General features: G+C 34.1%; 2 protein-coding genes across 2 annotated transcripts; both read right to left on the bottom strand.

The window, feature by feature from the left end:
- Window positions 1-29,680: 29,680 nt before the first annotated feature.
- On the bottom strand, window positions 29,681-87,596 carry BLOC1S5 (biogenesis of lysosomal organelles complex 1 subunit 5). Its single transcript, XM_051970716.1, has 5 exons — window positions 87,411-87,596; window positions 80,128-80,210; window positions 73,375-73,504; window positions 58,514-58,572; window positions 29,681-33,195 (listed from the first exon to the last, which is right to left on the bottom strand). Exons 1-5 carry the CDS (start codon window positions 87,538-87,540, stop codon window positions 33,016-33,018), a joined length of 582 nt encoding a protein of 193 aa, XP_051826676.1. The 5' UTR covers window positions 87,541-87,596; the 3' UTR covers window positions 29,681-33,015.
- Window positions 87,597-115,760: 28,164 nt separating this feature from the next.
- Window positions 115,761-131,974, bottom strand: EEF1E1 (eukaryotic translation elongation factor 1 epsilon 1). Its single transcript, XM_051970715.1, has 4 exons — window positions 131,842-131,974; window positions 127,105-127,305; window positions 125,045-125,140; window positions 115,761-116,555 (listed from the first exon to the last, which is right to left on the bottom strand). Exons 1-4 carry the CDS (start codon window positions 131,938-131,940, stop codon window positions 116,415-116,417), a joined length of 537 nt encoding a protein of 178 aa, XP_051826675.1. The 5' UTR covers window positions 131,941-131,974; the 3' UTR covers window positions 115,761-116,414.
- Window positions 131,975-144,179: the final 12,205 nt, after the last annotated feature.

Raw genomic sequence — 144,179 nt, 5'->3', positions numbered from 1 at the left:
AAGACTAATAATCCTGAAGTTTCTGACTTAAGAAGCCAAAGATGGTTTGAATAGCAGAGAACACTGCTACTTTTCAACAATTTGTGAGAAACAGCTTGGTTTGGAGATAAATCTTCCAGTTCTATGTTTGTTATTGGCTTCCATGGAATTGCTTGTCTGAAACAGTGATGCTATGTTTATGGAAACAATTATGATTACTCTTAGTTGACTATTGTTATTTTTGTTGTATTTGACAAAATACAACTATAATATTTCATAATACTTCTACAAACTTATGAATATACTTTAATGATCAAATGCAACCTTACCAATAACTACCATGAAGAACTCAATTAGAAATTTAATGAAACAATAGTTTATTAGAATCTCTTTCAAAGAACAACAGATATTGTTGCTCATCCTTCCTTTTCAAAGAAAGATCAATAATATATTAATTCCAATAAAAGAAACCAAAAAGAAATAACCTCAGGGCAAAAAAGAAAAGAAAACAGCTGTGGCACTTGTGATTTATCCATATTAAAATACAGGACACAGCTCAGTGAGATAGAGAACTGAGAGGCTCTGTATGTCATTGTTCAGTTAGTATACCAAAAAGGAATAATGGAAATGAGGAGAAAGATCAGGGTAAACAAATTCCTAAAGCAGCAAGGTTAAGTAACCCAATTCATAAGGGAGTCTAATCTTTACAGATTTACTCTTCCAAGTTTACCACTGGTATTATATAGTTTTATATAGTAAAAAGGAAAAATGGCCACTGGTGAAACCTGAATAATCCAAAGGATGGCACTCTTATGAGGTTGAAGGCTGGGATTGTCCCTAGAATTGATAAGTTTAAAAATCAAAAAGAGGATTTTTTTTTTAATTTGAAAAATTAGCTCTTTAATCTTTTTTTTTTTTTTTTTAATTTAACTGGAGGGGGGGGGGGGAAGGGGGAATTCTAGTAAAATGGCAACATAGGTCAGAAAATTCCAAGCTCTCCAGATTTCTCCCACAAACAAAATAAAATTACACTTCAAGGCAAATATAGATAAGTGAAAAACAAGTATTGCGGGCAGAACAGAAGACCTAAAGATCCACCCTAGAATGGCTTTAACAGTATGAAATGTAAATATGTCTAGGCTAGCTCTGAAGAAATAGCAATCCGAGAGCCCGGGGCTAGCTGGGTTCAGAGATAGCCCCAGCCCAACTACAGGAACTTTCATTTCCTGGACAAGCTGGGGAGTTGGGGATCTAAGTCTGGGAAGACTGAGGAAACTTCTCCTAACAAGGAATGCCAGGCCCAGTTGTGCTCCAAACAATTGGTCCTGAGCAACAAAGAACCAGCACACACACGAGTCCAGAAGCAGTGGGGCAGGGAAGCTTGCTGGCTTGGGGGCACTTTGCAGGAGGGTGGAGATTTTGGCTTGGGATTCAAGGTCAGAGAGGAGATCTGAAGTGCCAAAGGCACCATCTCTCCCACTCCAGAATTAAAACTGCTTACAGTAACAGTTTTCATTTACTTCCCCCTCCCACCCCCCCCCCCCAAAATGGACAGAGAAAGAAGAAAGAATCCAACCATAGAAACTTATTATGAGAATGGGAATACTGGGGTTCATCTTCTTCAAAGAAGAACAGGGAAGTACAAAAAGTTTCTTCTACCTCAAAGAGTAACATTAAAAGGCTACCTATCTAGAGAGAATTTATAGAAGAACTCAAAAAAGACTTCAAAAATCAAATGAGAAAGATAGAGGAAAAATAAAAACAAAATAAACAAATAAAAAAAAAAACCCAACAAAATTATTTTAAAAAGCTGAACAACTAGAAAAGGAGATACAGAGAATTAAAGAAAATAATTCTTTGAAACTTAGAATTGGATAAGGGGAAGCCAGTGAAGCTATAAGAGACCAAGAAATAACAAAACAAAATAAAAGAATGAAAAATTAAAAGAGATTTTGAAACAAGAACAATGGCAGATCTGGCCAATAAATCAAGAAGAGAAAAAGCAAGAATAATTAAAACTACCTGAAAACTATGATTAAAAAAAAGTGCAATAATGCAAGAAATAATAATAATAAAAAAGTTGTTCTGGAGTGATAGAACATGAAGGGAAAAAAGTAAGAATAGAAAAAATTCACCAATCACCACCTCAAAGAAATCCTACAAGAAAAACATATAGGAATATTATTGCTAAATTTCAAAACCCTCAGATCAAAGAGAAAATTCTAAAGATACAACAAACAAACCAACTCAAATATGCTAGAGTTACAATTAGAATTGCATAGAATTTAGGAGTAGCTACAATAAAAAAAAAAAAAAAAAAAAAAAAGTCCTGGAACAATATATATTGACAATCAAAACAACTAGGCCTATGGCAAAAATATCATATTAAGCAAAACTAATGAAAATATTGAAAAAAATAGAAACTCAATGAAATCACAGATTTTCAACCAAACCTGAACTCAATAGAAAATTAACATATAAAAGCCAATATCAAAGATTAATTTCAAGAGACTCAACAAGGACAAAACATTTGATTTTTACCAGGGAATCTAAATCATAATGTTTAAGATTGACATAAGTAATTGGGCAGTTCAAAAGAAAGACTGGGGTAGAGATGAGTATGATCTGACTGTCTAGAAAAACCATTTAGGAAACTTTCTAGGAAACAATAAAAAATAGTAATTATGCTATACAAAGGAGATGTAGAAGAAGAACTAACAGAGACATTAGAGAGGAAGGAGGGCTGATAGTTCTGAAAACTTACTCATATTGGGAATGGGTTAAATAGGGAACAATGTATACATACATACATAGATACATGTATGTGTATAGATATACTGTGAAGGGTATAGCACTCTCCAAAGTCTGTGAATAAATAAGGGGGTGAATAGGATAGGTTGAGGTAGAAGTATATAGAAATTTATAGCAGTTGGACAAAGTGTGTAGATTAAAAGGGAAAGGATAAAGATGCCGGGAAAAGATGGCATAAGATAAGGCAGGTAAGAAAAGTGTTCACATTAATGGGAATGGGATAAGAAAGGGAGGGGAAAGGTGAGGGGGAAAGATAAGAGAGGGATCCATGAGTGGGGGAAGATTAAGTAACAGCAACACAAGTTAAAGAGTAGAACTAAAAAACTAAAGTAGAAGAGTTAGCAGGGATAGGAAATAAGAGATATACACAAACACAGTAACAAGGACCAGGAACAGAATTTATTAGGAAAAAAAAAGTAGGGCTAGTAATCATTGAGGTGTTTTAGACAAAGTCAATTTTAAAGATTCAATCAAGAGAGAAATCTATATTATATGTCAGGCATATTAATATTGTTTTAGATTCATGTCTACATATATGTAAATGAGAATGAGAATATATGTATATATATGGGGTAGGAGTGGGTACAATGTGTCTATGTATGCATGTAGGTGTAAGTATATGTATATATAGATAAATGTGGATGGGTGGGAAAATATATATATTTATTTATATTTATATAAGTATATCTTTGTGCTTAACTATAGCCTGCTTGGAATAGGTGGGGGGAATAAATAGGGGAAAAAAGAAAGTAAAAAATGCATAGTAGAAAACAAAAGAATAACCTATAAGAAAGCAAAGAAAGAGGAACAGTCATGAATATAATATCTTCTATTATTACATATGTTTTCTTGAAATGGAAATTTATTGATATTGCTAAATATATTGAATCCTCCCTGATGTTCTGTTGGGCACATGACAATTTTTTTTTAATTTTATTTTTTCTGTCTTTTTATTTTGTTTTTTCTTATTTTGTATTTAGTTTTAAATAAATAAAAACACAAAAGTTTGATTGCAGCTTTCCAAGATGTAATTAAGCTAAATAATGATAAAAACAAGTTGACTTCCGTAGTTTGTATCTGGGATAATTGGACTGTTTTGAGTCTTGTCTGTGGGTAACACATAGGATGTTGTGTCAATGTGGACAGCCATTGGATAAGGCCTGGGATTATGCTGTGTCAGAGTTAACTCAGATATTGCTTAAAGATTGGTAAAGACTTCACTAAGCAAAAGATGGAGCATTAAAGAGCATACTTTTGTACACATCTGCACGCATACACACACATAATTAATATATGTGGCCATTTAGCTTTAATTATGCAAGTAGAAAAAAAGAATGCTATTAGAAATTAGGAATTAGCATTAGGAATGCTTTATGAAGCACCTTCTCTTCCCGTTGGGAGCCACCTCCCAACTCAAACTCCTAGATTGCAGATTGTGTTCATAAGGGGTGATGACTACCCTAGAGTGGTTATAATGTGTTGTTGTTCTGTACTTCTAACACTATGTGGTTAATGAGCCTGATGAATGTGCTTACCTTTAATAGTCATCCAGAGATCACCATTACTCAGTCATATACTTAGCATAATAAGAACAGTAATTATAAGACATTTCTCCACATAATATGGGGTATACGCTCCAAGAAATACAGATTTAATGGGAAGCATGGATACATATATTAAACATACTGATAAAGAAACTTATACATAAAGAAAACATTCGGACAAAGCAACTTAAGCCTCTAGTATATCAGAGCTCCAAAGCCATTTTTCTTCTCATAGTGTTCTCATTCTGCCCAACTCTGAACTTGCCATCTTCATTGAAGACATTATCTCTATTGAGCAAGTCACTTAGGTTTCCTAGACCTACTTTTCTCTGCAGCCTAACTCCCAATTGTCAAAGTTATCTTTTGTAAATTCATAATTGTCTCTCTTCTCTACTGCCAGAAGTTAACTCTTTTCAAAATTGACATGAACAACTTGACAGTTTTGTTAGAGAATATATCTCAATTTTATAAAGGGCCAGTGGCTAGCAATTCTTTAATTCTATCAAGATGGAAGAACATCTTTAAATTTTGAGAATTTTACCAACTTGTCTCTGCTATCTGCCTCCTAAATAGGCTTTCACAGGCTTAGGGCAGCAAGGTGGTATGAGCTAAAGTGTGGGACCTGGAGTCTGGAAAACCTAAGTTTAAATATCCTCTCAGACACTCCTACCTGTGTGATTATGAGCAAGTAACTTAATCCTGACTGCCTCAGTTTTCTCATCTGTAAAATTAGTTGGAGAAAGAAAAGGCAATCCATTCCAGTATCTCTGCCAATAAAACCTCAAATGGGGTCACAGAGAGCTGGACATAACTGAAACAAGTGGACAACAACAAAATTGTACAACATACTCTTGATAATCGGTGATCATGCAAAATTACATATGCCTCCAGTACTTAAGTGTGGTATTTCCTGAAGACTAAATTCCCCTTCTAATCTTATTATGATTTCAAACACTTCAGGACAACCACCAACTAATAAAAATGAATTGCTTCTCTATTTCATAGAATCTCAGAGTTGAAAGGAATCTGAGTTCTTATATAGTTTAAGCTATAGCTAAACAGGAATCCTTTGTAAAAACATACCAAACCCTCTAAACAGTAAGCAGTCATTCAGTCCCACTGGAAGACATCTAGTGATGGGGAATGAAGTATGCTGTCAGATAGGCTATTTCATTTTTGACCAACTCTAATCATTAGGATTTTTAAAAATGTTGTATCAAAATCATCCTCATTGCAATTTCCACCCATTGCTCTTGATTCTGTCTTCTGGGACCAAACAAAACAAGTTTAATATCTCTTCTAATTTCCCTTGCTGATCCTTTGAAGGACATACTAATAACCAGAAAATGGCCTAAAGGCTCTCGGCCAGAGAGAGAAGCAGGTCAGGCATGGAAAATCTAGTAACTGGACTATTAGCCCCTGAATAATTGAGAATTTACTGTGTCCAACAGACTAGGAACTGAAGCTCACTATTTCCCCCTCTTTAAACATGTTCTTTATGGTTAATGGCCAGAGTAGCAACAGCAGCAGGAAGGCTGCTCTGCCAAAATGCTTCACTGAGCCAGAGGGGCCATTACTCTGGGTGTGAAAGAACGAGTTATGAGGTTTGCTGCATTGGCAGGTCTGGAATCCTTTCCTTGGCAATGGGCAATACCTAATGATTCAAAGGAAGGACTTTCAATTCTTCAAAACAGGCCTAACCAATTGTGTAATCTTATTTTCACGGACAAAGAAGGGGGAGAAAGAGGTAGCCAGGGAAATTCCTTCCCTTGCAATGATCAGCTTACATCCTGCAGCATCAGATTTGATTATCCTTATCTACAATTGTCTAACTATAAATGTTGTGATTGGTCATAAAAAGGCCAGACTTTAAAAAAAATACAGGCACAGTATTTGACTTTGTGACTGCCTGTGGTGGTGAATTCCACAGGCTGACAACATGCTGTGTGAAAAACTATTTCCTTTTATTTGTTCTAAATTTACCAGCTTCTAATTCTATCAAGTGTCCCCTTGTTCTCACATTAGAGAACAGGGTGAAAAGAACAGACTGTACATACCACATTTATCCCCTTTTTAAGTTAGAGAAATTAAATCAATGTCCTTTCTCTATTTTTTCAAACTCTTCTTTTCAAGATGAATCATAATTTTTTGGTGAGGGTAGGGGTGGACAAAGGAAGAGAGTCACTATCAAGGCTTAGTCCTGTGTAAAAAACAACATTATGTGCAAAAACCTCCAAACTAAATTAATGGATGAATTAATCAACAAAAACAATTATTAAGCACTTACTAAGAGCAAAGCCCTTTGTTAAAGTACTAGAGAAAGAAATAGAAAGAAGATAGTCCTTACTCTCAAGAAGCTCATATTCTAATGAGACAACATGTATGGAAGATTTTAGCTGTAAATTAAATATAGAGTTCCCATGATTCTTAGAATGTTGATCATTTCCATTGCCAAAATCATGTTTCTGAGGGGTTGAACTTTTGAGCAGTGCCAATAATTTTGCTGCAAAGAACCTTTTTTGGGGAGGTCTTTAGCATTTGTAGTCACTTGCCATCACCTTTAAAGGTGATGGTTGAAGGTACTAGGCTGGAGGCATTGCTATGTCTAAGGCTGTTGGAAGGAACTGGACTATCTCCCTCAGGATCTGAGGAGATGGTCAAAATGGTGGGTAGTAATTTGGTTTGTCTTCCTCCTTCCTTTCCCTTAAGATGTCTTACTTTGGCTGGTTTGCCTGCTCTGTATGTAGGAGCTAGTTGAATTCGTTGGAAATGGCCAGCTCTTCTCCATAGGAGGTGCTCCCTCCTTTGATAGGTATGAGGGTCGGACAAGAAGCAGTGGTCTGGGAGAGGTATTTCTCGGTCGCCTGTGCTCATCTAAAATGCTGGGATGGATTGGTTATACCACTGCTTAGCCTCCCATCCAATGACTTCTGAGCTTAATTACCTATATACATCCCAAAATATACCAGGAAAACAAGAGAGAACTGAGAAACAGTAATTATCTTTGTCAACAAACCATCTGGAAAGAGGAAAAACCAGGGAAGGGAAATGAAAATAAAATAAAAATACAAATAAATATAGCCTTGGTTTAATGGAAATTAACTGGATAGAACTTTGAGCTTAAGTAGCTCATGAAGGAAAAGTAAAAACCCCTGTATTCACAAAACATAAGAGAATCTCATGTCACTCATCTTGTTCCTGATATTGTTTCTATGGACTATTTGCAACTCATTTCAAATGTTTCCCCTCACCTTATTGAAGGCAGCAAAGGAGCAATGTTCAATAGTAATTATCATTTTTCCAGGCTTTGCAAATTTTATAGTTTGATGAGTTAACAGTTCCTAATGAAGGTAGGTGCTAGTTTTGTAGACAAAAGTTGGGTATATACTGGTCAAGAAAAGCACAATTTTATAATCTGCTGATAGCTTGCTATACAAAATGCAAAGTTTTGCATCAAGATTTGTGTTCAAATACCACCTCTGACACTTATTCATATAACTATGTAAGTCACTTGCCTTCTCTAAACATCAGTATCCCCATTTGTAAAAATGAGAATAGTGATAGTTAATAGCACCTACCTGATGCTCAAATTAGATCATGAATAGAAAAAGCTTTGTAAAATTTAAAGAACCATATAAATGTAACTTGTTATTGCCAATAGATCATCATCAATAGATATTAGCTACATGTCCCATCAGCCAAAGACAAGCTTCTATTTCTAGGAAAGAACTGACTATAGCAGTACTCAGGTTTCCTTACATTCTTGATTTGACCAATGAGATAGTGCTAAACTATACAGGTATTACTGCCCAGGATGTCTTGAGAAGTCAATAGATTAAAATGATGCAAAACTTGTATCATAAAATCCAAAAGAAGTGAAAGAATGATCTTAGATACAAAAAATGTAAATTTTGAGATGAGTAAAACATTTAGGCAAGTTGCTAAACTTTAAGTTGGAACAATATATGAGGCAGGATGAGACACATTTATATTCCATTTCTGGTTTTGAACTATATTTTATCCTATATTTTTGTTTTGTGATTTGGAAAACAATAACATTCAAACTAGAAGGTTATAATTTTCCTTTAAGTTTGACTTTCATAGTTTGCAACTTTTACCTAGTAGTCATCACATTTCTCATGGTATAGATCTTTGATTTTATAAAGTAAATCAGAACTGGGCTTCATTTAATCTAAATTAACTTTTTAGAAAATGAAATTATCTTAGGCTTCATCATATTATAAGACTTCAAGTCTCTACATGAACTGATGCTAAGTGAAATGAGCAGAACCATGAGATCATTGTACACTTCAACAATAATACTATATGAGGATCAATTCTGATGGAAGTGGCTATCTTTGGCAATGAGAGAATCCAAATCAGTTCCAATTGATCAGTGATGTAAGAGACCCAGCTACACTCAGTTGAAAGAACACTGGGAAATGATTGTGGACCACAACATAGCATTTGCACTCTTTCTGTTGTTGTTTACTTACATTTTTGTTTTTCTTCTCAGGTTATCTACCTTCTTTCTAAATCCATTTTTTTCTTGTGCAACAAGATAACTGTATAAATATATACACATCTATAGTACTGAACATATACTTTAACATGTTTAACATGTATGGGACTGCCTGCCATCTAGGGGAGAGGGTGAGGGAAGGAGGGGAAAAGTTGGAACAGAAGTTTTTGCAAGGGTCAATTGTAATGACCGCGTATTTAAAATCAGCCGGAGTCAGGAATTCAGGTTAAGGGGAAAATCTTCAATATTTATTGAAGTGAAGAGGTGAATAAAGATTGCAATAGCAAATATAGGCAAGAAAGATTGCGATAGCAAATATAGGCAGTTGCGACAGGAAGCCAGCTAAGAGAGAGAGACGGGAGCCGAGCCAACCGTGGCAATGGCAATCCTAAAAGCCTCTCTTCCCCTTCCTTTTCCACTCCCCTGCCTCCACCCACCAAAATCGTCATTTCCTATACAACACATCAGGACTTGCACAAAGAGTGGGTGGGGGCCATTCTTTCTCCAAGCTTATATATTAATAGAGTATGGTCCAATTACTATTTAGCCTCATGTGCTTGGGACCTCAGTGCATCAACTCAAGCCTCAGCCCATTACAGTCAATGATGAAAAATTACCCATGCATATATTTTGTCAATAAAAAGCTATAATTTTTAAAAATTTTTTAAATTTTAAATATTGCATGTATATTTGGCAGACCTTTAACCTGAGGGGCTGATTTTCTATTTGTCAACTTGGTTCACAGAATATATTATGTGAGTATATATCAAAGTTGTGTTTTACAATATCCTGATGGAAAATAGGATCATTTCTCAAGATGTTAGGCCTTTTTAATGTCTCATCTGTGGTTTCAAGTAGTAAAGCTGTCTTGGTAATGAGGCTAAAGCAAGGTAAGAGTAAGATTGGCCATAAACTCATTGGTGAATAGGGGAATGTCTACCTCAAGTATGTGAAATCTTCCTTCGTGGAAGAGGAGGATATGAACATTTTATTTCAATGATCCATGGAGGTGGCTAAAATTGGAACAGGGGAATGCTTAGAGATTGGATGGATATTGAAGATGTCAAGGTCAGCTATTGTATCCTAGGCCATCACCAGTCATCTTGACTTTTAATTTGCCACTGGATTCTGATGACTCTGGAAGAGTGAATAAGACTTGCAAAATTCATTTAAATCCAATTTATGCATAAGTAAAAAGGTTCCATTTAATATGAAATGTTTTTGCTACTATCATTTCTAAGATGGATATCTCCCAAATCTTTCTCTTGGCCTGGAGCCTCACTCTATGTGCTTGGAGAGCATCCTCACTTCTTATTGTCACTTTGACCTCACTTAATAAAAACAAAGCAATATATACTTTACTCAGCCTGGATCCTCTTTTCAATTATTGCATTTTTATCAGTAGCACCATCATTCTTTCAGCCTCTCAGGCTAAAAAGTTTAGTTGCTATCCATCTTTCATAAAAACAGAGCTCATATAGCTCAACTTTCTACATGTTAGAGGGATTCCCCTCTAAGAATCTTTGACAGATGATCAGCCTCTGCCTGAGGACATCTAGTGATTATGACTTAATTATTGAATAATATAACTTGCTTTATTCTTGGGAGACTATAGCTTTTTGGAAAGCTCTTATTTATATCAAGCAAAAACCTGTTTTGACTCTCCCCTTCCCTTTGTTCTTTATAGTCAATTTGCCAATTCATGATGTTGTTTCCTATAAATTCATGTGGAACTTTTTTTTTTTCTTTTTTATTCCCACTGTCCCTTTCTAGTCTAGGACACGATCAGATTACCTCAAGACTATTGAAACAGTTTCCCAGATAAGCCTTTCTGCTGTTAGTCTGCAAGCTCCTGTGAACCATTTGTGGCTTCCTGGAAAAAACTTTCATAATGTCATTCTTTTATTAAATAACCTATGATGATTATCTATAGGTACTAGAGTCCATTACCTATTGCATGGACTCAATTTTGCTGGCTTTTAAAAAATTTATTTTTATTTTGTTAAATATTTCTCAATTACATACAAATGTTTTCTTAAAAATAGTTTAAAAATTTTTTGAGTTTCAAATTCTCTCCCTCCTTCTTGCCTCTGCATCAGAAGGCAAGCAATTTGATATTTATTGATTATACATGTGAAGTTATACAAAACATATTTTCATATCAGTCATGTTACAAAACAAAACACAAACAAAATAAAACAAAAAATAAAGTTTTTTTAAAAAAAGTATTCTTCAATCTGCATTCAGAGTTCATCAATTCCCTTAGAGAGAGAAATAATATTTTTCATTATTGGTTCTTTGGAATTGTCTTGAATCACTGTCTTGATCAGAGTGGCTAAAGTCTTTCCTGGCTGAGTATCCTTATAATAATGTTATTATTGTGTACAATGTTCTCCTGTTTCTGCTCACTTCACTTTGCCTGAGTTCATACACATCTTCCTAGGTTTTTCTGAAACTATCCAGTTTGTCACTCATGATAGCACAATAGTGTTCCATCACAACCATATGCCTCAACTTATTTGGTCATTCCCCTATAGATGGATATCCCTTGATTTCGAGTTCTTTGCCAGAATAAAAATCTTCTGTTGGATTTTAAAGATCTGCCAGGATCTAGTCTGCCCATTAATTATCCAATCTTATTTCCTATAATTCCAACATACAATCTCCATCCTGGGTTTTGATATTTCTGTACTATCATCTACTTCTATATTTCTTCTTTCTTTGATAAAGAGATTTATTGTTATTCATGATGGGCTTTCATTTGTATAATCATTATTTGGTGGAAAGAAGCTAAACTGGAGAGAGTAATTTAACTGTTACCATGCTTTTGATAGTGATTGGTGGCTTTTATTCTAAATCCCTTGCATTTGTGGATTACAAATATTTGATATGTGATAATTAGATATAATTATAGTTTGAGAGACATCTTTCAAAGATAGAGTGTAGAAACAGCATCCTGTCATAATGATTCTAGATTCTGCATACCTACCCCAGCCTAGTGAGTTCTGTGTAGCCCCAGAGCTCCTTTTACTCTCCACAATAGTGGAAATTGCAGTCTCCTTTTGGACTGCACCATGTCTGATGAACCAAACCACATATCTGTCCTTGTCATATGAAAACCCGAGATATAATTATATCATGTGGCTCAACCAAACATACTTACACTATTACAACCTAGGAGTCTTTTATTCAGTATTTTACTTTTAGTTTAGTAAATAAAAGATAGGCATCATCCACACAGATTCATATTATAATGATTAAATATTATCTAACAGGAGTAAACTGAATATTTACAAATATATAACTGTTTGACATTAAAAAGGCCTAATATCTTGAGAAATGATCCTATTTTCCATCAGGATATTGTAAAACACAACTTTGATATATACTCACATAATATATTCTGTGAACCAAGTTGACAAATAGAAAATCAGCCTCTCAGGTTAAAGGTCTGCCAAATATACATGCAATATAACCTAACTTCCAGAGAACTCTGGATAGCAGCTGGTAATGAGGTGGTGTAGTGTAGTGGAGATACTGAAAAATCTGGAGTCAGGAAGATCTGGGTTAATAGTCCCACCTCAAATATATACTACCTATGCAACCATGGGTAAATCATTTAAATTCTCTGGATCTCCGTTTCCTCATCTGTAAAAGGAGATGGAAGAGATCACTTCGAAAGTTCTGTTCCAGATCTACACCTAAGATCTTTTGATTCAGAAAAAACTGATTCAAATCCTACTTTAGCAACTTACTATGTGAGATCAAAATGGGCAATTCATTGAATATCTTGGAGCATCAGTTTTCGCATCCATAAAATGGGGATAAAATATTTGTACTACTTTTCCACTAGGTTTTTATGGGGGACAGCATTTTGCTAATCTCAAGTATTATGTAAATATGAGCTATTAAAATAATAATGGCAATGGTTGGACTGTCACATGACAAAGCTGGTTACTGTTAGCCATTTGTTTCCATAAATAATAAAGACATGATATAGATTAAAATGTTTTCTTATCTTTAATGATGGATGTGTTTTTGCTCAATTAACAAATATTAATTAAGTGCTTACTATATTTTGGGTGCTATGCTAATCATTTAGTGAAACAAACCTAAAGATTCCCAAGAGAGTGTAGCAAGGTTGATTAGCCTACAGAGGCCATCTCATAAAACATTCTCAGAGTTACCATTTCTGGTTCTGGTTGACCCTGCGGGAATTTAATGAAATACCTCTAGATGGATGTGATTTAAAGCTTGTTGAAGTGATAGAATCTCTTCATTGGCTGAAGAATTAAAAGAACCAATTACTTAGTGGATATATAAAAAGTGAATGACACTTTCTTAGCCTCTCTTTTCCTTTATATTTATAAATTGTGTCAGGATCCTTTTGAGCTGCATCTGAATAGATGAATGAGGGAAATAAGTGATTTGCCTTAACTCCATTCTGGTTTTCACGCACCCATGAGAACATGACATCTAAAACATATGCTCTGCCGAGGCAAGCCTGAACTTTGATATAGAGTGCCTCTTTTGTGTTTGTGTTTTGTGTTTTAGGTAGACAAAAATTCATCTTGAAATGGATTTGTCCAGTAGTGGACCTTGTAAGTTTGAGAATTCCGGAGGCTCTGGGTTCTACTGGATATTGGGGCTAGATGGTTCCCCATCAACAAGAGATTGGCCCAAGTCTGACTGTCAGGATTGTTTGGACGGTGAAGAACCAAGATGAATCTAAAATGCCTAATTAGCAGTTTGAAAAACCACTTTATGTTCTAATGAAGCCTAAGTGTCAGTCTTCCAGAAGTTTGCATCAATACAAGATACCAAATCCTTTCTTAGGATAGTTTATGTTTAAATGTTTTTATGTGTGTGTGTGTAAATCCCAGATAAGAACCATAATCTGAATTATAAATTAAATCATCTCTGGGGGTACCAGAGTTGTGCTTTTAAAAAACTTTTTAAAAAGCCTGAGAACAGATTGAATTGTTCCCTCATTATAATCCAGGGTACCCGAAACTAGATTAATTCAAACTGCATGTCCAGGGCCAAAAAAGGTCTTGGACATTCTAGTTTCATGTGAGTCAAGCAGGAATTTCTCAAAATTAAAGAGTTAGGTACTTATACAAAGCACATATAAAGCAGACACAATCTAATGTGCATTTCTGGGTAGGAAGGCACTATTAGCTGCATTATTAGGAAAGGATTGACTATAAGATGATAGTTGAATTGAACCTTGAAGGAAACAAAGGGTTCCAGGAAATAAAGGTTAAGGTGAACACAGTCTAAGCATGGGAGACAGTCATGTGAGAAACAGTAAATAATATAGCTGGATGATAGAGATATGAAAATATTAGAAGCTTGGAGATACATGAAGGAGTCAGCTTGTGAAGAGCTTTAAGGGCCAGAGGATGTTATAATTTATTCTACAATTAATAGAGAGCCAATGAAGTTTACTGAATGAGGATGGGGGTGATATGTTTTGCTATGATAAATTATTCATCTAAGAAACATTCAAATGTAAACAAATTGCTTTAACATTGTCTATGCTTGAGTAAAAGTCCCATAATCCTCTTCTGGAAATCTAGATAAACTTAAGATCAAGAAACAATTTCATTTCAAGATGTGGCTTTTGCAGGCAGTTCTTGGAAGGGCTCCCTGAAGCGAATAAAGAAAGAACGTGAGGCTATCATCACGCAGTGGAGGATGTAAAGGTAGCACACAGTTCCTGAAATGAAGAAAAACACTTGGTCACAGCCAGAACTCTTCTCAATAATGCCAAATGGCTCAGTAATTTATTGCCTCTGGTTATTGGATTCCAGTGAAGGAAACTGAAATGTCATACCTTCATTCACAACACCGTCTCATGGAATTATTTTTTCCGGATTCTTGGGGAAGTTAAACTATTTGAGAAGAATATCAGGAACTGTTGTTTCAGCCTGTTTTGTGAGTAGATAATTGCCTTCCAACTCCATTCTTTCAGGAAATGGTGTGTGTTGCATTGTTCCTAGATGGGGGCAGCAATGTGCTTTTAGCAAGGTCCATACATGTGTTAGTTAAAAAAACAAAAACATGCAATCCAAATCATTACTCTGTACCCAGACTTTTGAATTTGGGTTAGATAAGAAGCTGGCCCCAGACAACCTGTCCACATACCAATAACATTCTTTAGAGAGATCGTAAGCAAAGTTAGTTTTCAGGAATGAAAATTTCAGTACAAAATCCATTATGATGAAAACAGTCCAGAAAACTCATTGAATAAACAAGACTTTTCTAATTTGTACTAAGCTGAAGAGCAGCATAGGAGCCTGAAGTGTGTAATGTAATGGAAAGAATAATAGGCTTGGGAGTCTGTTCACCTAGGTTCTAATACCAGATCTACTCCTAATCACTTGTATGACTTTGGGGAAATTGCCTAACTTCTCTAGGTCTTGGTTTTTTCATTGGTAAAATGAAAGCTTTTCTCTAAATGATTTCTAAGGTTTCTTTCCAGATATAACATTCTATGAACTTGAAATAAAACATATTTATCCTTAGAAGTACCTTTGACAACATGGAATATATTAAACCATTTTCCTGAAGTGTGACATCATTTGTGGTACCAGCTGTATGGGGTGTGTCATGTAAAGATTTACAAAACTTGACTCCATTCTGCTTAAAACAAATTTAAAAGCAATAGAAAATAATATGATCCAGCTAAATGCTTTAAAGGGAATTGGCTGTGCAATATTTCAATAACTCAGACAACTTTGGACCATCTTGACAATCAGAGGATTTTGAAGGACCAATTTTGAAGTGTTGAATTAAGAAAGAATCAAATTTAGATGTTATATGTATAATAGTGGCAGCTGGTAGTTCAGGAATTCCATTGAATATATTATGAAGCAATCAGTGACTGAAGTATACTGGAAAGCATATACTGTATATAATAGTCAGAAGAAACTTGGATTGGAAACCTGTCAGTGATATTTATTAGCTGTGACAAATCATTAAACCTCTTTCAGCTTTCCTCATATGTAAAATGGAGATTATAATTTTCCTCATATGTAATATGGAAATTATAATATTTATAATATCTATTTTATAGTGTTTTCTGAGGATCAGGTGAGATATTCATCACTGATTTCATCAGAATCAAATAATCATAGAATCTCAGAGTTGGAAGAAATCTTAGGGGCCAAATTGTCCAAAGTAGAGTTTATTATCCTTTCTAAAACATATAGGCAATGAACCATCTAAGTCTTTGCTTATAAATACTCTGTAAGAGGCAATCTGTTCTTTTTCTTAGTAGCCCATTCCATTTTTGGAAAGCTCTAATTATTATAGTTTTTTTAATATCAAATCTAAATCTACCTTTCCCCAACTTCTACAAATTACTCTATAACATGCCTTTCAGAAAACCTAAGACAGCTACCATACCTTCTCTACTTCAGGCTAAACCAGCCTCAGTTCTCTAAAGTGATCCTCAACTGGCACAATCTCAGGGCCCTTTATTATCCTGCATCTCTTTGCAATGGCTATCCTCCATGCTTATGACACATTCCTTCTTAACCTCCATCTCTTGGCATTCTGGTTTCCTTTGAGACTTACTTCATGCCTAAACTAATTTCCTTTAGTGCTATATCAATTAAATTCCTCAAAATTATCTGATAAAGGCAGGAAAATGACAACAAAATTCATCTGGAAAACAAAAGGTCAAGAATGTCAAGGGAAATGATGAAAAAATACAAAGGAAGATGGTCTAGCAATACCAGATCTCAAATTACATTATAAAACGGTAATCATCAACAATTATTTGATATTGTCGAAGAAAAAGAATGATGGATCTATTCTATTGGATCAATGGTACACAAGACACGGTAGTCAATGGCCATACTAATCTAGTGTTTGACAAAGATACCAGCTTTTGGAATAAGAACTGACTGACAAAAATTGCTGGGAAAGTTGGAAACTAATAAGACATAAACTAGGTAGAGACCAACATCTCATACTATGTACTAAAATAAGGTTAAAATGGGTGCATGATTTGGACATAAACAGTGACACCATAACCAAACTAGAAAAGCAAGGAAAAGTCTGTCAGATCTATAGATAGGGGAAGAATTCATGACCAAAGAAGAAATAGAGAACATTATCAAATGCAAAATAGATATTTTTGATTATATTAAATTAAAACATTTTTGAACAAACACAATTAAATCAATGCAATCAAGATGAGAAGGAAAACAGAAAACTGGGAAATAATTTTTATAGCAAATGTCTCAGAAAAAGGTCTTATTTCTCAAATATGTAGAGAAAAATATATATAGAAATCCTTTTCATGGTAGCAAAATGATGGAAACTGAGGGAATGTGAGGGCATGTCCATCAGTTGGGTAACTATTGAACAAGTTGGGGTGTATAAATGTAATGAAATACTATTGTGTAATAAAAAATGATGACAGATTTCAGAAAAACCTGAAAAGATTTGTACAAACTGAAGCAAAGTGAAATGAGTAGAATCAAGAAATCATTGTCTGCAGAATCAGCATTTATTTATTATGAATGACTCAGCTCTTCTAAACAACACAATAATACAAGTATATAGGATTCATGAAGTAAAATGCATTCCATATGCAGATAAAGAACTGCATTTCAAATGCAGATTGATGCATATTTTTTCACTTTATTTTTTCTTATGTTTTTTTTTCTCTTTTTGATCTGTTTCTTCTTGATCTAACTTACATGGAAATATGTTTTATGTGATAGCAAATGTTTAAACTATATCAAATTGTCTTTTTATATCACAACTCTTTTGTACTTACTTTAATATTACTCATGTCATAAGCATTTCAGAACATCAAAATATAAAAATTGAAAAGTTCACTTCACATGGCAAATACAGAAGAATAGAAACTTATTGAACATCATGATGATAGATAGAACAATAGAAGAAACTATTCCAGTTGGTCTTATATGGAATTAAGGTACCAAAGATCTAGTCCTTTTTCTGGAAGATTGCCACTTACCCAATGCAAAGGTGGAACAAGAGGAGACATCTTTTTTATAACTGTAGTTTGAAAGTATATAGGAATAATGTTTGTAATAAAAAGAAAAAAAGTATTTTTGGTATGAGAAGTTGAATTTCAACAAGTCACCGTCAGGAAACAAGTGGAACCACAGATGGATGAAATCCAGCATCTTGATATCCTGACATCATCTTCATTTAAGTCACTTAAGTCACCCTTAATTGAAGCAGAAATATTATCATTGAGATACTTAAAGAAGGAAAGAATGATTGTGATTAATTATGAAAGACCTGGTAGTAAATATGCTACTTGCTTACAAAAGAAAAATTGTAACTTGGTACTGAGGAAGCAATTAGACATGGGACCAATGTCAAAAATTAAAACAGCATAATTCCAAGTTTGTTTCAAAAGACTACAAAGATTTTTTTGGGGGGTGTATCTTTGTTGCTTGTGAAATATTGAATAATAGGTAGACATTAAAATATATGAACTAAAGGAAAAATTTAGAAAATTATGTGCCCTGAATTTATGTTACCATGAATCCATGTGATATCAGAAATCATTACAATGAAATGATAAGCAAAGACTAGAAAATCAGTGTTCTATAATTAATAAAAGAACTTTTTTTTTCAAAAAAAAAAAAGATATACAGAAGGAAAAAACAAAAGCAAAAAAAACGGTTCCTGGAACTTAAAGAAGATTTTGGTGGTGGTGGTGATAATGATGATGGTGATGATGATGATTTAATTGCATTTTGGTACCCAGAAGAAGTTAAGGTCATTCCATGATGTGTATTTTAAAGAGAAAGTCAAAGAGAAATGAAAATTCCAAGAATGAGGGAAGATTGAACCTTAAAGCAAGCCCATCTTACCAATGTATCACTTGTCAAGAACAAACACATTATACCAAAAGAAGATTGTAAAAAGTAATATAAGTTATTTAGAACAAACTAATGTTAAGAATCTAAAAAATAGCATACCAGTTGTTAGATTGACTTACTATGCATAAGCAATTATAACTGTTTTCTGTTTTTTAATCACTTATTGTTTAAAGAATATTTTAATCAAAGATGTTTTCTCACTCTGCTACTCTATCTCCTCCCCACTTTAGAACACAAGAAAAACAAAATCCATTTCACTCATAGTAAATTTCTATTGTCCATGTCCAAAAAACCTATTTGTCTTATTTTTCATTCTGAGTCCATCATCTCTCTATCATGAGATTGTTAGCATATTTATCACTAGTCTTCTGGAGTTGAAATTGGTCATTATGCTGATGAGAGTTCAGCACAATAGTATAGGATTTCATCACATTTATACACGATAACTTGTTTATTCATTCCCAGATTTATAGATACCCCCTGAGATTCCCATTCTTTGCCACTTCAAGATACTATAAATATTTCTGTGCATCTTTAGAATTTCTTTTGCTTAGGCCTAATCCCTCCTTTAATCTACCCTATCTGCTCTTTCCCCCCTCTTATTTCTCTATTGAGTGCAATATATTTCCTTATTCAACAGTCTCTATGTAACTTTTTTTGATTAGTTCATATGAGTGAGATTCAGCTACTCCTACCACCATCTCTTCCTCCTTTAACTAGATGTCCACTTTCACACCTTGATTATGTAAAATATTTCCCTTACTCTTTCTTTCTCTTTTCTTCAGTGTATTACTATTCCCCATCTATTATTTTCTTAAGATTATCAAAATATATATAAAAAAAACCCAACACTCTCATACTTTGTCTAGTTGGACTTTATGAATCCTGAGAGGATAATTTTTTGAGAGGGAAGATATTATTTGCCCATATTTGAATGGAAGCAGTTTATTCCTGCTTAATCCTTCATTATTGTTCATTCACATTTACCTCTTTGAACTTCAAAGTTTCTACACAATTTTTTGATTTTTTCACTAGGAATGCTTGGGAATTGTCTATTTCATGAAAGGTTCATTCACCCTTGCCTGACTATTGGTTTGCATTCTGGAATATTATGTTTCAAGTTCTTTGTTCTTTTATTGTAGTGGTTGCTAAATCATATGTGATTCTAATTGTAGTCTCTCGGTACTTGAACTCTTCTTTCTAGCTTGCTTGCAGTATTTTTTTTTTTTTTTGCCTTGGACATTTTGCATTTTGGCTATGGTGTTTCTGGGAATTTTCATTTGAGGACTTGTTTTAGGAGATTACCCGTAGTGTTTATTTCTATTTTACCCTTTGGATCTAAGAGATCTGGGCAGTTTTTTTTTTTTTTTTTTTTTAAGACTTGTCGAAATAGAATGTCTAGGCTCGTGTCATTAAAATTCAGATATCCAATAATTCTTTTTTTTTTTTTTTGTCTCCTAAATTTGTTGTCTAAGTCAGTTGTTGTTTTTTTTCCTCCCACAAACTACATTATTCCTCATGGAGACATTATCTTTTATTTGGTCTATTCCAATTTTTAGGGGGTTTGTTTTTTGGGCAAGATTTTGTATTTCTTATGATAGACTGTTAATGTCATTTACAATTCTTTCTCTTAAGGATTTCATATCTTTTCCATTTTCCCCTTCAATTCAATTTATAAAAACATTTAAAAATTTTTTTTTCTTTTCAAACTTTTGCTTTCTCTCTCCTAGGAATTCTAATTGAATTTTTGCCTAAGTAATGTTTTTCACTAAGGATTTCTTTGTTGTTGTTTTGGAGCCACTCTTTTCTTCTGAGTTTGTATCTTGAACTTCCTTGCTACAGTAATTGTTGTTGTTGTTTCTTCATTCTCGAAGAAGCCTATGACTTCAGGGAAAAGATGCTATGACATGCAAGTGAATTAAATTTAAGTGAAGGAGGGCTGAGCAAAGTCACCTGCCTCACTTTCCCCTCCAGAACCATCTGAATTCAGTGGCTAGATAAAGATCAGGATGACTGGAGATGACCCAGGATGCAATGAGACCTTGACCTTTAAGGGAAGATCTTCCATAGGTCTCAGTTTGACTGAGGCCACATCAATTTAATGATTAGGATGAGGTAGATATTGAGGCAAAGAATGGTCTTTCACCTAATTAGAAAAAAAAAAAAGAACTCTTTTATGATGAGCTTTATTTGTTTGCTTATTCTTCCAACCTACTTTCTTAGTGCAGACTTGATTTTAGGAGTGGTCCTGCAGAACTTCTACAGCACAGATCTGGCCTGGTCTTGTTGATTTTTTGCTGTATTGAGCCCTACAAGTTTCTGATCTGGGTTTGGGTCTCACTAGGAGGAGGCTACTACAAGATTCAATCCCTGTCAGCCAGCTAGAAAGCTTCAGTGGTTCAAAGTGACAAGTTGTAGATGATGGAATTGCTGCCTGATTATTCCTCTGCAGGCTGGGCTGGATATTGAAGATGAAACCTCGCTCTGCACCTGGGGACTGAACAACACTATTGTTTCTGCTATTGCCTTTTGAACTAAGGAAGCTCACAGTAAGGAACTGTGAAATGCCCAGCCCCTTTGTACAAGTCCCTTCTCAGTCAACGGTGCTCTGCCCACCTATCACATAGCAGTGCTCCACATGAGAGTAGTGGGCCCCAAGTATGGGTGTGGGACCTCTTCTTGCTCAAGTATACAAACTCTTCTTGGAGGCTAGAGTGCTTCCTAGAATACTTTTGTTGGAATATACTGGAGCTGTTGGAATACACGGGAGCTGCTGGACATCCAACCCAGACCTACAAAATGGATCTCCTCTTGTGAGAGGATGATACAAAGAGACTGAGAGGCAGTTGCTGTTCTCTGACCTCTCTGACTAACTGAAAGGCCATTGCCTTGTCTGACCTCTCTCCTCTTCCCTCAGCTTCCATTTTATTTAATTCCCAGTCTGCAACACCTGTGTCAGCAAAGGCTGCCCTGCAGCTCCTCAGATGCTATCATTCACAGCTGTGGAGGTTCTCGGAGAACTGACCTGTATCTAAAAACCTCCCTATGTTCTTATGCTGATTTATGCTGAACAAATGACTCATTTTAACTTTTTATGGATTTCCCCATTTTGATACATTTTCTAGACCTGTTTGAAGAGTTTTGTATATGGGAACAATACTATATCCTTGCTAATACTCTGTAGCTTGACTTTGCTTCCCTATAACATTTTTTTGTAGAAATGTCTATTCTAACTGGTTGTAAAATATTGCATATGTGTATATTATTGTTATATTTGCATATATAGAATTTATACATTTAGTTATTTATTGATATATAAATATATATGTAAAATTGTCAACATATAAAATTGTCATGAATAAGAATGTTTGTACCTGTGTATGTATATATTATTTTAATGAAAAAAGTTTTTTTTTATCAAATACATAACCTTTGAAATTTTGTTATGTGTTAGATATGTTTTGTTAATTATATATTTGACATCAGTTAATAGGCAATAAACATGTAGTAAGTGTCTACATGCCAGGTACTATGCTATGGTCTAGCTTTACAAAGAAAAGCAACAGTACCTATTCCCAATGGGTTCAGAATGTCTACTGAGAGATATAACATAAAAAAAAAAAAAGACATCTGCAAAATAGTCTCATAGAGATGGCACTAAAAAGAAGGAAAACTGGGAAAAATTTCTTGTGGAATGTGGGACTTTTAAGTGAGACTTGATGGAAGGCAGAGAATTTGGGAAGCCAAGATGAGAAGAGAGTTGCAGGCCAGGCGAATAATCAGTGAAAATTCCCAGTCAGGAAATGGACTATCTTGTGTGAGGAACTGCAAGAAAGCTAGTGGCATTGGATGCTAGGATACACTAAGGGGAGTAAGATATAAGAAAAATGAAAACATAAAAGGGGACAAAGTTATGAAGGACTTTACATGCCAAACAAGATATTTTATCTTTAATCCTGGAAGTAATAGAAAGTCACTGGAGATTATTAATGGGGACAAGGGGAGAAGTAATGCAATTAAACCCACATTTTAAAAATGAACTTATTTTGAAATTTGAATTTGAAGACTGAAAATTTTGGAGGAGGAAGGAAGGACATGTACTGTGCTTTAAAAAAATCTGTTGCTAAGTTTGTTTAAAATTCTGTTACTCTAAAAGTTGCTGTTTGTCACATTCAAAATTCAGCAAGTTTAATTGTGGAATGTGATGTATTTATTATTTATTTCTTTGTTTTAATTTATGTTTATCTCATTTTTTGTCTTACTAAGAAATGTTTAAGAGCTAAATGTGTCCTTATTGCCAGTGACTGATGATGTAAATAGAAGAAATACATACACAGGGGTTCAAGAGCTAGAATGATTAGTAGTGGAAGTGTGTTACCTATTTACAGATTATCCCTAGGGCTGAGAGAATTCAAGTGTAATGGCAATGATGATCTTTTCTGGGAACCCAGACCATTCTGAAATCAGGGTAGAGAGAGCAAAAAAATAGCTTTAAACACTTAGGGAGAAAAGTGTGAAGCATTATATGTGGGGGTAATCTATTCATGTACCAGTCCCACTTATCTTTATATATTTATATGCATACACGTTTTCTTCCCTGATAGAAGATAAGTTCTTTGAGGACAAAAACTGTTTTTCTTTGATCTTTGTATCTTCAATGCTTTTCATAATGTCTAGCATATACTAGGTGAATGTCGATTATCAATGTCCTTCCTAAAACACAATAATTTGGATAAATACTAAGTCTGGTATAGCAGATTTATCACCTTCTTACTCCTTGACCTAATGCAAAATAAGGTCACATTATTTTGGAGGCTGCCATAGCTCACTATTAATTCACATTCCTTCTATAGTCCATTAGAATGCTCATTGTTTTTTCAAATGAGCTGCTGCCTAGTTGTATCTGCCAAGTCCATAAAACATTTTGCAAATTCAAAACAAATTGATATAGATATACTTATTATAATATACTATATATATATATAGTGGATATTAATGTTTTATATGTATACCCATTATTATTGTCATCATCATTATTATTAACAAATTGTTAAAAAACAAAACAAATTGTTGAGTCTAATGTGAATTACTGGGTATTGTGTGAATACATTTTTCAATGATACAATTAAAGATCCACTAGTTAAGAGTACTGAAAACTGATTACAGGTAATACCAATAGAGATAACATCAATTTCTAACACAATTCAATTAGCATTTTAAAAAGAACTAATTTAATATAATAAAAAGATAATTCCAAAAGTATCTTTTGCTAACATTGAGTTATTGGGCAACTATAAAATAGTTTAAGGGTATGATAGTTTGAGAATGCCTTGATTAATGAGTGTAATTATGCTTTAAGGACATAGACAATTGCTTTGGCATAACATTTCCTTGGTAAAAAGAAAGACAGAGATAGACTTAAGTATAAAATGTCTGGATAATGTTAATCATGTTGATTGTTAAATTTATATAGCATTGTTCATTGTTCATACTGAGGAAAATAGAAACAGTAAATAAAAGCTGCAAGTTTCACAGAATCTTAAAAAGAATCACAGAATCTTAAAAAAAGGAACCTTCAAAGTTTCAATTAAAAAATTATTAAGTACTGTGTGTCAAGAACTATCTATGTTAAGATCTGGGGATACAAAAACAAAATATCTTGGATCTCAAGAACATAGTTCATCGAGGAAGATGTTTATGTATTTAATTATGTATATATATTTTTAAAGATGCCTATAATAAAGGTAGTTTAGGGTTTATAAAGCTCAATCTATATAACTACCCCATTAGTAAACATTCTAAATATTATCCCCATTCTACAAAGGGGCACTGAAGATCATATAGATTTTGATTATAAAATTTATAAGCGCCAGAGTCTGGAATCAATCCAAATTTTGCAACTTCAAGTCCAGAGCACTTTTTATTATATGTGCTGCCTTCTAAATTTTCCCACTTCAGAGCCTAAAATATTTTTGGGGATTATATTTTTTTCTCTTTATAACTATGAGAGGGGATATTTAAAAAAAAATAAGGCAAAGCTTTAATAATAACACATTTTTTAAAATTATTTTTACTCTGATCTTAAACACACAAAAATAAGCATCTTCCTCACAGGCCTTCTGAAAGCATGGTTGGTCACTGTTTTGAGCATTCTTAATTATATTGTTGTGCTTTTATAAATTGTTCTAGTTCCATTCACTTTATTCTGCACCTGTTCATCCTAAGGAGTCTCTGAAATGGTCTCTTTTATGACTTCTTCTAGCACAATATTCCATTACATTCATATATCAAAATCTATTCAGTCATTCTCTAAATGAATCCCACTCTCTTTAGATTCCAGCTCCCTTTTCCCTTTTTAATACTCCATCTCAAAATCAGAAAATTCATTTAACTTGCAACTATTCTAACCCCAGTAACAAGCTCCATTGTAACCTGTAATGTTCTCTAAAATATAATGTTTACTGGGAGCAGGTTTCTTGGGGGGACTTTTGGGGAGCAGCCTTCATTTCAGTTCAGAGTAATAATCACCCCAAATGAAGCCAGGAGTTAAAGTCCAAATCCTTTATTGTCTCTTCCAAAGTCTTATCTCCTTCACTTGGGGCTCGGCTAGTTTTCCAGAGGCCTTCCGGATCTTGGTTTCAGTGTTCTCCACAGGACAGCCTGCCACCACTTCTCTGTCTTCTTTCGTTCTGCCGTCTCTGGCTTGTGAATCTCCCAGAATCGATCCTGGTTGAGGCTCCTAGCTTATATATGCTCTCTTAAAGATGTGAACTCTAATAAGTACTAAGTACATCTAGAGAACTGTTAAACACCCTGCTAAACAACTATTGTCTCTATCAATTCCACTGACTTAGCACCTTGTAGGAATTCTAATAGTAACCCTCCCTCTAGTCCCATTCATTTCCATCTTGAGTTTCAAGTATTTCTATACCATTCTTTGTGGGGTAATGTGGACATGTCTGTATTCAGCCCTCCATTGAAAATATTTTTACTGAACATCCACTGTCCCCACTTCCTTCTACATTTGCATACACTTCTCATGAAGCACAATTATAAGCTTCGTTTCCCTCTTCATTTCCACATCAATATATTCTTTTTTACTCTTCTTCCCCTCCTAAAATCCCCCAAACAGGATCAGTCCACCCCAGGCCTCATTTCCTTGTTCTAAAACTCTCAATAATTCCTCTTAAGGGACACTTGTTTCTTCTCCCTATTCGAACATTATTAACTGCAGCATCAGGCATCACTTTCAAATTGCTCAAATAAATTTATCTGTCTAGTTTTCTCTTTTTTCTTGCATTTGGTTTCAAAATTCTTATTAGGCTTTGTTCTTTTCACCAGAAAAATCTCCTATTCCATTGAGGATACATTTTCCCCCTTCTTAAAAAAGTCATTTTTCAGGGTAAATTATTCTTGGTTGTAAGCCTATCTGCCTTCTGGAATATATTTTTAAGATATTTCAGTTGTAATAGAAACTCTCGGGTATTACACAATTTTATTGTGCATTCATAATTCCTTTCTGATTGTTTATATATCTTTTTTTTTTTTTTTTCCCTAGAGGAGTTACAAAGTAGTTGACAGAAAGCTGGGCTTGTTAATGAAGACCTTAATTCAAATCCAGCCTTAGACGATAGCAGTTACTTTCTGAATCTGTTTCTTCAACTCTAAAATGGGGTAATGATAATAGCATCTAGCTCATAGGGTTCTTGTGAAGATGAAATGAGATATTTGTAAACTTAGTTTTACGCCTGGACACTTAGTGTAGGTCCTTTATAGATGCTTATTCCTTTCCCTTCACATCTTTAAGTGGATACTTTGGATTCTGACTATGATTTCTTCAGACATTTCCTTTTGGAGTTCCAGGATGCTTGGTGGATTCTGCCTTTACCCTCTCATATGGGTAGTTTCCTTGGATTTCTTAAAATATAATGTCAAGGCTTTTTCTTTTTTTAAAGTTAAAGTTTTCAAGCAAATTAGGGATTTTGAAAATATACTTCTTTCCCTATTTTTCAGTTGTTTTTGATAATCAGATATTTTACATTTTCTCATATTCTTTTGAGTTTGAATACATTTTCTTTCTCATAGAATCCTGGATTTGTTTGATCCATTCTAATTTTCAAGAAGTCTGCCTGAAACACAGTTTATCACTTTTTCTTCTACTTATTCTTCTTAAAATTTTCCTTACAAGCTTTTAATTCATTGCTATCTATTGCTTCTTATACACCCTCTCCCATCTCAGGTATTTAGTCCTCATAAGAAATCTTTTTTTTTTTTTTTTTTTTTTAGTTTGAGTCTCTTCTTAGTTAACATTATCCTCTACATTTAGAATACCCTGCCTTTTACAAATCAGAGTTCTACTAAGATTTCAAGACACAGTTTAATAAATTAATGGAATTCCCTTTGGCTAAAACTCAAATTGCATTTTTCACTTACTCACATACTACCTTGTGCCAGATACTAGATTATTCTTTGAGGATCATTTTTATGTAATCTATACATCTCTTGATATACTTGGGATAGTGTTTCAAACAAAGCAATTAATACATGTTAATTTTTCCTAGTTAGTCTCTAGACTTCTTGAAGTCAAGGACCATGTCAAAATCTAATAAATAGTACAGTTTCCAAGCACAGTAAATTCTATAATGGTTTAATGAGTTTTTTTCCTTTCTGTCTGTGACTAAGAAGCTAAGTCTTAGGAAAGTGCTTGAGGCACACAAGAGTTTAAATAATTTGTTTAGGGTCATTTACCTGAGAGAAGTGAGTTATTTACCTGGAAACAGCCAATAGCACAGAGGATAGAAAACTGGAACTAGAGTCAGAAAGAGCTGAATTCAAATTCAGCCTGACACTTTTTAGCTGTATGACATTGAGTAAATCACTTAATATCTGATTGCCTGACATAATGTATCCAACAGAAAAAAAAATGACAAACTACTACAATATATTTTTGCTAAGAAAACGTGGAGTGTGAAGGATTGGTCATGACTAAAATGACTGAACAAGAAAAACTTACATGAGGCTTGATTTGACTCAGGTCTTCCTGATTCAAATCCAATATATTATCCACTTGTCTCTGCTCCCAGTATATTTATTAAGGTAAGTTGATTTAAAATAAAAGTAAGGAGTTTAATATGGTTACATATTAACATGTGATTTTAAATAGATTTTAAAATATACCTAATACCCAGTACAAAAAGTATAACAAATTTAATATGATTACATATGAACATGTGGTTTTAAATATATTTTAAAATCTATCTTGTACCAGTACAAAAAGTACAATAACAAATTTTAATATCCTTTCCATGCTATATTATCTTGCCAGAAAATATTTGGACATATTTAACTTCCTAAGAAATAAAAACAACTTAAATCAAATTACAAAACAACTTCTAAAAATATAGTATATTGCTTCTTTTTGATCCCTCCCCCCCCCCCCCAAAGATTGGTATTTTAACTAGTAAAATCATATATTTCCTTACATTTTCATTGTGTGGTCATAGACATACTGGATAGATGGAGGAAAATTTGTTAATACAGTGACACCTGCTGGTTTTCAACAGCAAAATTCAAATTCCAAATTTAAAGCAAACTTTTAAACCTTAAAAACTCAATGAAGATTACATTACATTGCTTTATTTGTAAATCATGTATTGATTGAATATATATGGTAGACACAGAGGAAGCTTTTCTCTTTTATAATAATAATCTTTTGGCAGAATTTTTATGGGAGTGCTTCCTGAAAAAGTATTTTTCTACCACATCCCCAACAGTTAAGTTTTCATTTAATCTTAGATAAATACTTAATTACCAGTTTCTTTTCTTTTTTAAAATAACTGCACTGAATCCAAGAAAAAAGGCAGTATTTATGTCATTTTTTTGACCTATTCTAACTTAGCAAGTATAGCTAATGCCATAAAAATAAACAGGAACTAGCATAACTGAAAATTTTATAATACTGAATTTTTAAATGTAGTATCTCATCTAGCTAATAACATATATGAAATTTTCAGAGCCACACCTATCACTCAGAACTGTTGGAAACATCTGCCTTGGGGGCTGAAATTTTCCAAGCTTAGTCTCAACTTAAAGGTGAAATTTTCCTGGAAAACTTAAGAGCAAATATGCTCACTTATTTTGAGGAGAGATGGTGGAAAACATGTATCCCACACTATTTTCCACTTTAAAAAATGTATTAAATTATTTTTAAAGCCCAGATTTCTCTATAATAGGTGAATTTCAGACACTATCTTTCTCTGTGTATATAGTCTAAGAAAGCTTTTGCAAATGAAAAAAAAAATTTATATAACTGGAAAAAGAAACTGCTTTGATAAATTTTCACCATGCAATTTCAATAATATTCACTCAGAATTTGAGAATTGTCAAACATCTGACAACTAAATAATAATGTAGTTTCTTGATTTACTAAATTAGTGAACAACAATGTTTCCCTGTTTCCTACTCATTTTACTCTTTCTTAAAGGAAGGACTTTAATTGTTCATATTTACTCACCTTATTAATATACTAAAGTTTATGACTTTGACCACTGTGCTTTTGCCCTACTTTAGAGATAAACTAACTTGGAATTAATTTGCTTTTATCAATAGATCTATAACTAACAATTACTTTTCTTTCATCATCATCCAAAACATTTACTGAATACTCACTGCATGCATAGCTCTTTTGTAACAACCTTTCCAAAATCTGAATGGAAAATACCAAGTTTAAAATAAACATAAATGCAGATTAGCTAAATATGTTTCCAAGACTAAATGCAAAATCTTTTTCTATAATCAGGCTTATTTTTTTCTGAACCAATTTTTTTTTGGACAGTAAAACATAAACAGCATAAAAAGGACTTGGCCTTTCTTGTTCCTTCAAATCTAAAATCCATTTTTGGAGGGGGTGGGGTGAAATGAGAAAATACAAATCAATTTACAGATCAATTTAAAAGAACATGACATTTTATTTTTGATAGAAATACATCATCTTATAAAACTCTATATGTATTTCTCATTTACTTATAGAACATACAACACTCAGTGTCTTTGGAATAGTTTTAAAGGCTCTTCCCTTATAAAGTGAACATTTTAATCTATGCAAATATCTATATGTAGTTTTGCTGATGGTGCTAGTTATGTCATTAAAAATAGCATGGTATTTATTGTGGAAGGAGTATATACAGTAGAAGAGTATAAATAAATCTATCTTCTATTTCCCAATTCAGCAATGAACATTTATAGCCTTGGATTACAACTATTCAATGGCATTTTTTACATTGGAAATACTACTTGCTACATGCTTTAATTCATAATAATGCTGTTGAAAAATTATGACATGCTTGCAAAGTTCCGAAGTACTTAACAAAGCATCAAATAAATATCCATTATAATAGTATTCAAAATTATTTGACTGAAGACATTTAATTTTAAAATATTTTACTTGCCCTTTTCCTCGAGACAAAAATAGCGCTGGCCCCAATTCTTTAGGACACTATTACTGGCACAAGCTCAAACACTGTTAAAATGCTTCAGAGGATGCATAGATGGAGACTTAATCTTACATGCAAAATAGTGTCTTTCTTGAAGCAAAGGTGAGAATTCCCTTTGATACTTATGATACCCAAGTGTCTCACAGCAATTTAATTCATAAGTACTGAAACAGAAACTATATATTCATATCAAATCCTGCCCCTTGTTATTTATTGTTAGTCACTTAGTCTTTCTGGCCCCAGTTTCCTCATCTGCAAATGAGGCAGTTGTAGTAGTCTCTAAGATCCCTTTTAGTTCTAAATCTATATCTTTAAATTTTGATCCATATTATTTGGAAGTGACATTTCCACAAACCACAATGATAACCCCAAAGAACATGGAAAGAATTCAAAACTGTAAAGCATATGGGTGGGAAGAATACAATGATGTACTGTTCTGCTTTCCCTTCACCTGCTTACAGATTTAAAAAAACCAGAAGCAGTTTGTCATAATATATAAGGCATAATCAAAGACTAGAAGGCATTAATATTTAGTGAAGTCTTTGAGATACATATGGTTATATATACATATGTATACACACAACATACATATATATTATATATTGTTGGTTATTTAGTTAAATACTACGTTAAGTATTTTAAGACAAAAAATAGATTTCAGTAATTTTATTAAATTTTTGTTTACTACAAAAAAAACCCATCAAAAATTGTTTTTGTAGAATAACTTGTCTTTTTTTTTTATTTTTAATAAAGCCAAGACAAGAACTTTTTGTTGCTGTTATCCGATTACTAGTTTGTAGTACAGACAAAAAGTGATTTGGTCATTCTGGACAATATAAGGGGCAGTGTCCGCTACTAGGAAATCGTCATCCAACATTAAACTCTAGTGGAAAAAGAGGTACAATTAGGAGTTATTACAAAGAATATATTTTCCATTTTTAATCCTGAATGTTAATGATTCTTGTCAAATTATTTTAGATTATAAGCTCTTCTGGAGCTTGTATAAGGTAAAGTAAGCTCACTTCAACTGAGCTTAAATATAAGTGAAGAGAAAAATTGGACTGCAGTCAATCATGTTTTTGAATATATTCTTGATGAAGCACATAGACCTAATTTTTTTAGTTACAATATCCATTCATTGTTGGACACACTTACATGTAAAGATCTTCCAGAAATCACCTTCCATTCAAAAAGCAATTTTTATTTAAGGCTTTTCTTACTTCTCATGTGTGGGATATTTTAGAGCTGTGTTTTTTTTTCCCATCCACGAAAAAGAATTAACAAAATTCCAACATGCCTTACTGTCGGCAAGGACTCTTTTTACTCCATGTACAACAAGATGATTGATGAACCTGTCAGGCTTACGGTAGCGGACAGAGAAAGTTGGCTGAAGTTCAGTGTTATTGAAAGAAATCTCAAATACTTATTCTGTCTCCTCTACTAACTTTAATCACATTTTCAACATGCTGCCAAGAATGGAGCTTTGACACTAAGCCATAAATTTACACAGGCAACCATTGTCGATTTTATGTAGTCACAACACTGAGATAACAAGAGTTAGTTTTTTTTCCTTGTTCCTTTCTTCACTGCATAGCAGTTATATTATTTGAAATATTTATTCATGCTTTAGAATTCATTTACAACATATATCCTCCTGTAATTATTATTGCATTTGATTTCTTCTTGATTTACAAAGACTAAACAAAGAAATACAACTTACATTCTCAAGGTAAGATTGTTAAATGCATATTTTAAAGATCACAGTGATGACAGCATTGGTACATTTTACATCATAATATATTTGCTTATGAGAATACACATTGTCACTAAAAATATCTTGATATCTAACATGGCCTTTTTACCATGTGAATCAACACTTTTGGTTTTTCCAGAGCCAGAATACATATGTAATCCCCAAAAGATTGATTACTCAAATAGTCATAAAACGTGTGGATACTGTTTAACCTAAAAGGCTTAATCATCTGCAAAACAGACATATAATGAGGTAAATACTATAGGTAAGATCATGATTCTATGAAAAGGGTAAAAAACATAACCCAGATATTTGGTAAGCTCTTCTTTAAACAAATTCTGAAAGTTCAAAATCTTACCTGTTAAAAGGCCACTAGTCTATGTAAGAATCTCACTATCTTACTCCACTGGAATATGTGGTCATGATGTGACTGCATAGTTCACACCAATATCCTAGGCAGTGTATTATTCAACAGAGACATTGCTATTCCTGATTTTCATCTCCACTCCAAACTGTTTCAAGGCTAGTACTTAGTGAACATTACTCACATAAGAACAATATGCATTTCCCTCCTATAGTCTGGAGATGACTGATAATTAGTTATATAAATTGTCTAAACAAATATAACAATTCAACAATAACTCTCACGTATGAGAATGGATTAGGTTACCTTTCATAGCCTGAGAATTCTGCTACATTTGCCATTTTCTTATCTATTCAGTGGGCATGGGCAGATTGCAAATTTTGAAAGCAATAAGAATCAATTCATTCCATTCTTCCTCCTACTCTCCCATTTAAATAATTACACAGAGGCACTTAAAGCTGGAGGCATATAAGACTCTCTTCTTTTCATAATGAACATTAAATTTGAACTCTACCAAAAATTTTAATCTTTATTATCAACTTTATGATACAGCATTGCCACCAAACATATTGCTAAGTTTGTAACAGAGGACAATTAAGTTTGGTGATTTTTTTTTTTTGGCACAGCGGAGAGAAAAGTTTTTGTACTGTCATATTATTATTCACGTTCTTAAAAAGATGAAAATTTAGCTAGATCTTTCTCCATTTCAGCATATTGTTCTTTAAGGCGTTCTGTGGCTTTTTTGTGCTCTTCATCCACTGCAGCCTGCTTGTTTTGTTGTTCTTTCATGAAATCTTCCCATTGGACTATGCGTTGTTTTTCACTAATCAATAAGTGTTGATTATGAAGCTGAGGAAAGAAAACATGGAAATCATGAAACATTTTATAGACATTATTGTCTTGACCCAAATTACAAAAAACAAATTTAATAGTTAACTACCATAATAACAAAACATGATTCAGATGATTGGAGAAAAATGTAACATATTAAGAAAAGAAGATCTAATATTCTTTTTACTATGAATGAACTATGAATGTTCACAATACTTAACTTTTTGAGTTGTTTATCTTTTTACCAAAAAAACCCAAATGTAAAATATAGAAACAAAAAACCCCCCTGTTTTTCATATGCTAAACATCTGTATCCCTTGCAGTTTACATACCTTTTTGTCAATGTATCAAGCATTAAAAAAAAAAAAAAAATACTAGGTTGAAGGGATCTGACCAATGAGTCCACATTTATAAAGTACTTGAAGGTTTTTGAAATATTTTCCTTACAACCATCTAAGGAAGTGGCAACAAATAAATTATTACCATTTTACAGCTAAAAAAAGAGGATCATAACTTCAATGGTTTCATTCTTCAAATGAGAAAGCAACAAAGGGAAATGTTATTTTCACTTAAATCTGATCAATAAGAAAGATTTAGTGACTTAAGTAAAAGTACTCAAGACATACTGTCCATTCTATCTTAGGATCCACAAAAGATCTGGAAAGATAAGTGAAGTCTTAAGTTCAGCCTAGGTTTTAGAAGAAGAGATTTCAAAGAACAGAGAAAGGATAAGTAGTAACTTATGGTTTAAAATATCACATGGAAATTGACCTAGGAAGGGTTAGAGACTCTCAGAAATGAAATTCTGATCAATAACAAACACAGATGATTTGAATAAGGAGGAAAATCGGGGATATAAAGTCTAAAAAAACTATAAATACAAGGAATTCATATTAGGGCATATAATTAAAGAAGAATATAAGACTGACCTAATTTTATACATTTAGTGTCAGGAACAGAATTAAAACAGGACAAATTGAAGCTTATAATGAATTCAAAGAACAAAAAAGGCCTTTTTTATGTCTTGGAAAGGATGATGACAAAAAAAAAAAAAAAAGATAGAACTAATTAATTCCAAATTTGTTTCAATTCTCACCTGTTGAGAATCTCATAATGAGAAAGATATGCTATGATAGTTTTTGAACTTCATTTAGGGGCTGATAGAAACAGTATCACACATGCTGCTAAGAAAGATATCTTTACCAGAGGTTTATTTAACAGCTAAAGGTCAAAACTTTTAAGAAAAAGAACAAATAAGGAAGTGTTACCCCAAACAAGACCTCCCAATGAAAAACTCAGTAAAGAGAAGTTAATGTATAATACAGAGTAATTACAAATCAGTCAGTCAACAAGCTTGGGACAAGTTCCCCCTTTGTCCTAAAAGCAGACCTCAAGCCTTTAAAATGAGCAAACAAGCAAAAAGAACACTGATCACAGACAGTTATTATGGAGAGAGAGAGAAGAACAGACCTCAAACCCTGAGAATCCTAAAGGCAAATCATCTCCAGATGAAGCCTCAAAGGATGATGATAGAAGTTGGTCCCCATCTCACAAGGCTCTCTTGGAAGAATTCAGAAAGGATCTTAAAAGAGAGTGGAAAAGTGGGGAAAAGAAACAAGAACTTTGCAGGAGAGTTTGGAAAGGAAAACACAGAAATTATTTGAAGAAAACTCCTTAGAAAACAGCTTTAGTGAAATGGAAAAAAATCATATAACTCCTTACAAAATAGATTTGAAGAAGAAACCAACTCGTTGAAAAACAGAATTTGTGAAATGGAAAAAAAAAATCCAATGAACAAAACAATTCATTGAAAAGTTCAATTGGCCAAATGCAAAAGGAGATTTTTTAAAAAATCTAACTGAAGAAAACAATTTACTAAAAATTAGAATTTAACAAATGGAAGTAAATGACTCAATAAGCCATTAAGAATCAAACAAAACAAACAAAAAAAAATAGAAGAAAATGTAAAATACCTCATTGGAAAAAAACTGACCTGGAAAATAGATATAGGAGAGATAATCAAGAATTATTGAATTTCTGGAAAACTATGATAAAAAAAAAAATGAGCCTAGACATCATCTTTCAGGAAGTCAAGGAAAACTACCCTGATAGCCTAGAACCAGAAAGTAAAAGAGCCATGCCATTTAAAGAATTCACTGATCACCTACTAAAAGAGACCCCAAAATGAAAACTCTAAGGAACATCATAGCTAAATTTCAGAATGATCAGATCAAGGAGAAAATATTGCAGACAGCTAGAAGGAAACAATTCAAATATCAAGGAGCTGCAATCAGGAATCAGTTCCTTTAAAGGATCTGGAATCTGATATTCCAAAAGGCAAAGGAACTTGAATTGTGGCCAAGAATCAACTCAAATATCCAGCAAAATAAAGCATTATCTTTCAGGGGAAAAGATGGGCATTTAATGAAACAGATGAATATCATTTATTTCTGATGAAAAGATCAGAGCTGAACAGAAAATTTGATCTTCAAATACAGAACTCAAAAGAAGCATAAAAAGGAGAGAAAAAAAATAACTGCTTCTTTTAAAAGTTTAAAAAACTTACATCCCTATATGGGAAGATATGTTTTTTGAGATCTGTATATTTATTATGGGTATAGGTATAATTTTATTTTGTTGTGATGACATAAAAAAGAAACTAGAAGTAGAAAGTAGATTGTACTGGAAGAAGAGGAAAATGGAGGTAAAATGGAGTAAATTATATCTTATAAAGAGGCAAAAAAACCACCTATTATAATTGAGGGAAAAAAGGGAAGAGAATGAGCCACTGTGTGAACTTACTCTTACTGGATTTAGCTCAAAGAGAGAAAATCAGACACATTTAGCTTCACAGAGAAGCTTATCTCAACTTATCTCAACCTATAGGGAAGTAGGAGGAGAAAGGGGAAAGGAAAAAGAAAGGGACTATAAAAGAGGAGAGCTGATTTCTTCTGACCATCTGCATCTGACCAGCAAAATACTGAGGAGGAGGAAAAGGGGAAAAGGAAAGAGAAAAGCATAACTTGGAGAAAATAAGAGGTTAGGGTAAATACAGAGTTAGTCATTTTAACTGTGAATTTCAATGGGGGTGAACTCTCCTATAAAACAGAAGTGGATAGCAAACTGGATTAAAAGTCAGAATCCTATAATATGTTGTTTATAAGAAACATATTTGAAGAAGAGTAATACATTCAGAATAAAGGTTAAAAGATTGGAACAGAATTGATTATGCTTTAACTTAAATTATAAAAAACAGGAGTAGCAATCCTCATCTCAGATTAAGCAAAACAAAAATAGATTAGGATTAAATTATTAATTAAAAGATAAGGAAGGAAACTACATCTTGCTAAAGGAGGGTACCATAGATAATGAAGTAATATCAATTCTAAACATAAATGCATCAAGTGGGATAGTATCCAAATTCCTAGAGAAGTTAAGAGAGATGCTAAATGAATGAGACAGCAAAACTATACTAATGGGGGACCTCAACTGTGCTCTCTCAGAACTAGATAAATCAAACCATGAAATAAGAAAGAAGTTAAAGAGGTAAACAGAATGCTAGAAAAATTAGGGAGGATAGACCTTTGGAGAAAACTGAATGGAAACAAAAAGGAACATACTTTTTTCTTGGCAGTACATGGAACGTACACAAAATCTTACCATGTATTAGGGCATAACAACCTCAAAATCAAATGCAGAAAGGCAGAAATAGTAAATGTATTTTTTTTTCAGATCATGATGCAATAAAAATTACAAATAATAAAGAGCCAAGGAAATAGACCAAAAATTAACTGGAAATTAAATAATCTGATCGTAAAGAATGAATGAGTGAAACAAGAAATCAAAGACAATATAATTTCATCCAAGAAAAGGACAATAATAAGGCAACATACCAAAATTTACATGATACAGCCAAAGCAGTACTTAGGGGAAATTTTATATCTCTAGATGCTTTACTTGCATAAAATAGAGAAAGAGAAGATTAATGAATTAGGCATGCAATTAAAAAAAAAATTAAAACCCTCAATTAAATTCCAAATTTGAAACTCTGAAAATAAAAGGGGAGATTAATCAAATTGAAAGAAAAAAAAAACACCTAATGAATAATTAACAAAACTAAGAGTTTCTTTTATGAAAAAAACAACAAAATAGATAAACCTTTAGTTAATTTGATTAGAAAAAGGAAAGAAGAAAATCAAATTGTTAGAATCAAAAATGAACTCTTCCCACCAATGAAGAGGAAATTAGAGAAATAATTAGGAGTTGTTTTAATGCAACTGTATGCCAATAAATCTAATTATCTAAAGTGAAATGGATGAATACTTACAAAAATATAGATTACCCAGAGTAAAAGGAAGAAATAAATTACTTAACTAGTCTCTTTTGAAAAAGAAACTGAACAAGGTATCAATCAACTCCCTAAGAAAAAATCTCCAGGGACAAATGGATTTACATGTGAATTCGACCAAACATTTAAGGAACAATTAATTCCAATATTATGCAAACTTTTTGGAAAAATAGGGAAAGAAGGAGTCCTACCAAATTCTTTTTATGACAGAGACGTGATGCTGATATCTAAACCAGGTAGGATCAAAACAGAGAAAGAAAACTATAGATTTCATTTCTTTAATGAAAATTGAGGCAAAAATCTTAAATAAAATATTAGCAAAGAAATTATAGCAAGTTATCCCCAGGATAATATACCATGACCAAGTAGGATTTATATCAGGAATGGAGGGAATGCAAGATTAGGAAAACTATTAGTATAATTGACTATAACAATAACCAAACTAACAAAATCAAATGATTATCTCAATAGATACAGAAAAGGCATATGACAAAATCCAATACCCATTCCTATTAAAAACCCTCGAGAGCATAGGAAAAAAATGGAGTTTTCCTTAATATGATCAGGAGTATGTATTTAAAACCAACAGAATGCATCATATGTAATGGGAACAAACTAGAATCATTTCCAATAAGATCAGGGGTGAAACAAGGTTGCCCACTATCACCATTACTATTCAATATTGTATTAGAAATGTTAACTTTAACAATAAAAGAAAATTAAAGAAATTAGCGCAAGTATTGAGGAAAACAAATTCTCACTCTTTGAAGATGATATAATGGTATGCTTAGAGAATCCTAGAGAATCAACTAAAAAACACTAGAAACAATTCACAACTTTAGCAAAGTTGCAGGATACAAAATAAATCCACATAAATCATCAGCATTTTTATACATTACCAACAAAGTCCAGCAACAAAAAATACAAAAGATAAATTCCATTAAAAAACAACAACAACAACAACAATGGCTTATGATATGTAATTATCAATGATTTTAAAAAAAGAAACAAATCTTATACAGCAAGATTCTACATACCAGTAGTTGAATCCAATCTGCGAAGATCCTCACTTCAAAGAAATAGATCATAGGAAACTAAGGCACACTGTGAAACCAAAACAGATATACTGGACCAGGTCTCTCTAAGATCTAATCTAATCAAAGACAAAAAGTGCTAAAGGAAGCTGGAGGTGATGGTTCACATCATCATCTACACAGAGGAAACAACTATCTTGTCAATGTTCTTCCTGATCCTATTCTCATGCATCCAATACCGTTTTTTCTAGGTTTGCAGTTATTACTTCTCAATATATACTCTGTACATGTTGCTATGTGCCAATGGAATGTAAGGTCTTCGAGGGAAGGAACTGTACTTTGGTTTGGTATGCCCAGGATCTAGTACAGTATTTAATGCATTGTAAATACTTAATAAAGGTTCTGCAAAATGAAATTAAATCTCTACCAAGAAGGATCTTGAAAGATTTTGAATTGGAAAAGAACAAAAACAGCCAACTGAGTTGAACTCAAGTGAAGAGATAGTAAGATAGGTGACAAGATATCCTTAAGAATTTAGGTCAAAAGAACTGAACCAACTATATTATGAGATACTGAAAGAACTGGTGGTTATTTAAAGAAATATACAGAGATAAAAAGAGCTACCATAGTCCTAGAAGTCAAATGATTTTCAAAAAAAGGAGTTTATTTTGATTCCCAGCAAGATGATTAAATATGTTAGGAAATGATTTTGATTATTTTCAAAGGGAAGATAACGTATGATAATGATAATGTACCTAAATTTTAATAAAGCATTTGAAAATGTATCTCACTATTTTTTGTGACAAGGTGCAAAAAGACATGGACTAGAAGAAAAAACAATTACGTAAATTTAAAATTGAATAACTGGACCCAAAAAGTAGATTAATGAACTGAAAGAATCTGGACACAGTATAGTACAGTGGAAATGGAACTGACTAGAGAGCTGGAGATACTAGGTTCAAATCTCACTTCTGTCATTTACTATCTGCTTGATCATGCACAAGTAACTTAAATTTCTGGGCCTCAATTTCTTTATCTAAAAAACAAATGGATTAGATTAAGATGTCCTCATATTATTTTTAGGTATAAATTTAGGGCCCTATCATCTTAAATTCTCTAGTGAAGGGATCCAGGAATTTGTACTTAACTTAGCCCTGATTCTGTTTAATAAATTTTTCTCCCCAATGGCATGGTTGGCCTGTTTATCACAACCAGCAGATAATATGTAATTAGAAGGAACAGAAAACATACTACAAAATGGTCAGGACAGAAATGTGTCACAACAGACTGCGTCCAATAACATGGAAATAGTGGAGGACTCCAGTGTATATAGACCCACAATTTTGCCTGACATCATTAATCTATAGTCAATCCCATTATGTTCTTCAGACATCACTATTAGCTACAGGAACATACCAACTTTATGTTTTTGCTGACAAGGGTCTGAAAGAAAACAGAAAAGCCCATCTCTGAGCAGTAAAGACAAAAACAAACGAACAAGAAAAACTGATTACAGGTTGCTACTGTTACAGAATTATTTCTGGCTTCACATACCACTGTGGTGACTTTATAGAAAAGGACAAATGAAAAAGCACTTAAGAACATATTATGTGCCAAGCTTTATGCTAAGCAGAGAGAAGGGAGAAAGGAAGAGAAAGAGAGGGGAGAGAAAGGGGGAGGGAAAACAGAAGGAGACAGAGAGAGACATAGACGGAAAATGAATTTTTTTTAACTTAAGGATCTTATATTCTTCTTATAGAGGAATATAATTTATACAAAGGATTAGTGACCATGTAGATAGGATGAGTGTTTTATTCTGGGAAGGTGAAGAGGAGGGTGAACATGGAGGTAGAGGTACATCTAAGTTATGTGATAGCCTGGGTGAATTGGTGAATGAATGGGATGTGAAACTGAAGCACGCCACAATGACACTGGTGATAATGATATCTATGTGGAGAGATTTGCTAATGAAAACTTCATCCTTAAGCAAATCAGTCCTGGTATCTTGTCTACAACAAATGCTGATCCCAACTCAAATAGTTTCCAGTTACCTGTGGGGCTAAAGTGCTTTTGGGCAGGTGAAAGAAGGCATGAACACTGTTGAAGTCCCAGAATACTTTGCCTCCTGGAATGGTAAACCCAAGAACACAATGTTGTGGTATATATTAATAGGCACTTTTAATAAATGCTATAAAATTTCCTTAATGGTTTTAGGCAATAGCAAGCAGGGAAAACTTTTCTGAAGTAGGCTACAAAAGAGGAGGAAATAAAACTGGCAACTACCAGAAATGACAGCTGACAACAAGTGAAGGAACAGCAAAACTAAAGTATTCTAAAACAATAAAGTAAAAAGTCTAGTAAATGATAGTAAAAAAGACAATATCTGATCAAGGTTATTTACAGCAAGAAAGAAACTCATATGCACAAAAAAATTCATGGCAGTATAATTTGTGATGAGAAAAAGCTGGAGATAAATTACATGCCCATAATTTGGAAGCAAATTACAGCATACAAATGTGACTGAATGTTACTTTTCTATAAGGTGAACAAAGATGAAAATAATTCCTTGGAAACATGGGAAAACTTGTATGAAATATGATGCAGAGTAAAGAAAGCAAAGTGAAAAGTATATGCACAATAACTATCAGTATATAAATAAAATCAACACTGTTAATCTCAGTGGTTACTTGGTCAAAACTTTGGTCACTTGGTCAAAACTTTGGTCAAATACAAAAGCCAATGCAAGTACATGCTAAAAAAATTAAGGGACATATCTTTCCTGTCTGTTGATAATTTAATAAAGTTTTGGAGGATACTGTACTCTGAAGGGAGATTGAGATATTTCTTAGGAACTTTTAGTTATGCTGAAACAAAATATATCAATAGACCCCAATTCTTTTTACTTTTTCTCACAGGATCTATTTTCTATCCTGTTAATCAATAGTCCCTAACCTATGGACTATGGTTTCCTGAGGGCTAGTTATTGCAGGGGATCTGTGAGTTAATCTATAAATCCAAAAAAAAAAAAAAAAAAAAAAAAAAAAAAAGGCACAGTTCTTATAGATGGAAAAAATATCCATGCACATATTACAACTTTTTAAATCAGATGTGGATATTAATGAAAACATATTCATTTAATAGTGTTACTGAATTTATAGTAGCTTTCTGTCACGTATATGTATACTTTCAATTAATAGGATATTTACTATTAAGTAGAAGTCAGCAAAAATTTTTGATGTTAAAAAAGGGATCCTCATACTTGAAAAGTGAAAACCACTATTAATTATGTTTCTTTTTCAACATCCTTTTGATGTATATTCTTTTCAGCTTGGACAAAATAGTAATGAAAAGTATTGTAGGATTATTGCTCCATAAATGTAATACATTCTAGTATCATAATGGTTTTATTCACAAGGGCATTACATATTTATGCCTTATATTTCAATGTGGATATCTATAACTACTGGATTTCTTTTTATGATTGAGCCCATATAATACAAGTTATACAATGTCACATATAATACAATGCTATAATTATATAACATTGAACTTGTCCTTATTTATTTTCATCCTGAGTTTCTTTTTCTTTTTTATAGGACTGTATTTTTCCAGTTGATTAGTCATTTTGGATAAGAAAGCTAAAGATTACTTGCTAAAGTTCTTTCTAAATCTGTATTTCTTAATTCCATGTTCTACCTTATCTTCCAAATTATGAGCAATTCCATCCGAGCTCATATTAATAAGATAATTAGTATTCTAGAATTCTATAAGAAAATAAGGTTTCTAATTATTAACTTCTTCATCCAAACAGGATATTAGTTCCTTGAGGGGGCAGTAACTATCTGACTTTTGCAATTGTATCCCCTCTATCTTGCACAATACCATGTACATTGTAGGCACCTAAGCAATGCTTGTCATTCATCCAAGTTATCTACAAAATAAGTCCAGACTCAATCCTTGAGAGGCAGTACTTGAACCAACCTTCCAATTCTAAATCACTAATTACTACTTTTTGATTAGTCATTTGAGTATGACCAATAAGACCAATAAACCCAATTTTTACCCAATAGGACTGATAATTTTTCCCAACTTTGTCAGTAACGATGTCATGTGACTGAAATGATTAATGTGATCTGTATCATTTACTTATTTATCTTATTTATAATTAATTGCTTTTGTTCTGTAACTGCCTAAGGCATGGTTCACAATCTGAAATTGGTTTGGAATTCGGCAAACCTATATTGGGATAAATTTAGAAATTCAGTTCTCCTACTATTCTTGCTTCAAGGAATTTAGCTGACCTTGAAGGAAGTGTGTTAACAATATCAAGTAATGTAAACCAATATGTTCATTGTACAAATGAATTGAAGCTAAGGAACATAAAATTTAAGAGTGGTTGATAAAGTTATCACAGCACAAATGGACATAATATCTCATTGCATATAACCCAAAGGAAAGTTCACAGGAGTGACCAGGAAACAATTAGAGACACTACAGCCTCATGCTAAGAATTCCACAGCAGTAATACCCATCTATTTTTTTTTTGTTTTGTTTTTTAATAACTTTTCATTGACAGAACCCGTGCCAGGGTAATTTTTTACAGCATTATCCCTTGCACTCACTTCTGTTCCAATTTTTCCCCTCCCTTCCTCCACCCCCTCCCCAGAGGGCAAGCAGTCCTTTACATGTTAACTAGGTTACAAATACCCATCTATTTAAAAAGATTTTTGATGTAGGTATTTCTACAACAATACAGATAATAGCACAACTATACCTGCTCATCCTATGTGACTTTTGTGCATTTCCTCTAAGAATTTCATTGGGGTTGAGAGGAGATAACAGAAGGAAGTACTCTACCCCAAACTGGGAGATTTTCTCAATTTCTCTTGTCAATGAGAAAATACCAATAAAAATTTGGTTTATCTATTACTTATCCTTCCCTTTGATAGGGGACCTGCTAAATTTATTTTTTTTACTTTGACAATTCTTTAATAGTATCCATTGTGTCATTATGTGCTTATAATTTTTCACTTGTTATACGTCATAGTCTGTTTATGTTCATTGTTTTTTTTAGGAGATCTTTAAATTCTGTGGAGAATGTAGATCTCCTTAAGTCAATTATACAGTGTCACCAACACTATTTTAAAAACTGAGCCTTTGTTCAAAGGAGAAACATGGGGTGATTAAATTTTTTTTTTTTTGTTTCCTAAAGAAAATCCAGTCTACTCTCTTCTTCTTATTCAAATCTGAGTACAATTTATTGTTTATTCAAAGACAAATCTATTAGTGCCTGAGATCTATGAGCTGCCCATTCAATTGCATAGCATATGCTAGACAAAACAAGCATTCTTTATCTTTGTTAAGTTCTTTATGTTCATTTAGAAATCTCTGAAATGTTCCAGGCTCAATGTACTCACCACAATGTCATTTCACAAACACTGGAGGAACTAATTATCTATAAGCTTCCCTTCCCAAATTTTTATTGGGATATGTCATCCTAGTATAGAAATATGAGTTTTCCTCAAAAGCTATGCCAAGCTATTATAGGTTCTACTAAGTTGAGAAGTTTTCAATTATGACCCCAACAATGGATTCAGTTTCTTGAAAACAGGTTTAGGTAAATGTTGCAGGCAGATTAGCTGAGGCGCAATGGAGAAGTTTAACTTAGGGGCAGACAAGCTGGAGGACTTAAAGCACAGGTCAGGCGAGAGATGAAAAACAAACCCATTTATTCCATAGCTAGCTCAGCTTTATATAGAGCATGAGATAAGAAACACCTGTACTCTGTCCTGTAGAAGCCAAGTCAGCACCTCTCTGCCTCACTTCCTCAATGGCTTTGCACATCATGGGAGGGTCTCATGGAGAACATGTTGAACCCTAAGTCTGCTTCTCATGGGAACAGGAAAGTTGTACACAAGGCCTGGACTCGCAGCCTAGACTCTGTTCAAGTCCTCTACACATAAATAAGAGAGGCTCATTATTAGTAGGCTGGACATTTAATGATGAATTCATTCGCCATAATAACATATGTTATGTCTTTATGTGTGTATAAAGAAAAATAAAGAAAAATAGAAAAGAACCCTTTCAGTGATAATGATAGAGTAAGGGGAAGAAAAGAACTCTGAGAATCAAACAGGTTTTTAGATCATTTACAAAAACATAATTTAGCAATTGTTACTTTAAGTATGAGATCTTTTCCAATAGACATAACTAAACATAAACTGAGTTGTATTAATCTTGACATTTTTCTTGGCTTAGACATCATAAAAATGTTGCTGATAAATTAAAAGGTGGCTTGTGGGTTCTCTCTGGAAAGGAAATCAGGGGTTGGTTTGATCATACATCTAAAGGAAACAAGAATCATCCCTTCATAGGACATCTGGTTATTTCATTTTGCAGAGTTCAGGGTTAGTATTTGCAAAAAGATCTCTATAAAAAGAACTGCAGCTAGCTCACCAAGATTTGTTGTGCAGAGAAATTCTACATTTGACTCCAAATTAAATCATGATAAATTTTTTTATTTGGTGATTTCTAAGCAAAGATATATTAACAGATATGGATGGTGAGAAATACATCAAAAAATAGGATTCAGGAGCAAGGAACAAGAAAAGTCAGATATATATTACAAAGAAGCTTCAAATCTATATATCAAGAGTTTTCTTCAAGAAACGAATCAGAAGGTTCTGGCTATAGCATGCACCTAATAACATTAATAAAAAAGAAAAGAAAAAACCAGAATGATGATACTTTTAACATAGAGAGAATGACAATAAGTCATTGATGAGGCTCATTTCTTAATCAACTGGCTATGTATAAGAGGACCCCTAGCTTGTTAAAGATTAAAATTAAAACAAAGCCAGAAGAACAAAAATGAGAAAAATAGATGGAATTCAATGAACTCTAACCTAACCCGTTTAAATAAGTCACATACACAACACATATACAAAATGAAGGAAAGTTATTGGCATGCATTAGTGATTTCATATAGACCAATATAATTTAACAATGTAAATCAATCAGTACACCAAGGAAATCAAAGAAGCCTAGTTAACCTTAGTTAACAAACCCATGACTTAATTTGACAGGGATAGATGGCACCTAAAGGCAATTGCAGTTGTGAATATGAACTTTGTAAAATCTTATGGAGAAACATGGTGAAAGATTCATCTCTTAAAACAGAAAAAAGCAATATAATGAAAAAACGTTTTGAAGAAAGCTTGGTAAGAGACTAGAATAAGGCATTTATCCCAAAGCATGAAATTGGATGCATGATAGATAAAAGATAGATGAAATCTACAAAACTTTATTAGATGAACTCTTTTATCATTAAGGTCAATGCAATTACTATATTTGGATTTTAAAATACCAGTGCTGGATATACTCATTATGGGAAATGAAAATAGATCTTAACAAAACAAAGATAAAAAAAGAAAGATCAGACATACAGAAAGTTCCATGCTGTAAGCAATATAATTTTGAGTGCATTTAGGTATATATTCTCAAGGTATCTGAAAGATGAAAGTATCAAAGAAATGGAAAAAAAAAAAACCCTGGAGTTTATTATTACCCAAAAATGTAATTGAGGAAATATCAATGGCTCATATGCCCACCCTTCTGTCTGAATAAAAATGTCTGAGAACAATTTATATACATGGAGGACATTACAGCAAGGCTATATTAGAAGGAAATGGTAAGCGTTCACAAGTGACAGAAAACTTTTGATTTGATTCAAATTCATTATTAGTAGGCTGGACATTTAATGATGAATTCATTAAATTCATTTTGAATAATTTGTATATTTGTGCATTTGTATATGTGCATTTGATTCAAATGTATATAAGACCTACAATACTGATTACAAAAAATTTAATAAAACAAAATGCTATCATAAAAGCAACAATGTGCTTTTTATACATATATTCAAAATTATATTTAGATTCTACAACAGCAATAACCATGTTTGATAACCCTCTATCAATATCACATAAAACAGATGACATAGAAAATATGTTCATCATATTTCTCCACCATTCTAATGGAACTAATATGGAGTTACATTTCTAAATCCTCTTAAATATTATTGAAAACAGATGAGTATTTTGAAATTCAATCATTTTCAATATTAGAAAAAGTGGAATAAAAGATAAAGATGGAATAAAAATAAAGTTTAAGAACCTTTACATTTATATAAAGAAACATTTCTGGTTTTGAAGTACACAGTTTTACGTAATGTTCTTACAGGATTATGTAGAAGAATTAAATTAATAAATAGATAGTTTACATCAATAAAAACATTAATAAAATATACCATATTGACCCAATAATCTAAATGGTCAGCCTAGTCTAAATTTTGTCCTACAAATTCTGGATTTAGACTTTTTTAGAACAAGGGATATGACAGATTTGAGGTTTAACACATATCTAGTGCTAAAAATGGACTATTACTATAAGGCTGAATATTTAAGGTTCCTAAAAAACAGGCAAGGGAGGAAAATTCCCCAAAGAAGTTACTTTGTGTTCATCAAATACATATAGAAAAGTTGGCTTTACAATGTTAAGTATTAATAGTTATTGAAAGATAATATAATTTATTACAAATAAATGTCAATTGTAAAACAGATTCAACCAAATAATACATAATAAATTTTCATACACTGTAGAAATGGATTTCATACAAAGAGCAAGAACAAATATAGTCTAAAATGCTGTTATTTTAAAATTTTTTTTTCACTGAGGCAAATGGGATTAAGTGATTTGCCCAGGGTCACATAGGCTAAGTTCTTTTAAAAACTTACTACCAGCATTTCTGAGCTGACTGAGAAAAAAACATGAAGCAGAGTCATATCAATTTAGATGATTAGATTAAAACATTTTCTAAAGAAAAATGCTATCCCCTTTTGATTAATTTTTTGATACTTCTACATTTTCTCCAAGAGACTAGTAACTCTGGTGTAAGGGTTTGATATGAATCCTTTTCAAGATTGCTCATCCACCTTTGGGTGTCTACTGTTACCCAACTCTCACATATTGCTCCAAGAAACTGTAGCATGTGAAGTGGCTAACAATTGGTAAAACTTGGACTTCGACTAAATCAGGCTGAGAGTAATGGACAGGCTTCAAACCTGTTGATGAGTTAGGGAGGTGTCTACCTCAAGTATGAGAAGGTTTGCCTAGTGGAATGGACAGATAAGAACAATTTATTCTAATAATCATGAAGGTGGCTGAAGCAGGTGATGTGGAATGCTTAGATCCTGGTCAGGCATCAAAGACACCAAATTCATCTACTGTATTCCTGGCCATAATCAATCATCCTTACTTTTGTGTTGCCACAGATTTTCAATAAGTCTGGAACGTGAGGTTGATGACTTTGTTAAAACTTTTTATCACTTAATCCAATTCATGTGCAAATCAAGACATCATACCATTATTTCATTGGTTATCTTCAAAAATAAAGAATGAACAAGTCCCTTCCCCTTCCCCCCCATCTAATTCATTCTGATAAGAGGAGATAACTCTAAAAAGGTGTGATATTAACAGAAAGTTTGGAAGCCCTCTAGAAACGAAATTAAATGCATTTTTAAATAACAAAATTTTGAAAAACAACCATTATTATATTGTTATTTCCTTTAGCCTTGGAGGTGGGAGTGGGAGGCAGCAGAGGTTACCAAGACCAACCCATAAACGGAAAATGATGCCTTTCTAATATGAGTTCTCATGCATTTACTTGACGCTCCCCTCTCCTATGGTAAAGAAGTTCATTATTTCCAGTAGCATTCCCTTTTCAGACACTTATAATTATTAAAAAGGTTTTTTTTTTTTCATCAAAACTAAATTTGACTCTGTCATTTCTATCCAGTGTTCCCAGCTCTGATCTGTAGATAGGTAATGTAGTACAGTGAAAAGAATTCTTAGCTTGGAGTGCTGAATTTGGGATTCACAGAGTCTAAAATATAAATCCTGGTTCTTCCACATCTATAACTTTGAACAAATCACTTAACCTTTTTGATTTTTAGTTTCTTTAATTCTTAAATTGAAGGAATAAAATTAGATAATCTCTAAGGTACCTTCTAGCTCTACTAATAGGATTCTACTGATAAGCAGGAACAATTCAAATCCCTTTTCCATGTGATCAACTTTTATCTTCTTGGCCTTAGTCTTTTCTTCTTCTAGTTAAATAATTATCTCAGATTTTTTTGTCTGATCATTATATGCATGATCCCAAGGGTCCTTTTCCATCTTAACTGACCTCTTCTCCTGCATATTAATATTCTTACTAAAGTGTGGTGCCCCAAACCAAATAATATTTTACTGTTTAAATAAAAGCAGATTAAGAGGAAACAGGGAAAAGTTTACTTCAGGTGCAATAAATTAACTTAATGTTTTTTGAATTGCTTTAATAGAAAAATCCTGGAATAGTTATTTTTAATCAACAAAAAAGAAACAAAAATAATCTAATAGTAGAAAAATACATATAAGAATGCTAAAAAGTAGTCTGAAAATAAAACATTTCTCTTCAATACTTATCCCTTAAAAACACAATAAAGATATACTGCTTTATAATTACCAAATGTTCTTGTACTTGTTATTTGATTGTTACTACAACCAGCTTAAGAAGTAATATAAGTATTATATTTCTACAATTAAGGAAACTGAGATTCAGAAAAATTAAGTGATTTGCTCAAGGAGAGTGGACAGTTCAGGCTTGAATCAGTCTTTCTGATTTCAATTCCACTGCTTTTTTCACTAAATTATGTTGCCCATAAAAAAAATAATAATGAATATGAAAAGACAGAAACAGTGAAAACAACAATCAGCTAAGTGATTTTCCAAAGTGGACTAATATAACAACAATAACAATAGTCACTTAAATGATTTAGGGTTTACTCAAAAGAGTTACCTAATTTTTATTCATATCAAAGTAATTTAAAATATTAGCTGTCACATTTCTATTATAATCACACAACTATAATTTTATTAAAACTCCTGGACAATTAAAATTTGGATTATACTAGGTTAGAATATTCCCACACAAATGCACTAGGGAAGGGGAAATTTGTGCACCACCTACATTTCCCCTGAGAATGGTAATATATTCATAAGAGTCAAATGATTTTAAAAGATGCCTGTAATTCCCATTTGGTCATTATTCTTGTTGCCAGCATACAAAAATCCAATGTTGTATTAGTGGCAATTTTCTAGACATAAGTCAAGTAACTAGAGAATGTGCATTATTGTTTTCCTAAATATCAATTGTGGGAAACACTATTTTGTAAGAATGACGTTTATCATAATTCATTTCCCACAGAATTCCACAAATTGTCTTAACATAAAAGGATTCATGATTAATGCTAATATTTTATTTTATCTCATGAACTACTCCTATCTTTGTTGTGTATATAAAGTGAATCAAAATATGGAAGGCAGTGAATAACAGTTGTCAGTTTTAAAGTTGGGGTCAATCTTGTTTTGCATATATTAATCTGGGACAGTCTGAAATAATGTAGACTAATAATCCAATTTTCATACTTGAATAAATGTATTTTGGAATCCTCCTGCCAAGCCATGGTTTCAAAAGAACCATGGAAATAGCTATTGACCAAACCTTAAAAAGTCCTTCAATGATATTTCAATCATCATTTACAAATCTTTAAAATTAGAAGTAAATACTTAAGTATATTTTATAAATCAGTCAGTAAAGTATCTATTAAGGAAAAGAAGGCAAGAAATAAAAAATTTACTGATCTGGAAAGAGACAACAAATTGAAAGATTAAGAATGGATGGCAGAAGAGATGGCGCACTGGAATTTCTATTAACTATAAACTACATAATCAATCTCAATGTGGAATATACATTCTATCTTTCACACTTTAACAGAGGAAGACAGATTGATTCTGAAATTGTATGCAAAGTTGTTTGTGTGAGGCAATTGGAGTTGTGATTTGCCCAGGGTCACACACCTAGGCAGTGTTAAGTGTCTGGGGCTAGGTAATTGTATTCAAATTTGATTCATTGATTCTGAAACTTTTTTATACTATAATTCCTCATGTCATATTTTAATAGTGTTAATCACTACTACTTTTGTGTCTTCTTTCTGAAAACAAAAACCTTGTATATCTCTCCTCTGAGTTATTCTGCCAAATATTTGAAATAATGAAAATTAGAGAAGCTACTCTGAAAATCTGTATCTCATGGATTAATTGGAATTTCCTAACAAAAAGGCTTAACCAGTTCTGTGTATTTTAAATAACTGAGCTTTTTAATAGAAGCATGATTATAAATCCTAGGCTAACAATTCTACTATAATAATTTCTCTAAGAAATAGAGAAAACTATCAAAAGCAGAGAGGCTCTTAAAGTGAAGATTAAGTGTGACTTTTATTATTTCTTAGGATCATCTTTCATTATAGTAGTTTATCTTTGAAACTGTGACAAGTTACTAATCTGAAGAACTATGTAAGTTTTATTATTACTAATTTATAAGACAAAATGATATGCATGTAATGACTACCTTAGTTTTAAAAGCTGACTTGGGAAATTTTATCTATCAGAAATGCAATTTTATGTGACTTTGGCTGCTTTAATAAAAAAAAAATTGGAAATCTTTAGCCAATTACTTGCAATTTCTTTAGCTATGGCTTAGTACTTTACTCAAAATATATAAATCTTCTTGTCAACCATAGAACATTCTATTTTTTTTATCAGCATGTCAGAAAGGAAAAGGAGTTCCTTTCTGGTATTGGAAGAAATACTGCAATTGAAGACATAGGTTTTATACAAAAAGTAATACTGGTTCAGATACAATAGTGAATAACAAATGATAGAAATTGGAGTTATGTTTATACTTTGGACATGGATTAGAATCCCTCATTTACAATCATTTATACAGTAGGTGCTATGTTGGATTCTAGGAATGGTTACAAGGGCAAAAGTCAAGTATAGATAAATCATGAATCTGAGAATGTTATGTTGGAATTTTATATATCTTGAAATTGATAAACAAAACATATAAAATAATAGGGGAGGGAAAACATGTTGAATAGGAGGTTCATTACTTAAGTCTTGAAGAAAGATGGAGATTTCAAGAGGCCAAGGAAAAGTGGGAAGGAGTTTCACATTCAAGGCTTGGAAGACAATGAGTGCAAAGGCACAAAGATATAAAAAAGAGCAAAAAGAAGAGTGGATAATGGTAGGCAAGACACAAAGAGAGAGGTTCAAAAGAGGATGGGTTTCCAAGGAAAGATAATGGTTCTATGTTGGACAAAGGATCACAGGATTATGAATTTAGAGCTAGAAGAGACTCCTCAAATCATCCACTACAAATCCTAATTCCACAAGTAAGGAAACCAAGGCCAATGGAAATTAAATGTCTTGTTCTTTATCATATAGGTAATAAGTAATACATCTAGAATTCAAACCCAGATGCTCTGACTTCTATATAATCTTCTAACTCTTTCCATTGTCCCATACTACCTCTTGTTGAGATACAGAAATATCCAGTTTAAAATGCTAAGTAGGCAACTGGTATGTGAGACTAGAATTTAGGAACAAGATTAGGCCTGAACAAATAGAGCTGAGAGAGATTTGCACAGAGACGACAGTTAAATCATGGAAAGTGATAAACTCCCCAAGTGAGTGTACAGAAAGAGAAGAGGAAGACCCAGGTAGAATCATAGGGTGCATGTGCAATAAGGAGCCATGACCAAATGATGATCCAGCAGAGGAGATTGAATGAGTCATGTAGTCCTTCAACTCAGGATGTTATTAATTTTTCTCAGCCCTCAATTTCCTCTCTGTAAAATGAGGAGGCTGGATTAAGGTAAATTCTAAGATTCCTTTTCAGAACTAAATCCTAAAGCAATCATATGTTAGTAAGACACATTGTGATTACAGGCAAAGTAGTGCTGTTTGAGGCTGTGAAATTCAAGATGTGTACAAATCCTACCTATTCCAATATATTATTTCTATGAGGGCATTGATTAATTTAATAACTTCTTAGTAGCTTACTTGAACAAAAATAATTTATCTTGATATTATATAAAATCTCCAGGAAAGTCCTATCCCAATGTCTCATCTGGTTTAGCAGACAAATAATTTTGAAATGCTAAATGAGGAAGATGCAAAATCTAAGGCAGAAGCGGGAAACCTTTTTTCTGTTAAGGGTTATTTTGGATAAATATCATTTGCAGGCCATACAAAATTATCAACTTAAATAACTCAAGTAGTAGGAGACTGATGTTACCTGTGGTTGCCTTGGTAGGGCCAGACTAAATGATTTCACCAGCCTTATACAGTCATTCTACAAAACCTTCCCTAATTTTTCCATTTAATAATAACTTTTCCTAACCAGATCCCACATGGCATTTTGTTTTAAAACTTAATGATGAACTCCTCGCATATTTTGTAGAATAGTTAAATATGCATGTCATGTTATCTCCAATAAACTGTAGGTTTTGTGACAATAGGGATCATGACTAGCGTATTTCCCCCAGAATTAAATATAGAGTTTTACACAACAGAAGTACTAAATGTCTATTCAATAGTTTTCCTAGAGAATAAAATATGAACTGCACTGTTTTGTTAATAATTTAGTCCCAACCTATCTTTTCAGTCTCACTAGGTATTACTCACCCCTCTTTGGCACTCTGAAATCTGGCCAAACTGGCCTTTTTTCTGTTTTTCATACATGCCAGACTACTTTCAGTCCCTATGCCTTTGCACTGGCCAATGCCATCACCTAGAATGCATTTCTTACTTACCTTCTCAGTCCCTCTTTCTTTTTTTTTAAAGATGTAGCATAGGAGTCATCTTCTACATAAAGCCTTTCCTGATTCCCCCACTACTATTGCTCTTTCAAACTACCATATATATTTTGCATATAATTGTATTTATTCATTATATTTATGTGGCTTATACATTTTTATGTTTACCTGAGTTGTCTCCCATTAGACTGTAAGCTCATTACAAGTAATTCTTTCTACTTATATTTCCTGCACCTAGTACCTAGCATAGATAGGCATTTAATAAATACCTGAATGGCTAACTAAATTAAATTTAGATTTTTCATACCTAGAATTTTGATGCACATGATACATAATCACCACTTTTCCATCCTGGCTTATACATTAGCTGAGAACTATATACTTAGGATATCTATACAACAGTAAACTTAATTTACATACATTTACCTTACATAATATGAAAATCTTTAAAAAGATGACTAACAATGTTGAATTCTGCTATCTGCATTTTCAACAAAAGAGCTGTGAAAATGCTCTTAGGCACTAGGGGCTCCAGTTTATATCCGATTTAGAAATTAATACCCCCTCCCCATTTTTATAACAAAGTATCAGCAAATCAGTAACAACAAATTAGAATCTTGCCTAAAGATATATCATGGGTTACAAAAAAGTTTTTCCACTTATATTTTTTATTAAAAAGAACTGGTCTTTTTTTTTTTTTTATTACTTGATGGTTTCTTAATTCCTCAGTGACTACAAAGTCTAGTTATTCAGGAAATGTTTACTAACTGTGTAACTTGGGATGTGTCACCACTTCCCTGTGCATAAGTCAATCCAGCTGGAAAACTGGTTAGATAGAACAAACTTACTGCAAATAGTATTACTGCTCTGAAAAATACCCTATAGTCACTAAAATACTTTCATCTACTTACCACAACTTGACTTCTGGGGAAATAATACAAAAGGATACATACATAACATGAAAATAATAGAAAACGAACAAGTCACGAACAAAAAAGTAAAAGATTATCTCTAGATATTTTGAAACTGTAACTATGTTATATGAGGAAATAATTCAATTTAAAGTCTAAGAAAATGTTTTGTAAATGTGTTTCCATCCTGTGGGTTAGAGCATCTGAAGTCCTAATTACTTCATATGTTGTCAAGATTTATTAAAGGTGACAACTACAACTTAGTATGCCAAACACAAATCTGTTCTAGTGGGATCACAAAAGAAACTTGTCAATAGATATTATCACAACATCACAAAATTTGAATCTTATTGCTCAATGAAATGATAGGTACAACTTCAATGTAAAACTTCTAACGAGGAAAAGAATGCCTGTTTCATGTTTTAGAAATGGTCTGGATGCTCTCCAGCTTTAAAAAAAATTGGGGCTCAGTATTCTCTAATAAATTAGCTAGGTCTAAAGTAAGTTTTTCACTTCTTCAACATGATACAGTCAGGATTATTATGAGTGAAGAAGGAAGAACAGTTATATTTTGGGAACAGTGGTTTGGAAGATAAAATAACAGTTCAGAAACTAAAATATTTGGCAAAATAAGTTTCTGGATTTCATTCATTAAAAATATACTGAAAATACTATAAAGTATTCTTTATTTCAACATGAAATTTCAAATAAATATATTTCAAATTGAGAAACATTTGATAAAGATATGATTGGCTCAAGACTAATTTAATGTTGCCTTTTATCAGTTTTTTAAATATTTTGTATAAGTAAAAACAATTTTCACCATTAAATTTCAACCATTAAATTTTAGCTTTTAAATTTTAAAGTCATCAGAGGGATTTTCTTCCTATGGGAACTAATTCAAGAGGATGAGCAAAGATACTTAATGATCCTAATGCCCTGCTCTTTGTCCTAATTATCTGATCTATATTTCCAAAGGTAGCATTACAACCTAGAGCTCTTTTCTCCCCACAAAACATAGTGAATTTCACTCTCTAATTGAGGCAAATGTTAACAATGAGACTCAACTTTGATTTAGGAATAACATTTTATTCTTAATCCTTTTATTATTTTATAAAACAAGCAAAAGAAAGAAAATGTGATGCATCATAAATAAGAAATTGTTCATAGCATTATATATCACCTATGATTTTCTAATTCCTTTAGGAAGATTTGTATGGACTGCTAAAAAAAAGGATCTCTAACATAAGCTAATAGATTAGTTAGAAATTTTCTTTGAAATAGTCCACCTTTCAAATTTTTTATCAACTTACAAAATAAGTTTGTCCTATCCACATTTACTTCATTTTCCATCTCTATTCTATTTTCTTTATACTACTCCTTGTGTTGTGAAATAAGAGGGCCCAAATATCTGCTTCTTTCAGAATTCTCTCCTCACATAATCTGATAATTGGATATGACCTTGGAAGTTATCTAGTCCAACCTTTCTACAACATTATGGACTTATAATTGTACAACCTTCCTAGAACTTCAATCCTTTCCCAGGCAATCCCTTTCTTTATTAGGCAACTCAAAAAATTAGTTTCTCCATATATTGAACTGAAATTTTCTTGTAACTTCTAAACAGTGGTCATGCTATCCTCTGGAGAACCACAGAACAAATTGATTGCCATTTTCTATATGATAACCTTTCAAATATTCAAGGATGATAGCTATCATGTTCCAGTATTTTCTCACCTCCAGCTTCAAACATTTTCAATTCTTTCAAATATTCATCTGATAAGGACTTTTGATTTCTTGTCATCTTGGCCACATTTTACTGAAAGTACTCAAGTTTAAAAACTTCCTCTCATCCTTAAAATGTATTACCCAGAAATGATCACATTTTAAATATAGTCTACCCAGAGCATGGATAATTTATTCAAGAAATATTCATTTAATGTCTACTACATGCTGAACAATGTGCTAGACAATGGAGAGGTTATAAAGTTTATGGCCCCTTTTGGAAAACCATCATATCTAGCTGTATGGGACCAGAGCAATATATGTGTGAACAGTACTACTCAGTAAGATATTTTGTATATCCTGTTTCAGTGCCCATATTAAAAGATTCTCTTAAAAAAAAGATAAAAATTTAGGGGAAAAAAAACCGAAACAACATGTTTGCCTCATTTCTATTCTACCTCTCTAATTTCTTTGTTTTTGTTTTTTCTAAATTTTGATGGTTCTTAAAGATGAAAATAATTCTGAAAATTAGAATGGGGCAAGGGGAAGCCAGTAAAACAATAAGAGACTATAAAGTCCAGGCTAACTCTCTGGAGGGCCTCAGGATCAGTCAGAGTCCAGATCAGTCAAAGTCCTAAAACCTTGGTCTTTAGGGAGAGAAGTGAAGGAGGCAGGTAAATTGCCACGCGGCTTGCCAAATATGATCCCAAATTATGGAGTTTGGACTCTCCAGCTTCTCTCCTCCTCATCCTGCAGTCCAGTGACCCTCACTTCTCTCCCTTAGCCCTTCCATTCTTGCCTATGATTACCTCATTACCACACATTCAGCAAGTACCAATGATGAGATGAGGAGAGCCATTACATTACCATATCATCTAAGTATATGCTTACAGAATCATTCTCACATTGAATAGGTAATTAGCCTTAAGTGCTCTGCTGTCTGATTCAAGTACACCTTTTCAGAGTTTCAACTCTCTACCAGAGACCAAGAAATAACAAAACAATATACCGAATGAAAAAACAAAACAGAATGTGAAAAACAACAGATCTGGAGAATAGATCAAGAAGAGAAAAATTTAAGAATAATTGGACTACCTGAAAACTTCAACTGAAAAAAGAACTTTGACACAATAATGCAAGAAATAATCCAAGAAAATGGTCCTGGAGTGATAGAATATTAGGGGACAGTAGAAATATAAAAAAATCCAATGAATAACACCTCAAAGAGATTCTTTGTGGAAAACACATAGGAATATCATTGCCAAATTCTGAAGCGCCTAAATCAAAGAGAAAATTTTGTAAGAGACAAGAAAAAAAAAAAAAACCAATAATATAAAAACACTGGAGCTACAATTAGAACTGTACAAGACATCATCAGCCACAATAAAAGACTATAGGTCTTAGAAACATATATACCGGCAATCAAAAGAACTAGGCTGGCAGTCAAAAATATCAAATTCAGCAAAATTATTCATAATACTGAATTTTTAAAAATGGACATTCAATGAACTTGCAGATTTTCAGGACTTTCTTTTAACCAAATTCAAACTCAATAAAAAACTTAACATATAAGTGCCAATATCAAAGATCAATTTCAAGGAACTTAATATAGACAAATTGTTTTATGTTTTTTATGTGGAAATGTAGAAATCGGCAACTGGGTAGCTCAAAGGAAAGATTGGGGCAGAGTTAAGGTAAAAATAGTAATTATATAATACAAATGAAATATATAAGAAAAATGGACAGAGGCATTAGAGGGTTCATAGTTTTGAAAATTTACATCAGTAATGGGTGAAACAAGCCACACAACATATATACTTTCAACATTTTTATATAATTTTAAGTTGTACTTTTGTAAATAGAGAACAACTAAAAAAGCTATAATTTTCTGAAAATTTCAAAGTAAAAATATAAACTGTTATAAAATGTTTATTTGCTATTGTTTTCAAATATGAATTTAGTTAAGATCTAATTCACATAAGCAAAGAACTGGCCAATAAATGATTCATATCATTATATAATTTAATTATTCAATAAACAATACTTCTATAAGCATGAAATAATTCCTTTTCTGCAAGGAATACACATAAGAAATTTGATGTTTCTGGCCAGCAAGAAAAAATTTACATTTGCATTGTGGTGTTTTTGTTCCATGTTAAATCTTAATTCCTCCTTCACATGAGAAATACCACTTTTAAGGGCAAAGTAGAAAATGCAAAAAGAAAAAAAAGGACCTGATTCTCAGGATATGAGTAAGTTGGCACTCATTTCTTTTTTGGATCTTTTACCTACAGCAAGAATCAGCAAATTCCAGTCACTGCCAATTTTGTTCAACCTGTAAACTGAGTGTAATTTTTATACTTTTAAATACAATAAAACTTTATTTAAAAATGAAAAAAATATTCTCAACTTTCTGGTAGTTTGCTAGACAATTATTTCATTAACTTAATTTTAAAATGACTAAACAACATAGACAGGACACATTTTTGTTAATATTTTCAGTTTATAATGTGATAATATTTTATGTCTAAGATACATATATTCTCTATTCAATTTTACCTGTCTTTGCTCCTGCTCCTTCTGCTGAAGTTTATGGACTAAGTGGCTGGCTGCTTGCACTGTAATAGAATAGAAAATAATTGTCAGTCTGAGTACAGAGAGGCAAATAGAATCCTACAGGTTGAGTTGAAAAAAAATATTAGGTTTCAATTAGTATAAACTTCTTAATTCAAAGAGGGAGATTGAGACCCAGAAGGCTGCTAGATTGGGAATTGAATAAAAAAATGTTAAGGGCTTATTGTAACATCACTATATATTTTGTAAGTACAACAATTTGTTAAGAATATGTGTGCCAGTACTTACAGGAAAACCAATATAAACCCAAAGCAGAAACTTCATTTCTTAAGCATTCTAGAAACCAAGTAGATTACATACCTCAATATTATTACTCAACACACTTTTCAGGATCTAAAAAAATGTAAAATGCCTGATAAGCTAATATTAAAAGAAAATATTTTTCACTCTCTTATTCACATTTCTTTTTCTATTCCACCTGTCACAACTGTAATCTAAGTATATTTTCACACCTCAACTAATAAAAATTTTCAAACTGTTCTCCCCATCTTTGGTCTTTCCCCCTCCAACTGGTCCTGTATCCCATAGCCAGATAAGTCTTATTAATTTCATCAAGTCACAACTGCCAATAGGATCAAATTCAGAGTCCAGCCTATCACTGGAAGACTGCTATCAATTAACTCCACAAGTTTCTAACCACATCCCCCAAACACCTGCCACTCTATTTTGTCTTTTTATACCTAAAACAACTCCCATGATTTTGTTCAAGCTATTTTCTCTCCCTACTAAAAATCCCTTTTCTTCTCCTTTCTAATGGTTACATTTTTCTCAGTGGCTAGCTCAAGGTTCAACTCTGCATAAACTGCTCTTTTAGTAAGGTCATCAAATAAGGACTTGCTACTTATTTTGAACTCCCTTACCACTTAAATACATAGCTGGTATAACATTATATAACAACTATACATCCACTTAAGATTATTTCCCTTATCTTCTACTCAGAGAATAAGCCACTAATGAGAGCATGGCTTGTGACTTCTATTTTTTTCATATCAATTTATTCCCTTTATGCTTTCATATTTAAAATTAAGGAAGTACTTTAAAAGCTTATGACAAAAAAAAAAAAAAAAAAAAAAGCCAAGAAGGAAGGGACATCTAAAAGTACCAGGTTTCAGATTATGTTAAATGGAATTAATCACCAAAATAATTTGGTATTGGTTAAAAAACTGTCAACAGTGAAGCAAGTTACATACACAACACATAAAAGCAAAAGAAGAGAGTAGCCTAGCAGTTGACAGATGTGAAAATGATGGTTTCAGAGCTAAGAACTCATAATTTGATTTTTTTTAAACTTGCTGAAAAAATTGGAAAGAAGTCTGATATATATTGGCTAAGATGAATAATTCACATTATATGCAAAATAAGTTCCAAATTGATATATGACCTAGATATAAATGGTCACATCATAAATAAATTAGAAAGAAATTACCTTTCAAATATATCAAAAAAAATTCATAAACAAAGAAATGCTAAGAAAGGATGATAGGAGGAGAAAAGGACAATTATTAGTTCATAAAAGAAAAATTTTTGACAAATACAAGTGAGAAAAAATTTTTGCAGTAAATTTTTCTGATAAAGCTCCAAGACAAATTAGGAACTAATTCAAATTTATAAGAATAAATTCCTTATTTGATAACTATTCAAAAGATATGAAGAGGCAGCTTTTGACTCTTTAGTATGCTTCCCCTAAGTTTTACTCTTTAGATTTGACTCCACTTTCATCATTTCTTGCCAAGAAAAACTTATCATCTAGAAACTCATCACTACAGAGATTGCTTCAGCTTTATTACACCACATCAATATCCTCAGCTGTCTCTATCCTTCTGTTTGGAAGCTAGAGAGAAGAGCAAAAAAGGCCCAAAACTTCCATTTAAAAAAAGAATCAGACCCTTTATTTCCCCCTAGTTCCTCTAATTGGATTGGATTCTATCATCATCATGAGTCTCCCACATAATTTCTTCTGACTCCCTCCTTTTCAGTTTCCTTTTGTGTGTTTGTTTTCCTAGTACAAGCTCTTTGAAAGCAGAAATTATGTTTCTTTTGCCTACTGTATCCCTAGCACTTAGCACAATGCTTGACACACAGTAGGAGCTTCATAAATGTAAATTGTATTTTTCAAGGGAAGAAATTCAAGCTATCAATAATAATTCTATCAAAATGCTATAGAATCACTAATAATTATAGAGAAATAGAAATTAAGATGACCCTGAGGTTTTATCTCATACCCAACAGATTAGAAATATTGACAAAATGGGAAAAATAACAAATGCTAGGCAAGTTTTGGTAAAACAGGAACAGTAATGCATTACTAGTAAAACTGAATTTGGTCAACCTCTTCTGGAAAACGATTTAGAACCATACTCAAAATAGTCAATAAACATTTATTAAGAGCCAACCATTAGCCAGACACTGTGCAAAGCAGTGGAGATTAATACAAGAGGAAAATCAAAAACAAAAAACCCAGTCTTTATCTTCAAAGAGCTTACAGTCTCATGAGAAAGATATTAAACTGTGCATATCTTTTGACTCAACATTAACACCACCAAGTCAATACCCTCAAAGAAATAAAAAAGAGGGTAAAAATCATTATGTAAAATATAGTTTATATATAGTATCAGCTCTTTTTATAGTGCTAAAGAACTAGAAACTAAGGAAATGTTCATCAGTTGGAGAATGGTTAAACGTAGTACAGTATATGAATGTAATATAATACTACTATTGTAACAAATGATTAGGTAGATGGTTTCTTGGGTAAATTTGTATGAAATGATTCAGAGTAAAGTATGCAGAACAAGGAGAGGAATTTACATTATGACACTGTAAAACTGAACAACTGTGAAGGACTTACAACTTTTAATTAATGCAATGACCAACACATTTCCAGAGGACTGATGATGAAGAATTCTATCTACCTCTACTAAAACAGGTCATGGACTAGATATGCAGAATGGACATGTATTTTTGAATATGGCCAACATGGGAATTTATTTTGCTTGACTATTTATTCACATTTGCAACATTTTGGTTTTTTCTCTTTTTCCAATTTTGAAAAAACAATGTAAATCCCTCTGTAATGTAAAGAAGTAGCAGAGCATCCAAGTTAAGGAAGATTTCTTTGTAAATGATAAAGTCTTCCAAATATTCCTGTTTGTGAAAATTATCTCATTTTATCCTTTCAACAGTCCTGAAGGGTAGTATTATTCATTTTACAGATAAAGAAATTGACAGAGATTAAATCAGGGTCACAGAATAATAAATATTTAACTTTTCCTTTCCCTCCTTCAAAGCAAAAAAGATAGAAGAAAATCTATCAACATATAAGAAGGATTGCTTTAGAAGGATTTATAGGATGATATGGACAAAAGTCACAGATTGAAGAGTGGGTTGAGTTGCAATCTGTACCACTGAAGGAAGTACTCATACCAAAGACAAACATAAAGTGGTTATAAAATTCATAAATGACAACAAATTGAGAGGGATAATAATGGCATTGGATGACAAAAGACTCTAAAGCATTTAGGCAGTCTAAAATAAAGGACCAAAACTAAAAAAAGTTAAATTTAAAAGAGATGATTGCAAAGTCCTAAGCTGTGTTTTGTATACAGAACAGGTGAAACAAAGCTAAATAACAGTTTACATGAAAAACAACTTCCTGTTTGCTAATAACATTGTGTTGTAGCAAGTATTGGAATATTAAAGACATTTTTGGAAGAGGCAAATAAATGGAACAGTGTATAGAATACTGGATCTGAAGTCAGGAACACCTAAGGTCCCAAATGACCTCAAATACTTATTATTCTGTAATCCTGACAAGTCATTTAGCCTCTGTCAATTTCTTTATCTGTAAAATGGATGATACTACCCTTCAGGACTGTTGAAAGGATAAAATGAGATAATTTTCACAAACAGGAATATTTGGAGGACTTTACCATTTACAAAGAAATTTTCCTTAACTTGGATGCTCTGCTGAATTTTTACATAACAGAGGTGAACATATTTGGTGAACATATGCCCCTGTTTTATGACTTACTTAATAATTATAGGTTATCAAAGTTATTTGTTACCATATTTTGCAGGAAATTCTGAATCATTTCCTCAAATGGATGATATGTAGTGAATTAAAAGACAGCTTTTAAGTCAGTGTTTTACTCTACTGAAGCAAATGCTTTTTTTTTTATTATTATCAACAATAGCACAGTAGAATCTAACAGGCTCCACAGACTTCAGTTAACTGCAAACACAAAGTGGCATATTGTTTATAAAGCTCTGTTTTCTACTATTTTCATTGAAGACACGCTTGATTTGACTGTAGACTTTCCTCATAAATACTTTATATACATGGGAAAGGTAATACCTGATAGTTATTAATGTTTCTTGATTTCTAGAATTAGAAAGGCCCACATTTTTTCCCCAAACATTTAGTTTTTCTTTCCTTCATATAACTGGTGAATGCTTGACGTCTTCACAATTGTCTCTTCTTATATGTAGACAAGAATCAGAGTTAATAAATATTTGTTAATTCTATACTATGTGTTCTGCATGGTGTTAAGTGCTAGAATGATATTAGAATAGTCCCCTTTCCCTTAAGGATTTCATAATTTTATAATGGAAAACAATATATAAAGACTGAAAAGTGAGAGGGGGGTCAAGATAAAGGGAGTATCCAATGATGAGAAGCAGCTGGGATAGGAAATGATTTGAGGATTGAGTCATAAGGTTGATTTCATCTTGTGGAATGATGAGTTTCTGGAGATCATAAATTCCAAAAGAATACAGGTTGGGAAATGATAAGGTAATGTCTTGGACACCTTCCTTAAGTGGGAGAAGCTCTTCAATATCTACCTTCCACCCTCTCCAATTGGAGAGAAGGAAGGGCCCGTGGGCAAGGTGGAATGAGGACATGATAGTCTCCAAGCTTATCTTCTTACAAAATTATGAGTTTCTGGAAAATAAGGAGTCTAGGAGAAGAGAAATGATCTCCTCCATGAATAGCTGGTTTAATGCCACCATTTTTGAGTTCTTTTCTCTCTACAGTATTAAGTCTACCTCCTCCACAAACATTTCCAGGAACTGAGTCTAAATGGAATAGCTTTATTATCCTTTACAGTTAGATGGCACAGTGAATAGAGCTTCAGCCTTGGAGTCAGGATGGCCTGAGTTCAAATTCAGCCTCAGATATTTGACAACTTAGTTGTGTAACTCGGGGCAAGTTACTTAACCCCAACTGCCTTGCAAAAACAAAAGTTTTCTGCCAAATTTTGTATAAACTGGTCTTATATGTCATTGTTTCATGATGCATTATCTTTCAAGATCTTCCACTATTGTCCAACATAAGAATTCACAAGCAAATTTATTTCCTAAATTGACACTTTCCTTGGCTGCCTTATTTCACTTCTTGGCAAGTGTTTGCCAATTAAAGTACTTTTGGGGGGTTCTTAAGGCCTCTTATGGCAAATCATTTATACCAATTAAATGTAGGTATAAAATTACTGTTGTCTGTAACTACCTTTTTGTCTATCATCCATTTCCTATGTCTCATCATTAAAAACCAGTTAAATTAGGTCAAGATGGTGTTTTAGAATTATAAGCTATATCTTTTCCTAATTTTTAATTTTTTCTTTTAGTTTTATCTTGGTGTTGCTTTTGCATCTTTTGTCATCAAAACTCATTATTATACTCTTAGTTTGATGTCATTTACAAATTTAGTAACCACTTGATGTTCCCATCTATTCCACTGTAGTGATTGAAATCACCAAATATCATATAGTATGTTGATTTAATTTGGAGAGTATTATTGAGTTTTTCATAGGATTTCTATACTTCTTCATTCTCTACAACAGATGCTGTAGCATAAGCTGCGATTATTTTTCATATATTTACAATACTAAAGGGGTTATAGGAAGATAACCTATGCACTATGCACCAATGCACTACGAGTAAACTTCTGAACTAGGATTCTCAATCTGAATATCACTTTGAATATCAATTTGGAATAAACTGTTTTATATCATTTGGCAGAGCAATCCCAATGCTGGCCATATATTTCAGGGAAATCAAAGAAAGAAATGAGGTTTTAATAACACCAAAATATTCACAGTATTATAGTGCCAGCAAAGAACCAGAAACAAAGTGGGTGCCTACATATTAAGGAAAGATTATATAAACTATAGTTTATGAATATATTATTGTGCAATAAAGAATCATAAATAGAAGTATGAAATGGTATAAATCAGAGCCAAAATATGTAGCCTGGCTACATAGTGTAAACAAAAAGAGAAGTAAAAGAAAACCAAACTTTAAGTGACTGATAAACCAGTAATGGCCATTGGAAAGAAAAAGAAACATTCTCCCCCCCTCCCCCCATACCTTCCCTAGCAGAGAAACAAAGGATTTCAAGAACAGTATTGCATACACTGTCAAATATAATCACTCTAATAGGTTGTTTTTAAAAAATACTTTTTGCTGTTAAAAATAAAAGGGAAAGGAGAGAGAAGTATTAACTAGAAATGAAACTGATGAAAAAATAAAGGACTTTAATAAAAAACACATTTTAAAATAACAGTCTCAAGTTCTTTCAGAACTACTAAAAACATAATAAACATGTCAATTATAGTTTCACCACTTCATTCAAGCATGACAGAAAATGATAGATATAAATAAAAGGGCCACTAATATTACAAACAAGAATCATAAAAACATTAGATGGTATCTTGATAGATCTATAATAGACAAACTTGCAAGATTTTATACAATTTTCTGTTCAGTCAGTGGACAAATAATAAAATTTGACATTTGGGTACAATATTATTTTTAAGAGTCAAACTTTATAATCATCATATATCTTTCAAATAGCAGGTTGCAATTTGATTTTAACTAAACATATCTTAATTTTATAAAAAACTGCATCTGGAATATAGGTAGATTATTATCTCCATTAGCCCTCCATGACCTATGGTAGAACAGGAACTAGAAAAGAAAAAGTTTTTTGGCACCTGTTGAAACACTACTTGCCTTCATCAGGAAAACAGTTTAGAAAGCCACCCATTGGTAATAAGGAAGCCCAATGTTCCCAACAGATGTTGGAACATTAATTATTAATTTCCTAACTTCTGTGTTTTAATTCTAAATATTCCATTAAGTTTCTAGTCCAGGAAATACATTTATAACCTGGACTATGAATTATCAAAGTTGTTGTTCCACTTTGTTTTGAAATTCCATCTTCATGACAGGAATTCTTGTCTTTTTTGTGTCATATACTCCTTTCCCAGCCTTGTAAAAACCTAATGACCTCTTCTCAGAACATTTTTAAATAATAAAGGAAACCAATCATATGTTATAAAAATACCCAAAATAACAAATTTGTGATAAAATAATATATCTAGACCATATGTGCTCTTGTAGCCAAAGTAATTTTAGATTACTGATGAATTTAAATGATATTTTTGATATCTCTGCTCTGATATTTGAAAATACCTATGATAATTATTGGTGACAAAGTCACAGGGTATTCAATCAATAAACATTTACTAAGCACTTACTGTGTGCCAGACAATGTAGTAATCCTTGTGGATGCAAAAAAGGCAAAAAAAAATTAGTCTATATTTTCAAAGATTTCACAATCTAATGGGGGAGACAAGCAAACAAATATATACCACCAAACTATACATAGGATAATTGCACTAAAAGTAAAGAAGGATTGGGATAGAAGATGGGGTTTTAATTAGAACTTAAAGGAAGTCAGGAAAATCATTAGATAGAAATAGAGGATATGTTAGGCATGGGAACAGGTATAAATAATACCCAGAGCTGACAGACTAAGAGGGCAGAGGGGGAGAATGGGGGCAGCTAGGTTATAAAGGAGTTTAAAGGGCAAATCATTATGGAGGCAACAGGGAGCCTCTGGAATTTAAGTAAAAAGGATACATTTCTGAATCTGCACTTTAGGAAAATCACTTGGATGACTGAATGGAGGATGGACTGGAGTGAGAAGAGATTTGAAGCAAGAAGACTGACCAGCGGGCTACTGCAATAGTGCGCGCATGAGATGATGAAGGCCTTCACCAGAGTATTGTTAGTGTCAAAGGAAACAAGGGGGCATATTTGAGAGATGTTGCAAAGATCAATTTGATAGGCCTTGGTAGCAGATAGGCTATGGAAAGTGAGAGATATCTAAGAATTCAGGATGATTGCTAGAGATGAGTACCTGAAGGACTGAGAGAGTAGTGCTGGCCTTTACAGTTGTAACAAAGTTAGGAGAGACAAATGTTTGGGGGAAAAGATAATGAATTCACTTTTAGACATTTTAGAGCTTAAGATATCAACAGAACTTTATTTGAAATGTCTGAAAGGTATTTGGAGATGTGAAACAGAGGGAAGAGGTCAAGATAGGCAGATCTGAGATTCCTTAGATAGAGATGATAATTAAATCAGTGGGAGCTGATGAAATCACCAAGTGAAGTAGTATAGGAGAAAAACCTATAGGACAGAAAGCTATAGCACACGTTAGCTAGGAAGCATGACCCCGATGAAGATGCAACAAAGGAGACTGAGGAGTATGCAAATAGACAAGAAAATCAAGAACACACTGACAGAGTAGTGTCAACAGTGTCAAAGGCTACAGAGATATCAAAGACAGTAAGAGCTGAGAAAAGATCATTGGATTTAACAATTAAGATCACTGATAATTTTGGAAAAAGCAGTTTTGGTGGAATGCTGAGTCTGGAAGCTATACTATAAGGGGTTAAGAAGAGAGTGAGAAGAGAGGAAATGGAGGCACCTGTTGTAGATGGCTTTCTCAAGGAGTTCAATCACAATGGGCAGTTGGGATAGAGAATGATGGCTAGGAGATGCAGTGGATAGAACACCAAGCCTGCAGTCAGGACCTGCATTTAAATCTAGCCTCACACATTTACTAGCTTTATGACCTTCTTTGCCTCAATTCCTCATTTGTAAAATGAGCTGAAAATGGCAAAATACTCCAGTATCTTTGCTTAAAAAAAAAAGCCAAATGGAGTTATGAAGGGTCAAACATGACCAAAACAACTGAGCAACACAATAGTTAAAGATGCAACTATTGGGTGAAAAAAATTTGAAGATAAAGGAGACATGACTGTTTGTAGGCAGTAGGAAAGGCATTAAACAGTAAGATTCTGAAGATAAGTGAGTGGGGACTACAGAAGAGGCAATCTGTTAGAAGAGATATGGGATACAATGGGATCAGCCTTGGGAGGAAGAAGACTACTCCTTTATTCTTGAGACAAAGTTGAAGAGAAAATGGCAAAAGACATATGAATAACATGAGTCAGTGACATAGGGGAAAAAAAGGGTTCAAGGTAGCCCCAAATTTTCTGTAAAATTTGAGGAAAGGTTAGCAGGTGAAAAAGTGTTGGAAAGGAGAACCATTAGTGTTTTAAGAAGGGATGAAAAGGTTTGAAAACTTTCGTGGAGACTGGGATGATCAGAATGATTGTGGGATTATTTTCTTTACCTCTGTTCAGTAACATGGGCATAGGAATAATGTCAGCAGACAGTAGGAGTAATCCAAAGTTTGACAGGGCACAAGTAGCAATATGGTAAGGGGGCCAGAGACTCAAGAGACAAGGTTCACCAAAAGGAGCTAAAACGAGGAAAAAGTAGCAAAAGCAAAGAAGGCCTGTGAGAAAACTGAGGGGTTTAAGGCGTTATATTAAATGTGGCATCTAGAAAGGGAAGGCAAAGGAAAATTGGAAAATCAATTACAGTTAGCTAAGAAGATTTCAGAATTCTTGAACATAGAGGTAGTAACACATATGTGGGTGATGACAAGATCAAGGATATGGCTATCTTTGTCTGTGGCTAAGGTAGTTTGGAAGAATAGCTCATGAAATATGAGTTGGTTAAAGAAATGAGTGTTAGGATATTTGAGGGAGAATCAATATGAAGTCCACAAACAAGAACACAGGAACTAGGAGAGAAGAAAAATTGGGAACCAGGTCCCAAACTCATTGACAAAGGAAGGAGAGTAACTTATAGACATCTGCTTACCAAAATTTTAACTGGATGATAGATACAGACCTCAAAGGATGAAAGAGGTTGCTGAGTGATAGAGGCAAGGGATGAATACTATAGTAGTAATGGGGAGGCAGAGCCAATCAGTTCTCCCTCCAAATATTTTAAAATAATGACTAAACAAACTTTAGAGCATCAGAACCCACAAAAAATGAAGTAGATCAATTGTCCAGTTGATGGAGGCTTAGAAAATCTGAAGGAAGGGTCTGTTGTGCAGGAATGGGTCTGGAGCATAATCACAGTGGCAGGTTGGATCAACACAGCCCAGCCCCAGCAAACCAGGAACAAGCCTCCAAATTGGTGGCTGTGGCAGTGATTTCCAGAACTCTCAGCCCACAGAAGCCAAAGACAAGTCAGCAGGAAAGATTTAGTGTACTAGGGGTGTGGGAGGAGTCCCAGCCCAGGATTGGGCTTTGGGAGTCACTGAATCAACAGTGGCAGAAGCAGCACTGTGGCAATGACAGCATCTGGAGATCTCAGGACACAGGAAGGCAGGACTGGAACAGTGGGTCAAAGAGAGACTGCAGGGGACACTTTGCTAGTACTGAGGCAGGATTCTGTTGCTGAACAAGCATTCTAAAGGACATAGTGTAAGGCACAGACGGCAAGTGGTTATAACTTTGGGATGGAAGGATTGAAGGGGGATGGGAATAAGGAATCAGGTGTTGGGGGATAGGGAATGGGAGTTTGGATGATAATCTATAAAGGTTCGGAATCACTGGGATGTACAAGGTATGACAGGTATGAGGAGAAATGTTTTTCACTGAGTGGAAGGCACCACTTTTTTTTCTAGGAGGCTGGAGACCAGGTTGAAAGCAAGCGTAGTATGAGATAAAAAGCATACAATCAAATGATCATTTCATTATTCCTATTCTCTTTGAAGAGTAGGCAGGAAATGATTCAGCAGGAGATAATAGAAATCAAACCTGAACAGAAGAAGGAACTCCCATTCCCCAATGACTTTCTCCTTCCTCTTTTCTCAAAGGACAGGCACAGCAAAAGATGGAATCTCCAAAGTCAAAAAAAAAGGTTGATCCTCTTTGTACTGAGGCTCTCTGATCAGATCAGGATGGTAAGAGGAGGTGGAAGTTGCCTCAAGCTGACAAAGATGGACGTTGCTTGACTGATATCTAGAGAAGCCTTCCTTCAGGAGACATATGCAGCAGGAGAAAGAAGGCACAGTCAAAGATCAAAGCAAGGTCTTATTCCTTTTCTCACCTGAGACTGGAGGGATGAGTTACAGTGGGGAGAGGAGAAATAGCAGGAAATGAAAATTTCATAGATGCAGGGAGACGTTGCTTCAAGGCTGATGGAAGTTGGCCTGGCCATTGCCAGTTTCTCTCACAGGATATGCATGCATAGCGATATATGGAGAATATGGTCAAATTCCTTTTTAATACTGCTAATTCTATTAGAGTTTATTGCCTAAATTCATAATAGAAGAAAATGATATATTTCAGCTTAAGTTTGATGAAAATAAAGATATGATTTTCCCCATCCAAGTTCATGAGACTCCCTAAAACTTGCTCACATATGGACATGTACTACAGATTAAGAATTTTTGGCTTAAGATGTTGAACATGAAATCAGAATTGCCACTACTCCTAACTAAATATATTAGTATATTTTAAATGTGCCATTATTGCCACATTAAAATAGTTCTGATTATTTGCATCCAGAAACTTGTGATTTCATTGGCATAATTTCATTGCATAACTAGACATTTATGATTTCATCCAGTCTTCAAAACCCCTCCCATTAATGCAGATTAATGACTTCTCTATAATGTATAGTTTTAGAGTTATCTTAGGGCAACAAGAAGTGAAATCACACGCTCACAGTCATAGAGCAAGTATATGTCAAACATGTCTTCAAACCACGTTTTTACCAACTCCAAAGCTCAAACTCTCTTCCTTACAAATATAGTCAAAAGAAGAATACTACATAGAATTTCCACATCTAAAATATATATGTAATCCATTTTTCAAACCTGAAGAATTTATGTTAGACTTTCCTCAAAGAGGGAGAGAATGATAACTCACTGCATGTCTGGGTGAAGAATTAAATTGTAGGAGAGCACTAGAGAAATAAGACATTCCTTATTTCTCTTGTGAGAAAGAACAAGAATGGTTCAAACTCTCTTGGGAGAATCATCTTTGCTGATGATTCTCAAATCTATTTATTCTGCCCTATATCTCTACAGACCTCCAATCTCCAATGTTCAATGCCCTTTCAGATATCTCAAACTGGATGTCCAGTAGACATCTTAAACTCAACATGTCCTAAACTGAACCCATTATGTTCTCCCTGAACTATTCCTCTCTCTTATAGATACCATCCTTCTAGTCCTTCAGAACTGCAACCTAGGAATCATCTTCTACTCTTCTTTGTCTCTTACTCTCATATCCAATCTGCTGCCAAAGCTTGTCACCTTTGCAGCATTTCTCAAATAAATCCCTCTTTCTCCTATGACACCGACAGTATGCTAGTGTAGGACTATCAGCTTTAAGTGTCTCTTCACACCAAACTTCCTCCATTTAACCACTAGTAATTTTCAATTACTGGTAATTACAATTACAATTGACAATGTCATAATGTCATCCTCTTATTCAATATTCTCTCTTGGCTCCCTACTGTCTCCAGGATCAAATATGAAATATTCTATTATATCTTCTGATATCTTACTTTCTACCAAGTATTCTCCAATCCAGTGATATGAACTCACTGTTTCATGAACGAGATATCGCTCTTGACAGGGCATTTTCTCGGGCTGTCTTCCATTCCCCAAATGCTGTGCCTACTGAACTTCCTAGTTTCCTTTAAATCTCAAATAAAATCCTACTCTCTATAGAAAACCTTACTCAACCCCTCTTAATTCCAATACTTTCCCTCTAGGAGGCTGGAGATCAGATTGAAGGCAAGTAAGCATACATAGTGTGAGATGGAAAGCACATGATCAAATGATTTTTCATTACTTCTATGATTAAATAGGAAATGATTAAGCAGGAGATAGGAGTCAGGCCTGCACAGAAGAAGGAACTCCCAATCCCCTTGACTTTCTTCTTCCTTTTCTCTCAAAGGAAAGGCACAGCAGGAGATGGAATGCCGAGGTCAAAAGCAAAGTTATTTTCTGTTTATCTTATACCTACTCTCCTATCCTATACAACACTCTCTCTCCATATATACATCTATATGTGCACACACACAAATATAAACACATATGTATATTTGCATGTTGCTTCTTTCATTAAGCACCTTAAGAGCAAGGATGATCTTTTGTCTTTTTCTGCAACATTAGTGCTTAGCACGGTAACTTACACATAGTTGGTACTTAATAAATGCTGATTAACTGACTGACTGATTCCAGACATGTGGAATAGATTCTGGAAAGCAGAAATATAAGGATGAAACACGTGGATGAGACCAGGGTGTTTTTAATAAGTTGATTTGAATAAGATAACCTCACCCCCATTTTAGAACTCATTGATATGTAATTCATTCATAAATAATTTCCAGTATATTCCAATCTGTATCATTTTCTGATTTCTATTTGCTTTCTGCTTTGATGAGCTTGCCCACTCTTCATTATCTGGAGTGATTATTTGTGCATTTGAAAAGCATTTGAAAAGGAGTTAAACCTGTGGTTATAACTTATAAGTTTCCCGTTAATGGCTTTGTTGCTTTTGAACTTAAAAATTCATTCTCTGTGAGCCAAAATATGGTGGGATGTGGCTGGCATATAGATATATCTCTGGAATTTTGTCCATTCTTCTCCAAGGAAAACTTTGGTCATAAGGCTGGCCACATTGTTTTCCTTTTAGAAATGGGAAAGGGGAGGAAAAAAAACAAACTAAAATTGTATCTCTCTGCCCTAATCTTACTTCCTAAATCTTGCTAGTACAGAACAATTAAATCTTTAAAGTTCAGAAGATAAAAAGCTCCTAGTTTCCCTGGTTGCACTCTCTTAAAGATAGATGGGTAAACCTAGACTCAACATGCAGACTCAACTCCTTACTAATTATATAAATGAACATCATTGACAGTGAATACATAGTAAACTCATTTTTACAAGCATAGAACAAATAAAAATCAGAGAAGTTATACAAATTAGGAGTAAATGAGTTCTCCCAAAAGGAGTGAGATATCTCAGTTCAAATAAAAGAAATTCTAGTCTTATCCAAAAAAAATTTTATTACTAGAGTAGTCTCTAGGGAGACACTATTCCCTTGCCACCATGGTTTAAGATAGGTTTTTGACTGTTTTTTTCCCCCAACACAGCTGTAGAACATCTCCAATTTTTACCTTAACTAAAACCCTGACTAGTCTGAAAGTTCTGACATATGAATAGAGACATTATGATTCTGATTTGCTCTCATGTTATTGGGCTCCCCCATTGTTATAAATAATTTTCATTCAAAGAATAAACAAAATAAATGATATAACATGCTTTATTCTCTTCTTGACAAAAATAAATCTGTAACATTGTATAATGGAAAAATTATGACAGATAAAAGAAAAAATTTTTTTAAAAATGTGCAAAATCTAAAATTCACCACCAATACTCGTACATCTTTGTGATACAATATTCTTACTCTTTACCTTTAATAAAAGTCTTCCTTTCCTCTTTTGAGACAGAATCGAAAGTAAAGAATGTAAGACCCCAAAAAGAAAATACTAGGCCATAAATGTTAACATTACATTCCTCAAAAATTAATTCAAAAGACAAAAAGTTGCTAGCTTACATCTTTGGAGAACCTGGCTCAGGTGGTCCTGCATTGTTTCTTTACATTTAGGAAGAATCTGTTCATTAGTTTCTTGGATTACATTCTTCAAATTCTCAAGAACTCTCACTTCTCGGAGGCCCCGTTTTTCCTATTCAGAAATGAAAAGATAAGTTACTATTATATAAATTGTTTCAAATTTTTAGAACAGGGGTTCTTAATCTCTGGTTCATGATCTTTAAAAAAAAAAAAAAAAACTACTTCAGTATGAACCCTCAAAAAAATAAGGTCAAAGGGTCTTGATCTTTTTTCTATCACACATCCTTTGGCATTCTGGTGAAGATTATTAGACTCCTCAGAAAATGTTTTTTGAGTGCATAAAAATAGGAGTCCAGATCAAGACCTTTAGACCTTGTTTTTTGAGGATTCATACACTCTTCTTTTTAGTTACTTGGATTTATTCTGTATTTATATTTTTGTATATATGTGTATGTAATCTCCATGATGAAATGTAAGTATCTTTTGAACAGACTATTTTACTTCATATGTTGTTTAAAATAAGCTTCCTTTTTGTCTAAATATAAAAGATGATAAGAGTTTTAATTTATTGGAAATGAGTAGCTTCCAAAAACATGATTTTACTAATCTAAATATTCATTCTAAGCTATAAGTAATTAGAGTAAGCAGAAGGTAAGGAACACTTGCATTCTGATTTTTGTAGATTAATTATTTAAGTAGGAAGAGAATTAATGTCTTCTCAACTATAAGACAATAAGGAATCTCAGAGGACCAAGTCAGTTCTCATTAAAGGGTATTCATTGTAGTAGAACTTGAAATCCTACTCTTTTTCAGCTGCCCCTTAACATATACTCATGAATTCATTCATTCAGTATTACCAAGTGTTTTACTATATTCAAAGGATTGTGATAGGCAATATGTTAAATACAAAGATAAAGAACATACAATTCCTTTTCATATACTCCCCAACTCAATAAACTCAGGGACAAACTAGTTTATTTTGCCCAGTCCTTGAAAATGTTTCATCTTCACATGCCATCCAATCAGCCACCCATCTGCTTGCTAGGACATGTGGGCATCTTCAATTTAACACCATGCGTTCAACCTTTCACTCTTTCAGTATTCAAACCAAGAGTAATGCTACTTCTGAAAAGGGTGTGTGTGTCAACTGCCTGCTCTATGGCTCCATTTATCATCCAGGTAAATCCCCAAGGCAAAACTCTCTTCCTTGACCATTGCTTCCCTACATACTATCTTCTCTGATTAAAATGCAAACTACTTGAAGACAAGATCCATTTCATTTTTATATTTATTTTCCCAATGCCGGCTACACAGTAAATGCTTACCAAATGTTTTTTATACTTTCATTCCTTATGGCCTCTAAGTCAAAAACAACTCCTCAATTTGCTATTTAAAGCCCTTTTCAACCAGATTTCAAACTTAATTTTCTAGCCTCAATGATTACCTCTCTCCATGTTTTATGGCCCAGCCAAGCTAGTTTCTTGGGGTCCCACCACATCTCTCTTCTATGGCTCTCCACCATGCCCAAAATGCACTCCCACTTTACCTATGCCTCTTTAACATTCCTAGTTTCCTTGAAAGCTGAGCTCACGAACCAATTTTTAAATGAGATCTTTCTTCCTAGCTGCTAGTTCCTTCCTGAAAATTAACTTGTAGGTACAGTATTTTAAATACACATATTATTATTTAAATAATAAATAATTTTTTTCACCCTCTTCAGAACAGAGGATATTTAAAAGGGAAGGATCATTTCATTTTTGTTATTTATTCTCAGTGCCTCACACAATGCCTGGTATATTAGCAGACTTTTAATAAATACATGTTAATTACTTAAAAAGCTTAAAATTTGGCAAAAATATGTGTACATGTAAGTTTGCATATTTTTATTACTGGATATGTGTTAATATTGGTATGTTTTTGAGAAAAATCTGGATTAAAATAATAGTTCCATGAAAAGAGCTCTAAAAAATAATGAAGCTTATTTGCAGATTTCTTTTGTTCTACATTTATAATTTCACTGCTGTATACATGGAAAAATACCTTTACAAATGTAGGTTGACAAATTTCAAGACCAATTTATAGTTTTACACAGTTGTCTGTAATCACTGAGAAATTAAAGTGATTTTTCCATAGGAGTCACAGAAGTTAAAGTGACTTTTCCACAATCATAAAGCTAGTACATATAAGAGACAAGACTTCAACTCTAGATTTTCTGATTACAAATCAGCTCTCTAGTTACTATACCATAATGCCTGTCACTTGTATGTGGATTATACTTGAAGAATTTAAATAGGAAGATTAAGTTGATTTCTCATTATATATGTATAATTAAGTATGTATACACACACATATATAAAGTGTATATACATATACTATAATTAAGTAATAAGTTATTTTTATAAAGTTATCAAAGCAATCCCAGTTCTTTATATTACTTGGAGATACTATGAAAAGGGTGCAAAAATCAATCTAAATGATTAAAAAATTTCCTTCCATCAAGAATTAGCCAACTATATGGAAACTAAATTTAAAATGTATCCACATATCTGACATCTCTAACTACTTTCTCTATGGCAAGAATAAGAAGTAGATAATATAATATTTAGTCTTAAAGCCAGTTTTTTCCCCTTCTGGGCAGTAGAAATAGGAGGCTACAATAGTGAACACAATCCTGTCTAGCCCAGAACTTTTTAAAAGTTTTTCCATCTGTAATTCCTTTTTGTTCCGGAAATTTTTACATGAAGTCAGGTATATAGTAAATCATAATTCTGCAACCCCTACGTTCAGTTATAAGACCCCACCTGGATTCACAAGCCAAATTAAGAAGTTGGGGTCTACACCACAAACTTTTATGCCCTTGTTTCATTTTTCCTATTTTTTAAATTTCAAGATAATGTTCTTTTTCCAGAAAAGATTCCCTGATCAAATTCATACTCTAACTCATTAACAATCATCCCCAAACCTAAAATTATTATACTTATCTGAATATTGGAATGATGATTAGTATTTTCACTCAAAAGACTCAAACAGGTAGAATGATATGAATCTTCTTATGTACCTAAATTAATATTTCGAACAGTACCTACAGAGTAGGAGCTATATTCTGATTGTTTGATTAATAAATAGGAATCTTTTTAGTTATAATATATAAGAAAGAAAAAAATGAAAAATCCTCAAATACTGGAAAATGGAGCCACAGAAAAATAAGGCTTACTGTTCCTTTTATTGAATGATATTAGATAAAAGTTAACCAGCAGAATGTTTACCAAAGCAAGCTAAAAAGTTCTAAAACTCTGTTCATAACTTCTAATGAAACTAATATGAATAAATATACATTAAGTCAGGAGAAAGGTCAACTATTTTTAAAAATAGAGAACACAAAAGCATACATAACTGAACCTTTCCAATTCTCTAGTAAATGCTGCCACCATGTGGTATATGCTTCATTCTATTGATTTTTTTCTTTTGGAAACATTGACACATATAAAATAGAAAAGAATGAGAACTATATCTACATATTTAATCATCTACTAGTTTGACCGATCATGGATCACATAGACTGCTTTGATTATTATACTATATTTTAAAAATTAATTAAAATGACACAGTAATGATTATAATCATGAGGAATAATTTTTTTCTTTAGTCTCAAGCATCTCTATGCAAAAGCCTCACAAATTTTAATGAAGTATATTTAGAGATTAGACTACAATCAAAGTTTTCTAAAGTTACATATAAACCTTAAGATTCCACAAGAACTTCAATTTCTATTTGTAATCTATTAAGTACAACAGAAAACACAGTTGAGTCAGATGGGAAAAGAAATCTGTAATAATTCACAGGGAAAGCCAATCTGAAATTTTTTAAAAAATCAATGTTTATTTTTAAAATGCAATTTTATATTTATATACATACAATAATAAATGCACTCTACACCAATTTGCAATCAGTTTTTGCAAGCCTTTTCATTCTTTTTCAGGGTCTCCATGGCTCTTTCTATCTCCCTCCCACCTCTTGGCTGGGAATCTCGCTTTACATTTTACTAAAAAAACTGAAGACATTTGCCAAGAGCTCCCTCTCTTCACTTCACTTCCCTTTCTCCACCATATTCTCCTTCACTTTTGTCTCATATGAAGTGGTGGTCCTTCTCACTGCCAAGGCAAACCGCTCTATATATGCCTTCCCCTCAAGGTAAACCTGAAAAAGCTCTCTATAATTGAAACCTCTACTTCTTTTCCTCTTACTCTCTTCTAAAATCCTCTGCAATCTTGTTTCCACTCTCAATAAGTAGCTAACATTGCTTTTTCTCGAGACAAGAAGGATCTTTTAATTGCCAAACATGATGGTCTTTACTTAATGAAAACTTTTGACCTTTCTGCACCCTTTGACACTGTGGATACCTTCTTTGACTCCTTCTTCTCCTCAATATTCTTTGGTCTAAGTTTTTGAGACACTGCTCTATTCTGGTTCTTCTATCTCAGGTTCCTTTGATGGATATCCAACTAGGGCATGTCTACAACTACTGCGAATAAATTTTCTGAAATGTTAAAAGTATATCCTCTTTAATAAGCATTTCCTTTAAAAACTTATTTTTACTAGTCAATAATTATTTGTTAACTGCTATTATTCACCAGTCAATAAGTATTTATGGAGCACTTACTGTGTACCAATCCTTTTGCTAAGCCCTGGAGAAACAAAGAAAAGTAAAACACAGTTCCCGCTCTCAAAAAGTGCACAATCTAGGAGGGGACATAATATTTAAACAATTATATACAAAGATATGTACATGTCTTCTTTGCCTTAACTGCATCATGCACTAAAATTTAAGGCAGTGATTCCCAAGCTCTTCAAGTGGCAATATGGCATAGCAGACAGAGTACTGGACTTGGAGTAAGAGTCAAATCCTGTATCATATAATCACTATGAATCTATGGGTAAATCACAAATTCTTGGAGTCCCAGTATTCTATTTATAAAATGAGAAAAGCAATCTGTATCAGTAGTACCAATCTCATAGGGTTAGTATGAAGTTCAAGTATACATAATGTACTTTCCAAACTTTTTAAAGTATTATATAATTGTCACGTATTATTTTTCTGAATGATGAAAATTTTTTTAACAAAAAATTGAAAGTTCTTTATGATAGTAGGTTTACTCTTAGTATCCATTGATTAAGAAAATAATGACCAAATAACAATAAGTGGTACATATGATTTGACACTGCAATTCACAGGTGGAAACTATTGTTTTAATTTATAATCTTTAAAGTGAAGAAAATAGAAGAAAAATAGCACTTTTAAACAATTATTGTTGAAAGGTAAAATATACAAGGAAATAAAAGGATATGAAAAAAGCACTTCAGAAGAAATGCAAATAATCAACACCAATATGAAGTTTCATTCAAAAGAAATGCAAATTAAATCAATTCTTAGAATTAACCTCATACCCAGCAAACTGGCAAATTTTTTTTTAAAAAGAACAACTCAATGTTGGAGAAACTGTACTTAGACATACAGACACACAGTTGATGGATATGTGAATTGATCCAAACATTTTAGTAACAAATGATTTGGTACTATGTGAGAAGCAACAATAATCATTAAACTATTCATAAGTTTGGATCCAATGATCCCACCAACTGGATATATATTCCAAGGACAGCAGTGACAGAAAGGTCCTATGTAGGTGCTATGTATAACAAAATGTTTATACTGACACTTTGTGGTAGCAAAAAATGGGCATGAAAGGATAAAAAAGAAATAATAAAAGAATGTTCCATTATATTCATATACCAAAATGTGTTCAGTTGTTTCCTAGTATGTGAGCACTCACTTTGTTTCTAGTTTTTTGCTCCTAAAAAAGATAATGAATAGAGTTAAGAAGCAACATTCAGGAAGACATTTTGTCTTTGACATTGCTTGAGGACACTGGACAAGTCTTTTAACATCACAGTGCCTGAAGTTAGTCTCTAAGTCCTTGCAAAAAAGGAAGAAGAGAAAAATTCAAAAGAAACTGAAAAGACTTTATGTGATACACATCAAAGTTAGCCAAACTAAAAAAAATATACAACATGACCACAATAATGTAAAGGAAAACACTAAAATCTATCAGAACCTCAGATGAATTTTATGAACATTCAATCAAGAGAATCACTGAATCAAACATCTATGGAAAAAAACATAAAGGTCATCCAATCCAATATTCTCATTGTACATTCGAGGAAACTTAGGCTCAGAAGGGTGAAGTGATTTGCCTGAGTTCACACAATTTATAAGTGGGAGAGTTGCGACTCAGAACCTCAAGACTGTGACATTCTTTCCACAACACTACTCTGTCTTCAAGTTAATATGAAATTTACTTTTCCATAATGAAGAGATAAACTACTTCTAGGGAATAAAACATATGGTGTAAGCCATGGCAAACGTAGTAGTTTATTTTTCTCTTTACCACAGAGTTTCTGGGAGTTAAGGAAAGAAAGGGAGGAGTACTAATTGGAACAATGGCAGCATTATTTTTTCCAGTATAAATGAAATTTTAAAAAACACTTTGAATAATGTTTTCAAAGCATTAAAGTATTATTTACTTTCTTATTCTATATTCTAAATATTTTATTTTCTAACATACTGTGGACATAAGAACTGAGCATGGAGAAATTAAAACTTAGGAGGTTTTTCTTCAATTCAGAATTCTAACCAGGAATTGGCATTTTGAATAAAAATATTTCAAAGATACTCACTTCAAATTCTTTCACAAAGTAACGTGTTTCTCCTTGAATAATTGGTCGATGATCTAATAGCCTAGAATGAATCTCTCCCAGATCTATAAAGACAAAATAAAAGTCAGATCATTGGTAATGATAAATAGAGCAATGGTACTGGATTACAAATAAGAGATTTAAATTCAACCTAATTGTCAATATGATTTTGGTTAAGTCCTTTAAACTCTGTGAATTTCAATCTCTTTATCTAGAAAATAAGGGAGTAGGACTCAGTCAGATTGGTACAGCAGATAGAGCACTGACTCTAAAGTCAGAAAGAAGAACCCGAGTTCAAATGAGGGCTCAGACATTTAACACTTATAGCTCTATGACCCTGGAAAGTCACTTAACCCCAACTGCCTTGTTCCTCCCCACCCCCCAAAAATAAAAGAAAACAAGGGAGTTAACCTAGATTAATGGTGCCAATAGCCCTAGTGCCACATGTTGATTTTAATTAATATTATCTATGTTTTACTGTATTTTTACTTATTTTGTAAATATTTAATTTTGTTAAAATTTATTTAAATATTTCACAAATTTATTTTGCTAGATGTTTGTTAAAATGTTATTTTTATCTGCTTTGGGTGTACGTCAGTGTTGAGGCAGCAATTAAATAACCATGTGTTTGACAATCTCTGAAGTAGTTGACTCTTAAATCCTTTATAGATCTAAATCTTATGCTCTAATTCTTTGCTAGAAGTAATGCCAAAAACTTTTATTTAAATTTTTTTCTAAAATCCCTAGTTTTAGGAAAAGTTAGTTATGAAAAAAATTCTATTTTAGAAATTCACTGTGGTCTATATGTCAACCTATTCATTCTATACTTTTTTTTTAAAATAACTTTTTATTGACAGAACCCATGCCAGGGTAATTTTTTACATTATCCCTTGACTCACTTCTGTTCCGAATTTTCCCCTTCCTCCCTCCACCCCCTCCCCCAGATGGCAAGCAGTCCTTTACATGTTAAATAGGTTACAGTATATCTTAGATACAATATATATGCACACAATATATGTGTGCAGAACTGAACAGTTCTCTTGTTGCACAGGGAGAATTGGATTCAGAAGGTATAAATAACCCGGGAAGAAAACCAAAAATGCAAGCAGTTTATATTCATTTCCCAGTGTCCTTTCTTTGGGTTTAGCTGCTTCTGTCCATCCTTGATCAATTGAAACTGAATTAGCTCTCTTTATCGAAGAGATCCACTTCCATCAGAATACATCCTCAAACAGTATCGTTGTTGAGATATATAATGATCTCCTGGTTCTGCTCATTTCACTTAGCATCAGTTCACGTAAGTCTCGCCAGTCCTCTCTGTATTCATCCTGCTGGTCATTTCTTACAGAACAATAATATTCCATAACGTTTATATACTACAATTTACCCAACCATTCTCCAATTGATGGGCATCCATTCATTTTCCAGCTTCTAGCCAATACAAACAGGGCTGCCACAAACATTTTGGCACATACAGGCCCCTTTCTCTTCTTTAGTATCTCTTTGGGACATAAGCCCAGTAGAAACACTGCTGGATCAAAGGGTATGCACAGTTTGATAACTTTCTGAGCATAGCTCCAAATTGCTCTCCAGAATGGCTGGATGTGTTCACAACTCCACCAACAATGTATCAATGTCCCTGTTTTCCCGCATCCCCTCCAACATTCCGCATTATCTTTCCCTGTCATTCTAGCCAATCTGACAGGTGTGTAGTGGTATCTCAGAGTTGTCTTAATTTGCATTTCTCTGATTAATAATGATTTTGAGCATATTTTCATATGTCTATAAATAGTTTTAATTTCTTCATCTGAGAATTGTCTGTTCGTATCCTTTGACCATTTATCAATTGCAGAATGGCTTGATTTCTTATAAATTAGAGTCAATTCTCTATATATTTTGGAAATGAGGCCTTTATCAGAACCTTTGACTGTAAAAATGTTTTCCCAGTTTGTTGTTTCCCTTCTAATCTTGTCTGCATTAGTTTTGTTTGTACAAAAACTTTTCAATTTGATATAATCAAAATTTTCTATTTTGTGGTTAATAGTGATCTCTAGTTCTTCTTTGGTCATAAATTCCTCCCTCTTCCACAGGTCTGAGAGGTAAACTATCCTATGTTCTTCCAATTTATTTATAACATTCTACACTTTTAACAACTACAAGGCCGAAAGATGTCTTAACTTTCTAGAGAAATTATTAAACAGTTAAGTGCTGACACAAATAATTGCTATATATTTACATTCTTTTGGTTTTGGCCAGAAACCCTAAGATTCTTTCTTTCTGAGTTTTATTTATTTAGATTTTTTTTTTTTTTTGACTAGGTAGAAGGAGAAAATAAACTAATGTTTTTTGCCTCCATTTCTACCTACCCTTAATCACTGAATGGGTATAGCCTCAGCCAAAGTAAGACTTGTTGAAGACAGTTTAAAAAGGCTAAGTTAAGTAAGGTCTCTCATTGCATCCAGGGTCATCTTCAGTCTTCCTGATCTATATCTGGGCACTGGATTTTAATGGCACACCCCTCCCTCACTTGAATCCAATTCACTTACATGTCATGGCATCACCTCCCTGATGTCATGGTCCTCTTTGAGAACAATGGATAAACAACAATAACTTCACAAATATGTCTTTAGAGTGATTAATCTATGTTTGCTACAACTTTCTCACCAATCCCTCAAGTCAAAAAGCATTACTGACTACTATGTGCCAGACCCTGGGGATGAAAAAAAGGGCAAAAGCTTCTCTTCAATTCCCAACCCCAAACATTGCTTCTCAAACTGCCTTCTTCCCCTTGATCCTTCTTTTTTCTTTTGATACTATTGACTAACTCGATGCTCCTAAATATTTTCCCTCCTTCTCTTCTATGACTCCGCTTATTTCCTGATTCTTCTACTTGCTTTCTTCTCAGACCTTTTTTTTTCTGGCTAATTTTCTCCAGCAAGTATAGTTTTCAATCAAGCTTTAAATGCTTGATTTTTTACTATTTTCTCTTTTTATTCTCTTCTTTATTGTTCTTGTCAACTTCAAGAGGTTCAATATTAGTACCTTTGAAGATAATTCCCAAATCTATATATATATAGTCTTAAGGTCTCTACTTTACTATTTTGTCTCCAAACACCTAGTAAATAAGCTCTACTTAGTTATTTTGAAGATAATCAAACTCAACAAGTCCAAAAGGGAATTTACCATTATCTACCTACATTAAAACCTCCAGTTTTCCTATTCTTATGTCATCAATTCTACCTTCATAATACTAGTAAATGCCATTTTCTAGTTTAAATATTGTCACTTGTTTAGCCTGATGTAATATCTTACTAATTGGTCTCCCTGTTATCAGTCTTTTTTAGAATTAATCTTATGCCCAGTGATCAAAATTTTCTACCTAAGGCACAGGTCTGATGTCTCTTTAAAAAAGAAAGAAAGAAAGAAAGAAAGGAAGAAAGAAAGAAAGAAAACCAGCTTAGTGGCTTTCAATCACTTCTAGGATGAAACACAAACAAATGTGTTGTTACCCTGGCATCAAGGTCCTCCACAATCTAGCTAAACCTAATTTTCTAGCTTCCTTTCATGATTATCTGTTTCCACCTACCTTTAATTCCAGAAAATGTTACTTGAGTTTTCCTAAAGTTTACTAACTTAATAAACTACCTTTTGCTTCCCTGAATTTATATAAGCATCCACAACTTCTGGCATAAATTTCCACTTCATTGCCAAATTTTACATTCCTTATTTTCTTTCAAGGTTCAGATCAGGTGCTACCTTCCTGAAGTTTTTCCTGACCCCCTGTTAAAATGTTCTCCCTTCTCAAATACCTCTTTTGTTCCCTCATTTGTTACCTGGCATTATATTTATACCACATGCTCTAAGTGTTGTATTTTTTTCTAAAGACTGTAAAAACTTTTAGGGAAGACCATTTTATTGTTTTCTTTGTAAACTCAAGGCCTAGCACATTGCCTTGCACATATATGAGGCACCCAATAACATCTGTTGAATAGAATAGCTCCTTAACATTCCTTTAAGTACATCATTTCCATTTTATAATTGAAAAAACTTCAGGCTCAGAGAGCTGTGATTTGTCCAATAACTTGGAACTAATTTAAGCTAAAGATGGGTTCAAACCCCAGTTCTTTACTGATTTAAAGTCCAGAATTTTCTGCACCATACCATACTAATTATTCCATGAAAACAAAGACACACAGAAATAACTTATTTTTTTGTTCACTGGCATCTATGTCTTCCATAAATATGTATTCTAATATTCCTGTGCAACTATGAATTCATTCATATGGATGCTTCATTTAGGCTACCATCAATTCCTTTCCATTCTGTGCATCCTTGTCCTTTCATAAATCCCTCACTGGAGGTACACCTAACATGTTGGAAGCCTTCCTCAATTTCTTTGGAGAATTCAGGGGCACCAATTTGAGCAAGCACATTATCTATAATGTGTCACTTGGTTTCACTAAACAGCTTTCCTATATACCAGCTATACTTTCCTCATTAGGTACTAGAGCTTGCTGGAACCTCTTACAATACCTTCCTACCCCCATTCTCCTCTCTATTAATTACCCTTCAGTAATTCTCAACTTCAATTATTTAAGCAGTTCCAAGTGGCAGTGGTGAGGGAGAATGGTCCACATATAAGATCAATTTACATAAATGTAGAATTATGAAACAATGGCAAGACTGTCAGTTTGGCTAAAGAGGATCCAATGAATAATCATCCCAGAAAGGTATACTAGAGTCAGATTGTGAAAAGTTTTAATCCCAAATAGAAGATTTTGTTTTTTTATTTTAAAGACTAGAGGAAACTACTGGAACTTCTTCTTGAACAGAAGAGAGGAGATATAGTCAGATTTATATTTTAGGAATATTGGTAGCTATAGAGAATATCAATTAAGATAGAGCAGTAGAATGGAAAAAGGCATTCGCTATGGAGTCAGAGGACCAGTATTCAAATCAAACTCCACATGTAAAAACAGTATTCATTAGCTTTCTCCTTTTCCTTCCAATACAAATTTCTCTTCCCAACTTCTCTTATTGTTCAAGGGATTGCCACTTTCCATTTACCTAGATTCAAAAGCTCACTATCACACTCAACTTTTCCCTATATTTCATACTTTAACTTACCCTACAAGTCTAGATTATGTCTTATCATTTCTACCTTTACAATATCTCTCAAAAGTCCCTTTCTTTCTATTCACAAACTGCCACCCCTTTTATAAGTTTTTAAGTTTTCTCATTGGCCTACTGCATAACCCTCTGAATGGTCTCCCTTGCTTCTTCTTACTCTAGTCTATCCTCCATTCAGCTGACAAAATGATTTCTTAATGCAAAGTTCCGACCACATCACTCAACATGTCTTTCTGCAACTTCCAGGGACTCTCTATTTCCTCCAGTGTAATGTTCGGGCTAGCTTTCTGGAGGTCCTTCAGACTGGCCTTGTCTCAGCAGGATAGACACCACGAGAATGATCAGGAATAGAGTCTAGAATCTTTATTCTGTCCCAATCTTGATCTTAGTGAAGGAGTGCAGGGGGCAGGAGAGCCACCAGGAAGATGGTCAAAACAGAATGTCCCTTTTCCAGTCCTTCTCAGCCCTTAAATATCCTATTACAATTACATCAGTACAGCATACTGATTATGTGTGAATTAGAGAACCATTACATCATCATGCTAATTATTAAGTATATGTATACTAGAGAACCATCATCTCATTAATTCCACTAACACCTTGTTGTAAGTATCCTTGTTTTAAGTATATTACTCCAAAGTTCCAGCCCTCTACACTCCAGAATTACATATGTTTGGCATTTTAAAGCCCTTCACATTCCATTCACTATTACTAATATTCTAGTTTTCTTACACTTTACTTTCCTTCATATACTCTTGCAAAGATACACCTTTACTGGTCTCTTTGTTCCTTGTATGGGAGACACTTCGTTCCACTGACTGTCTTTTCACTGTCACTCACGGTACCTGGAATGCTCTACCTCCTCATTTACACCTGCTACTTTCCCTGGCTTTTTTCAAGATTATGTTCAATCTCACTTTTTGCAAGAAGCTTTTTCCATTTAATCATGTAGTCCTCTATAAGGTGTCCCAAAAATCTTAGTGCAGTTTTAAGCTTTAATCATTTTAGAATATGAGCCACATTTTAAAAATTGTTATTTATTGCTTTGTGAAATTTGAAAATGTTTTAATTTTATAGCTAACACTTCTCAGGCCAATGGATTAGTGGAGATCCTCTTGCTTAGCCAACGATCTCTCTCCATGAGACCTTTCCTTCTGAAGTGTCAAAATTGTCCTGGGTGCATCAAAACTTTTTTCTTTGGAAGATCTTAATAAGGATAACATTTCAAATATTACCTTTTCAGTCCCTCGTGAAATTTTTTAAAATTCAAAAATCAACCTGAGCAAGATGTAGCCAAGATGTGAGTACCGAATTATTAAAATACCAATATTTTAAAATTTAATCAATCATGTGAAGTACCTGGAGGAAGGAACTCCAGGTTTTGTTTTTGTTTTTCTTTACATCCCTTAGACCAAAGCCTGGCACACAGCTAGCACTTAATTGCTTGTTGGCTGAAGGACTTTTGATATTTACTCCCTGTGTCACAAGGGGAAAATCACTTTCCCTCTCAAGGCCAGCAGAGAATCAGAGTGGATGACTTCAGAGGCCCCTTCTAGCTCTACCTCTGAGAACGCAAGCAAGGCGGGTTGATGGAGGGAGCTCAGGGCTGTGAAAAAGCAGAAGGATGGTATCCAGGAGAACACACTTAGCAGTTAATCAAAAGAGATAATATACGTTAACCGCTTCGCAAACAGGAAAACTTGCCAGCAGGGGCTCCCCAGCTCTCAGTTCATCGCGTGGCACATAGTAAGTGCTTGAAAAATCCATTATCGCGCAGCAAGGAGAGGGCATGTGGACACAGCGCAGAGGGCAGGGGAGGGGGCAGGCCTTTTCCTGGAAGTCTCAGGCCCAGGCACCTGCAATGTCCTCGGACCTGAGCAGAGACAAAACCAAACCCACCTAAAGCTCCCGGAGAGAAACCTGGAAGGGCGGGGCTACGGGAGATGAAGGCGGGGAGGTAGAGAGAGAAAGAAGCAGCCAAAGACGGGGATGGAAGGGACTGCACCCAGCCCTGGGATGGGGAGGAGGGGCTTGCCGCCCGCTACGGAGGGGAGGTCACGGGGGCTCGAGCTGGGCCTGGTCCTCGGAGGCCAAAGAGATAGAAGGTGGGAAACGGAAGCCCTGACAACTCTTACCCTTGATAATGAGATGAACTGGCGAGCTCGTCGGTCCCTGCGAGTCTCGTTTCTTGCCTCCCACCGGGCCCGCGGTGGGGGTCGGGGCGGCGTCGCCTCCCGAAGGGGTCTCAGTCCCTCCGCCGCTCATACCGACGGAGGAAGGAACTGCTTCCCCGGCTGGCGCACTGCGCTTGCCCAGCACTCGCTCACACTTCGGGCTGACTTCTGTTTATTTATTTATTTATTTTTGTGGCGTCATCCCTGGGCGCCGGTGCCCGGTTGCAGCCGATCAGGAGACAATCGCTTCATAGGGAGCGAGCGGTTCTTCGAAGGAGCTCGAAGCGATGAAGCCAGAGCTGCCATGATGAGTTAGGGAACGGGCGGCGGGAGATTAATTTGCTGCGGGTGAGGACACTGGTAGGCGGTGAGGTTTGATACTGTTAGAGATAGACACTCGTGGAGAGAGTAGAGATAAAATGAGACACTGAGGAAGCGATAGGAGAGGGAAACAGGTACGTTGAAATTAGGAATGTCTGATTTCAAAGGCGACTGCGGACACTTAAAAACTGGGTGACTCCTGGCGATCTTCAGCCTTTGTTTACCCCCACCCCCCATTCCTTATCTGTGATAGCGCCTACCTCGCAGAGATAGGAGCATCAAATGATATGTGTAAAGTGTTCAGGTAGTACAGAGCCTGGCACAGGGTAAGCACTTCGTAGTATTAGTTATTATTTATTGTAAAGTGTAAAGTTGTAAAGTATTATTTATTGTAAAGTATTGTAAAGTGTAAAATATTATTTATTGTAAAGTAAAGCATAGTGCTTGACAGAGAGGAAGCACTTTATAATACTATTTATGAATATTACTCATTGTAAAGTGCTTAACAGCCTGGTACATAGTTAAGTACTTGATGTTATTATTACTGTAAAGTGCTTAGCATCTTGCCTGGCACATAGTAAGTAGCTTATAATAGTAGCTATTACTACTTATATTAAAATGCTTAGCACCTTGCCTGACACAGAGTAAGTTATATAATTGTTACTATTATTATTCATCATAAAGTGTCTTGTACAGTGCCTGGCACAGGATAAGAATTATAAATATTACTGCTATAAAATAACTTATGATTACTTATTATTATTATAGACAAAGCCTGGTAAAAGTGGGAAAGAGTATTAGCTTTGAAATCACTGGATTTGGATCCAGCCCAGTCGTTTTAAATGTGTGACTTTGGGCAAAACAACCTTCCAGATGTCAACTTTCTCATCCAATGAGAGATTAAATGACCTTTAAGGTCCCTTGAAGCTCTAGATCAATAACCCTACTTACCAAATTGCATCCTTCTATTGGCCTTTAGAACAAGTTCAAAGCAAAGCAACCACAAAAACAAATGTATAGAAAGTCATAGATTTAGCTATTATGTGGTGTTTTTTCATTTAGGTAAAGTTAGGTAAAAGAGTCTTTTTCTAGGCTGTCTCTGTATCTTAATGCTTTCTCTAAGGTTTGGTTCTGGGAGCCTATAAGCATTTTGAAAATACAGCCAAAATGGTTTTAATAGTTTACCTGTGTAAAGTCACTTTATAATTTATAAAACACTTTCACATAAATTGTAAAGGGCTGAAACTCTGGAATAAGACAACCAAGCACTTAAGGCTAATTACCTATTGGCCAATACTCTATTAGCATATGCTTGGAAAATGGCCCTTCTCACTGTTCTGTGCTGGCTGATCTTTTGGTGTATACAGAGAATCGTAAGAGGGATTAGGGGGTGGAGTAAAATAAGCCAGAGTCACTTTGGAGGAGGACGGGGAGAACGTGTGGCAGTTTTGTCCATCCCCTTCACTTCTCCCCCTAAAGACCAAGGACTTTTGCTTATCCTGACTCGGGCTGAATCTGAGGCCTCCAGGGAGCTAACCCAGACTTCACAATAAATTATTCCATTTAATCTAAACAACCTATTAGAGTAGTTGGGAAAGCTGTTATCATGGCTCCTAGAGATAAGAAACTAATGCTTTGGGGTTACAGCTTGTAAGTTAGAATGAGAAAACAAGCCTTTCTGATAAAAGCTGTTCACTTATTTCCTTTAAATTCCTTTGCTCTAAAATTGCTATAGTTCCAATTACTCTTTGGATTAAGTAGAAAAATTTCTATCTGGCATTTAAAGCTGCTGTGGTTTAATTATGTCCAAATCTTTGTGATTCTTTTTTGGTTTATTTGGTAAAGATAGTGGAGTGGTATGCCATTTACTTCTTCAGCTCATTTTATAAATGGGGAACTAAGGCAAACAAGGTGAAGTGACTTGCTCAGGGTCGTATAGCTAACATCTGAATCAGATTTGAACTCCGGAAGATTTTTCCTGACTCTAAACCCAGCACTTTCAATTTCACCACTTAGTTTTCCCTTAGTAGCTTCCAGCCTACCTTTTAGCTATTGTTATAGTCCATATTTCTGGCATTTCAAGGTTTGAAAAACTCACTCTGTCTCTCTGTGCCCATAGATATGTTTATATCTAAATATATGTGGGTATATAGATATGTCTGTTTCTATCTATATACATATAGACATGTACACACATGTGTGTGTATATATATACATATACATACATATAGATATACATACATAGATATAGATAGTAAGTGAATGAAAAAGTATGTATTAAGTGCTCAGCAAATGTCTGGCACACTGTTAAGTATTAGGAGAGGTATTAGACTGACTGCCATACTGAAGGTCTACAGAGCCATTGTGCTGACCTCATTGTTGTATGTCTGTGAAACCTGCACAGTATACCAGCGCCATGCCAGGAAACTGAATCACTTCCATGTGAATTGTCCTAGAAAGATTCTGAATATCACCTGGCGCAGGATAAGATACTAGACACTGAAATTCTTTCTTGAATTAAACTGCCAAGTATCCCAACTCTACTGCAGAGAGTACAACCTCATTGGGCTGGCCACAGTGTTTGAAAGCCAAATGTATGCTTGCCAAAAATACATACATACATATATACATATACATATATATACATATATATATGTATATATATATGTATATATATATAATGGAGAACTCACACAATTGCTCACAAGGTGGTTAGAAAAAGCGATACAAGGACACTCTCAAAGTATCTCATAAGAACTTTAGAACTGATTGTATGACATGGGAAACATTGGCACAGAACTATCCAGCATGGCATGCCATCAACAGAGAAGTTGCTATGCTCTGTGAGCAAAGCAGAATTAAATTAGCCCAAAGGAAATGAAAAATGCACAAAATTAGAGAATGTCCAGATGGAGTATTTGTATCTGACTTGTGGCAGAGCATTCCAAACTCATATTGGTCTGATCAGCCATAGTTGGACACACTGTAAGTCAACTTTTAACACAGTGATGTCATTTTGGTTCTCTTCGAGAATGAAGGACAACAGCCAACCAATCCCTTCTAGCATTTTAAACTCCCTCTTTCTATCTCTCTCTGTATATAGATATGCTATATCTATATCTACATATATAGACATGTACACACGTGTGTATATATACATATACATGCACACATATATGTATATACATAGATATAGATAGTAATTAAATGAGAAAGCATTTATTAAGTGTTCAGGAAATACCTGGCACACTGCTAAGTATTGGGACTACAAATACAAAATGAATTAGCCCTTACTATCAGGCACTTTTCATTCTAATAGTCTCTATTAAATAGGGACAAGCAATACATATTTGGGGGAATGGTGTCCAGGAAAGAGAGTTTGATCTGTAGAGTCAAAGGAATGGTGAGTTAATTGATAGAGCATTCAATGAAAAATATTTTTTCTACAATGATAGTATTGATTTCAGAAAGTGGGAGAGGAATACACGTGTGCCTTATTGCAAACGAATCCAGGTGAATAACTGGATGGGATGTGAAATATGATCTGGTGTGAGACCTTCTAAATATATAGTGGGCTAAGTGGGTTTGTACTCATCAACCAAGATAACATAGCCCAAGAGGAGCATCCCCAAAACTGAGTAAATTAGCTGACCCAGGGATTCTAAGTCCTATTGTTCTCAATATCTTATATATATATATCTCCTTCCCTCCTCTGACACTGTCATTACCCTGGTGCAGACCGTCATCATCTCTCAGCTAGACTATTGCAGTAGCCTGCTTGTTGAGCTGTCTGCCATATTCAGCTATCAAAATGATTGTCCTAAAGCACAGTTCTGACTATGTTGCCTTGCTCCAGTAACTCCATATTATCTCCGGAATCAAATATAAAATCTTCTTTTTGGCATTTAAAGCCATTCATAATCTTTCATAACTTTTTCAATCTTTTTACACGTTGGCTTCCTCACAGTTTCTTACATAAGAAGAGCCCATATCCTGATTCAGGGCATTTTCATTAATTTTTTCATGTCTGAAACTCACTCCCTTCTCAACTCTGCCTCCTGTTTTTCCTAGCTTCCTTTAAGCCTCTGCTAAAATCTGTCTTCGGCCTTATTTGATTCACTTTAATGCTAGTGCCTTCCTCCTGATATCATCTCCAACTTTTCCTGGTATAGGAGTCGTTTGCATGAGACCACCTCTGTTAATGTTTTTGCTTTTTATATCCCCAGTGCTAGTACAGCCCTTTTGCTAAAATGTTAGTTAATAAATGTTTGTTGAATTGACTTGGAACATGGTCTGGAGTCAGTTCCCTATATCAAAGAAATCAAGGATCTGATATCACAGAATAAACTTTCTCCAGAGTTGGAATTAAGACTTAGAACTTACAGTAGCAAATATGATATCTCATTCAATCCTCATAACAACTTTATGAGGTTGATACTATTATTATCTCTGTTTTACAGATCAGAAACTGAGGCTTAAAAAATTAATTGACTTTCCCAGGATCAATATAGTTGTAAGAATGTGATATAGAACAAAGGACAAGATGAGAAATGACAATTCTAAAGTATTCTGACAAGCACAGTTCAATAAATGTTTATCAAGTACTTTCTATGTGTAGGGCCCCTTTTAGAGGCATAATAAATTAATGTTGACCTCTTTAGAATACTTTAAAGTGACAGTTATTAATCTTTTCTGTGGCATGAATCCCCAGGAACTTCTTAACTCTTAGAATGTTTTTAAATGCATAAATTTAAATATATACAATTTAAAACATTTTTAGTTCTTAATAATATTTTTCCAATTATCTTTTTTACACTTAATGATATTTTATTTTTTCCAATTACATGTAAAGATAGCTTTCAACATTCATATAAGATTTTATAAGATTTTTATGAGTTCCAAAATTTTTTCCTCCCTTTCCTTCCTTCTCCCTAAGATGGCAAGCAATCTGATATAGGTGATACATATACAGTCATATTAAACATATTTCCACATTAGTCATGTTGTGAAAGAAGAATCAGAACAAAAGGAAAAAATGAAAAAGAAAAAGGAAAAAGAAAGTGAAATCAGTCTACCTTTGGATTCTATAGTCCTTTTTCTGGATATGGACTTCATCGTGAGTTTTTTGGAATTGTCTTAGATCACTGTACTGCTGAAAAGAGCTCTAAGTCTATCAAATTGATCATCACACAATATTGTTACTATGTACAATGTTCTGGTTCTGCTCATTTCCTAAAATGAGCATGTAATCTTTCCAGGCTTTTCTAAAATCTGCCATCTTATCATTTCTTACATCACAATAGTATTTCATTATATTCATATGCCACATTAAATATCTACGATTACAAAGGAAATTAGTTATATTGACAGTTATTGAAATACTTAAATAAATTCATAAACTCTTAGTTAACAACCTCTCCTTTAGAATTACCCTTGTGGAAGTTTGATAAAGTTTCCTCTTCCTTTTTTAGGTGATATATTACAAAATAATATCAGGACAGAACTTTAATTTGAATTCTTTGATCCTTTAAAGTGAGAAATCTTATTAGTCTTCGGCTCACAATTCCCAAACTGAAATCCGTTTATATCAAGCTTAGAAAGCCTGATCAGTTCCTAAAGGGAGAGATTGGATAATGAATAGAAAGAGAAATAGAAAGTCTGTGATTAATTAAGTTAATGGAAGTTTATTTTGAGTTCACCTTTGATTAGCCAGAAAGGAAAATTCTTAGATGGAGTAGTTTAAAAAAGGTTGAATGGTTTTAAGAAAGTAATTTTTAATGGTATACTTAAAGTTGTCTTCTTGCTCTCTGAGGTATCAAAATGTTAACTGAGCTTTTTTGTTGTTTTATTTTATTATGAACTTCTTTTGGGGGAAGAATACTATAGGTTGTCACTCAAAAATGGTTTATAGGGACAGAAGACAACTAATATAGCACCAAGGAGCCCATCTTTTGATGAACTTTGTTCATCAGTGGTTTATCTAAAAACACAACAGAAGAAACATTGAAAAATCCATTTTAAGATCTGTAGGTGTTAAGATAGTTACAGACAGGAAGACAGAAGCATTTGAAGGGTTCAGTCTTATAGTCATTAAGGACAGGAGAAAATGCTAAAGCTGTGAAAGAAGTCATAGATGATGGGGAAATTGATGGAAACAAAGTAACTCGACTGGAACAAACCCAATGACTTTGGAGACTGCAGTGGTGATGGTGATGCTTGTGGAGGTTTTGATGATAGAGAAAGCCAAGAGAGTGTTGATGACAGAGATCAATGTGATTTTTGAAGAAGTGGAGAAAAAAGAGATAACAAGTCACAACGAAAGAAAATGAAGTTTGAATGGCTTTCCTCTATTTCCCCTGCTATTTGAATAGATTCTAGGGTTTTTATCTCGTCTAATCATTGACGCAGTTTTCTGAGGATGTTCCAAGACAAATATGTAATCCAGAGGTCTTAAGAAAAAAACCTGAATGATATTTCAGGGAAAAGAACATATTGATTATGACTTGTGTGGACATTCTATATAAACTTCTTGCAGATAATGGATGATAGATGTGAGAATTAATCTTTATCTTTGTGAGTTTTCTTGAGTTTATAATGCTTTGTCCCATGTACCAAACCATTTTTCCCACTGAAAATTTTTTAACAGTTAAGATACATTTTCAAAGGCAAAAAAGATCTGTGTTTTTAAAATTATCTCTTTGTAAGCAGAGATGCTTAGAATTAGAAGTTTAATTTTTTTAAAAATTGACTCTGGTAGTATTTTTCCCTAAATATAGAGTCCAATATTTTTCTTCAGCACCCTTGATTTCTTCCTCTTCTTAACCAAATACTGTTAATTCTTTATTTGAAATGTGTCTTTTATCATGCTTTCATTTCCCTTCCCATTGGAGCAACTCTAATTTGAAGTATGGAAAGCTATTAGAAATATAAACCACATTGAATTTAACAGAGCATCTTAGAGCATTGATATAATCCCTGTATACTATCTCCCTTATAAAGAACTTCCAGTGCTTGCTATTGAAGATGAGGCTAAATTTGTACTTTGAAACTTCATGTCCTTTCAAATTAACTGTTCCATTCTTCTTGGGGCCTCATCTTTTGTTGCTAGAAAAACACAAACGTATGCAGAACAAGGAACACTATTAAAGGTTGGGAATGCTTTCTTACCCATATTACCTACCCCACCCCCTTTATTTCAAAGAAAATGCTTTAGAGGAACAAATTTATGATTTTAGAATGCTAAGTGAATGTTCACTTAAATAAGCATTAACATTCCTAATAGCTGACATACTTTTTATGTAGAAATATGATCCAGAGCAGCACAGCTGAGATAATATACTCTCAGTAACACTGAATACTTATTCAGCCATTTTAGATGCATTTTAAATGATGAAGTAATATGAAACAAAATAGAAATTGGAAGTGTATGTGTAATAGGGCACATCATGTTGCCCTTAATTGTAGCTCTCCAGTATGAATCAGTTTCCCCAAATTACAAGGCAAGGGAACAGTTGTTCGCTGGAAAGCACTGTGACATTAGAATCTCATAGAGTGTCATACCTGGATAATGGAGATTCATGTCAGAAAGTTTGGGAAAGATAACTCCTGTCTATGGGTTTCAAGTTCTTTATCTGTAAAATTCTTCTTGGAATCGCATATTTTGTTGTTAACCTTTCAAAAAACTTTTAGTTCATGATGACAAGTCATCTTAAGTTAAATGAGGCTAAAACTGGACTGGTAAAAGACTCATAAGGAAACAATATTTTGGAAAAAATCTTTGGTTTTAGATTTACATATTTTTGGCCTCCTAGGGCTTAATACTTTTCTTCCCCATTTCAGTGTTTTTTATGTCTACCTTTTTAGTTCTTAGGAAGGGAAGAGAATAGTTGAAGAAAGTGAGAATCACATTTCTCTAACTATCAATGTTTTTCTTTGATTCAGTAAGCATTTGTAAAATACCTATTTTATGCTGGGCAATGAGAATGCAAAGACAAAAATTAAATAATCCTTTCCCTCTAAGAATGTATATTCTACTGAATCTGAACCTATCAAAAATCTAAAGAGGAAATATCATCCATTTTACATCCATGTTTTATATCTAAATTTTATATTTAACCTTATAATTTTGAACAGTATCAGAACTAACCATTACCAGTTAGTGTAGTGATTATTGATGATAATTATGTCATTAGAAAAAATGCTTATTTTACAAAAGTGGGATATAATAAGATAATGACCAATATAAAATTGATATTATATTTGCTTCTTCCCCCCATTCCCAAATCTCCATTATCATTGATAACTTTCCTGTCATCTTATTTTTCTGGTCATCCATCTTGTCTGGACCATGGACCAGAGACCACGGGCAGCAAGACTATAGAGACAACTGATGGGGTAGTAGATAAAGTATTTGACCTGGCTTTAAGAGTATAAATCTGACATCAGGAGCTTACTAGTTATATGGCCTTGAGTAAGTTACTTAAATGTTACATACCTCATTTTCCCCATCTGTAAAATAAAAATATAATAGTACCAACTTCAAAAGGTATTTTGGGAATTAGATTATATATATATACACACACACAGACACACTACATGTATAATATATGCATTATATATGTACATATATATTATATACATGTATGTAAAATATTTTTATTTTTCTTGCAATGATAATTACTTAAAGGGACTATATTTTCCAAGTGCCAAAGATTATGTGAAATATTGGGGAAAAATTAGGAAAACCAAAACTTGTTGAGGCATACCTGAGAATAAAGTAATTAGAACAACTCTTAAAAGAAGGTTCTGCTACTCTGTATGGGAGAAGGCTGGAAGTTGGAAATATGGGAACTTAAATGCATGAGCAACAAAATTCATGGGCTGCACCAAGGAGGACATTTGAGATTGAAATCAAGACAGTTGGATGTTTGGGGACCATGATGCTGATCTTGGTCAAAGCCAGCCTGGGGCTTGACTGTCTGGAGATGTGCCTTGTCAAATTAACTATATGGCTATTGTATTTTGAGTTGAACCTGTACAGACAGGCCTGCCAGGCATAGGCTGCTCAAGCAGATGATGCTAAAGAAGACAAAAATTATCCACTACAAGACTGAGAAGACAGATGACACCCAGCAGGAATGGCAAGTCAAGTCTGCAGTATCCACAATACAATTGGCTAGCCCTAGGGAAATTGCTTCTTTGAAGTTGGAGAGACATCACCAATGAGCTGTCAAATTAGTCCACCAGGGTGGAAAGAATGAAAAGATTTCATTCTTGTAACAGAAGAGGGTAATATTAGAGCTTTACTAAAGGGGCCATGACAATATTGTGATCAAGAGCAGAAACCCTTGAGAACAAAAATGACCAGCATCTCAATTTTCTCCTCCTTTTCTTCCCATTCCCCTTTTAGCCTCTCCCTAGCAAGTGAAAGATGAGTTTAGCTAGGCTAGATAGCAGTTGGAATAATTTTTGCTCACCATCAGTATGGGAAATAACAGCAAGCCTGCAGGAATGAGTCCCAGCAACAAGTAATCATTATTGCAAAATCAAATTCTTTCTGCTATCTCTGATATACCTATATGTCACCCCAGAGATGGGGCACACAGTATTATAAATCCAGCACACAAGACATGGGACAGTAGGCTATAGAGCCCTGTGTGTATCTAAGGGCTCAACACACCAAGAGAGATATATGATAGCAACTTTCTCCCCATTGCTTTTGCAATAAAATTCCCCCAGAGCTCCAAGAAGAGTTAGGAGTATGATGCAGTTTCAATAAATCAAGACTCAAATTAAGATGGCCAGACATGTAGTGGTATGCTCAGGTGTATGGAGAATATGAAATTTAGTGCTCTGGTAATGGATGGGAATAGATTATCTAATTATGGAAGTAAAGAAGAAATATTACTTTCTGAGATAAGAAGTTAAGTGCTTGAATCCATTAAACCACCATATCTTTGCAACTGCTATATTAACATGACATAAGGCCCATATAATAGACTTGAAGTTTTTTTATTAAATGAAAAGCTATAGTTAGTGATAATTTTAATGCTGTATTTGTATTTTTAAGTTTTATTTGTGAATGTTCAGGGGATCTCTTTGAAAATGTATTTGCATTTTTAACCTTTTAGGGTCAGTTCTTTAATTTCTCTCAACATATCTTGAAAGGATTCAAGATGATCTTTCAGTACCTTTGGATCAGAGACCTAGAGCTGAAAAGAAACTGAGAGACTATCAAATATAACTGCCTTATTTTACATACTGATGTAAGTGTGAGAGGTTGGTTATTAATCTTTATTAAAATATTAATAATTCCATAATTTATTAAAATATTAATTATTCCAAAGTATATTTGGAGGCAATGTGAAATTGTGGGAAAATACTGAAATTGAAGTAAAAAAGACTTTTAAAATCCCACCTCTAACACTTAACAACTGTGTGATTCTGGGCAAGTCAGTTTATCTGTTTATGTCTCTGAATGCTCCTTTGGAAATATTTGCTAAACCATAGATGGTGGTGCTCTGACAGAAGAAATTTCCATAATAAAGTACTGGCCAAATCACATGTTACTGATGGCAAATTTCACATGGTAAAGATGCTTTGTTAATTGTCAGAGAGCTAGCATTTATTAATTATTTACTATGTGTCAAGTACAATGCTAAACTTGAGGATAAAAATACAAGTAGAAAGACAATTCCTCTCCTCAATAAGTTTACATTCTGTTTTTTTCTGGTTATATATGTACATTAATTTTTAATACTATTTTTGTGAATCATATAGGGAGAGAAAAATCAGAACAAAAGGGGAAAACCACAAGAGAGAAAAAAACACAAGAAAAAAAAGTGAACATAGCATGTGTTGATTTATATTCTCTCTCTGGATGCAAATGGCATTTTCAATACAAAGTTTATTGGGATTTTCTTGGATCATTAATTTGCTGAGAAGGACCAAGTCTTTCACTGTTGATCATCACACAATTTTGCTATTACTATGTACTGTATTCCTGATTCTACTTGTTTTGCTCACTATTAATTTGTGTAAATCTAGGCCTTTCTAAAATCAGTTTGTTCACCATTTTTTATAGACCAATAATATTCTATTATTTTATATATCACAACTTATTCAGTCATTCCCCAACTGATGGGCATATACTCATTTTCCAATTCTTTGCTATCACAAAAAGGGCTGCTACAAACATTTTTGCACATGTGGGTCCCTTTCCCTCCTTTATGATTTCTCTGAGATACAGACCCAATAGTAACACTGTTGAATCAAAGGGTATGCATAGTTTTATAGCCCTTTGGGCTATAAAACTATATATTTAAGATATTTATATGTATATGTATATAATATGTACATATTTATGTATACTATATATTTAATATTTCTATATGTATATTATATGTATATATTTAATAAATAGCTTTTTATTGACAGAAAGAACATATGCAAGGATAATTTTTCAAAATTGTCCCTGTGATGACCATGTTAGCACCCTGGATACTTTAGAATCAGCCAGAGTCAGGATCAGCAAAAGTCCTTGATCTTTATTCTTTGTGGATGTGAACAGAATGCCCACATGAATCCATCCAGGAGTCACTCTGGATTTCTTACTCCACCCTTATCCCTCCTCTTCATCTCTCTATACACCAACAGATCGAGCCCGCACAGAATGGTGGGGCAGGCCATTTTCCAAGCAAATGCTAATAGAGTATTGTCCAATTGGTAATTAGCCTTAAGTGCTTGCTTGTCCGAACCTCAGTGCATCTGCTTAGTAATCACTTCTGTTTCCAACTTTTCCTTTCCTTCACTCCACCTCCTCCCCTAGATGGCAGGCAGTCATATTAAACATGTTAAAGTATATCTTAAATACAATATGTGTGTACATATTTATACAGTTCTCTTGTTCTACAAGAAAGATCGGATTTAGAAAGGTAAAAATAAACTGAGAAGAAAAGCAAAAATGCAAGCAGTCCACATTCATTTCCCAGTGTTCTTTTTCTGGATATATCTGGTTCTGTTTATCACTGATCAGTTGGAACTGATTTGGATCTTCTCATTGCTGAGGATATCCATTTACATCAGAATTTATCCTATATAGTATTGTTTGTTAAAGTGTATGTATAATGATCTCCTGGTTCTGCTCATTTTACTCAGCATCAGTTCATGTAAGTCTCTCCAACCCTCTTTGTATTCATCCTGAAAGTCATTTTTTACAGAATAATAATATTCCATAACATTCATATACTACAATTTACCTAGCCATTCTCCAATTGATGGGCATCCATTCAATTTCCAGTTTCTAGCCACTACGAAAAGGGTTGCCATAAACATTTTTGCACATACAGGTCCCTTTCCCTTCTTTAATATCTCTTTGGGATGTAAGCCCAGTAGTAACACTGCTGGATCAAAGGGTATGCACAGTTTAATAACTTTTGGGGCATAATTCCAGATTGCTTTGTATCTCTTGCTGTTGGATTTTGTTGGTAATGTATAAAAATACTGAGAATTTATGTGTATTTATTTTGTATCCTGTAACTTAGCTAAAATTTTGGATTATTTCTAATAGCTTTTTAGTAGAATCTCTGCGGTTCTCGAAGTATACCATCATATCATCTGCAAAGAGTTATAATTTGGTTTCCTCATTACCTACTCTAATTCCTTTAATCTCTTTCTCAACTCTTATTGCCGAAACTAGCATTTCTAATACAATATTGAATAGTAATGGTGATAGTGGGCAATCTTGTTTCACTCTTGATCTTATTGGGAATGGTTCAAGTTTATCCCCATTACATATGATGCTTTTTGGTGGTTTTAAATAGATGCTACTCACTATTTTAAGGAAAAGTCCATTTATTCCTATACTCTCTAGTCTTTTTAATAGGAATGGATGTTGGATTTTATCAAATGCTTTTTCTGCATCTATTGAGATGATCATATAGTTTTTGTTAATTCGGTTATTGATATAATCAATTATACTAATAGTTTTCCTAATAATGAACCAGCCCTGCATTCCTGGTATAACTCCTACTTGGTCATGGTGTATTATCCTGGAGATGATTTTCTGTAATCTTTTTGCTAATATTTTATTTAAGATTTTTGCATCAACATTCATTAGGGAGATTGGTCTATAATTTTCTTAATCTGTTTTCAATCTACTTGGTTTAGGTATAGTACCATGCTGTGTCATAAAAGGAATTTGATAGGACTCCTTCAATACCTAATTTTTTCAAATAGTTTATATAGCATTGGAGTTAATTGTTCTTTAAATGTTTTGTAGAATTCACATGTAAACCCATCTGGTCCTGGGGATTTTTTCTTAGGGAGTTGATTAATAGCTTGTTCTGTTGTTTTTTTTTTTTTTTTCCCAAAATGGGACTATTTAACCAATTTACTTTTTCCTCTGTTAATCTGGGCAAACTATATTTTTGAAGGTATTCATTCATTTCATTTAAGTTACCGAATTTATTGGCATAAAGTTGGGCAAAGTAACTCCTAATTATTGCTCTAATTTTCTCTTCATTAGTGGCAAGTTCTCCCTTTTCATTATTAAGACTAACAATTTGATTTTCCTCTTTCCTTTTTCTAATCAAATTTACCAAGGGTTTATCTATTTTGTTGATTTTTTTTTCATAGAGCCAACTCTTAGTTTTATTAATTCAGTAGACTTTATTTTCAATTTTATTAATATCTCTTTTTATTTTTAGAATTTCAAATTTAGTGTTTGACTGGGGGTTTTAAATTTGCTCTTTTTCTAGCTTTTTTAGTTGCAAGCCTAATTCATTGATTTTCTCTTTCTCTATTTTATGCAAGTAGGCCTCTACAGATATAAAATTTCCTGTTATTACCCCTTTAGCTGCATTCCACATATTTTGGTATGACATCTCATTATTGTCATTCTTTTGGATGAAATTATTAACTGTGTCTATGATTTGCTGTTTCACCCAATAATTCTTTAGGATGAGATTATTTAGTTTCCAATTACTTTTGGTCTATTTTCCCCTGGCTTTTTATTGAATGTAACTTTTATTGCATCATGATCTGAAAAAGATGCATTTAATATTTCTGCCTTTCTGCATTTGAATTTGAGGTCTTCATGTCCTAATATATGGTCAATTTTTGTATAGGTTCCATATACTGCCGAAAAGAAAGTGTACTCCTTTCTATCTCCATTTAGTTTTCTCCAAAGATCTATTATATCCAACTTTTTTTTAGTATTCGATTTACCTCTTTAACTTCTTTCTTATTTATTTTGTGGTTTGATTTATCTAGTTCTGAGAGTGCAAGGTTGAGATCTCCCACTATTATAGTTTTGCTGTTTATTTCTTCTTGCAGTTCTCTTAACTTCTTTAAGAATTTAGATGCTATACAACTTGGTGCGTATATGTTTAATATTGATATTGCTTCATTATCTATGTTACCCTTTAGCAAGTTATAGTGTCCTTCCTTATCTTTTTAAATTAGATCAATTTTTGCTTTTACTTGATCTGGATCAGGATGGCTACCTCTGCTTTTTTTTTTTTTTTACTTCACCTGAAGCATAGTAGATTCTGCTCCAGCCTTTTACATTTACTCTGTATGTATTATCCTTCTTCAAATGTGTTTTCTGTAAACAACATATTGTAGGATTCTGACTTTTAATCCAGGCTGCTATTTGCCTCCACTTTATGGGGGAGTTTACTCCATTCACATTTATGGTTAAAATTACTAATTCTGTATTTCCTGCCAATTTTGTTAATCCCAGATTATGCTTTTCTTTTTTATTTCTCCCTTGCCCCCCTTCCCAGTATTAAACTTGTGAGTACCACTTGCCTCATGCAGCCCTCCCTCTTTAGGATCCTTCCCCCATCTTAGATTCCCTCCCCTTTTCTTAAATCTTTTCCTTACAACTTCTGTATTCCCTTCTGTTTAGCTTACTCCTTCCCTTTTCACTTTTTCCCTTCCACTTTTCAATGATGTGGGAGAAGTTTCTCGGTAAATCGAATATGTCTAATATTTTTCTCTTTAAGCCAATTCTGATGAGAGTAAGATACATGCTATGTTCATCCCCCTCCTTTCTTTCCCTCAGATATAATAGGTTTCCTTTCCTTCTTCATGACATGTAGTACCTCCACGTTTCCCTTTTTCTGATACTATTTCCTTTTCACCTCTAGCTTTTTTATAATAGTAAAACCAAATTATACATGTGTTCTTTATATATATTCATAACAGAAATATAGTTCCCAAGATTTCTTTTTTACCTTTTTATGTTTCTCTTGAGTCTTATATTTGGAGGTCAAACTTTTTGTTTAGTTCCATTTTTTTCATCAGAAATAGATGAAAATTCACCTATTTCATTGAATGTCCATCTTCTTCCCTGGAAAAAAATGCTCATTTTGACTGGGTAAATTATTCTTGACTGCATACCAAGTTCCTTAGCCTTTCAGAATATCAGATTCCAGGCCCTTTGATCCATTAATGTGGACGCTGCTAGATCCTGAGTAATCCTCATTGTGGCTCCTCTATATTTGACTTGTTTTTTTCTAGCTCCTTGTAGTATTTTTTCCTTGGTCTGATAGTTCTGGAATTTAGCCACAATATTTCTTTGAGTTTTGATTTTGGGATCGATCTCAGTTGGTGATCTATGAAGTCTTTCAATGTCAGCGGTTGCGCTCTAAGATAGTGCTGAGTCACTCCTGGTGCTGGGTGGGTGTGGCCAGGTCCTAGGAGACTTTAGGATCAGTCTTTATCCTTTGTGCTTATAGCTTCTCTGCTGATCTACTGGCTTGCTGCCAGAGCAAGGTAGCCACATTGTGGTAAAGTTCTCCCCGCAAACTTTTGCCAGCTGAGACCACACCCCTCCCCCTTGGGTCTGCTCAGGGTGATCTGCCTTCAGTGCTCTCACTGACAACTTTCCTGATGCAGTGCCTGGCCTAACCATCCCCACCTATGAATAAAAATAGACCTTTTCTGATGAATTTTGAGAATATCTTTTATCGGTAATGTGTTGTACTCCCAATATTCATGGGTTTTGACAGTCAAGCACCAATTTCGAGGCCTTTCATAAAAGAAGTAGTCTGAGGGCAAGGACTCTTTTCATGTGTCCTCTACACCATCTTGGCTTCTGTCCTCTCTCCCTTTCATGTGTCCTCTACACCGTCTTGGCTCCTGTCCTCTCTCCCTCCCTCCCTCGTTCCTTCCTCCCTCTTTCCTCCTTTCCTCCCTTCCTCCTTTCCTCCCTTCCTCCTTTCCTCCCTTCCTCCTTTCCTCCCTTCCTCCCTTCCTCCCTTCCTCCTTTCTTCCTTTCCTCCCTTCTTCCTTCTTCCTTCCTTCCCTCCCTTCCTTCCTCCTTCTTTCCTCCCTTCCTTTCTTCCTTCTTTCCTTCCTTCCTCTCTCCCTCTCTCCCTTTCTTCCTTCTTTCCTTCCTTTCCAATTGGGGTTAAGCAACTTGCCCAGGAGGATTACATGGCTAGTAAGTGTTAAGTATCTGAGGCAGGATTTGAACTCAGGTCCTTCTGATTACATAATTCTAGCCACTACAATATTTAGCTGCCTCTCCAATTCTTTTCAATATGCTTTTGAAGCTTGGCAAATATGTCATTAGGAATAATGAACATTATAATAATAGCTATATGGATCTATTAAGTGCCATCTATATGTGAAGTACTTTGATAGATACTGAAAGATAAAAAAAGACCAAGTACTTGCCTTCATGTAACTTATACTGTTTGGAGCTGGGTGATACAGGATACACATAAATATTATAAATATTATAAATTATAAAGGGAGTAAAAGAAAGCTCCAGATAAATTACTCCAGAGAGAAAGGAACACAATTTCACTGGAATATTGTTTGGGTTCAGTCACTGAATCTAACAGTAGTAAGTAAAAGTATTGTAGGAGTATAAGAGGGGAAAGAGCAGTAAGAGAAGGCATGAGTTGAAGAGTTGGGCAGTGGGGGCAGTGGGAGAGTTTTCAGATAAAGTTGTAAGTTAAGTGTTCATAAAACAATAAAGATACTATTCTATAAATGAGGTAGTTTGAGGAAACATAAAAAGCACCCTACCTATAAATCACTTGGATTTAAAAAAAATTTTTTTATTGACAACTACTTTTTAAAAATTCACTTTACTACTTTACTACTAATATGCAATAGTGATTAGTGGAATCAAGAGACCTGCATTCTTGTCAAAGACTGAGAATGGGATAGTGATTCAAAATCACATAGTAACTGGCAAAATCAGGATACTACTTTGTTAATTAAAATAGAATTTTAATATAACAAACACAATACCCATTGCCAGGTTACAGAAATTGTATCTAGAACAAAGAACACAATTAATTGATAGTAAATTAAAAATCTTTAAACCCAGTAGGAAAAAAGAGATGAATATCATGTAGGTATCACCATGAAAAACTTTTCTTCCTCCTATCTTTTTAATGGTTATATGTGCTATATATTTTCCACATTATTGCTGGGCTTTGATTTGGGAGGTCGGGGAATTTTGTTAGTGATAGAAGAAGAGATAAGTGGCATGTTTGGGGTAAAAAGGAACAAAGTTGAAAGGTTCTGTTAAAGATTAAGACAAAAAAATTAAATTTAGATGGGTCTACTTGTTTTTTCTTCTGTTTATAACACAAAAAGCACACAATCAAGTACTGTTGTTATAGTTTTATTGTTATCTAGGTAAGAATAATGAAACCATTTATTAAATAGATTTAATACATCAAAAGAACTATAACCAGATCAACTTGATACTATTATTGTCGACCATCTAGTAGTATATAGAAATAACTTTGCTATTCAAAATCATTCTTTGTAAAAAAATTTCACCTTTATTTGCTTCCTCATGATACTGTGGTATCATTTTGTATCCTAAATCAATGATGACAATTTTGTGCTTTTGGAATTGGATGGCACGTCTGAATAGACATTTTTAATCTTATGTATGGGTTACAACTTATGTGTTAATTTCATCTATCCTAAAATATTTATCTTTAATCACAAATGCATAAATCTTCTCAGCATCAAACTTCATAAATCTTGAAAAGCAATATTTATGTTATGCATCAATGTTTCCAAATAAGTACAGCTTGCAAAGGACAAAAACATCTCTGCACAATTGAGATTTGTCTGTTCAGTTTTCAAAAAGAAAGATCTGCTTTCTCCAATTGATAAATGGTCAAAGGATATGAACAGACAATTTTCAGATGGAAATTAAAATCATTTCTAGTCATATTAAAAAAATGCTCTAAATCACTATTGATCAGAGATATGCAAATTAAAACAACTCTGATATACCACTACACACCTCTCAAATTGGCTAAGATGACAGAAAAAGATAATGACGGATGTTGGAGAGGAGTTGAGAAAACTGGGACACTGATACATTGTTGGTGAAGTTGTGGACTGATCCAACCATCTTGGAGAGCAAAATGGAACTATGCCTAAAGGGCTATCAATCTGTGCATACCCTTTGATCCAGCATGTTTCTACTGGACCTGTATCCCAAGGAAATCATTAAAGGAAGGAAAGAGATCCACATGTGCAAAAATGTTTGTGGCAGCCCTTTTTGTAGCAGCAAGAAACTGGAAACTGAATGGATGCCCATCAGTTGGAAAATAGCTGAATAAGTTATGGTGTATGAATGTTATGGAATATTATTGTTCCATAAGAAACGATCAGCAGGATGATTTCAGAGAGGCCTGGAGAGACTTACATGAACTGATGCTGAGTGAAGTGAGTAGAACCAGAAGAATATTGCATGTGGCAACAGCAAGATTATGTGATTATCAACTGTGAGGTTCATTTCAACAGTGAGGGTGATTTAGGTCAGTTCCAAAGACTTGTGATGGAGAGAGCCATCTACATCCAGAGAGAGGACTATGGGGACTGAATGTTGATCACAACATAGTATTTTCACCTTTTTTTTTGTTTGCTTGATTTTTGTTTTCTTTCTCATTTTTGATATGATTTTTCTAGTGCAGCATGATAATTGTGGAAATATGAATAAAAGTATTGCACATTTAACATATATTGGATTAGTTGCCATCTAGGGGAGGGGCTAGGGAGCACAGAGGGAAAAAAATTTGGAACACAAGAGTTTGCAAGGGTGAATGTTAAAAACTATGTATGCATATAGTTTTGAAAGTAAAAAGCTTTAAAATCAAGAGATTTTTTCTCAATTAAATTTTTTAAAATTCTGAACTTAAAATTAAGTCACATAGACATGTATACAGGGTAGAACAGAAAAAGATTGTATATGAAACTGCAAATCACTATAATGGAAAGTTTGCTTTTTCTTTTTAGTGTATATATAAATTCCCAACATGCAACTTTGAAGGTTATCCTGCTAGTCAGTATTTCCTTCTGGCCTCCCATCTATTCTCTTTTGTGCATCAAAACAAAACAAAAAGCAAACTAAAACACTTAAAAACTTATTTAGTTTCTTTTTCTTTTCAGCTACTCTCATTACCCCTCTTCTTCCTTCCATCTTTCTTCCACCCTCAAAAAAAAAAAATAGAAAAAAAGGAAAAACAAAACCCTTACAAAACACACACACACACACCACAGACACACACACAGAGACACACACACACCGCTTAACAAATATACATTGTCAAGCAAAACATATTTCCACATTATCCAAGTGCAAAAACCTCTTGTTTTTGAGTACATTATTTCTCTGCCTCAAATAAACTGTAAAATTAGTAAAATTGAAGTTTTCCCTTTCTGCCCACTATTTATTCACAACAGTAATTCTATTACACTTAGCCCAAATTGGAGATTCCCAGTGCACCCTGTTTCTAAATCATTTACCTAAGGAAAACTGGAAACTTCGGAGAATATAATTTTATTTTCAATCTGATCCTAATTCTGTAGCATTTAAACCTTATAAAAATCCCCCAATAAATGGCACAGAGGATAGAATACCAGCCCTGGTGTTAGGAGAACCTGAATTCAAGTTCAGCCTCAGACACTTAACATTTACTAGCTATGTAACCCTGGGCAAGTCACATAACCCGAATTACCTCACCAAAAAAAAAAAAAAAAAAAACGGATTTCCTAGTTGATAAATGGTCAAAGGATATGAATAGGTACTTTTTCAGATGAAAATATCAAAAGTTATCTATAGTCATATGAAGAAATGTTCTAAATCACTTTTGATTAGAGAAATGTAAATTAAAATAACTGAGGTATCATCTCACACCTATCAAATTGGCTAATTTGACAAAAAAAAAAGAAGAAGAAAATTATGGACAAATTGGGATACTAATGCCCTGTTGGTGGAGTTATGAACTAATCCAACCATTCTGGAGAACAATTTGGAATTATGTCCAAAGGGCAATTAAACTGTGCATACCTGTTGGAATCTTTACAAATTGTTAAGTCATTAGAGTTGATAGGCACAATAATTATCTAATTTAGCATGGTTCAGTATCACTGATCTAATCTTATAAGGAGATGTTTTGGGTCAGAACTTGAAACAAGGTACTAAGTAGAACTAATTGATACAATGCTTGTGTTCATACCAGTACTCATTGGAGTTCACAAGTATAGGAGATTCACAAAGTAAACTTTGTAACTTTGTGAATTCACACCTCCTTTAGGTGTGCCTACAGAAGGAGGAGTCAACCTTTGGGAAATCATATATAAAGAGGCTCTTAGCTTCGGTTTAATTAGTTACTTCGGGTGAGAGTTCAGCTGAATTAGATTGGAGAGGAGCATGCTGGGACAGACACCGAGCACTCTGGGAGCCAGAAGCCCTCTCTCTGAGGCAAGAGAGATTCATTCCATTTTCCACTTGGCTGGCTGGAGGCTGGAGAAAGCAGAGGCAGAAGCAAAGGACAAGCTGCAAGAGCTCTTAGAACCAAGCAGAGAGATAGGCCTCAACTAACCACGCTATTTTGGAAGGAGAAAATAAACATTTGCATTTTATTACCTGGCTGAATTTTGAGGTGATTATTACTTTCAACTGCAACTAAGGCTGCCTCCAGAAAACCTCTCCAAGAAACCTGCTTTCTCCCAGAGAAGAACCATTATTATGTATTTTAAAGAAGAAAAAGAACACCACACATACCCTTTGATCCAGCAATATTTCTACTAGGTCTGTATTCCTAAGAGATCATAAAAATGGGGAAAGGACCTACATGTACAAATAGCAGCTATTTTTGTGGTGGCAAAGAATTAGAAATTGATGGGATGCCCATCAATAGGGGAATGGCTAAACAAGTTGTGGTATATGATGAACAGGCAAATTTCAGAAAAATCTGGACTTATATGAACTTATGAAAATGAAATAAGCAGAACCAAGAAAACATTGTACATATGTTCAATGTGTGATGTGTGTGTGTGATCATGTAATGTGTGATGATCAACTATGAATGATCTAGCTCTTCTCAGCAACACGGTGGTCCAAGACAACTACAAAAGACTTAAAAAATGCTATCCACATCCAGCGAAAGAACTGATGGACTCTGAATGTAGATCAAATTGTGTGTGTGTGTGTGTGTGTGTGTGTGTGTGTGTGTGGTTTTTTTCCCCCTTTTTATTTGTTTCTTCTTCACAACTATGACTAACAAAAATATATTTCATATGATTGTACATATTTAAGCTATATCAAATTGCTTACCATTTTAGGAAGAAAAAAAGGAGAAAAATTTGGAACTCAAAAATTTTATAGAAATTGAATGCTAAAAATTGTCTTTACATATAATTGAGGGAAAACATTATTTAAAAAAATTTCCTGGGAAGTGATCACTTCTATATCAGAATGCTTAGCTTTTCCATTCTGTAGCTTCTTCCCCTATTAAAGGGAAAATCAGAATGGAGTCACTTGTTGACTGGTTGATTGATAATCAGTTTTAGTGTTTCTGAGTTTCAATGCAAACATTTACACTTTAAGCCATTACCCTCATGGTAGAAATTTCTGTCATCCTCAAACTGTTGGGGAGAAAAGTTTTTGAATACAGCAGGCCCACCAGTTCAGTTGTGAATTATGTTTAGCAACTCTGAGCAGTTGTCATCAGTTTCTGTAAAGGAACAAAAGCAGCAAATCACCCATATCTATTATGCCCTCAAGCAAACATAAATTTAAGAAGATAAAGAGAAGATCTAGTTACAGAATTCTGAGTAGATATGTATTCATTGAACTCAAGTGTACTTTATGGTACAAGGGAAATGAGCAGGGAATGATTTTCTTCTAGAAATAGGCATTTTGTTAAATTGATGACCCTCATGCTATACATCACATAAAGTTTCTTTATTTTATTTCTAGGAGAAAGTCTCAGTATCTTTCAACATGGGGGATACTACATTTTATAATGGGTGCTTAGCAGGAAAGGCAGGAAGTTTAATGTTTTCTTTAAAACGTGTATATGAAATAATGTTCTTCAATAGTTTTTACTTACAAATATTGATAAGTTTAATGGATATTTAAATTATAATTGTTTAAAAGCTTTAATAGCTTGAAATTACACTAAGAATTTTGGCATACTCTATGTGCATATGTATATGTATGTGTGTGTATGTATGTATAGTATATATACTATATGCATTAATTATTGCCTCTTGTTTTTATGTCACAATTATTTCCCATTCCAACCCAGGATGAACCCTCACCTTGTGACCAGCAAAAACAATCATACAAAAATATTTAATAAGGCTTGACTGACAATGCATATAAAATTCTGTTCTAGTAGGTGCTGCTAAGTCAAAGACAGCTAGATCAGATACTTTTTAGCTACGAGTCTCTCTGGTCAAGTTGTTTAATTTCTCTCAGCCTCTATTTTTTCATCTATAAAATGAAGCGGTAAGACTTTATGGCCTTCGAGCTCCCTTACAGTTTTCAATTTGTGATACTGGCCCTTTATCTACTTACTATGAGAAAGCACTTTTTGTTTGGTTTTATTTCTCTATAGGTTTTTTTTTTTTCCATTAGTTAGAATTCATCTTTTTTTTACTGAACTTTTCATTTACGTTGCTGTAGCAGTATATATTACTCTATTGGGCCTACTTATTTTACTCTTGGATCAGTTGATACTGATTTCCCCATGTTTCTCTGAATTCTTCATAGTTATTATTTTGATATGAAATATTTAGGAATCTGTTAATAGGTATTGCTGCCAAACACAATTAGTAACACACAGAGACATTTTAAATAACATGTTTATTGTATTGTAAATTTGGAACATAGTCCAACATATAAACTATGTATAGCATTTTCAAAAAATGTTATGTAGGGCAAAACAGAATCGATATAATTGGAATGTCTAAAGAAGGCAAAGGGGAAGGTAAAGATTTACCATCAAAGAACCAGTAACAGAAGGGGAAGATCTACATAAGCTAAAATATTAGAATGACCAGGAAATACTAGGGGATTTAACTGAAATACTAGGGAATTTAACTGGAATTTGTAGACAGAGAAGCAACTAACCAGATAGCACAAGACTTAGAGTTGACATCTCAGAATAAGTAAATGGGGGTAAAACTGAGCCAAAAATTCTTCTCTCACTAATCTCTTAATTACCAAAGCTAAAGTTTGATATCTCAGACAAATTCTGCAAGCTCTAGATGTAAATGTCTAGAGAAAATTTTGACAATATTAAAATTATTTTACCACATTTATTATTACACATTAATGTTCCATCACATTCATATACTGTAATTATTTCAACCATTTTGTAGTCACTGGGTCTTTGTTTTCCTAGCATAGTATGAGTCTTGATTTAGAGGACTTCAAATTCCTTTTCTTATACTACCCATGTTACCTTGTGCAAGTCAACTCTCTGAGCTTCAATTTCTTCATCAAAAATGAGAGAATTGGATTAAAAGATTTCTGAGATCCCTTCCAGCCCTTCCTTGAGCTCTGATCTTTTGGTTTGTGCAATATCATTTTGGTACCTTTAACGCTCTCCACCTCCTTAATATTTCTTAAAAAGTTTACTTAAGGACATGTATTATGGTGCTTGTCCTATTTTCTTCAATTAATTATTCTATAATTTGCCTTGAATTATTCTTACATCCTGAACCCAGTTTCCAGACCTTTTTCCAAGTGCCAAAATTGCTAGTTATGGTTTTAGAATCTATTGTTGTAACCATTCCACCTCCAATATTGTCATGAAGCTGGTAATGAGTATTCTTATTGGAGTATTAATTAGCTTATAGTCAGAAATGTTCTCTCTGCAATTTGGAGCTATACCCAAATGGCTCTCAAATTGTGCATACCCTTTGATCCAAGAGTATATCTACTGGGCCTATATCCCAAAAGCATCATAAAAAAGGGAAAAGGACCCACATGTGCAAAAATGTTTCTGGCAGCCCTTTTTGTGGTGGCAAAAATTGAGAGGATGCCCATAAATTGGACAATGGCTGACTAAGTTATGATATACAAATGTTATGGAATATTATTGTTCTATAGAAAATGATTAGCAGGATGATTTCAGAGGCCTGGAGAGACTTACATGAACTGATGCCAAGTGAAGGGAGTAGAACTAAGAGTACACTATATACAGCAACAAGATTATGTAATGATCAACTGTGATAGATTTGGCTCTTTTCAACAGTGAGGTGATTCAGAGTAGTTCCAATAGGCTTTTGATAGAGAGCCATCTCCATTCAGAGAGAATACTATGGGGACTGAATGTGGATCACAACATAGTATTTTCACTTTTTTGTTGTTGCAGTTTGCTTGTTTTTTCCTTTCTCATTTTTTCCCTTTTTGATTTAAATTTTCTTGTGCAGCACAATAAATGTGGAAATATGTTTAGAAGAAATGCATATTTTTAACCCATTTGGATTACTTATTGTTTAGGGAGAGAGAAGGGGAGGAGGGAGAAGGAAAAGTTTGGAATACAAGGTTTTGCAAGGGTGAATGCTGGAAACTATCTTTGCATGTATTTTGAAAAATAAAAAGCTATTATAAAAATTCTCTCTGTTCAAGGCACTTTGAATACTGTTTGATACAGTTAGGCATAAAGAAACATGGAGGCATATCATACAATTTTCTTTTGCTAAATTTCATGGAAATTGTTATTAATATGAGTATTTTTCATATGAATTTGATTCACTTTAATAGCAAATCACTGATAAATGGGCATAAGCAATAAGCCAGTGTAAAGATCCAAGCTAAATCAAACGAAGTTAAGGTGACTTACATTAGAATAATGTTGTAGTGATAACGTGGGAAATATAAACTATCTCATGCCATGTCTTTCATTACTTTTTAACTAATAAAATCTTATCAGCTTTGAAAATTTCCTTTTGTGAAGGTAAGCTAGATGTATTAGGTATTTTTTTTCACATATTAGATTTTTTTGGGGGAAGGGTGGGGAAGAAGAGAAGTGCAAGGCAGGTTAAATAACCTGCCCAGGGCCACACAATGTGTCAAATGACTGAAGCCAGATTTGAAATCAGGTCTTTCTGACTTCAGGGTGCCCTATCCACTAGGCCACTTTGCTGCCCCTCAGTTATTATATTACACTATTATATTAATAAAACTTCATTGTTCAGCTTTGTAGTCAGAAGCTGCTAATATTAAGCCTTAGATATTAGAGCAATTTTTAACCTTTTCTGGCACAGATTCCTTAGCCAATATGGTGAAGTAAATAGATCTTTTTTCAGAATACGTTTTAAAATTCATAAAATGGAATACATAGGATTGCCAAAGAAACCATTTATATTGAAATGGTTATGAAAATATTACAAAAGAAGATAAAACATGTTTGTGGATCCCAGGTTAGCTCTTCATTTAGAGATTCTGGCCTTAATTAACTTCAGGAATAGGTACTTTCCAGTTTGATCACAAATTGTCTGAAACTTGGAAAACATTTAAGGCCAAACTATGGCAACAGTCAATAAACATCTCATTCTAGTGTAATAGAATTAAAGTTGAAATTAAAGGGGGAAAAGGGGATTAAAGAGTTTCTTAGTTTGAAAGGACAAGAAAATAATGGAGTGCAAATAGCTTTCATCCTATCCCTTAAATCATGTGATTATCAATCGGTCATTCATCCTATCCATTAAGTAAGAAAGTATCAGTAAGTCATTATGATCCCAGGTACTAATGACTCAACTTTCTGAGAATGCAACTCATGTTTATTAAGTTTTAGTAAAAGGTATGTCTTTTTTAATTTTAAAAAATTTTATCCTGACTAGTAAAAGTTAGGTCATCTATAAAATAACATTATTGGCACTTTTGTCTAAGAAATGACCAGGATGAACTGCAGGATAGTGAAATCTTTTCTATTATTTTAGATTTAATTATAGGTAATATAGTTTGTGTTATTGCACCCTAAGCCTTCAAAAATCTGTATAAGTCTTTTGTTTCAAAATTAGAAGCATCGTTCTCCAAAGATGTGTTAAAATGGTGGCCAGGAACCACAAACTCAGAAGCATTATTTTAATCCATTTAATTCATTAAGGTCCTACTAAATACAAAGTATGGCACTATAACTCCATAATAAAACTAAATTAGGTGTTTATTACAAAGTTTCAAAATTTTAAAATTAAAATTATATTCTTTGGTGTCATTTTACAAAAGTAAAAAATATTTTTACCTAAAAAACTTAGGAACTATGGAGTGTGAAATCGATTGAGGATGTGTCACTGTTATAAAACATAATAGGAGTTTCAACCTATGGAGCGCAAGAAAATTAAAATATGATCTTACCTTTATGGAACTCACAACTATGCAAATAGCAAGTGGAGGGAGACATGACATGTTAACTGTTTGACTCTGGTAGAGAAATGAAATTCTGAATGATATGGCATGTCTAGACCATTAAAGAATTTTTGACTTGAGGAGCATCAGAATAGATTTCATGGAGGAGAATATCAGTTCTGGATCTTAAAGGACATCTTTCAATAGAGAAGAGATATGTCTTTCAATTAGTAAGGGATGGGAGCAGGGTGAAGAATGAAATGGAGAAGGAGAGAGAATCTGGTGAACAGACCAGTTATGAAGATACTGCTAAAGACAGAAAGAAGTGGATACAACTAAAGAAAATTGCAGAAGTGAAACGATTAAGAGCCAAAGATAACCAACTTGTAATGTTGCTTAAATATACATCCTACCAAGAGTAGCATAGAATCTAAACACAATTTAAAACAAAGTTTTTAGGGAAAATGCATCTCAAAGTAGGATGCATGAAACAATTGAATCTAGCAACCTGAACAGTGGGGAAAAGATATCTCTTCTGACTTAAAAACATCACTTTTTATTTGGGTACAATTTCTGGAAGATATATAGTGAAAAAGTAAATATGGGGGAACAGAAACCATTTACAAAAGGAGTTTTTTTTTGATCTCATAAATGGCTAACAAAGATGAAAACTGGGCACCAATATTTGTTGTGATCATAATGTAATAAGACTTCAGAGTTTGTGATTTCAATGTCATTTTAGAAAGTTAAAACATGTTCCAGATTAGGGGTTAACTCATGGTAAATGGACCCAACAAAACAGAGATCTGCTTTGGGCATAGTTATAAAGTTGGTCAAGGAAAAAAAAAAAAAACTACACCTTTATTTTGACTAACCTCTAAATGAAATCTATTTTTTCCTTCAATTATTCTGCAAAGAAATTGTATACTTCAGACTGCCAAAGGGATCTATGACAGAAAAAATATCCCCATTCTAGTTATGCCGCAATACAATTACAGGATCATTAAGAATTCTATCATGATATCTCCTGAATATTTATTTCATATATTACTGTAATAGTAGTCAAAATATTAAATAACATTGAATACTGAATAATAAAAACCCAAATGACACTACTTTGAAGGGGAGACTTTCTGTTAATATGAGTTCAAAACTCTCTTTCTCCTTCTCTATATATGTATATGAGTTCAAAGCAATATATATATATATATATATATATATATATATATATATATATATATATATAACCTTTATTTCTATTACACCAACTTAAGAAGTAATGTGACTTGGTTTAGAAAATTCAGTCTTCCATTATTATCTTAAAATCAGTGAAGAACCTCCTGGTACTATCCTTCTTTACTTATTGCAGTTTATTGAACACAACAACAACAAAATGCATTCACTCAAAAGAATATATATCACTCCACTTCCCCTAAGGGCAATTCAGCTCTTAATTTCACTCAAATGAATACTGACTGCAGAAAAGAAACAAAAAAGACTTTTTTCAACCATATTTACTGGATCACATAAATATTTGCAAACAAATCTCTCTTCCCTTTCTGTCTCCTTGGCACAATTTATTAAAGTTTTATAGTAAACAAACTAATGTAAACATTCATAGATGAAAAATTGAAATTTAAAATATAGTACAGAAGTCAATAAATAGCTAAACAGAAGCAAATACTAAAAGCACTGTAGATTTTTTTTACATTAAGACAGTCACTGATTTCAACTTTGTCAAAAATGTTTTACTTAAAAAACAAGGCAATTTAGAACTTGATTTTGATTCGATTTTTTTAAAACTACAGTTGCATTTTTATTTAAAAAAATTGCAAATTAAACTCTAAAGAACAAATAAAACATTAAACCTACTTTGACACATTATCAAAAGTTGTTCTAGTTTGCAAAGGACTGGTTATCTAAGTTATTTACGAAGTCCAAAAGCCCATTTCCTTTAAACAATTTTCAATTACTCTTCTGTGTGGCATGGAAATCTTGATGATCTTCTAATGACTATTAGTATAAAGTCTGTTCTTGATAAAAACAACATTAGATAGATGTTGTCTGATGCCTGGATAATGCTGAATATGAGAAAACCAGCGAGACACATTCAGATATTTCTCCTTTTCTTGAAATGTAAGGTCAACCTAAAACCAAACAGACATTACATAAGTTCAGTTAATTTTAGAGTATAAGATAGAAAATTGCAAAGACCAGTTTTCTGACATTACCACTGAGATAAAAGTTTAAGTTTCAGCCACTGAAAGAGGTCGTGGACTTTCTTTTCTTCTTTTTTTTAAGTTCTAAGGTAACATTCGATGCAAGAAGGCTCATCACCTGCCAGCTGGCATCAGTCATGGCCTGAGAGGATCTGGAAGCTCTAAGAGCTTTTGGAAGAAGTGAGAAATCAGAGGAAAAGGCTACTCACAAAAAGACGTGATACAACTGATTTCCCCAATGTTTCTGGCAAACAATAAGCACCTTAAACTCCAAAAATATTATCTAACAAAAGAGTACAACACAACAATTCAGAGAGAAATGTTTACTTCAATTAAAGTTAAAAGTTTGCCATAACTCAGAAGAAAATGGTGTTGGAATCTGTTATGTCAAATAAACAATGTCAATGATGAGAGAATAAACTATTTCTAGCAGTGAAGAATTCAAAATACAACTGAATACATTATATCAACTAGGATAAGAATATACAGCATTTTCTCCTTTTCCAAATAAGATGGTGGGGACTGGAAGAATTCATATCAATTTTCTTTGTATCTCCAGGACCCAACACAATTTAACACAGTAGGCAATTAACTTTTGAATTGAAAAATACCTCTGAATCTCATTCAAAGAAAATCATTCAATAAAAAGTGGGAAAGGGTAGATGTAAATACCTGTTATTTTAAAAGCAGCAAAGTTAGGTAAGTATTGGGTTCAAATTCAAATAAGAAACTCTGAGGATTTTCCTTGAAAAAATGTTTCAATTAATCTTTATGGATTATAAGGTTGAGGATAAAGACAGACAGATTATACACAAATCACATAAATAAGGAGCATAGCCCCAGTTTCCCCGCACTGTTGAATCAACAAACATGTGATATTGGTGCCATCTATGGAAATATTAAACTTGTTATCGTGCTCAAAGAACCAGACAAAGTCTTCTCCAAGAACAGTGTAAAAAATACATTGTGAATCTAATAGCATATTCTCAGTTCTACAACTAGCTGGTGAGACTGAAGAACATTTCAGAGGTGCTTTCTATTTATTTTTAAATAAGAAAACAAAATGAGTTTGAAGCTTACAGAAGATTGCAGCAAAGCTAAAAAGATTTCTCCACTTGCCTGTGTCAACAGAATTATACAGAGCAAACTATACTTGTAAACATTTTTAAAATGTAATTTTCAATAAGAGCTAACAGACTAAATTAATGATTATGTAAATGTTACTTGTGTTATTCCTAATTCATTAGTTATAGATTATCAAATAGGCTGCCTTTTACTTTCCTAGTGAGTGTTAAAAAATCCCTCATGAATTATAGATTACAAGAGTTATTAAATATTCAAATGTGATTATAAATTTTTTTATATAAGATCTTACCTACAAATTGATAAGCAGTACTAGTGAAAATCTGGAAAACTTGATTTTTGGTTTTCCAAGTGCCAGGTGCACATTTATTTTTAATAAATTTTATAATTAATTAAAATAAATTTAGAATGACTCCTTAGCCCTGAAGAAAGAGGGTATATTAAAACTGATACTGATTTCAACCATTTAGCAGCTCTGGCAGACAGAAATAACTTTTTAAGTTTCAACCAAATTTGAATCTGATATTTTTAATAGGCCAGGTAAATGATTCCCTAAATTTGGCCAATTATCTTATAATTTAATTTATAACATAATTCTCTAAATGTCTTTTTTGAAGAGATTTAAATTTTTTCAAGATTACTCACTTTCCTACATCTTATTTCAAATAAAATTTTCTACTGAGGCTATGCTTAGTGACAAATGCTATTAAGAATGTTTTCTCAAAAAATAAGAATAGTCATCACAATCATTAACAAAACTGTAAAGAAAAACAAGTTGGTTTCCTTTTTCTTTAATTCTGTGATCAAAAGTTATTCTTTGGATGGAACTTAAATGTTAAACTAAAGAGAGTTGCCAAAGTATTTTTTTTAAAGAAAACTTGGTTGATACATTCAGAATATGTGTCAAGTCAATATTATCTCACAAAGTGGCAGAGGGCTGACTTCACTGTCGCCTAACATCTTACAAGTGGAACATTACTGAGCAAAGTCAAATAACAAGCTCTCACACTTCCCAAGATAAAAAATTCATATTTTGGGTCTCAAGAATAAAGGTTACAAACAAGTCTGAAGCACAAAAAGAATTTCAGAAAGGCTTTTGCTGTCACTTCTCTTTTGTTTTTCAGGTTTGATTTACCTGCCTGTCCTATTAACCTAAGAAAAATGAACTAATTTGCTCCCTTGTTAATGTTTTTTACATAGACTTATTAAAAAGCTTACTGTAAACAAAACATTGAGTAAACATGAAAACTTAGAACTTTTAAAATGGCATTCCTTGGGCTACTATTTCACTCAGAACCAACAGTTTTATACTTTGCCTTTTAGCAGGATTAGTTTCTAATAGTAAATCTTCTTTTGTTTTTAATTACCACTTCATCACTGTTATTCAACTCCAAGCCATTATGTCTCTATATGATAGCTTGAAAGGCTGCTCCTAATCCTTCCATATTATTTACAACAGCACTCTGCAATTATCTTCAACTTCAAAGACATTAAGATTATAATCTTATTTACCAATTTTGAACAAATGTGAGAAAAATCTTCAAATGATCATGTTTAGAAGAAATGCTAACTGGCTGCTTATACAAGCTGGAATGTTCAATACTACACATTCTGCTTTGGTTCTTACAGCTGTTGTTCCTAGATGTTGTTCACCTTCCTTTTACAGATTTTCTCTTAAAAGTATATACTTATTTCTGTTCTAAATTATGATATGAATTTTAGTAGCTCTTACTGTAGTGTTATAAAGGACAGGAACTATCTTTCCATCTGGATCACCAGATACCTGATTATTCCAATGCAAGATGCTATGCTGGAAATAATTTCTCTTTTTGATTAGAAAAGTCAATAAATGTTTCATTTTAGTAAATTTCTCTAAAAATAGCTCTTCTGGAGCACCAAGATAAAGCAATGGATAGAGTGGATAGAGCACCAGTCCTGAAGACAGGAGGATTCAAGATCAAATCTAGCCTCAGACACACTTCCTGACTGTGTGACCGTGGGCAAGCTACTTAACCCCAATTGCCTTACTCCTCTCCCCCCCCACCAAAAAAGATAAAAATATCTCTTTTGACTAGCTATATGGAAGGCAAAAAGACTTGGAAGAGAATTAAAGCCTGTAGGAAATTTCTTTGGCCTCACTGGAAGAGGACAGTAATCAGAATAATTACATAACCTAAAGCACTTAGTCACAGTTGCAATATTTGTTTGCAACTGGGTCTTTCTATCTGGCTCAAGATGGAAGTCCACTGACTTCTCAGAGGCCAATCCCACTACTGATAGCTAAGTTTTGACCAGTTGTCATTTTTGACTGGGTTTAGTTTATTCAAGCAGCCTGTTGCTGAGAAACAAGGGATAAGTTCCACGCTATCTTCCCACCCTCACTGACTCACTATATTACTGCTAGACTTATTGTAGACATCTGATCTGCTTTATTTAGTTCACTGCAGCTCAAAAGTTCCTGGGCTCATGGGATACACTAGCCTTAGAAATATTATGTGTGTACTGCTACTTCTAGCTCTAAGAGATTCTGATATCAAACTGATCTCAAGGTGAAATTCCCTTTTCTGATCAAAATCTCTTATCCTTTCACCTCTCCTACTACCTTATTCTCAAATCTTAAGAGCCAGGCTCACAGCCTTTGATTGCTTAACCCTGGGGAACTGGCTTTTTTCTCGGTACTCCCAATATTTAAACTATAACAGACCTTTGATAAATGTTCTTTGATTCATTGACTTATTTTATTTGATCTTAATAGGGCAGATAAAAGAAGCAGCAATAGGTAGATGTTGAAAAGAGGTAAATTTAGCCTTAACATCAGGAAAAACTTCCTAACAATTAGACTTGTCCAAAATTATAATGGATGACTTCCTAAGGATGACCTCCCCTCCTTGGAGATCTTCAGGCAGAGGCTAGATGGCGGACCATTTGATGGTAAAGCATTATCAAGCACCTACTAGTGTGCCAAGGACGGTGCTAGGGATTCAATGAAAGGTAAAGAGAATTTTAAGGTACTCAGTATAATGGGGGAGAGAATTTGGAAATAATCATGAACAAACAAGCTATATACAGGAAAAATCTGAAATATTCAATAGAGAATAGGAATTAGAATTAAGGGGGAGGTTCAGGAAAGGCTTCCTGGTGAAGTTGGGATTGTAGCTGGGGTCTGAAAGAGAGAGGAGAGGAGGGACAACATTTCAGGTGTGAGGGGCAGACAATGAAATTGTTTGGAGTCAAGAAACAGTCTTTCCACTACTTCTGTACTCCTCCCCTCCACCAACCTGACACTACTGCCTATCCTATAGTTTTCTATACATAGCAATACTACATATGTTGTCATAGTTCTCTTCTCATCTTAACCCAATCATTCTTTTGTTCTTTTTCTCTCCTTCTCTTCCTCTTCCTTACTCTTAAAGAAGGGTACCCCTAACATTTTGTTCTTGTCATCTTTCCCTCCTATTGCTTGCAAAGCTTTTATTCTTAAGATTCTGTAGATGGTATCACAATAACCTCTGGTCTTTCTAAGCTATCTATTCCTTTTCACATAAGCTATCTATTCCTTTCCACATTATTGTCCAGATAACATTCCTAATTCACTGCTATGATTAAAAAACAAAAGCCATTTTTCCTGATTCTAGCAATCAAGATTCTGTAGAATCTGGCCCCAATCTGTCTTTCCTGAATTTAACTTTAATAGTATATTTTGGAGTAAAACAAATATACTCCCATCTCATTTTCTTCCTTCTGCTCTTGTTTCTGTGCTTTCCTCAAATATCACCCGTGTTTAGAATTGATTCCTTCTCTCATCTCCATAAAGGCAGTTAAGTAGTACAGTGGATAAAGTGCTTGATCTGAAGTTGGAGAACACCTGAGTTTAAATGCCACGCAAGACATTTATTATTCGTATGACCCTGGGCAAGTAATTTGTCCACTCTCTGTTTGTTTTCTCAGATGTAAAATTAGGATGATAATAGCAACTATCACAAAGAGCAGCAATGAGGAACAAATACAATAATTGTAAAGTGCTTAGCATAGTATCCGGGACATAGTAAGTGCTTAATAAATGCTTGTCCCTTTCCTTTTCCCCTCACTGTCGTCTCTCCCTTTCAAGGTCCAAGTAAGGTACCATCTCTTCCATCCCTTCCTTGATATCCATTCTGTAGAAAGTGATCTTTCCCTTTTAAATATCTTAATGTATATGAACTCTTCCTATTACTTCACATTCTTCCCCCATTATTTTTATGTTTTTTGTTTTCATTTGATTTTGATTCCCGTTTGATCTGAAAGCAGATGTGTTAGATCTACATTTGTATTGCCAGTGCCTAAGATGGTATTTTACGAGGTATTTAATAAAAGTTTAATTGAAACTATGGTTATTACTGGAATTGTTAGGATTTATAGAGTGTCTTAATTATTTGCAAAGCACTTATAAATATTATTTCATTTTGTCCTTACAGCCACCCTGGGAAGTTGGTGCTATTATCATCCCCATTTTACAGATAAGAAAACTAAAGTTGAAAGTGTACCATGCTTGGGATCATAAAGCTATTAACTATTCAAGGCAGGATTTGAATGCAGATCTTCTTAACTCCTGGGCTAGCATTCTAGCTACTGAGCCACCTAAGATGCCTCAAATATAATTAAAGCTCCTAATATTACAAATTGTGGAACTAAGGACCAGAGAAGTTAAATGACTCATTTGCAGTCACATAAATTTTGAGTGGCAGAGCTAGCTCTTATAAAGCAGGTTTCCTGACTTCTAGGCCAAGATTAAGTCTACCATACTATGCCATGACTTTTCAAAAAAAAAATTCTACTTTTAAGAGAGGCAGAATAGAAATCAGGATTAGATCAAGAATTAATAAATTAGGCATTAATGACATGAGGAAAGTCCTACATATCTTGGTATTTGTATTTCTTTAAATCTTGGTATAATGTACCTTATATTTTTAAAATAAAATACTTAGTGTCATTCCAGAACAATTAAGTTTAACTCTAAAAGAGTTCCATTTTAATCTTTTTATAAATTGTAATTACATAAGTTCTAAGCTATTTTTTATCTGTTCTGCAAACCTGTCTTATCATTCCTAATCTACATAAAATGGTTATTAAACTAATATCAGAGATGATATTACATATAAATTTCCTATTATTATTGGTTATGAATTAAAAAAGATCCTCAACTACACTAAAACACTGCTTTATAAAATGGCTTTGACACACATCCACAAAAGAGTAGTGTTTGTTTCTAGTATAGTCTACCTTCCAATGTTAAATTATAGATTCCTTATGGAATTGTTATCCCCTCTCCCCCAAATTATACTGAAACATTTCTATAGCAAAGTCTCTATGAACCTCTGAAGCTTTTTTTTTTTTTTTTTAATGGAGATGAGGTGTATTTTAAAGGAAGTTTGATTAACAGAGACACAATTGACACTGGCGCTTTTTGGTCAAGTGGCCACGGATGAGTCACCTACCTTCTTCTGAAGCCCATCTGCAAAATAAGGAAAACAATACATAGGCTACTTATCTCCAAGCATGGTTGTGATGAAACCTTAAAGCTCTAGAGAAATATATGAGCTTTATTTTAAAGCATAAAGTAATTGGGAAATTACTCAACCAGGAAATTGGTAAAAAAAAAAAAAAAAAAATCTTTAAGTAACATGTGTTTCCAATTAAAACCAGCTATTGCTCAAATCTGAATTTTAATCATAATAATGGTTTGTCCTATTTTGAAAAGCTACAAGAATCTTTACTATTTTATTGTTTAGTTTTACTATTTTCAATATTTTATCCTTATGGCCAAAACTCTAGTCTATTTTTCTTGCCTATTGCTTAAGGAATTAATTCGGATTTCAACAATGAGATTTCTTTAAGATATCCAATACAAAACAATTTTTGCAGGTTTGTCTTTTAGATTCCTTATTTTTTTCCTCTATTAACATAATGTTTGTTCTGACCATAAATTAGCATATTTTGCTGTTTTGTATGCTGTTTCATGTGCTCTGTACAAAGTTTATAGTAGTCCTCTGGAAAAAAAGTCCACTCCTTATATTTTGTTTCATTAGGTGGCTGGCACCTAATAAATAATACTCAGTAAACTATCACCATAAATCATGAAAATAAATATCAAGGACCTGTGATTTCATCAGTGTGGGAATCCGTTTACTGATTCAGATTTCTTAATGGACAATCTTAAAGAACTGTCTATTGCCTAGCAATGTCATGAGATCTACCCAGAGACTACTAGATTTTTCTAATTCTGTGGCTAGGATTCTAAGTACTCCAGCACTTTGCCTTACTTGTAACTAGCAGGAAGAGCTTTGTGTTCACCAACACTATATAAGGTACTACTCTAAACACGATTATCAGGCAGATTATCTGATGATTTCTCTTTATTAAAGTCAAAGATATGCTAAATTTTAGAACTCAACTTCTCTACCCCAGTGCCTACTCTCTTGATTGATGAGTCCCTACCTAGGAGGTACTTGGAGGCCATGATCACTTTACTTCAGGCTCCTGGTGCCTAATGAAAAGGAAGTCTAAAAGAAATAATTAATGAGTTAAGCTCACATAGCTAGTTATTGCAGGGCTGGGACAAAAATGAATATTCTACACATAAAAAGGTAAATAAATCTGAACTATTTTGTTCCAAATACTGAAAAACATTGCAAGGAGATTAGGTACACATTAAGTCCACAAAGTACAGTAATTATTAGCCTTATAACTATGACTAAAACAATCTCTGAGCCTCAGTTTCCTCATTTGTAAAATGAAGCTATCATCACCCTTTCCTCCCTTAAAACATGTTCATGAGGATCACATGAGATAAAGTGGAAGAAAGTGTTAAATTTATGGTTAAAGGCTCTATACAAATAGTATTATCCACAAATGTAACTTTTATTCTTTTCACAGTATTATCTTATCCACACATGTAACTTTTCTTTCCCTTCCTCCCTTCCTTCCTTCCTTCCTAACCCTAACCCTCCCTCCCTCTCTTTCTTTCTTAATGGTGGTATAGTTGATAGAGCACTGGGTCTGGAGTAAGGAAGCTTCCAATTCAAGTTTTGACTAGCTGTGTGACCCTAGGAAAAGCCCTTAACCCCGTGCCCACCTCAATTTCTATAATTGTAAAATGAGGATAATAACATTTATCTTGCAGGATTATTGTGAGGATCGAAATGCAGTAATGTTTGTATAAACATACTCCCTTCTGGCTTTCATTTTTTTCTTACAAAAATTAATCCTGTCAATACAAATTGAACAGACCAACACACAAAAATTATTTCTTATTTTAAATTATGTTAAGTATTCAAAAAAAATTAGGAAATACTCACTATGAAACGATGAAGTCCATAGTACAATAAAATATCTGCTAAAGTAAAATTATTACCAGTAAGGTAAACTTTATCTTCAAGATATGAGTTAAGATCCTAAAAGAGAAAAATTAATTAGAAATGAGAGCAGCAATCTGACATGTTTTCTAAAATTCAGCTCAATATCCATTTCATACATTAATAGAAGAAATTTGAGAACTATGCTCATCACTCTTTTAGTTTTGATTAACTTAAAAAGAAGTAGCAACTAGCAAATGCTTTTAATCTTCCCCAAAACATGAATAAAATTTATATTACAAACAAAAGCTCATTAAAAATAATTCAAGGAATATCTTTCCTGAATGCTCTTATTCAGAAATTGTCATGCCAACGCTACCAACACTATAAATAAATGGCATATTAGAGTTCTCTAATAATGCTGGTTGCCTTGGTGGGATAGAAGCATATACTTTTGTCCTATTCCCCACTGAAAATTCATGGCATATTGATCAGTATTAAATTGACAACCATGGAAAAAGCTAAAGATTTTTTTTATTTCTAGAACTCTTAAAGCTCCCCATGATTCCCACAACTTAAAAGACTTCTCTGAAAATGGAAAATTCACATGCTGTAAGTTTTTTAGAGTTTTAAATGGTGGGACAATATTCTGCCCAAGCAAAAGGTTCCTTCAGAGAAACTGATGAGCATCTTGGAAAATTATGTTATAAAGAAAAATTTAAATAGGCCTGAACCTGAATGCAGTAATATATAGACCAGGATGAAGAAAAATCAATTTATTTCTTGGGAAGAAAAATGGAGGTTAAAAGTTATTCAAAATGCTTTTATCTTTCCCACTAATTTATCTAAACACAATTTACTAAGCATTAAAATTCCCAGTATCACAGAGTAGGAAGTCTCATGTCAATATATTTCTAGAAATGTTCTACAAATAAGCTACAACAGACTATACATTAGAATTTTCCCAAGGATTTCTTTTAGAGGTCTCTCAAGAACAAAGAAAGCAATTTTAGTCAATGGAAGAAAGTACTTGGGACAGAATATTACATTAAGTAATAAGACACTAAGATTCTATTCTCCAAATATAGCTTTACTCTTTCTGTTGTTGTTTGCTTGCATTTTTGTTTTTCTTCTTAGGTTATTTTTACCTTCTTTCTAAATCCGATTTTTCTTGTACAACAAGATAATTGTATAAATATATTGCATATAAATACATATATTGTATTTAACATATACTTTAACATGCTTAACATGTATGGCACTGCCTGTCATCTAGGGGAGGGGATGGAAGGAAAAAGTTGGAACAGAAGTTTTTGCAAGGGTCAGTGTTGAAAAATTACCCATGCATATATTTTGTCAACAAAAAGCTATAATAATTTAAATAATAATAATAATAAAAAGTATAGCTTTGTCTCCATCTCCATCCTTTATTTCTTAAAAAAGGAGATGAACAGGTAGAACTCATCAGTTGCATTGACTATATGCTTGTCTAAATAGACTTAAGCTCTTCCTCTTTTCAAAAGCATAAAGCTTTCAAACGGTAAATGAAAACAAGACTGCTGGGAGTCACAAGAGATCTGTGCAAGGAGGAGTGATATACTTATACATGCATGCAGAGGGCTAGCAAAAACAAAAGAAAAATTGAGAGGATAGGGAAAAGAATATTGTAAACATTTTCAAGAAATTTCTACAGTTAAGTTGTAAAATGGGAGATGGTTCATCTCCTAAGGACATGTAGTTTTGGCATATAGAATAAGTTTGTCTTTGGTCTTTCATAGTTAGAAAATTAGGGAAAAATTAATAGCAGTAGATTACTGCTTTGCATAGTATATACTTTCTAAGCTCTGAAAAACATTAACATTATACCAAATAGTAAAATGAATAACACATTGATGTTTAAAACACAATGGTTATACACTTGGTTCACTGATTTTGCCAAAATATAAACAGGAACTAATTAGTTGGTAAGGTTATTTTCATAGTATTCTCTATTTCTAAGTAATTTTAACCATAAGTTGTTTAAAAATACATATTTACAAAACTGACAAAGAAATAATCAATACCTTCAACATAGTTCGGATATCTTCCTTACTGGAGTGTCCATCAATGCGAGTTACTCTATATTCTAACCACTGCTGAACAACTGCTTTTTCTTCTGCCGTGCTTCCCAGCAGATGCTCTTTGTTGGCTTGTTTGACCAAATGAGCTGCAATAGTAGCCAAGCCTGTTAAACTTGGCCCATTGTTTGTCTGAAGGACTGGAATCTGAAAGGAAAAATAAAAATCCTTCACATAAACTTTATGAGATTAGTATGACTAAGTACATAATTCCTAAAGATAGTGCTTTACATAATTTTCTCACTTGAGCTTTATAACATTGCAGTACTAATCTTATACATAAGAAACTGGAGATATAGAGATTAGTTCAGTATATACTTGTGGCCATAGATGTCCAAGGAACTCAAAATTTTTCTTGGAGCAAATTTTCCTCAAATTGATAAACATCTGATAAAAACAAGGAAAAAATAAGTCACTAACAGTTGGATAGTAAAACTAAAACCCTACATTTTTGCTCAATTTCATGCAACATGCAAAATACTATAGGATAGCAGATGTGATATACAGTTCTAGGTACCAATCCTTGCAGAAAGCCCACAAAAGTGGGAAAATGATCTATCCAAAAGTAAGAATGATACAATGAAATGTGTTAAGTGCAATTAAAAGGTCCAGAATGTGAAAAATTAAGAGATCATTTTAGCTAAGAGAAGAAGCTCAGAGAAGGCTTCTAAAGGCCCTTAAGAGAGATGGAAATGGAAAAGTAGGCTGAGTAATAGTCTACTGTTATGGCCCAAAACTTGAAACAAGGTGCTAAGTCACTGGAAATGATAGAAACAATGCTTATGTACTTGGTTCACACTTTTGGAGTTCACACTTTTAGGAGAGTTCACACATTAGCTCACACTTTAGAATTCACACCTTTAAGAGATCATATATAAGGAGCTCCCACAAGTCAATTAGAGGGAGATTCACAAGTCAGAATTCAGTGGAGGAGATTCACAAGTCACAGCTTCCACAAGCCCAATCTCTCGGAGGAAGAGTCAGATATTCCACCACTGTGCTAGCTGGAGCCTTTGGATTCAAAGGGAGCTGGAAGCTGAAGCTGGCAGAGGCAAAGCACTAGTAACAAGAGTTTGAAACCAAGGAAAGCTAACCGGGCTATTTTGGAAGAGACAATAAAGGACTGAACTTTAACTCCCTGCATTTGAGGTAATTATTATACTGAACTGAAAGGAAGGCTGCCTCTAGAAGCTCCCCAAGAAACCTGCTCCTTGAGAATGATTATATTTTTGAGAAGAAGAATATTACAGTCTACTACAGTACTGTGGGGACAGTATAAGCAAAACCATAAAGATAAGAAAGCATTGGAAAAAACATGGAGAAGTCAGAAGGAATAGAGCTGAAAACTTTGTGGCAAAATTGTGGACAGTCTTGAAAGCTGGGATCAGAACTTTATTCAAAAGTCAATAAAGTAAAGCTAGTAAAGGATTTCTGAGTAGAGGAGTTTATGTGATTCCTTAGGCAGAAGTAGTTAGAATGGACTTAATGCAGAGAGACCACCTAGGAAGCCATTACAATAAATTAGGCGGGAAAAGATGAAGTCCTAAACTAGAAGGACACAATGAGAATGCAATGCAGTACGTATGCATGGGTAATTTTTTACAACATTATCCCTTTCACTTCTGTTCCAACTTTTCCCTTCCCTCCCTCTACTCCCTCCCCTAGATGGCAGGCAGTCTTATACATGTTAAATAGGTTACAGTATATCCTAGATACAATATATGTGTGCAGAACCGAACAATTCTTTTGTTGCACAGGAAGAATTGGATTCAGAAAGTAAAAATAACCTGGGAAGAAAAACAAAAATGCATACAATTTACACTCATTTCCCAGTGTTCCTTCTCTGGGTGTAGCTGATTCTATCCATCATTGATCAACTGGAACTGAATCAGATCTTCTTTTTGTCGAAGATATCCACTTCCATCAGAATACATCCTCATACAGTATTGTTGCTGAAGTATATAATGATCTCCTGGTTCTGCTCACTTCACTTAGCATCAGTTCATGTAAGTCTCTCCAAGCCTCTCTGTATTCATCCTGCTGGTCATTTCTTACAGAACAATAATATTCCCTAACAATCATATACCACAATTTACCCAACCATTCTCCAATTGATGGGCATCCATTCATTTTCCAGTTTCTAGCCACTACAAAAAGGGCTGCCACAAACATTTTGGCACATACAGGTCCCTTTTCCTTCTTTAGTATCTCTTTGGGATATAAGCCCAGTAGAAACACTACTGGATCAAAGGGTATGCACAGTCTGATAACTTTTTGGGCATAGTTCCAAATTGCTCTCCAGAATGGCTGGATTCGTTCAGAACTCCACCAACAATGCATCAATGTCCCAGTTTTTCCCCGCATCCCCTCCAATATTCATCATTATTTTTTCCTGTCATCTTAGCCAATCTGACATATGAAAGAGTTGTCTTAATTTGCATTTCTCTGATCAATAGTGATTTGGAACACTCTTTCATATGAGTGGAAATAGTTTCAATTTCATCATCTGAAAATTGTCTGTTCATATCCTTTGACCATTTTCAATTGGAGAATGGCTTGATTTCTTTAAATTAGAGTCAATTCTCTATTTTGGAAATGAGGCCTTTATCAGAACCTTTAACTGTAAACATGTTTCCCAGTTTGTTACTTCCCTTCTAATCTTGTTTGCATTAGTTTTGTTTGTACAAAGGCTTTTTAATTTGATGTAATCAAAATTTTCTATTTTGTGATCAGTAATGGTCTCTAGTTCTTCTTTGGTCACAAATTCTGAAGGTGGAATCCTTTTGAGCATCTCATGAAAGACCTTTATGAAGTCATACACTCTATAAATGGTTAAGCATGAGGGAAACAAATAAGTGGAAGTTGAGACCCAGCAGTTAAATCTTAGGGAGTCCCTTTTGCATGCTGATATGGAGTAATCCAATCATGGTCAATATAGCTAGAGATATGTGAAAGCAGGTTTTTGAACCTAGATTTTTCTGACTCTAAATCCAACACACTACTCCCTTATCACATATTACCTCTATTTAATACTCTTCTAACATTACCTAATAATACATTATAGACTAAACTCCATGACGGGAGGAACTATTTTGTCCATGTATACCCAGTGCCTAGCACAGCTTCCAGGCACAGAGTAGTTGGTTATTATAAAAAAATTAAGTTTTTGTCACAGAACTATGCTATGCACTCACTGAGAGTAAAAAGATATCAAGCTTATATATACAGAGGGAAGGGATAACAAAATATACAACGATGGTTTTAAATGCTTAGCTTTCAATCTATGACCCCAGAACTCCAGACACTTATTTTACACATTATAAAAAACAAAACCAAAAACTGACTTCTGGAGAAGTGAAATAACTTAAGATCACAAAGTCAGCTAAGTGGCATATCTGAGACTAGATTTCAGGATGAAATATTTTTAAAACCCACTGTTCCAAGCCCCCATATCACATAAGCACAATCAAACAAAACATTTTCCTACAACGGTGGCATCCAAATATGTATTTCTTATTTTGCATGCTAGTCTATTGGGCAGTGATCTTTATCAAGCTTTCTGAATCATCAGTTCAAAACATTTATTTGATTAGAATTCTTAAGTCTTTTAAAATTGTCCACTTTTCTCATACTGGTGTTACTAGTACAAACTGTTCTCCTGGCTCTGCTCTCTTCACTCTGCATCAGTTAATAAGTCTACTTGGGCTTTGATGTTATCTTTCTCCGTTCTGACAACACCATTTGGCTTCCATGACATCCCCATACCACAATTTGTATTCCCCAAGAGATTGGGGATCTCTTTAGTTCCCAGTTTTTTGACATCATAAAGTTGCTATAAATGCTGTGTACATATTAGTCCCCTCATGTTAGTCTTTCTCAGTCCTTTGCTTTTTACACTAAAACAAGTTTTGAGCAACTCTAAAAACATTGAGCAGATAAAAAAATAAGAATCCAATCCATACTATCCCCACATCTCCACGGCTTCCTGACTCCCAAAATGTAAAAGAGGCTTCCTCTCTCCTGTTCAAATTCTGTCAAACTTATTAGTTATGAGATGCTAGACAAATCACTTATCCAATCTAGGCCTCATTGTCCTCACCCACATAATGGGTATAAAACACTAGCCTATCTCACAGGGCTTGCCATGAAAATCAAACGAGAACTCTATAAAAAGCTATTATAATTATGGCAATCTTAGGGCCCACTTTCACTTAACTGAGGGGGGAGGGGAAATAAATTTTATATTTTTTTCTCCAAAAGGAAAAAAATGTCTCAAAATCAGATGGGGCGAAGTGGGGATGGATTCTCAGTCTTCTAAACTTACTTGTATTCAAACAAGATTCACTGCCTCACCAGCTAGCAGATAAGGTAGACCCTCCTCCTCCATTCACTTTTAATTTTCCCAGGGTCAGGGGAGGACGAGTGTCGGGAGCAGTAGCAGGTCAGTCCCCTTCCTCCTCCCCCATTCCGCCAAAGCTAGGACTCCGCAGTGGGTGGGGGTTGGGGACCATACATGGAAAGGAGAGGAAAGGATGGGGGAAGGGAGGGAACACACGCCGCTCTCCATACACACGTGGGGACCCGGCTCACGCAAACCAGGAAGCGCACGCTCCTGGTCGCATCTGGAGCCCTCCCAACCCTTCTCAGAACCGGCCCCACGCTCAACCCCTCGAGCTGCCTCACCTGACGGTCTCCTTGAGCGCTATACTTGTTCCCTCTCCTCAAGCCCAGCAACTTCTCCAGCAAAGTCAGCTCTTCCGCAGCCGCCATCTTCGTGGACATAACCGAGGATAGGGGGCGGAGTAAAGAAAACAACGATGTTCTGTGTTGGAAGTGACGTACGGCACGCCGCCCGAGCGCCGTCATCCATTGGCTGGGCGGAAGGGGGCGTGTGGGACGTGCTTTCACAGAGGAGGCGGAGCGAAGGGCAGAGGCGGAGCCGAGGTACCGGCGCTGTGGGTTTCATCTAGGCATTCTTCCCAGGCGAAATTTCCTCTTGAACGGAGATATTCCACAGGAGGTTACGAAGCCGTACGGGATGGTGCCACATCGGAAGACCGTATAATGGCCCTGACTGATAGGGGAGCATCGCACGAGGGGTGGCCCCACGAGAAATTCCCCTTTCTGCAAAGACCCGAGGGTCTTGATCGGTCAGCAGCTGGTAGCCCGGGTCACGAGGCCTGTAAATGATTTGATTGAGGCTATTCCTTTTTGTCTCCCACGGTGAAAGACACAATCTTCATCTTTTTACAGTCTGGCTCCCACCCGCCTTTCCAATCTTATTTCACATTTCTCCCCTCTCTGGCTTGTTGAGCTGTCCCGCCTTGTGGCCATCATCAGCCTTTGCACAAATTCTCTTTCCCACAAAGAATCATTCTCCTTCTACCTCTTAAGATTCTGAGTTTCCCTAAGGGCCCAGCTCTGGTGTCGTCTTTGACACTTGCTCTTTTTGATGCCTCTAATTTTGAAATCATTTATTTATTTATTTTTTTATGTCTTCTGTTTGTATAAAAGTTTTGTAGAGGGCAAAGGCCATTTATTTTTAACTTTGTACCCTCATTCTTGTTACCGTTTTATTTATAGTAAAGCAAGCATTTATTAAATGCCTACTATATGCCAGGTACTTTGTTAAATCCTTTATAAATATTATTTCACTTGATTCGTGAGGTAATTTTAATATCCTCATTTTCATCTGAGAAAACTGAAGCAAACAGGTTAAGTGATTTGCCCAGATTAACAGTAAGACTTTGAAGCTGAATTTGAATTCGGGTCTTCCCATCTCCAGACCCAGTGCTCTATCCACTATGCAGCCTAACTGATTCATGTAAATATTTAGGTATTGCTAACCAAAAATGAAAAAAAAAAAAAAAACCCTCACAAGCTCATGATTGCAACAGGATTTATTACAAGAGAAATGAACATGCATGAAATTCCAAGTGCAAGGAGATCACAATTCAAACTGAAGCTTGCATACTTAAGAAATTTCAATAAAGGGAGGAAGTGACATAGTTAACAAAAGGCCAGTGTAAGACATTTTTCCAGCCTAAGAAAACTTAGGAGGACCCAAGGAGAAGTCTGAAATATCAGGGTGGAGGCCTACCCAGAAAGCATATAGGTAGTTGCAGCAATTGTAGCAGTAGCTCTCAGCCTAGAGTAACTAAGGAGGTCAGACAACTGATCAGAAAGAGATTACAGAGACCCATTGCCTGCATTGGGTATAGCTAGCTCTGATGGGCAACTTTATTGCCCTTCCTTGGTTCTGGGCCACAGTTCCAGGACCAAAGAGAAGTGCTAGTGTTAGTGGCTGCCAGGGAGTAGGGGCCCTTCCTGGATAAAGACTAAAGTGGAGATCAGGAGAGCAGTTATTGTATCTTTCTCCTAATCACACCACCTTGGAAGTACTGAAATTTTTTTTTTTAATTTCCTAGAACTAACTCTGAAAACAGCATTAAAAAAAAAAAAAAAAAAAAAAAAAACAACCCAAACCCTGAAGCCTAAGGAAATACCTCCTAAAAGCAGAGCCCAACCTTAATATAAAGTTCAAACTAAAGGCTGGAAAAATGAACAAGCAATAAAAAGAACTGGACCATAAAAATCTACAGCTGTGTCAGGGAAGACCAAGATACAAACTCAGAAGACATGCAAGCAGTTATAACCAAAACTTCAAAAGAAAATACTAAAAATTCCCAAAAGAATTAAAGAAAAAGGTGAGTGGTAGAAGAAAAATTGGAAAAAAGAAATATAAATGATGCAAGAAAATTATGAAAAGAGAATTAACAGTTTGGTAAAAGAGGCAACCAAAAAAAATGAAGAAAAAGGCAGAATGGATTGGGAGTTGATAATTAACTGCCACTAGGATCCAGGTAGAATGGTAGATGTGGATAATGTGAATCTTGAAGTTGGAGAGGTTGCTGAATGATGGTGACAGAGACTGTGTCTGGAAGTGTAGAATAAGGATTATGACTATGTTTCCTGGTCCCCTGTTGGAGTGTGGTGGTGTGATGAAAGAAAATGTTAATGGGACAAAAGAAGGTTACCAAGAATGCTGGGTCTTCTGGAGGCAATTGAATATTAGTTTTAAGATGAAGGCAATTTTGTTAATATTAGGGTTCAAGAGGGCAGAATTGGCTGGGGACTTGGGAGAGGTATGATAGATAAGGATGAAAAAATAGGAAGGGGAATAAGGAAGAAAAGTAGTTTTCACTTATTGTGATTTTGACATATTTATGTTGTAGATCTTCTGACAGCTCATCCAGGATCCCTTTCCACTATACCACTCAACTTTGATTATCCTCTGTGATATTGCCTTGCATTCTTTTGTATCAATCTAGGTACATGCCAGCCTTATAAATACTTTCTCATTATCTGAGTAATATTTTGAATGGACTATCTTTATTCAAAAATAGAAAAAGAAATAAATTGTTTTCTTTTCTTTTGTTCAAACATTTAGAGATGCAGATGAAAGTCAGCTTGACATTACAAGGTAGTTTTGGAGTCAGGGAAAGCCTTTAACACAGACTGATCCTGGATCAGTGCCCCAGCAACTTTCTAAAAATAATAAAGTATCTACATGAATGGAATAAGCATCATATTTGAATTTTCTTCATCTGATAGTAGAGCCAGAAAAACTTTATCCAGTCCTCCATTTTACAGATGAGGAAACTGAGGTTCAAGTGGCAAATGGTTTGCCTATGATCACCCTGAGTAAGTAAAGTCATGATTCAAACACAAGTCCCTGACTCCAAATTCAGTGCTTTTTTTTTTTTTAAGAGGAAGTACAGCATGGTAGATAAGAGTACTGGCTGTGCAATTCAGAAGACTTTGGTTTAACTTAACATTTATGATGCTTAATGTCTATGTGGTCATAGACAAATCATTTTACCTCCTTGGATTTGTTTATTTGTTTGTAAAATAGATATAATGAAGGCTGTCACCCTCTGAAACCCTTCACCCTGCAGTAATTAGCATGAGGAGTAACTTTTTGTTTGTTTTGAAAGGAGGCTGAATGGACATTTCTAGCCTATTGTCCTCCTACACTTCTCCTGAGGTAACTTTATGTTGCATTGGGAAGGGAAGCAAGAAGTTGGTGTCAGAAGCTTGGCCACTGTGCCCTAATTCAAAAGGAGGAATACTACAACAAAATTCTATCATTGTTTCATTAATAGGGGAAGCAGGACTCTGTGCTGTATATCTCCCTTTCCCATCAAATACCAATTTCATAATGAACACACAATAGCAATCAGCAAAGAAACCCATAAATCCATGTCAAAAGCAAAACAGAAATCTAGGAGAATAAATGCTAGAGAATACAGAGTGAAAGAGATCTCTCACTGGGAGTGAGGTAACCCAGCTTGACCAAGAGAGTTCTAGATCTTAAAAGGGGTAACTCCTCACCGTCTATAATGTAACAAGTTGGAGATAGGAAGGTGATGGAGACTGTTAGCTCCTCCTATGGCTCCTTCCTAGAGTCTTTTCTTTCAGCAACTTGAAGTGGGATTGACTTCTCTCATGAAACTGGAAGCCAATAGTGCCTGGAGAGACTGAAGAGAGATTCTTTTCTCTCACCAATTCCACTCATCCATCACGTGTATGTATTGATATCTATCTGTCAATTAGGAGAGAGTTGCATACCAATGGACTTTGGAATGCAGGTTACGTAGAGATAAAAATTATTTTAACATCTTTTTCATAAGATTGTTATAAGGTTCAGATAAAAAAAGTGTTTATGTGAAACACACAACCCAGTGGATAGAATGCTTCTGTCTACCATTTCTGGGCTCCTGTGGACCAAGGGTGGGGATTATAATTGCCCAATCTGCAAGAAGAACTATTGAGACAGAGTTCTGTGTTAATAACACTTTATTAAAAGCATGGTTTTCTCTAATAAAGTAGATCTCAAATCTTTCTCATGATTTGAGATGTCCCCTTTTTTTAGGGCCTTATTGTTATAAGGCTTGATAAAAGATTTGATATTTGAACATTCTAGAGGGGCTATTCAAAGTACAGCACCCCCTTGGTTGGTACATCTTGCTTCAGGCCAAAAATGATGCATCAACTAGAAATGGTATGTCAGCAGTGGGACCTTAGGTTGGGTGAGGCATGGGACATTTCCACTGACTAAAAGGGATAAGATGGACAAGAGAGAGTGGTCTAGAGCTAAAAAATAACTTAGAGGATTTTTCATGTAATTGAGTTAACTCTGCCATGCTGGATGTGGTCACTCATAACAAGAAAAAACGGTGTAAGACCTCTAATTAGCTTTGTGATTAAGCAAGTGAATTTACAATGTGTAGCTTTGGGGCCTATATGCAGTACTTATAATAGCTACTATGCCTATGGAATTATATCAAACTGATTAATACTATTAAAATAGAGTAGAGGTCCAATGACTTTTCTCACACAGGTTCAGTTCGGGGAGAGCCTAACATCTAGAAGACAAGTTTAGATTTGGGTTTTTGTTTCTGGGTATTCTATAGTTTGTTATGTCCATACCTCAGAGTTCTGAGGATAGTCTTTTAAATAAAATTTAGGTCTGGCTCATATCTTGGATCTCCCATATCAAAATATTTTGGAGACAGTCTGTTTCCTGGAGCTAAGGTCCAGCAAGCAGACTGTGCCCTGAACTTGACATAACAACAATCCTTTGCGCTATGGATGATCTTATTGACAAAGTGTATTGCTTTGACCAACACCAGGTGTGCACTGAGGGAGCTCTCCCTATTTCCCAGGGGTCTGAGAGCCAGAAGCAGGTGATTTATCACATCTCTTGACATGCTCACAATCCCTGCTTCTTGTAATTGCTAAGTAAACTGAATCAGGTATTAGCATGCTAACTCTGAATCTGTATCCCACTATGAGATAATCAGCTTGGAGGCTTCTCACAGAACCCAGGAATGCCTACATCATCCACACACGAGCCTGCTGTGAGAACCACGAATCAAGACCTAAGAATGATTATCATGGCCCAGCCTAATCATGTATATAAAGCATTGCCTTTACCAGCCCAGAATGTGTATGAAGTATTGCCTTTCCCCCCTCATGTTAAGTCCTCCTTATGTTAAGCTGTTCTTACAAGTATTTTCCTCCCTTTGAAATCAATTAAACTTTTGTTTGATCTCTGTCTCCTGTCTCTAACCTACTCTGTTCTGCTCTGGCCTCCCACAGGTTACAGGCCAGTTCTGGTCTGGTTGATATACTTTCCTTGCCATGTTTGAGCAGTCTTCAAAGTTGTTGAAGTTGTTATCTCTCAATGAAAGTATGAGAGAGACCTTAAAAAGTCCCAATTTGCTCTACAAGCACGTGCGCATGCACACACACACACACACACACACACACACACACACGCATGCACACACACACACACACACACACACACCCAAGATCAAAGGACAGAATCACTTCCTATAAAGCCTACTGAGTGGTGGATCTTTTTGGTTCAGTGATTAGTCATCATATGATCCAGTGATCTGGACCATGGAAAAGAACCAAGAGACTTTGACTATGCATATTTCTTTAGCAAGGGGAATAAGCCCTGGAAGGATCCAGAGCACTATCTTCCTTTAGAGGAAGCACTTTAGCTATAATGTGTCACTTCAAGTGGTCAAGGTTTAGGCTTAGATATGATACTTCATGTTCCCATGCATGCTCCATGGTTTGTGCTGAAATCCAATCTCTGCTGCATAAAGCATTTTGCAAAACAAGGAGTTTTATAAAATGTTTGGCTTTATTTCTACTGTACCAAATGTACCTCTAAATGTTAGAATATTAAGCAATTGGGAAAAAAGCTATCTGTAAATGATATTGTTATCAATTGATATTGTTATTCACTGAAATTATATTGTTACTAATTTTATAGAAGAATTAGGAAATCCAAGTAGCAATTTAAACAGCATGCAAGCAATTGGCTTAAGTATTTCTGATTGTATGCTATTTAGTGTTTCATTATATAGTTTTCATATATAGTTCTTCATAATTCCAGTAGGTGGTATAGTTGAATCAAAACTTGATTTGCTAAATTTTGATATTTAGAATGAATACAGGCTCTATTTTCTCTTCAAACCCAAGAGCTGCTTATACCTCTTTTTTTTCTTCTTCTTCTGCCTTCAGTCGTAATTAGGACTAACAGCAACTTTAGAACCTCTGTCATAAGGAAAACGAGGTGTAATGTTTGTAGTGTAAAGAATTAAAAACCAGGAATTAGGATAGTTGGATTCTATTTCCAGGTCTATCACTAGTCAGATGTGTGAATTTAAACAAGTCTTTTAATGTCTTTGAGTTTCATTTTTCCCATTTACAAAATCAAGAAGGTGGACAAAATGATGCTAAAGGGCCTTTCCCACTCTAAAATTCTGTAATTTAGGATGTCTATCAGTAAATAGGCATAATTTTTGTTCTTTGAAAGAGCTAGCTGGGAGAATTGTTATAGTTCTCTTATAGCTAGATGATCCATGCATCCCCATGCACATTCTTCCTTAGACCGTTGTGCAAACTAGCCAGACAGACAATTTGTCAGGAAGAGGGACAGTCATCCCTCTCACTCCCCCATTGTACAGTGAGAAAATGGTTATATATCACTTTATCAATCTGTTCTCCCTATGCCCAGTGAAAATCAAGCTACTTAATTCCAAATGGACAGAATATGTGAGGGAGAGAAGGGTGAGAAAGTATACTTTGCTGAAAGGAATCAATATCTTGTCCATTTGATGTGGAAGAATCTGTATCAAGAGCCTCACGGTGAAAATATCTTGATAAATTGATTCTGTCAAATGGAACACTGCTTTAATCTGCTGTTATCATAGTCAAATTTTAAATCCACAGTACCTTAGGTTATAAATTAAATGTCAAAAGGAATTAATTTGGCATATGAAACATGAACTAGATGGCTGTCCTTTGGAGAAGACCTGACAGCTTTATGTATGTCATATTGTCATCTGCTAAAATGAGCTATATATGATAAAAATTCTTAATTGTGTAAGACTGCTTTTTAGTGTCATCTGGCCCATTTTTAATTTTAAAAGTAAAACTTTCAATAGCTTAAAAAACCCTACAACCTTATATTTAAGTTATATGTGGTATATGAAACCATTACTAGAAATTCTGATACTTAGAACAAATAAGTGCAGAAAAGACTTAAGGGAGACTTTTTAGGGAAATAAAACTTTTATTGGGTAGGCATTGGGGAGACAGAAACCAAAAGAGATACCATGGTTGTTACTGAGAAGGCTACTACTGGAGGAAAAAAGCAGGTTAGAAATAGGGTTTTACCTATTTTTTATGAAGCTCTTGGGAATCTCACCTTTTTCAGTTTCCAGAGCTAATGATTGTAGTGCAGAATCCCTGGCTGGGTGTGTTTATACTAGAGGAGAGACAATCTAACTCACAAAGATTCTAACCCATATCCACAGACACTTTCTCCTGACTCCAAGGAGGAGTAAAGGCTGGAGAGAAAGAGGTTGTCTGTGGAGGTAGACAAAGGTGTTACAATAGTTATTTCTCTTGACCCTGCAATATGAGATTGTATCTGTGTGACATCAAGCTGGGTACTGGGCCCCTAAAAATAGGGGTAATCTGTCAGGAATTGACTGCCCAGAGCTAGGCAAAGGGCTTGAGGTTGTTTTGTTTTAAATGTGGTGATGGGACAAGTAATGGACCTCAAGATATAAGAGGATTACCAGGGGAAAGTAATTAATCCCTTGTGTGAGACATACTGAGACAAAACTCTAGTCACCCTGCCATACTTGTGGCTCTGATACCATTATAAAGTAAATAAATGCAGGTGATACATAGGCTTTTTGTAACTTCAATATCTGTAGGGTTTATAATTTCAACTGTGTGATTACTCCATCTACTGATATAAACCCCAGCTTCTTTGTGACTTAATAGATACCTTTGATTGGTACTGTAGTGAAAGGCCATTTCCAATAGTTGTAGGTGGTTAATGAACAAATACTTGTTGTTATAATTAATTCAGTAAAAGTTGCCACTGATATTATACAGAAATGATAAAAAGCAATCACTGTTTTTGTGTTATTTTCCCAAATGATATACTTCGTTTTGCTAATATAGAAACAACTCTGAGTGGGAAAATTGGTGGAATAGAGTAGGAAATTCTGGAAATTCCATGGAAGTTATATATAAAGCCAACTTTAGAATTTTGAATCTATGAACAAAATTTTACTTTACATTTAAAGTTTGCTGTTTGATAATGAATGCCAATATGTATAAAATTGTAATCATGCTATTTATGACTCATATAATTATCTTTTAATTTGTGCATTTCATGGAAAAACCAGAAATAATGGATATAGACTCAAATTTGGATTCCAAATAAGGAGAGGAAAAACCTTTCCAACAACTTCTAATAATTTTGTCCAAAAGTAGAATGGATTGCTTCAGGAAGTAATGGTTTCCTTCTCACTAGTGGTCTTCAGGCAAAAGTGAGTACTGATAGTCAGTTATATTGTATACACCAGAGAGGCTCTGAAGTTTAAGATGTCCAATTCTGAGATTTTATGAATGGTATAATGACCATAATTCAGAAAGAAAAATTTTGTGTGAGGAAAAATACTAGAACTTTTATAGCTTAAAGCTATAACTTGACCTATATTATCCCAATTTATTCTCACAGCAACCCTATGAGATACATATCATTGAGTTTCTGCCATGTGCTTCTCCAAGGAGTACAGAAAGTGTGAGGACAGTATACAAATCAATGATTTTAGTAGTATTTGAAATGTGGCTAACACCCTGGATAGCAATAGTTACTGGTTTGGTTCAACATTAAGCCTGTTCACTATAGAGCTTTTTAAAAAAATCTCTTTATTTTCAAAACATATGCATAGATAGTTTTCAACATTCACCTTTGCAAAACCTTGTGTTCCAAAATTTTATTTCTCACTCTCCCCTGTCCCTCCCCTAGATGGCAAGTAATCCAATATATGTTAAACACGTACAATTCTTCTATATATATTTCCATAATTATCATATGTTGCACAAGAAAAATCAGATCAAAAAGAAAAAATGAGAAAAAAAAGAAAATGTAAGCAAACATCAACAATAAAAGTGAAAATATTATGTTGTGATTCACACTTAGTTCCCACAATCCTCTCTTTGGGTGTAGATGGCTGTTTCCATCACAGACCTTTAGAACTGGCCTGAATCACTTTGTATAATCTTGTTGCTGTGGACAACATTCTCTTGGTTCTGCTCATTTCACTTAGCATCAGTTCATGTTAAGTCTCTCCAAGCCTCTCTGAAATTATCCTGCTGATCATTTCTTACAGAATAATAATGTTCCATAATATTCATATACTATAACTTATGCAGCCATTCTCCAACTAATGGATGCCTTAATAGGCATCCTAAATAGGATATTTAGCATCCACTCCCACCAAAGATCTTTTATGGATCTGGCCATAGTTGGCCTACCTTGTGTTGTGTCATGCTAATTACTGTGGGGGTAACATTAAATAAGATATAAAATACTTGGGAATGATAGACTGTGATTGGTCATTGTCAAATTAATCAGAATTACTGAGATGGTATCTTTAAGTGGCTTATTGTTATGGGCCAGAATCTGAAACAAGGATTCTTACAAGGTGTTGTCAGTGGTATTGATGAAACAATGGTTATCTAGTTTATCATGGTGACTAATAGTTCTCTAGTTTAGTACATGTACTTAGTACTTAATATAGTTCTACAGGATTCACACCTGTGATAAAGAGAGCATATAAGCTCGGAACAACAGAGTCAGATTCAGAGAGGAGCTAGAGAAGACAAGCACACTGGAAACTCTCAGAGCCACAGAGACAGAAATTCATTTTCACCTTCAGTCAGGCTCCTGGTGGCAGGCTCTCCTCTTTCATTTTCTCCTCTGAAACCAAGACTCTGGAAGACCTCTAAGAAAGCTGCTCAGCCCCAGAGACAGTAAAGAATTTGGACTTTTAACACCTGGCTACTTTTGTGGTGATTACTCTGAACTGAAAAGAAGGCTGCTCCAGAGACCCCAAGAAAACTGAACTAAGAACATTACAACTTATATTGTTTGAAGAAAAAAAGTTATTTAGACAGTCTCTGACATGATACTAGGAACTATTCAGTTCAGGCATCTTGCAGTCTACCCAGCTGCTGAACCCTTTTCTTCATAGGATATAAGAAAGCTCCAGATTAGCTTTCAGAGACCATATCTCACTACCTAGGGCAGTTAATCCATTCAGTTTTGCAGTTCTACTTTTGAGAATGAGCTATTTTTTTAGGTAAATGAACGCAAACTCCCATGACCAGTTAAATCTAGTCTAATCCCTTAGAGTTCCACTTTTAATTTCTTCCCAGATTTTAAGGTCCGTGGCCTGGCACATAGCATTTACTTAATTATGTTTATTGACTAACTGATTCCTTTTTCCTTCCTTCCTTCTTTCCTTCCTCCCTCCCTCCCTCCCTCTTTCCTTCTTTCCTTCTTTACTTCCTTCTTCCTTCTCTCTCTCCCTTTTTCCTTCCTGTCTTCTGAAGAGATTTAAATTTTGGGGTTCCCTTTAGTAGGGAACCAAATGATAAGGTCTAGATTTAGGGAACCAAAATGAGATTAGGGTTTCTGGTGGTCAGGGAGTTAAATGATAAGGTCTAGTGGCAGGTTTGGTGTTTAAAGAACCAAATGGAGAGGTTTGGCTCCCCTGCACTCCCTTGGGATTTGGCACAAAGGGTAGGGAGTTTTGGGGACTCCCTTCTGGTAGTGCAGAGATTCTCTGTAAAGGAATTTACAGACTGAAAACCTAGATTGATAAAATAAGTTTAATTATAGGGATTGGGAAGTAAGGTTAGAAATCCTGACAGAGAGGCATAAAGTCTCGTCAGGGAAGTACTGACAGAGTCTCACACTGGAAAAGAATATTATTCCAGCGGGCAGATCTATAGAAAATGGAATTTTGCACTGAAAATGCAGTTCTCAGTGGACAGAAAGTCCTGGCAGCAAAGGGGGCTGCCAAGGTCCATCTGCAAAGGACTTTAGTAGATGGAAACTCATTATATTGTGTGTCTTAGTGGGGACTGGGACAGCCTGAGCAGAGCAGATCAGACCCTGTGGGGGACAGCCCAAATTGGCTGAATTTGAATTCAATGAGTTCTTTCAGTTCAATAGGATTGGAATTCCTTTTGCTAGATAACAGAAAGAAATTGTCTTGTTTACTTTCCCTCGGGTGGGGTCCCTCACTGAGGCAGAGTTGAAGGAGATCTCCTTCAAGGATTTTTAGAGTTTCAGGATCTCCTCTTCACTTCCTTTCTTCCTTCCTCCCTTCCTTTTTTCCTCCCTCCCTCCCTTCCTTCCTTATCTCTTGCTTATCTCTTTTATGTTTTTTGTTTTGGAAGTGGGAGAACTGCGTTGAGTTTCCATCTGAGATCTATAAGGGGGAAGGTTGGTTGTCTGCTTCTCCATTGAGTCACATGGTAGTTCTAACATGTCCTGCACAGATATTTGGGTTGGAGTCATCTCTTTTTTATGTTGACTCAGCAGAAACCTCCATATAGAAGGCAATGACTTTGTGAATTTGGAAGATTTAGAAACCCTACCAGAAATCTCATCAGTGGTCAGATGATGGCAGAGGCATATATACCAGAGTGATCATACTTTTTTTTGGTGGGAGGGGTACAGGCAATAAATATTCTTTTTTTTTTTTTTTTTTGGTACCAGTAATAAATATTCTTTTTATTTATTTATTTTTTATTTTTAAATACTATTGACAGAACCCATGCCAGGGTAATTTTTTTTACAACATTATCCCTTGCACTTACTTCTGTTTTCCCCTTCTCCCTCCACCCCCTCCCCCAGATGGCAAGCAGTCCTTTACATGTTAAATAGGTTATAGTATATCCTAGATACAATATATATGTGCAGAACCGAACAGTTCTCTTGTTGCACAGGGAGAATTGAATTCAGAAGGTATAAATAACCCGGGAAGAAAAACAAAAATGCAAGCAGTTTATATTTATTTCCCAGTGTTCTTTCTTTGGGTGTAGCTGCTCCATCCATC

This window comes from Antechinus flavipes, chromosome 1 (assembly GCF_016432865.1).
Source record: "Antechinus flavipes isolate AdamAnt ecotype Samford, QLD, Australia chromosome 1, AdamAnt_v2, whole genome shotgun sequence".
Classification (NCBI taxonomy): domain Eukaryota; kingdom Metazoa; phylum Chordata; class Mammalia; order Dasyuromorphia; family Dasyuridae; genus Antechinus; species Antechinus flavipes.
This window is presented reverse-complemented; position numbering and strand designations above follow the sequence as displayed.

Bases quoted from the DNA above. Each gene is read 5' to 3' on its own strand.
- BLOC1S5 (XM_051970716.1), bottom strand. From the start codon at position 87,540: ATGAGCGGCGGAGGGACTGAGACCCCTTCGGGAGGCGACGCCGCCCCG. The intron at 80,211-87,410 runs GTAAGAGTTGTC...TTGTCTTTATAG, and splicing joins AGTTCATCTCATTATCAAGG to ATCTGGGAGAGATTCATTCT. The intron at 73,505-80,127 runs GTGAGTATCTTT...ATTTCTGAATAG, and splicing joins ACTTTGTGAAAGAATTTGAA to GAAAAACGGGGCCTCCGAGA.
- EEF1E1 (XM_051970715.1), bottom strand. From the start codon at position 131,940: ATGTCCACGAAGATGGCGGCTGCGGAAGAGCTGACTTTGCTGGAGAAG. The intron at 125,141-127,104 runs GTATTGATTATT...TTTCTCTTTTAG, and splicing joins ATATCCGAACTATGTTGAAG to GATCTTAACTCATATCTTGA. The intron at 116,556-125,044 runs GTGAGTATTTCC...GTTTGGTTTTAG, and splicing joins ATGGACTTCATCGTTTCATA to GTTGACCTTACATTTCAAGA.